Source organism: Plecotus auritus (genome assembly GCF_963455305.1).
Source record: "Plecotus auritus genome assembly, chromosome: 2".
NCBI lineage: Eukaryota > Metazoa > Chordata > Mammalia > Chiroptera > Vespertilionidae > Plecotus > Plecotus auritus.
The window spans coordinates 129,153,795-129,297,973 of NC_137771.1; the positions used below are offsets into that span (position 1 = coordinate 129,153,795).

The 144,179-nt window shown below is 39.7% G+C and overlaps 2 pseudogenes across 2 annotated transcripts; one reads left to right on the plus strand and one right to left on the minus strand.

The window, feature by feature from the left end:
- Nucleotides 1-8,213: 8,213 nt before the first annotated feature.
- LOC308241198 (valine--tRNA ligase-like) lies at nt 8,214-79,912 on the minus strand (annotated as a pseudogene). The gene is made up of 4 exons: nt 79,653-79,912; nt 75,297-75,360; nt 10,114-12,321; nt 8,214-9,550 (listed from the first exon to the last, which is right to left on the minus strand). The product of its transcript is annotated as a valine--tRNA ligase-like (transcript).
- Nucleotides 79,913-101,878: 21,966 nt separating this feature from the next.
- Nucleotides 101,879-103,161, plus strand: LOC308240843 (perilipin-2-like; annotated as a pseudogene). Its single transcript has one exon. The product of its transcript is annotated as a perilipin-2-like (transcript).
- The last annotated feature ends 41,018 nt before the right edge of the window (nt 103,162-144,179 follow it).

Genomic DNA, 144,179 nt, shown 5'->3' on the forward strand with positions numbered 1-144,179 from the left:
TCCCCTGCAGGCCTGGGTCCCCCCCAACTGCCCTTCCCTGCAGACCCGGTCACCCCCAACTTCCCTCCTTTGCCGGCCTGGTCACCCAAAACTGCCCTCCCCTGCAGGCTTGATCACTCACAACTGCACTCCCTTGCAGACCTGGTCCCTCCCAACTGCCCTCCTTTGCTGGCCATCTTGTCGTGGTCATCTTGTGTCCACATGGAGGCAGCCATCTTTGACCACATGGGGGCAGCCATCTTGTGTGTTGGAGTGATGGCCAATTTGCATATTACTCTTTTATTAGATAGGATGAGTGATTTTTAAATCAGTTATACATTGGAATAAGTTAGAAATTCCTAATGTCTATCTATACAAATAGTTATGATACTTGTGTAGGAATATTTAAAATTCATCTCATATTATGGGTTCAGATTTTCTCAACTATTTAAAAATATATTTATAACACAATCAATCAATTTAAAAGAACATAGACGCATAACCTATGGACATAGGCAATAATGCAGTGAAAGCTGGAGGCAGTGGGACCAGATTGGAGGGGGTCAATGGGGAAAAAAAGGAGGACATCTGTAATAATTTAAACAATAAAGATAATTTAAAAAATAAAATATCAGTTATTACTTAGAGATGTATATTTACTAGTCAAAGATAACATTTAAAGTCTGCATTCTCTTTTTTTTTTAAAGAATGAATATATCAGTAAATAGAATATTTTACTAAATGAAGAAAAAAAGGGGGTCATTCCTGTTTAAATGTGTGACAATTAACATGGCCTCTTCTTTTTAAGAGCACATCACAATTTGAAATTAGCTGCTTGTAAATCTTTGACAAATATAATTGTATGGATAATAGATCATACCATGAGAATAAGGCTTTGTCTCTATGGCTACTTTTGATATGAGTAATGTCATTTCCCAAAGCAATATTAATAACTTTGATGCTTGTGAATTACATTGAATATACTAGATTTAATTAGTTCAGGCCGCAGAATAAACCTAAGTCAAACATTTGGTCAATGTAATTTACTAAAGATACTCTATATGAAAAACATTTTTCTATTAGTCAATAATCTTTTCTGAATATATATTGAAGGGTGAGAAAAATCTTAAATTTGTTTGAAAATATAATTTTCCAATCAACTCTATTAAGCACACACAATCTATTCAGGGAAGTGTTCCTTAGGCCCTACAGAGTTAACTATTTTTGATAAAACAGATGTTCTTTTCTATTTTTGAAATTTAAGAAAATGCTAACAAAATACAGCAATATTTAAACTATCTTTAGTAATATGTTTCAAAATCTACACATTTTGTTTCCACTTGAAAAAATATTTGAGTGGACATCTACATAGTTTGAATTCTTGTTCCATTATTTTATGGAATAAAAATTTGAACCTGGCTTTCTAGTTGTGATTTGCAAAGCTCTCTACTTTGTTCTCACAATCTAATTTTATAACCTACTCATTTTATGACCAAATGTATAACAGTCAAGTCCTAAATTAATGCATTTGGATAATAACACTCAACGAAGAATTTAATATGAACTGTAAAATTTAGACATATATTAACATTTTGGTGGTATCTAAATGTCTGCATGTGAATAGTAGTTTATTGAAACACAATAGTAAATTCATGATAACATAAATTATAAGCGTTTTCATTAGAAATCATAAAAGTTAAAGTGTCTTCAGCTTTCTTTAGTTGTGACATGGTTTACAATAAGTACATTATTGTTTCAAAATTAATACAAACAATTTATGAAATATGTTCTTTCTCAAAATACTTACACAAAGAAATGGACAAAATGGAAATAAGCTGAAATCTTTTAAATGTTAAAAACATAATCTTCTAGTGCAGCAACTGCTCTTACAGATTGTGATATGTAAGAATTGTTATTTCCAACATGGTTTGAAATGAATTTCTGCTAAGAACTACAAACATTTTTAAACAAAAGCTTGAATGTTTCTTTATTAACCATTGTCTTTTTTGTTTTGCATGTAAGAAATAAGAGAAAATTACAAGTCCATCATATTTCTAGATCTGAATTTAGATCTGACTAAAATCATTCTATCAATTAGTAAGAATTGTTCACCTAATTCTCAGTAGATAAGCTGGAAGGTGAGTCACATAAAAGATTCAAACATGTGAAAATTTTCTGGTAAGCCTGAAGCTATTTCTCGTATAGATTACTAAAATTATTATTTAAGATAAAGTTTTGGTTTGGACAGTGTGGCTCAGTGGTTGAAAGTCAACTTATGAATCAGGAGGTCATGGTTCGATTCCTGGTCAGGGAACATGCCTAGGTTGTGTGCTTGATTCCCAGTAGGGGGCATGCAAGATGCATCCAGTCAATGACCCTCTCAAAATTGATGTTTCTATCTCTGTCTCCCTCTCCCTTCTCTCTCTGAAATCAATAAAAACATTTAAAAATAAATAAATTTTGGTTCTCCTTGCATGAATTGTTGTAGGTATATTTTTCTACCTACTCTCTCATATTTTCTTCTAATAGGTTTAATTTAAAATACTGAATTATAATAATATTCAGTAATTAAAATATAGATAATATTAAATAAATTATGTAATAATTAATTTTTCATGGGGTTTTAAATATTCAACAAGAATTATACATAATATGTAACATATAATATAGACAAACAAACTTTATGAAATGAAGTTTTATTTGCATTTCCCAAGTTATCAGGCCTAGGTTCCTAGAGACAGTGAGCTCTTGATGAACACTTGCAGGCTCATTGCTGCACACAACGTGGAAATTTGTGAGCATGGCACCACATCATTGGAGTCATGGTCACAGACTCCTGAATGATTCTTCCACCATCTTTCATTTTTTGCTGTATGATGTTGCTTCTATAATCTTCTACAATTTAAATCTGATAATGCCAGCCCTAGCTGGTTTTGCTCAGCGGATAGAGTGTTGGCTTGTGGACTGAAGGGTCCCGGGTTCGATTCTAGTCAAGGGCACATGCCCAGGTTGGGGCCTCCATCCCTAGTAGGGAGCATGCAGGAGGCAGCCAATCAATAATTCTCTCTCATCATTGATATCTCTTTCTCTCTCTCCCTTTCTCTCTGAAATCAATCCTATATAATAAAGATGTAATATGCAAATGGTTGTTACGCCATACAACTTAACGACCGACCACATAAAGATCGGATCACGGATCAGCAGGAGGGGGCAGGGCAGCAAGCTATGAGGGGGTTGAGGAGAAAGGGGCAGGGGGAGCTACAGGAGGGTGGGGCAGTGGGCAGAGAGCTACTGCAGCCAGCTACTGGCAAGCTACTAGTGCACGGATTCGTGTGCAGGGCTACTAGTAAAAATATATTTTAAAAAAGAAAAAATAAATAAATCTGATAATGTCAATCTCTAGCTTGAAGTACCATTGCTTTGGGGTTGGTATCCTAAATTTGAGAAGCATGCAAAGACAAACTAGTTTTCCAGTCTCATATCCTACCTCTTGCACATGTTTGTTCATATCTCTGACATTTTGCCTATTTTTCTCCCTGCCTGCAAAAAGCATCTCCATCCTACTTGGCTCTTGTGAATACCTCAACACTCCACTCATATGTCATCTTGTCTGGGAAGTCATTCAGCCCTCTTCCAGACCGAGCTGCCCTTGCTCTGTGCGCACAGAAGCATCCAGTGGGCTTGCAGGTGGGAAATAGTGTACCAGAAGCAATCTTACTTTGAAAAAAAAATTCATAACATTCAAGCCTATCTTCAGACTTCTGGGCATCTCAGTTCCTCAGAATAACCCTAAAAGAACAATTTTCCCTCTTGGGTAAGATTCTTCTTCCCTGATTTCAGTGGCTGTACTTCAATTAACATTCCTTCTAGAAAACACGAGCCAGTCTCTATAGTCATTCTCAGTTTGGCTGGTAGAAGTGAAGTGGAATCTGAAATTAGCCAAGTCAGTAAGTCCTTCTCCATGAATAGAGAATGGGGATACAGAAAAAATATCATCAGTGAATTGTTTGTTTTGGTGGCTTGTACCTCTAACATTTCAACTGAGAAGATTTTAACTACTATGTTTTGGGGGAGCAAGGAGAGACAAGTATTTTTTATAGTTTGTTATATTAACCTTTTTTTTTCTTTCCCATATCTTGTTCTCTTAATTTTAGTATGATTTGATGTGAATTACAACCTGGTGGAATTTCCTTATTTCAATACATTTTTTTATTTCATTCAACTGTGCTATATTATTTTATCAAATAGATTACATTTCTAAATGTTTTAGGCCTAACACTACAAATATATACATATTATTTTATAGAATTGCTTGAAAATCAGTTCAGGAAAAGAAAGAAGAAACATGCATTGTACTGCCTTTTATAATCACACAATTGTCTTTACTGTTGCTGTATTTGTGTGTGTGTGTGTGTGTGTGTGTGTGTGTGTATGTGTGTGTGTGAGGGTGGAGGGTTCAACCTAAATAATTTTCTTTAGTATTTGTAAGATGGATCTTCTACTAACAAATTCTCTCAGCTTTTATTATTTAACTGGGAATCTCTTTGCTGCCTTTCCTCTGTTGTTTCTTTTAAGAAATAGTAGTTTTTTTTTCGTTTTTTTTCTTTTTTCTTAATTGGGATTCCTTTTCTATGACAAATCATTTTTCTCTTACTGTTTTCAAAAGTTTTTATCTTTAGATTTTAATATTTGTATATAATGTATATGAGTATGTATTTCTTGTGTTTATCATATTTAAGATTGTATTTTTGGTTATATAGATTAATATTTCTCATCAAGTTGGAAGTTTTCAGTCATTTTTAAAAATACTGTTTATTCCTTTCTCTCCTCTTTCTGATATTCTTTTTTTTTTTTTTTAAATATATTTTATTGATATTTTACAGAGAGGAAGGGAGAGGGATAGAGAGCTAGAAACATCGATGAGAGAGAAACATCGATCAGCTGCCTCCTGCACACCTCCCCCTGGAGATGTGCCTGCAACCAAGGTACATGCCCTTGACCGGAATCAAACCCGGGACCCTTCAGTCCGCAGGCCGACGCTCTATCCACTGAGCCAAACCGGTTTCGGCCTTTCTGATATTCTTATTACATGTATGTTGATATGCTTAATGAAGTCTCACATTTCTCTCAGAGTCTGTTCATTTTTCATTATTTTCCACCCCCCGCACTAGCAATCTAACTTCAAGTTCATTCTTTTTTGTTTATTTCAAGTACTCTACTTTTCTACTTTCTGCTCTAGAATAAACATTTAGTTCTTTTTTTATAAATTTTATATCTTCACTGGTATTCCTTTTCCAAATATATTTTTTACTGATTTCAGAGAGGAAGAGAGTGGGAGAGAGAGAAACATCAATGATGAGAGGGAATTATTGACTGGCTCTTCCTGCATGCCCCCTACTAGGGATCAAGGCTTCAACCCAGGCATGTGCCCTTGACTGGAACTGAACCTGGGACTTTTCAGTCCACAGGCTGATGCTCTATCTAAAGCCAAACCAGCTAGGGCTTCACTGGTATTCTTTATTTGATGAGACATTGTAATCATGCTTTCTTTACTTCTTTAAGTATAACATCCTTTAGTTCATTGTAATTTTATAATAGCTGCTTTGAAGATTTTTCTTAAATCCAACACATCTAATCTCTCCCACTAAATTTACGTTACCTGCTTATTTTTCAGTATTGAGTCACACTTTGCTGTGTTTTTCCCCATGTCTCTCTCCTCACCCCCCCCCCTTTTTTTTAAACTGAATACTTTAGGTAATAATATATTGTAGCAATTCTGGGTAATGACTTGTTTCACCATTCTCTGGAGCTGGATTTGTTGTTGCTAGCCTCTTTGTTTAGTACCTTGACTGGACTGTTCAGGTGAAGTGTCTTTGTCCTGCAGTGTACAGCCTCTGCTGTCCCTCCTCAGATGGTGCAGTCGTGGGCATGCACACAGTCACCCTAGGATGACAGTGTTTCTACCAGGGCTTTCTTTGACTGTCTCCCTGGTATCTCCCCTATGTTTTCTGCCTCCTTTAGTATTGAAACAGGAATTGTTAGGGGTGAAAAAGACTGGTTTAGGAAATTTTAGAAATTAAGAGGACCATGGAAGAAGCACAGGGCTGCAGAGCAGCAGAAGGTATATTTCCATAGAATAGGGGAACTGAAAAGCTGCAATAGGTACATTTCCATAGAATGAGGGAGCTGGGAACAGCAAATGGTCTGTGTCTCATGTGAGGGTCTACCTTTGAGCTTGTAAACAGACAAACAATGAGTCCATGCTGCCTGTCACTACTCGAGCCAATGAAGCAGAGACAGGGTTGAGTCATATATGAGCATTTATTCCAGTACTGCCAGCAGTATGGGAGAGCAGCAGGTCAGCGCCAGAAATTTGCTCTGCACCCCACCATAAGCCAGTTGCTTATATAGTGAAAGTACAAAGGAAAAGTAGGCAAAAAGGCAGTTTACAGACATGCAGAAGAACTAGGGGTCTTCAAAGGGCTGATATGCAAGGGCTGGGTTTAGATGGGAAAATAGCCAAAGGGAGTGCCAGATGGGCAGTTAACAGGTAAGCAGGCTGGAGGTCTGCAAAAGCCTGCAGGTGTGTAAAAGGGCTGGGGACCTTCAAAGGGCTGGCGATTCTGGTTTCTGTTACAAATCTTTATAAATCTTTCCATGATAATAGGCAGCTCCAAATGAGGAGGAAGAGCTGCTTCTCCAGGTCAGCTCCAGCCAGGGTAGAATGTGGCTTCTTTACAGAATAAAACAATCATGGTTAACAGAGCATGATTAATATTTCTTACAATACTAGCTGGTTCCCCAAATTCTATTGCTGCCCCCTTTCAAGCTTAGAAGTTACTATAGTAACCAGTCCAAGGAAATAGTGATCAATCAGAGAGGATATCAAGACATAAGGATCTGCAGCCTGTATAAGCCATAGAGAAAAGGAACTCAGTGGGACTCTTTTCCCCTCCCCACGTGGGAGTCTGTACTTGTTCTTCAATAAATTTCTACCTTTGCTATACCATCTTCCGACTATGGATTCATTCTTGGACTCCCACGGACAAAGAGCCCAGGAACCATTCTGCCCAAGGGAACACTGGGTGTTCCAGTCCAAAAATCCCGCTTCCGTATCATATCCAGATGTTAGACTTCACCAATTGCTGGATGACTACTCAGTCACTTTTAACCATTCTCAGGGGGATAAATTACTTCATAATCTGATCCAATAAAATTTGTGCAGGAGCAATTTTTGAGGCCATCTTTGAGGTTTGTTATAATCCCAGAAGGACTTCTCTTAACGTTCTCATTCTCCAGTTCTCTGATAAACCAGCTGGCTGGTGGTTTAGTTGGCATCTCTCCTAGAGCTACCAGTCTGCTCTTAATTGCTTACCCCTCAAATCTCCATTTGTTTTCAGGAATAATTGAACTTTCCCTCACTGTTTTACATAAAGTTAGTTCCCCTGGGAAGGACCTTGGATCTCATTTTTTTTTTCCTTAAGAATTTCTCTCACCTTGAACATAATCTCTGAGCCACTGAACCCAACACTGATATTCTCAGCATGTCTCCCTTCAAATCTCCACTTTACCAGTGACCTACTGTGAGCATGGTTATGGCCCCAATATTCTTGGTCTGCCGTTCCTGTGGTAGAGCTTCTCTTTATGAGTGGAGGCTGCCTAGAGGAAGAGAGGCCCTGGTTTCTTGGCTGCACTCTCCATAAATTTAGCTTCTGTAACACATTATTGGACAAAATGATAATTACTGGAGGCCTTCCATTTCCAGCGACATACCCTCTTTCTTTATTGGGAGCTGGAGCTATGGGGAGAAGGAGACCCATATAGGCAATGCAGACTCAGTATGAAAATCCTATCAAGCTGAGCTAGAGTGGGGAAAGGGAAGGGATGTGTTGTGTCTCAAACATCACAAATTCTTGCTATTCTTACTGAGATTCAGTATATTTTTTTGAATAAATGTTTCTTCATTTGTTGTATGCCTTTATGACAACTTTCAGAGACTTTAAATGGCAGTTATTTTTATAATTTTCACCAGTTATGGTTGTTTCAGAGGGAATGGGTCCAAAGGACTCCTCATGTACACATTCCAGACATTGACATCTGGCCACTGTTTTTTTGTTTTGTTTTGGTAGCAAATATTTATTGCTTGCTGCCCCCAACCCTCGCTCTCTCACTCTGGAGACCACAGGGGTTATGAGGGCTGTAGTGTGTCACATCTTCTGAAATAGGGAGATGGACTAGGCCATCTCCCTGAGCTCTGCTTCTGTCTGCTGGAGCTTGGCCTCATCTGCCTCCTGGACTTTGAGGGGCACCTTGACCGGGTAGCCCACAGTGGCGCTGCACTCCTGCAGATGCTGGGCCTGCCGCTCCACCTCACCATGCCTGGCCTGCAGCTTGCCTGGTTCCCGGGCCAGTAGAGAGCAGCCAGGGCCCCAGTGCAGCCCTGGGGCACAGGAGCCCCCAACGCCATGACAGCTGCCACACCCACGTTGGCCAGCACCTGCACGTAGCCTGACACTGCCAATGCCAGGGCACCTGTGGCCTCATCGGCCACTTCAAGGAAACAGTCGGACCAAGTCCGAATGAAGTTGTAGTCAGCACCCAAGGAGCCCAAGGCTCGGGCAATGCTCAGGGCCAGCTTCAAGGCCACTACTGCCTCAGGGTCCTTCTAGGAGCACTCTGAGGGCTCTGGGAAGTGGGTAATGCGGAGGCTAGGGGTTGCTGTGGCAGCCACCGGGGCAGCCTCTGGAACAGCTCCTCAGTCACGAAGGGCATGAACGGTGAGAGCAGCCTCAGGCCAATGTTCAGGCAGGTGTAGAGGGTCTGGCAGGCACACTTAGCAGTCACCTGGTCCAATCCACTCAGCACAGGCTTCAGGCACTCCAGGCAGACATCCAGAGCTCATAGAGCCAGAACTGTACTGGGAGGTGGTGACAGTCTGGAAGTTGTAGGCCTGGAAACCTTGGTTGCTGAGACTCACGGCCTCAGCCAGCTGCGGATCCATAGGTCCACCAGACTCTCTTGGCCTCCAGGCTCTGAGGTGGCTGAAGGCACAAAACCCTTGCAAAGGCCACTAAGGACAAACTTGGTGACGGTCCAGAGGTTGTTGCAGAAGTGACAGTATCCCAGTGTCCGGTTTACATCCAGGTTGATGTCATGCCCCTGGGATGTGTAGGTGCACAGTCCAAACCAGAGGACGTCAGTGCCACACTCGGGAATCCCCGCTGAGTAGTCTGCCTTCTGCCCTTCTTTAGCCCTCTCCACTTCACTGGGATCCAGGTTGCTGTTCAGTAACTGGTCATGGAGGCCCTGCAGGGAGACTCCCCGGATGACATCCAGGGTTCAATGAAATTGCCCAGAGACTTGTTCATCTTCCGGCCATAGGCATCAGCACAATGGCATGGAGGTAGACCTCTCTAAAGGGCAGCTTGCTGGTGAGCTTCAGTCCCAACATGACCATCCTGGCCACTCAGAAGAAGAGCATGTCATGGCCTGTCTCCAGCAGGGTCCCTGGGTAGAACACACTCAGATCTGCTAACTGATTGGGCCATCCCAGTGAAGCAGAATTTTTGGACTGGGCAGGATGTCCCAGGTTCTTTGTCCACTGGAGTCAAAGAATGAATCCACGGACAGAAAGAGGTATAGCAAAGGTGGAGATTTATTGAAGAACAAGTACAGACTCCCATGTGGGGAGGGGGAAAGGGTCCCACTGAGTTCTTTTTTCCTATGGCTTATAAAGGCTGCAGATATTTGTGCCTAATATCCCCTCTGATTGGTCACTATTTCCTTAGACTTGTTACTATAGTAACTCCTGAGCTCAAAGGTAGAACCTCACATGGGACTTGTGAGGATCTCCCCCACTCCTTCCTTATTGTTTTCCTATTCCCTTTGGGCTTTCTTCTTCTCCTTCTGGATGAAGGGCTTCTTTCCTTTTATTTTGTAAATATAGATTTTTTGCTGTTCCCAGCTCCCTCATTCTATGGAAATGTACCTTTGCAGCTTTTCAGCTCCCCTATCCTATGGAAATATACCTTCTGCTGCTCTGCAGCTCTGTCTTCCATGGTCCTCTTAATTTCTAAAATTTCCTAAAACCTGTCTTTTTCACCCCCCAAAATTCCTGTTTCACCAGGATGAGGCCCGAGAAAACCAGGTGTCCAATACCTCCTCCTCCTGCTGGAGACTGATCTTGTCAGGGGACACTACAAACTCCTTGGCTGCCTTCTCACAGGCCTCAGCCTTGCTGTGCCCATTCACCCAGTACCAGCAGTCGGGATCCTCCCTGGGGAAAATGGCTGGGTCACAGACAGTGACAAAGTAGGCTGAGATGTGATGGCCCCACCACAGCTGCAGGGAGATGCACCAGTCCCAGATGTTGTCCATCCAGGCGGGCCGTCAGCTGCTTGGCCTCGGCAGAATGTGGAGGTGGCCCCGAGCCACGCTGCGCTGGCCGTCTGGGCCATCTCCCCACAGTGCAGGTACCACTGCAGCTGCAGCAGGGGCTCCACCACATCCTTGGACTGGTTGCAAAGTGGAAGCACCATGGGGTTGTCCTTGATGCCACCTAATAGTCCCCACTCTTTCAGTGCCGCCAGCACCGCCTTCCAGGCCCAGGAAAGTGGGGCACATTGACCAGGAGTCCATGATGCTGATGGCCCTCGGAGTCCATGATGCTGATGGCCTCCAGGCCGTGCCTCTGCCCGACCTTGTGGTCTTTCTGGTCATGTGCAGTAGTGATCTAAAATAATCAAAGACTATGGGCAGGCTGCAAGACAGGAACAGGAGGAAGGGAGATCAGGCTCCTCCCCTTCAGGTACTGGTATCTGGGATCTTTGGGGTGCACAGCTACGGCCACATCTCCCACCATTGTCTCCTTCCAAGTTGTCTCCACCACCGTCTCCTCGTGGCTCTCTGAGCCTTGGACCTTGCAAGCAAAAGAGATGAGAAGCCCAAACTCCACCTTTCCTTGTAGCCAGGCACGGAGTGCAGGGTGCGACCCGTCAGCTCCTTCTTGTCCACCTTGATGTCGGAGATGGCAGAGATGAGGGTGCAGAACCAGTTGACAAGGTGGGTGCTGCGGTAGATGACTCCTTCTTCGTGGAGCAGGCCAAAGGCCTCTATCACAGCTGCGGACAGTTGGGGGTCCAGGTAAAACAGGCTCGATCCCAATCCCAGCAGCTGCTGAGCTTCCACAGCTGGTGGTAAATCCGGTCCCTTTCTCCTCCTTCCACTTCCAGACCTCCCGCAGAAAGGCCTCGCGGTCCAGCTGGTGGGGGTCGGCTGCTGCTCATGCCAGAGCTTCTTCTCCCTGAACACCTGGGCGCAATGCCCACGTGGTCACAGCCAGGGTTCCACAGGGTGGTCTCCCCACGCATGCAGTGCCCTCGGGTCAGGGAGCCCTGGTTAGCGTTGGTGAGTGTGTGGCCCAGGTGCAGGGAGCCTATCATATTTGGGGGTGGAATGCACATCATGAGGTGCCCCGTGGATTAGGTGCTGACAGCTGGAACGACCATACTCTGGTTTGAAGAAGCCCTGCTGTTCCCACCAAGGGCACCAGGCTGCCTCCACGTACCCAGGGCTGTAGGAGTCGGGCTTAGGACCACTGATACCTTCCTTTTCCCCAGTGGGGTTGGGAGATCATAGGTAATAACTCCAGGATCCCGCTTCTCCCTTTCCTCTGGTTTTGGTTTCTTCTGCTCCCTGGACAGTGGTTGCTGCTGTTGGATCTTCTGAGTCTGTTGGAATTTCTCTAGATTCTTTCTTTCTTTGCCTCTTTCTTGAGTTGAGCAGGTGTCTTTGAAGGTGCAGTAAACTCAGGGACTGGCTGTTGGAAGAGAGGCCTGGCTCCTGAATACAGAACCACCTCTCCCAGCACCCCCGGAATTCTGGTTGCTGAACACAAGTGATGAACCAACGAGTGTCATTACCCCAGATCCTGCGCTCAGAGGGGTCCAGGACTTATCGGAAGGGCAGCAGCAAGGCTGTGACAACCGCCAGGTCAGCCAGAGTGGGAGCCTCCCCAGCCAGGTAGGTGTGTTGCCACAGCCACTCTTCCAAGGGGCTCGAAGCCCTTCCCAGAGCCCCCAGTGCAGCCTGGGGGTCCTGGACAGAGCTGCGGAGTCCCAAGGTGGGCAGCGTTGCCCCACAGGCAGCTGGTATTAGCTCCGTGTTGGTGTAACTGACCTACTGTTGGAGGAGGATGGGGGCCCGGCTGACCCCAGGGTCCCCCAGGCCTGCGGGCCACAGCAGCTGGGCCATTGTACTGCCCCTCCCCGTCCCCCAGAGCCCACCGGGCCCTTGCTCCAGGGCAGGCAGATGCGGGGAGAGGTTCCTGCTAGCTAGAGGCAGCTGAAGACAGATTAGGCAGGCAGATCAGGCAGCCGGGACTGTGGGCGGTTCCCTGGGTGACCCTGGCTCCCTGGGACTGCCATCCAAGCTGTTGACACCCACGTCCATTGTTTTTAATTGTGGGTGGCTGAGCCAAGTAAAGTGACTTGTTTAGAGATACAAAAGAAGGCAGACACACAGAAAGAGTAAGAAACAGCAGTCAGAGAGAAACATCTCTCTGGGGTCCTTATGACTTTCCAATACCTGGCTTTAGTCTGTGAGATTGAGCTGTATTCTTGCTACCGTGTTCTCTGAGGCAACAACACATCCTTAAGACACATCATCCTTTTTTTCTGGGATTAATGCTATCTGTGGTTAACTAAAGGTGACTCACCAAGTAAATAATGTATGAGTTCAACCACTGAAGTTTTGAAAGCCAAGGAGTAAGGGGTGTGGATTCAAGGATGGCACTCCCAACAAAAATTTATTTATGAAATGCTTTTTATAACAGTCTACACTTCCTAGAGTTCTAACAGAATTATTTAGAGAATAGTTGCTTACTAACTGGATAACCTTAGAAATCTTATTGCCTCAATTTTCCCATCTGTACAATAGTTATGGTAATCGGACCCACCTAACAGAACTGTCATGAGAGTTAAATGAGTTAAGGCATGTTACGGGCTTTTAACAATGCCAAGCATAGTAAGCATTCAACTTGAGTCTAAAATTCCTTAAGTAAAACATGGGAACAGTTTTCTTAGGACTTGGAATAGTTATAATAAAAAAATTAGTATAACTGCAATAATACACTGATAATATCTATTCTTTTAAAGTTTTAATTTGTAGTTATTAAATTATTTAATAAATTCTAGATTCAAGGCATGGGGCTAATCCCCCATACTGTTTGTTACTAAATGTTGAGTCCATTGTAAAATTCTCAGGTCAGTTTTATTTATCTAAAAAGTAGCTCATATTTCACTTCTAATTATAATAAAATTAAATAACCTATTTTGTACCTATTTAACTGCATTGAACATCAATTCAGTATTTAACAGAAGATAACTATTAAATAGATACAGCCACATGGTCAAGCCATAGTCTTTCCTATAAAATGAGACTGTGGCTAGTGGACAAGAGAAAATATTGTTCTAGATGATGTCAGTGCACAGTTATACTCTGTGCACATTATTGTTATTCTAAACACAGACAGTTTTAATACCTGACAAGTTATGCAGTTACATGAATGAAAGGTGTGATGGATTTTATCACTTTCTCACTAAAATTTTTCAGTTATTCAGTCATATAAGGTAAGAATGTGTCATATGAGTAAAACATAAAAGTTGAAAATAATATTTGCTATTTATAATATGCTATTAAATATGTAAAACATTTGTTTCATAGACAAATATGACATTGTTATCCATATACCAAATTTAGAGTGAGTTTTTCCTTAAGATTTCTATTTATTAACAAGGTATGGAAATAGGGGAAGCTGGATATAACAACAGCAAAATGAAAATGGTTGATTTTAGTAAACTTTAATCTTTAATTTATGTTTGCCATTCTGATAATTTCCTCCATAATCTTGAAAGAAATAAAAAAACTATTGACAATTTAAAAATAATGTCCTAAAAATTATATTTCTATTTTCAACATAAAAATTCATGGAAAAATATGTAATACCAATTCAGTGTTAATTTTAAGGGATGTAAAATACATTAAAATATATTTAGAATAGGAGGATCTTTTGTTTACCTTACCTAGATACTGTAAATATGGGCATGTATTAAGAGTAGATTAAAGACAAAGCAAAATAAATACTCTATAATTTCAGAGATAAAAGTTATCCAAATGAATACCAAATCCCTACACTTTCATCCCTATACTGCAAATAAGTCATTTCCCTTATTATTTTTGTGTGTGTATATCATTTATTTTCCCCCTCTGTGAATGAAAGAAACAGACTATAAATCAAACAAATAACTTTTGCATGATAGATTATGAAAAACATTTGATCTTTTGATCTTGAAACCATACAGCAAAATGCTTTTACATCCTGGCAGGAGTCCCGGAATCCAAGTGTCATTCAAAGGAAATATTTTCATGATATGGTGTTTGATCTTTTTATAAATCTCTCTCTTCTTTTTACTATTGAATTTCTTTACAAGTTTTTCTACAAATAGCTGCAGAATGTTACCAAAAGGGGAAAAAAAAAACAACTAATTAAAACATGGTTTCTTCAGGACTCAGCTATAAAATTAACTAAGACATTATAAAAAGAGAGAGAACTGAAATTAAACATGTATGGGAATTGCTCACCTTTACTGCTAGCATGCACAAAGGTTTATGTTCAGTCCCTGAACACAACCTGAGCCACCAAATCTGTGAACTTCATGAATACTTGATAAACCCACAGTAACAATACCAGAATAAAAATGCTGTTAATGTTTGCACAAGCAGAACTGCCCAAGAATTTAACTATTCCAGGGCTAAAACCAGAACGTGAGTCTCCTTTTTCTTTTGATTACTAAAACTTACAGTCACTTTCACACTCAAAAAATGAAAAATTAAACATTTGAAATATTTTTAAAATTTGTATCAGTTCATTTATTGCTATTTTAAATATCATTTGTTCATACTGCAATGTATAAAAATATAAGGATATTAAAAGAATAGCCATGCAGGTAACTATATTTAATGTCTTTTCTGGGTATTGGGCAAATATACTTTTCATATTACAACATTAAAACTTACAATATAGAATACTCAATAAATATAATGTGAGTAAGCCTGCTGGTTTTTTAATGCGTGATATTTGATATGTTACATTTCAAATATGTATATGAGAATTATTTTACACCTATAATACTGAGAAATTTTATGAACTCTGCTCCCATCCTATCTAATAAAAGAGTAATATGCAAATTGACCATCACTCCAACACACAAGATAGCCGCCCCCATGTGGTCAAATATAGCTGCCCCCATCCCATGTGGACACAAGATGGCCGGCAGGGGAGGGCAGTTGAGGGCGATCAGGCCAGCAGGGGAGGGCAGTTGGGAGGGACCAGACCAGCAGGGGAGGGCAGTTAGGGGGCACCAGGCCTGGAGGGGGGGACAGTTGTGGGGGGCACCAGGCCTGCAGGGTAGGACAGTTGGGGGCAACCCGGCCAGCAGGGGAGGGCAGTTAGGGGTGACCAGGCTGGCAGGGGAGGGCAGTTAGGGGCAATTGGGCCAGCAGGGGAGCAGTTAAGTGTCGATCAGGCTAGCAGGGGAGTGGATAGGGGGTGATCAGGCTGGCAGGCAGAAGCAGTTAGGGGCAATCAGGCAGGAAGGCAAGTAAGTGGTTGGGAGCCAGCAGTCCTCGATTGTGAGAGGGATGTCCGACTGCCCGTTTAGGCCCGATCCTGAGGTCAGGCCTAAATGGGCAGTTGGACATCCCTCGAGGGGTCCCAGATTGGAGAGGGTGCAGGCTGGGCTGAGGGACACCCCTTCTCCAGTGTACGAATTTTGTGCACTGGGCCTCAAGTTAAGGTATAAAATATTCAGACAAAAACTTTGAGAAAGCTTCATTGAGAGATATCTCTATTATAAAATCCCTGTGGTCATGACACCATCATGGCGCAACGACTGAAGACTGGTCACCAGGAGAGTGCGTGCACAGCAAGGCATGCACGGGTGGGCGGGGACTTGACTCTGGGTCCCAGGGTGTGGTGGGACTTGACTCTGGGTCCTGCAACATGGCAGGACTTGATTTGGGGTCTTGCAGCATTGCGGGAGTCAGTCTGGGTCTTGCTTCCCGCCCGGTGTGGCCGGAGTCAGTCTGGGTTTCGCATCCTGCCTGGCATGGGAGGAGTCAGTCTGGGTCCTGTGTGGTGGGTCTGGGTCTCATGTGATATCACATGCCGGGCCTCTAGTAAATTCATGTCTTAAATGCTTATAGACATTAGTTAATTTATTCTTAGTGAAAATATGTATTTTTTTAAATGGAGTTTTTTGAATAAGAACTTGTGAGAAATGAAACCTAGTCTCAACTTTCTGTCTACCCAAGTAGCAAACTGATTTGCTGTATGGGTCTTCATTTCTTGATTGATTAAAATGCTGTTAGCCTCCTACTTAAATAAGAAAAATGTTTTTGATATCAGGAATACTACTGTAGTCACTTCTCGCCTTTCAAGTTGAAATTTAGGGACTACTTTCTCTGTAAAATTATCTCTTGGTGAGGTGCCTGGTCATATGGTACAAAGAAATCTTGTATTGCTGAGGGTTATTTGTAAAGTATAGCAATGTTTGAGGCAGATAAACTTTATGATAAGGTATAACAAGGTTAATAATTTAAAATTCTTATGACCTGGCTGAGAAAGCCAAAAGCTATAGAATAAGAAAACTCATCACTTGGTACATAGTACTTTTGGACCTAACGGGGAGAGATGGGAAATGCTGCTGCTAGAGAAATTATACTTTGTGAGGCAGGGTCAATCAATAGCTCTCAGAGAGAATAAATTTTGAGTGCACTTGCCATTCATAGACATATGGGAAATCAGAAGCAAGTAACAGAGCAGGAAAGGAACACACAGACACTAAAATAAAGAGCAGAAGAGAATTGAGGGGATTCTCAGAAATAGTTAATAGATCACACGCATAGTGGACAAGTGGCTTAGCCAGTCAGGAATCTCTTGGAGCTGATTTAATGTCATTGACAACCTGAGAGTATGACCAAATTTTAAACCACTGACCAATTCTTTTTAATTCTTATTTCAGGTTCTTAAAATAATTATAGTCTGCATCAGTGAAAGTCCTGGCAGGAAAAAAGACACATTTAATTGGGATTTTGAAGAGAACTTAATAAAGTATAAATATACATATCTTCTATACTAATAAAAGGGTAATATGCTAATTAGACCAGACATTTTTTAGATGTCCTTCTGGACAAAGCCACGGTGGCAGGGGCCAAGGCAGAGGCAGTTAGGGGTGATCAGGCCAGCAGGGGAGCAGTTGGGGGGCAATCAGGCTGGCAGGGAGCAGTTATGGGCATCAGGCCAGCAGGCAGGTGAACGGTTAGGAGCTAGCAGTCCTGGATCCCACAGAAATCAGGCCTAAACCAGCAGTCAGACATCCCCCAAGAGGTCCTAGATTGGAGAGGGTGCAGGCTGGGTTGAGGGATCCCCCTCCTGTGCACGAATTTTGTGCACTGGGCCTCATATATATATATATATATATATATATATATATATATATATATATATGTGTGTGTGTGTGTGTGTGTGTATACACACATATATATATGTATATATGTATGTGTATATATATATATGTATATATATATATATATATGTGATATGATATGTTTAAGATCTGTATATTTAATATATATGTGTATATATTTAAGATATACATAATATCATCTATATTTATAGTATACTAGAGGCCTGGTGCACGAATTCGTGCATGGGTGGGGTCTCTCAGGGTGGCCTATGGGGATCGGGCCCCAGCTTGCAGACCTGCCTGGCATCCCGCCTTGGCCTGGTGCTGCCCCATCACCTGCTCCACCATCCTGCCTGTGGCCTGTGGAGTGATTGATCTGGGTTGGGACCCCTGCCTGGCTCCCTCAGCTGCCACCACTGGTCACCATCTGTGGGACAATTGGGCCCCTGCTCCCACCAGCCTTGGCCTGGCACCGCCTGCTCACCTGCTCCACCATCCCGCCGTGGTCCTGCTCTCATTGGGGCCCATCGGGGCCGGCAACGCCTCCACTGCCGCCTGCTGCCAGCACTGTGTCGCCGATGCCCACCATGTTCCGTGCCATCCCCTGGTGGTCAGCACATGTCATAGCAATCAGTCGAACTCCTGGTCAAACTCCCAGTCGAATGACTGCCTGAGGGGACAATTTGCATATTAGGCTTTTATTATATAGGATATCTTAAACACACATTTATATATATTTTTAAATATATATCAAACATATGTATAATATGTGAATATATATGTATATACACATATATATCTTAAATGTTTACATATAAAATGTATATATTAGGCATCTAGAGATTAGCAGCAGCAGAAAGTCACCCATAGGCCTGAAGGGACTAGGAGAAAAACTGTATCACCAGAGTTAGTTGAGAGGTAGACCATGGAGTTGGAGCAGCTTCACAGGAACTATAGCCCAGTTTACAACCCTTGCTAGAACAAACAAGGAGGAAATGGGAAGGGTTGAAGAAGGGAGAGAACGAAGGCGAAATATCTTAACCTCTGTCCTCAAACCCTCATATCTTTTGTCTGAGCCTCCCTTTGGCCCAATCCAATCAGCAGCCAGAGAATAAGGGATGCTAAGTGATGCAATTTGTAGGAGATAGTTTCTTAGAAGCAAAGACAGGGCAGAGGTGGTAGAGAATAGGAGTTGGGAGGATTGGGAGCTTGCAGGGGTGGGTGATGAGGGGATGGGGTTAGAGGTGGGGGATAAAGGTATTCAGTCCAACTACAATAATCTTTTGGGATCCATTAGGTTGTTGAGTCACTAAACTTATTGATTAATATATAAGAGAGAGAGCTTTATACTGGCCTCTACTCTATTAATTTAATAAGATTACAAAAAGAATGAAATTAACCATATACTTTGCCCTAGGTATAAAATATAAAATGTAATTTAAAAAATAATATATCAAGAATTAAATATATACTAGTATGTAATATCACAATTCAATTCTTAGATATAATATATACATGCATATACTTATACATATATACATACATATGTACATACATAATATAATATTCCAGTAATAAAATGTCATTATATATACACTGAGTGGCCAGATTATTATGATCTCTGAACACATAATAATCTGGCCACTCAATGTATATCCTATATAATAAAAGGCTAATATGCAAATTGTCCCCTCAACCAGGAGTTCAACCAGCAGGCAGGCTGGCCAACCGCCCATGTCCCCTACCCCTGGCCAGCCTGGCTGGACCTCACCCATGCACGAATTCATGCACTGGGCCTCTAATATAAATATGTACACACACACACACACACACACACACACTGAGTGGCCAGATTATTATGTGTTTAGAGATCATAATAATCTGGCCACTCAGTGTATATTTGCCAATATGTATTGTATTTATATATGTATATGCACATGTATATTGAGTTTTTTAATGTTTTTATTGATTTGAGAGAGAGAGGAAGGGAGATGGAAAGAGAGAATATCAGTGTGAGAGAGAAACATTGATGGACTGCCTCCTGCACTCACCCAAACTGGGCTCAAACCCACAACCTGGGTATTTGTGCTGACTGAGAATCAAGTGAGCAACCTTTCTGGTTCATGGGATAAGTCTCAATCAAGAGTCACACTGGCCAGGGTTATATTGAATTTTTTAAAACTACTTTCTTCGACAAATTATATTCTTAATGGAAATCTCTTTTAAAAAAGTAGAGTTCATTGAAATTGACTTCTAGGGTCAAATGCCTTTGGATGTTGTAAAAGATCAAGCTCCTTATCTAATGTGAGGATTAATACAGTACCAAAACTGCCTCAACGGTAGAGGAAATAGTTTCAAAAGGTCTAAAAGTTAGGGGCAAGGACTAGTAATTTATTCTGGTAAAGACTAATGATGTTTGTAAAGCAAAAGAGATTTATTGATTGATTTATTGGTTTGAAATTATATTTTTACCCAAGAAGAATTCATGAACGTGCCACAAATACAATCAGGAAAAAAGCAGCGTCTGCAGCTGGGATGGAGAGTGAGGCTTGCAGGCAGCTGTGAGTGAAGAGGGTTTAACAAAGAAGAATGATTTCTGTGGTGGAAACATATTACACAGCACATCACTGTTCTGAGCTCTCAGTCAATAATGATGACTAACCCAGATGGGATGAGAGTAGCAAATGATGCTTGTGGAGTGAATACAGTTAGGAAGAAGGAAAAGATACCATGTAATTATAGCTGTTTTATTTTCCCCCAACTGAGGAGTGTAACAGAATAAACAGTGGTGAATGGAGAGGAAGTCACACAAAATAAGCAAAATCAATAATGCATTTCAGTTTCAATAGATATCCAGATAGCACACATTTATGTTATATATGAATAAATCAATATAATTTACAAACATATTATTTATATATATATATATATTACTAATGACTCAAGTAGAGGTGACTGCAAAGAGTTCATAGTAGAAAAAAAGAGGAAATGATTCTGGAAAAGCAATTCAGTAGAAAGATACTGAATAGCTCATAGGATTGAAATCTGAGAACCAGATGTGGAGGCTCCACAACTAAAAATAATGCCCAAATCATTCTGCAGTTCTGGTCAATCAAAGACACAATAGCATTGCCTCAGGAACCAGAGGATGCCTGTTTCCCTCATGGAAACTGCTGAGGCACAGTCAGAGAAGCTGCCTCTCAGAGTGCAGCCTCTCATGAGACTGGCCTCTGGTGTCAGCTGCAGTCACTCCAGCTCCCTGTCACCAGAAAGCATTTTGTAATGTCTTTTCTTTAGGTCGCTTTTGTTTAGAGTCAGTGTGTGCTTGGCACAACTTTAATCACTAGGAAAGTAAGGATACGGTGCAGTTGGCTTCCAAAGGAGATTGGGTATGCCCCCTTAGCTAGGAGATTCCTCAAACATAGTATGGAGATTCAGATATTGGCTGGACAAAAAGAATAGCAAATGGCCTTTGAAGAAAATAAGCAATAGAACTAAAGTACCCCAGAACATGACCACTCTTTATGTGAAAAACCTCATAAATGAAGAAGCCTAACCTATTGAGATCACCATTGTGCTATGGTTCTTACCATCAAGTGTATATAACTGAAAAAATTACTATTGCAATGTGGATTTTCTAAGCAGATGGTTTAGCTAAGTGGCCTGATCAACCACTAACATTTAAAACATGTATTAATTAAAACTTAATAACAATGATTGTATTATTTATCATTATCTGAATATTATTATTGGTTATTTTGGCCAAATCATATTTTATTCAATGTAAATGCCACATAAGCTTTTATTTATTTATTTTTTGCTGTTTCCTTTTTAATTCTCACTCTCTAGCATCTACTTCTTTTTTGACAGTAGGCAAACTCAGATCTGTCCTGTAGTACCCTAATTCTTGCTGCATCCTTGATCTACCTACCATTGTACCACTCTCTAATCAATAACATTTTTAAATGTGTGTAAGATGCCCTGGCCGGTGTGGCTCAGTTGGAGTGTCCTCCTGTCCCATACACTGAAGGGTGGCGGGTTTGACTCCCGGTCAGGACACATGCCAGGTTGTGGGTCTCTCTCTCTCTCTCTCTCTCTCTCTCTCTCTCTCTCTCTCTCTCTCTCACACACACACACACACACACACACACACACAAACACACACACACTAAGATGCTTGTCTCTACTTCTTGTCCTTCAATGAGACACTTCTGAACACCTTAGAACTTGACTATTTCTCTTATAATTGCATTGAATGTACTTTTAAGGTCATACTGCTGAATCCAGTGGGCTTTTCAGCCTTCATCCTTCACAGTCTTCACTATTTTTCTTTATAATCTCCAATTCATCCTACATACTAACTTCCTTTAACTTCTATGTTACCTCATATTTATGTTTGCCTTTCTACCTTTGCAGTCAATAATTTTTGGCTCTTTTCTCTTTGCTCTCCTTTTAAGTGCAAATATCTCCCCAAATTTTAATCTTCATCCTCTTCTACATGTTTTACAACCACCTTAGGTCATTCATTCATTCCATGGAGGAGTATGTAGTCATTAACAGTCTAATCTAAATGTGTGATTCTCCAATATATATCTTTGGTCTCAAACTCACTTCTGATCTTCTGTTACATTTCCATAAGGGTTGTAAATTAAGTATTTATAAGGTCAAATTCATCGTATTTTTTCCAGCTTGCTATTTCTGAGCACTTAATATCATATATACTTTAAGCCTTAAGAGAAGGCAATTGCAGGACATCTGGCCCAAATACCTATTGAAACTTAAATTTTATCCCATCAGTACCACGAATGTGTATTTGTGTGGTTATGTAGGTTAAATTTTCCATAGATACTGAACCTTTAAATGTTTGGAAGAGAACATGGAATGATAACAATTTGAGAAATGAGAAGCAGATTAGGCTTATCTATCAGCAAGAATACAGCATTTCATAATTTTTATTTATTAAACATATATTTTACATTTTATAACTATACTCTCCATTATCCTTTTCTTCATCTTATCCAGGAGCTAAATGATGAAATTGGTACTCTGTATTTAAAGAATTTGCAGTTACAAAGTTGCAAAGTTTCCAAATATGAATGTCACAACTGAGAGTATTTTTGTAGCTGGTCAGCATTTTATGATATTCAATTTATTCTGATTCTAGTGAATCCCTAATGTTCTCCTAGTGACAATGCTTCTTCATCATTTGTTTATTCCTTCAAAATAACACACACACACACACAAACACACACACACATACACCATGCACAAATGCACTGCTACCATGGACATTTTTGCTGAGCATCATACTTTTGTTTGCCTTCTAACTTAAGAACTTAACACAATACTCCATATGCATTCAATCTACTCGAATGATTTGCAATCCTAGACATTTGCCATATTTTCAAGATTTTTATGGGTTGGATCAGCCAAAGCATAACATTTCAGCCAGGACATAAATTTTGTATAGCTAGATCCATCTAAAACAAGTAAAAGATAGGGATCAGGTACAAGTTCAATTAAGATGTTGTTTGTATAAACAAATTTAAAAAATTCAAATATTCTATTTCTCAAAGTTTCTGGGATTAGCCACTGAACTGCCCTCTCAAATCCCAGCTGCTGAGATGAAACATTAAAAATGGTCACTTGTGAGAATGAATAGTGTGCCATTTCATTCCACTTGTATGATAAATTTTAGAGAGGAAAAGATTTTAAGTGTATTTTCTTAATAATGAATATGTGAACAATGCCATTGGTACTAATATTTCAGAGCTGAAATTGTCACTCATTGATTTATAGTCATGTATAACATATCAGATAAAATGTGATGACACATATGCACAGGGAAAGATGTTATGAATTTGATCGATTCTGTTAGGTTTTTATGTTGAGTAGCTAACACTCCTCTGAGAACTAAAAGCACAGGATTCTCCAGTGAGATTTGAATACTAGTTGTAGGTAAAGAAACAGCAGAAACATGATGTAGTGAATATGTTTTTCATTTCTATCTTATTTAATTTCTCTGGGATAAGAAAAGAAAAATATGGTTCTAAATGTTTTTTTTTTTTTTACTTCTGCAAGAGAAACATAGTTTTGTATATTGAAACTTATGAGCAGAGGCTGATGGCTAATTGAGCAGTGGCATGGGAGAAAAATGTGAAGGAGTTATTTCTGTCTCTCTCCCCTCCCTCTTTTATATTAAAAATAAATTTCCTTTGAACATTAATGAAAAAGTCTGAACTAACCATATGTATACATTAATATCTCTTTTAGAATGTTGATAATATAAAGAAGAAAAAGTACAAAATAAATATTCTTGTCCCATGCAGCCAAATTTCCACTCTACTCCCAGCAATATCCACCAAAGTAACTTAGCACTACTTTTTTTTTTATTTTTATATCTTTTGTACTTATTTATTAACTCAAACAATGGGTATTTCACTCTTTATCAAGATATATTATCAAACCTATTGCCTTTCCTTTATAAAATCCTAGAGGCCTAGTGCATGAAATTCGTGCACTGAGGTGGGGGGCGGGTCCCTCAGCCCAGCCTGTGCCCTCTCGCAGTCCAGGACCCCTCACTCCTTACCACCCACCTGCTTGCTGCTCCTTAGTGCTGCTGTGGAGGTGGAAGAGGTTCCCACCACCACTGCTGCTGCACTCGCCAGCCATGAGCCCAGCTTCTAGCTGAGTGGCGCTCCCCCTGTGGGAGCGCACTGACCATCAGGGGGCAGCTCCTGCATTGAGCATCTGCCCTGATGGTCAGTGCACATCATAGCGACTGGTCATTCTGCCGTTCAGTCGATTTGTATATTAGGCTTTTATTATATAGGATTGGGAATTTAGCCTCTTATATTATTCCCATCTACTTATCATGTCCTTCCTTCAAATTTTACTGATTATATTTTCCTTTAATCTATTTTAGTACTGAATTTTATGACTTTAAATACAATTAAATCTCCATTTCCTGACCCAGAAACACTAAATAGAACACAGAATCTTTTAAGTCATTCACTATCGATCCACCATTTTTTGTAAATGTAATAGGCAGGAAAAAAATGTCCTCCCCCCAAAATATATTAACTTTCTAATTCCTGAAACCTGTGGGAATAGAGTATTGATTACCTTATACATCAAAAGATGTGATTAAGAGAAGGATCTTGAAAAAAAGAACTTAAGATTGGTTGTCCAGATGGGTTTAAATATGATAATATGCATTCTTATAAAAGGGAAATTAGGCCCACAGCGGAGAAGACTACTTGAAGACAGAAGCAGAGATTGGAGTGATGCAGCTATAAGCCAAGGAATGCCAACAAGCACCAAAAACTAGACTTAACAAAAAGTGTTCTCACCTAGAACCTTTGAAAGGAGTGTGGCCCTGTCAATATTTGTTCTTCTGGTCTCCATTGTTGTCAGCGAATATATGTCTGTTGTTTTTAAACTATAAAATAGGTTTGTTGTTTTAAACTACATGTCTTTTGTTTTAAACCTGTTGCTTAAGTCACCGGAAACTATAACTCCCCTGTGATTGCTTGTAACAAACTATAAGTAATTTGTTATTTGTTATAAGCAACCAGAGGATATTCTGTGAACAATAACTTTGATCCTGTGTTGTCAAGGCTTATGATATTTTCCTCTTAAGTATAATATAATGTCTGGCTTTATTTTGCTATTTCCCTTATTAATTTTATAAATATGAATTATAGAATGTTTCAAATATGTAATATAAGTATTTTCCACAAGGGAACAAGCATTGTAAACAGGCTCATCGAAAGAAAAATGTCAGGGATAAATGATGATGGAAGAAGATTTGACTTGGGGTTGTGAACACACAATACAATGTACAGATGATTTATTATAGAATTGTACACTTGAAACCTAAATAATTGTATCAATCAGTGTAACACCAATAAATTCAATAAAAAATTTAGGGTCCTCGAAATGTTTAAAAATCCATTTGTTTTCATTTATTTACTCCACTTATTACTCAAAATCACCTCATATTTCAATTTATTTTCATTTGGACCACAAATTTATATATAGCTTTTTTCTGCTTTCTAGGTCGGTTTCTCCTCTCTTCATTTAATAAATGAGCACTGCCTTTACCACACTAATCATGCTATTTTTGGGTAATAAAATCTGATTTATTGTTGAAGACACTCTTGTTCTGGATTAGATTGATTGTTTCTCAGACTGCTACACAGTTGTCATTCTGGCCATTTTATTTTTCATTCTTAGATTACGTACACCATTTCATACCTCATATCTTTCTTTTTATTTTAGTCCATTTTATGTTTTCTGATATTTCTTACCAAATGATATTTTTAGAAATACTTTAAATTTTGTTTATCTATATTCAGCTTCAGTAGAATATTCATTTGGCTTGCTATTAAGTTCTGGATTTAAAATTGTTCTTATTAACTATTTAAAGACTTTTGCTATTAACCCTGATGAAAGTTTTGACATATATGGTGGCCTTGACCCTTTTCCTTATTCATGGCCAAGTAATTAACATCCTTTCTTTTCCTATCTGAGGAAGATTTTAAGGGGTTGTTTGGGGAGGAGAAGCTTATTTTACCCCATTATTTGGTATTTTAAATATTATAGGACTATGTCTAGAAATGTATCTTTATTTATTTATTTCCTCAGCCTTTCTTCATCTTTAAGAAATTCCCTTTCATTATTTTTAACTCCTTATTTTCTCTTTCCTTGAAATTCCTACTAGGTAGATGTTAACATTCTAGATTAATTCTAAAAGTTTCTTAAACTTTTGTCTCATTTTTTATGACTTTCTCAATTTTATATCCCTGCTGTTCCATTGACTGAATTAATTCAAGTGGTGAACCCAATCAAAGGAATGTTGGGCTAAGACATGAATGGCTACTTTCTATGCCTATCAAGTGGATGCTCAACTAGACCTCAGACTAGTCATAGACTTACCCAGTGCTGTACAACACGTGGGATTGGGAGTCTCAATAGTGAGGACACGAGAGCTTAATCAGGAAATCCATGGAAATCCACAAAATTAAGAAAAGCCAATAAGGTTATTTAAAGCTTGAAAAATTTAAAGCAATTCATTTCAAAGTGTGACCTGTAGTCCATTTAGGGCCTTATTCAAAATATTCAGGTCCTTTTTATGGTGCATAAAGAGAAATTATGTGAATCCTATAATTTCATGTTTTTTATAATAGGATATTTGCTGATTCATTGCTAAATATCTTAGAAAATTTTGGTATGTATTATCTAAGATTAGCAGTTTGTTAGAATTCAATAATTTTGTAATTCCTGAGTAACAGTACACCTCCTTTCCTATAAAGTGACTCCTCTTTGCTGAGGAGATTGTATGTGGAATCCCATGCTGATGAATCAGACACTCCATAAGCCCTTCAATACTACTTTTCCTGAGGCCTTGTGAGAAGAAAAGGCATGGCTATACCTGAAATATGTGTTTATTCTGTCAGAATCAATGCTGGCCACTTCAAACAGGGTGCTATCATGATACCTCTAGATGTCTGGATGTCAGTGTCAGCTGAGATAAATCATCCTCAAAATGTTTGGAAAGTCCTTTTCTCAGTTTATAGTTACTTTTAATTACTTTAGTAAATGGTATGCATTCTCTTTAGAGAATAATCAAAATAATTGTTTGCATGAACACTTACCATCTATTTTAGGTCTTTCCTCAGAGATTGGGCCTCTGCTTCACTCATTGGGTTCCACGTCAAAAACCAGCTCAGATCCATATACTGGGGAAGAGGGCTTTTTAATTTTTATGTACTTTATAATTTCTATTAACCCTATGTTTCTCAAATACCTCCTACATTGTGCCAGATAATTCATTCTTTCTTCCCAATTTACCACAGGTAAAATTTAACAGTTTAACTATTGGTCTACCGTTTATGTCAGGAACTGACATATTGCTGGCCAGACTACAAGAGAATCCATGAGTGCCTGATTTCCCAGATCACTCCTTGTACAAAATGCCTCAGGTTACATTCCCTAGGAAGCTATTTGGAGGTGGAGTTTAGGTTGCAGGATGTTTATTGGAGTTTCCTTAGGATTAACACTTGTAAAAGAGAGGAAGCTAACAAAATTGGGCAAAAGTAGAAATTAAATTGCACTGAAGGCCCAATGACAAACTCATATAATCACTGAAACTCTGAAGCAAGAATGACCTTTCACAGTTATTTCCCTTTGGGATCAGATGACCAAGTTTTAAAAATATATTTAAATAATAAAACCTGCAGGCTTTGGTTGTGACTGCCCTTGGAAGGGGCATACTCTTGGATAAGGTAGCTCTTGTCTCTGAGGCAGTCTCTGAGGAGGCTAACAGCACTTCCAACAGCTGAGACAGCAAAGCCATGCATGAAGGGTGACCTACACAACATATCACAGTGTCTACCACTATCTACTGAATATGCCTCACTCATATCTACCCAACACTAATTTAAAACCGAAGCCCATTTAAATATTCCTGGGAATACAGTAGGAATTCTTATAATTGTAGAAGTTTACCTGAGTCAGTTCAGAAAGTTCAGGTGTTGAGCTTCTCATCAAGATGGCGGGGAGGTATATGTGGTACTTGCCCCCTCCAACAACCACATCAAAATTACAACCAAACTACAGAACAACCATCATTAAGAACTGCCTGAAATCTAGCTAAACAGAAGTCCTACAACTGAGGATATGAAGAAGAAGCCACATCAAGACTAACAGGAGGGGTGGAGATGCAGAACAACAGGTCTTAGACCCATATGCGGCAAATAAGAATTGGAAGAGAGATCTCAGCTGCAGAGATCTCCCTGAAAAGCAAGGTGTCCCAACCATACACTAGTGCCCCAGCCCACGGGTCCAGAGCTGGGAAGAGAAGTCCCCATAATTTCTGGATGAAAAAAAACAGCAGGGATTGTGGCTCAGTGAGATGGAGGGCTTCTTGAGTCCCAGGCAGTTCCTCTTAAAGGTACTGCACACAGACTTACTCTGATTCACTCATTCTGAGCTCCTGTGCTTTGAGTAGCAGCCTGAAAGATACTAGGGACATACAAGGAGGAAATTATTTGTCTGGCATCAGGGTGACAGCTGGAGGGGCAGCTTTGTCCCAGACAGAAGTGCTAACAGAGCCCATTGTTCCTTTATGGGCCTTCCCACCACAGAGCTGGAAGGGGGCGCTATATATGAGTCTCCATTACACTGGTTATTACTGTTCACCCTGCTCTGGTGATTCCCTGAGACCTTGCTCTACCTAACTGGAATGCCCACCCAAGCTGTTTCCAGTGGCTTTTCCATAAGAACGGCCTGTCTTGACTCATGCTGCAGACTTTCCTAAAATCTCTCAAACAAGCAGCAACTGGCCTCTACAGGCCTCATACCTCTTCCTAACTGGCCCCAGGCCTGGCACTAGTGGCAGCCAGCCTGTTTGTAGCCTGACCTCTCCTGTCCCTCTAAATCCAGCAAAGTAGCAGCCATCTGCAGATCACTTTGTACCTCATGTCAGGTGGCCTAGGACAGGGCACAAGTGGCAGTTGACCTTGGCCTGCACCACCTTGGAGGCTCAATAGCCAATGTACCTGGTGGATATCTTCAGACCACACAGAAGCACCACCCAACCACTTTCAAAAGCAATGCACTGAAGGAGCACTCAAGTCCTGTTCTGTGGGGTTATCCCATGCATAGCTGATCATCCACAATGGTTGTAGCCAATCCTCACAGCTGATTGGTCTAGGGGTAAATCCTTCCCATTAAGGTGGCAACAGCAATCAAGGCTCAACTACAACAGGAGAGTGTACACAGCCCATAAGAGGGATACATCTGGAGTGCCCAGCTCTGGACATTAGAGAGGCTGAGCCACTGGACCCTATAGGACACTTAGTACATAATAAGACCCCTATACCAAACCCAGGAGATTTAGCAGCTCTACCTAATAAATAGAAATGAACATAAGCCAAAATGAGGAAACAAAGAAATATATTCTAAATGAAAGAACAGAACCGAACTTCAGAAAAATAACAAAACAAAATTGAGACAAGCAATCTACCAGACACAGAGTTTGAAACACTGTTTATATGGATGCTCAGTGAACTTAGGGGAAGAGTAGATGAGCTTATTGAGAACTTCAACAAAGAGATAGGAAACATACAGAAGAACCAGTCAGAAAGGAAGAACACATTGAATGAAATGAAGGATACATTACAGGGAATAAACAGTGAAGTAAGATGCAGCAGAAGATCAAATTAAAGATTTAGAAAATAAGAAAACAGAACAGTAAAAAGGGAAAAAAAATCCAAATAATTGAGGATAGCATAAGAATCCTCTGTACCAACAACACTGGCATTATGGGGATGTTGGAAGGTGAAGAGAGAGGGCAAGGAATTGAAAACCTCTTTGAAAAAATAATGAAGGAAAATTTCCCTAACCTGGTGAAGAAATAGACATGCAAGTCCAAACACAAAGAGTCCCAAACAAGATGAACCCAGAAAAATTCATACCAAGACACATCACGATTAAAATGCCAACAGTGAAAGACAAAAGGAGAATCTTAAAAGCAGCAATAGAAAAGTAGTTAGTTACTTACAAGGGAGCTCCCATAACACTCTCAGCTTATTTATCAACAGAAACTTTGCAGGGCAGAAGGGATTCACAAGAAATATTCAAAGAGATAAAAAGAAAGACCTACAACCAAGCTTTCATTTAGAATTGAAGGACAGATTAAGAGATTATCAGATGAGAAAAAGCTAAAGAAATTCATCACCTCAAACCAGTATTACATGAAATGTTAAAGGGTCTTCATTAAAAAGAAGAAAAAAAATTAAAAAATATGAACAATAAAATGGCAATCCTATATAATAAAGAGGCAATATGCAAATTGACCCTCATACCCTCACAAGATGGCTACCTAAGACCAGGGCAGCAGGGGTGTTAGTGAGGGACGACCAAACTACTGAACAGCAGGCTGCATGGGGTGACCAGGCTGGCAGAGGGGGGAAGTTGGGGGTGACCAGGCCAGCAGAGGGGCAGTTGGGGGCAAGCAGGCTGGCAGTGGGGGGGTGGGGGGCAGTTAGGGGTGACCAAACTGGCAGAGGGGGCCAGTTGGGGGTTACCAGGCCAGTGGGGGGGGGGAGTTAGGAGTGACCAGGCTGGCGGGGGGGTGGTGCAGGTGGGGGTGACCAGGCCTGCAGGGGCAGCAGGTGGGGGCATAAGGCTGGCAGGGGGGCAGTTGGGGGTGACCAGGCTGGCAGACAGGGCAGTAAGGGGTGACCAGGCCTGAGAGGGGGCAGTTAGGAGCCACCAGGCTGGCAGGGAGGAGGCAGTTGGGGGCGACCTGGCCAGCAGCAGGAGGCAGTTAGGGGTAACCAGGCCGGCATGCAGAGTCAGTGAGGGGCAATCAGGCTGGCGGGGGGTGGGGGCAGTTTGGGGCAATCAGGCAGACAGGCAGTTGAGCGATTAGGATCCAGCAGTTCAGGATTGTGAGAAGGATGTCCAACTGCCAGACATCCCCCAAGGGGTCCAGCAGTCAGACATCCCCCAAGGGATCCCAGATTGGAGAGGGTTCAGGCTGGGCTGAGGGGACCCCCTCCACGCATGAATTTTATGCATTGTGCCTCTAGTTTATATATATAAATGCTGAAGGGTATTCTTTAAGAAGAGGAAGAAGAAGAAAAAGGTAAAGATAAAAAATTATGAATAACAAAGTGACAACAAATACATATCTATCAACAAGTGAATCTAAAAATAAAATGAATAAATAATCTGATGAACAGAACAAACTGGTGAATGTAATAGAATCAGGGGCATGGAAAGGGACTGGACGGTCAATTCTCAGGGGTTGGGGGTGAGGGAAGAGATTGGACAAAGAGCTTACACCTATGGACAAGAACAGTAAGGGGTCAAAGGCCTGGGGTGTGGTGGGAACCGGGTGGAGGGGAGCTATGGGGGGAAAAAAGAGGAATATTTGTAATAATCTGAAAAATTAAGATTTTAAAAAAGGTATATTTAATAAAAAAAAAAAACATTTATCAGGTTAATCACATTTTATGTTATACTAGGGGCCCAGTGCACAAATTCATGCACAGGTGGGGTCTGGCTTGCCCAGCTCCAATAAGGGCGGATCAGGGCTGGGCCTGTTGGGAGGAGGAGATGGCGAGAAGTTGGCTGCTGGCCCACCCTGATTAGGGCCCGATGAAGGCTGGGCCAGCTTGAGCAAGGGGCCGAGGGTGATTGGCTGGTGGGCCCCTCCCCCGATTGCGATAGGGGGCCGATTGGGGGCGGGCCAGCCATGGGGAAGGGATATGGGAGTTGGGCCGGCTGGCCCCACCCACAAATGTGGTCAGGGTGGCTGATTAGGGGTCAGTGCCTCAGGGAAGGACCATAGGTTGTTGGCCGGCCAGCCCTGGCCCTGATCCGAAGGGGGGGCCAATTGGGAGCAGACCTGACTGGGGGGTGGGGTTGTGGGCTGATCGCAGTGGTGGGGGCCCATTGGGATGGGTCCAGCCAAGGGGAGGGGCCAGAGGCGATTGGCCGGCAAGCCCAGCCCCTGATTAAGGGGGGCTGATCAGGGGTGGGACCATGTGGGGGGAGGGGCTGAAGGAGGTTGGCCTGCCAGCCCCGCCCCCTATTGGGGTGGGGGGGTGATCATGGGTGGAGCAGGCCTGGGGAATGGCGACGGGGGGTTGGGGGGTTCGCCCCACCCTCTGATCAGGCCAGTTGCCTGGCCACAGTGGGTGTCATAGTGACTGGTCATTCCGGTCGTTACAGCATTCTGGTCTCTGGCTTTTTATATATATAGATAATGTCTAATCACTGGGTTGTATACCTGAAACTAATACAATATTGCATGTCAACTGTAATTTTAAAAAATGATTTAAAAGAAAAAAATAAATAAAGTGATACAAGTGTTAGTTTTTCATTTATCAGTTAGTTATTGTAATTGTTTTACTTGGGCAGCTTGATTATCTCCACAGTTCATTGTAATGCTTTGATTATTTTTTTGTTTTGCCTATAAAGTTGAATGTTTAACAGTGTGTGTAGAAGTCCACTAACATGTGGATTATTTTCTTGTAAATAAGGTAAATGTATTTTTTTCTTCCTTATAATTTTTAAATAACATGTTTTTTCTTTAGCTTACTATATTATAAGAATACTCTATATAATACCAGAGGCCCAGTGTACAAGATTTGTGAACTCAGGGGGGTCCCTCAGCCCGGCCTGTATCCTTTCACAGTCTGGGAGCCCTTGGGGGACATCCAACTGATGGCTTACCAGGGGTAGGCAAACTTTTTGACTCGAGGGCCACAATGGGTTCTTAAACTGGACCAGAGGGCCGGAACAAAAGCATGGATAGAGTGTTTGTGTGAACTAATATAAATTCAAAGTAAAGGAGCGGAGGGGAGAGCAAGAGAACCCTCCGCTCTTCCGGCTCCGCGGGCCGGATAGAACAGCCGAATGGGCCAGATCTGGCCCGCGGGCCGTAGTTTGCCAACAGCTGGCTTAGGCCAACGGGGTGCAGGAGAGGCTCCTGCTGCTGCTGCTGAGGCAGGAGAGGCTCCTGCCACTGCCACTGCACTCGCCAGCCATGATTGTGAGCCAGGCTTGTGGCTGAGCGATGCTCCCCCCATGGGAGTGCACTGACCACCAGGGGGCAGCTCCTGTGTTAAGCATCTGCCCCCTGGTGGTCAGTGTGTGTCATAGCGACCAGTCGTTCTGCTGGTCGGTCTATTTGCATATTACCCTTGTATTATATAGGATATGTAACTTTTAAATGTGTATTAATAGTTATGTTATCAGTCAGGCTTCCAAGCACCCGTAGCATTTGGATAGCTATGCCAAGTTTGCAAATTCAATTCGCACTCAGAGCACATACAAGAAACAACCAATGAATGCATAATAAGTGAAACAGCAAATCTCTCTCTTTCTCTCTCTCTCTCTTTCTCTCTCTCTCAAATAAATACATTGAACAAAATAATAATAAAATAAAACACAAATTTGATGAAAAATTGTCAACAGCTTTTTATTGCTTGTCATACAAAAACAGGCTCCATAATATGACAGACAGAGGTGTCCATGGTCACAATCTAAGCTAATGTTAAACAAAATTTAGAAAATTTTGCAGTTACCTTTTGGTGTTTCTCTCTCCCCATTCTGAACCACTGGAAGTGCCTTTGCTCCAACCACTTTCTTTATTCCCCAAATTACTGATCCTCTACTCCATGTTTTCATTGCTTCCTTGATCTCTTTGGTCAAGCTTAATAGATAAAAATAAATACATAGATAAATGATAGATAGATAGATAGATAGATAGATAGATAGATAGATAAAATAATAATAATAGTAGTATTTTGAATCTCACATATTGGTGCATTTTCAAACATATCCATGATCACTGGCATTACGTAAGTTAAAATGACAAGTTATTCTTGTAAAATTACATAATTTGGAGTATTTCAGTGATTGATATTTGTTTGGTTCATGGCATTTTCTTTGCATACATGAACATTTACCATGTATGCAATCACTACTGCCTTGAAATAAGTGCAGAAATTTTGGGCAAATATTTTTTACATGATGACATATTGAATAGTATTAAAAGATCATAGACCAACATTTTAGTTCAAGATTCAAATACTCACAATGTCAAAAAATTATCTAAAGTAAATATTGAAAATAATTCCATCAAAATGAAGCATATTTTATTTTCCTGTTCATATAATTAATTAATAGCACCTTACTTTTATTTGTTAAGTTATAATTTTAACTTAAAAATCTTATCGAGTCAGTTCAACCAAATATACTCAAATGTATTTGACAATTAGATGATTGATTGCAGTTAATGACTATAGATTGACTTAAAACTATAAAATCAAAATGAAGATTTATAAACAAATGCAAGCTTGTGGTATCATACTCTGAACCAGCATGTCCAAAAGTAAATTTGACATTTAGTTTTAATAGTATTTTTTAAATTTTTTTCTGAAAGATTTATAATAATAAAAGCATAATATTCGAATTAGACTGCATGGCTTAATGACCTTTCCAGATGACATTCCAGATGACCTTCCAGACGAAGCCGCTGGGGACTGTGAGGGCAGAGGCAAGCCAGGGCTGTGAGGGCCAAGCCCCTTGCATGAATTTCATACATCAGGCCTCTAGTTATAAATAAAATGGTGTTCAGCTTGAAATCAGGTAAAACCCAAAATTTCTCAGAAGCATAAAAAGAGGTCAGGGCACATACAATTCCCTCCAATACTGTGCACATCATTTACCTTCATTTTTATTTTATATTTTTAATATATTGAGGGGTAGATATACTTCAAAGCATGTAATTAGATGACAAATATTCTGGTCCTCCTTTACGATTAAGAATGTGTTCTAGGTGGATGGAGGAAGATGGTGGCTGGCAGGATGGAGGTGAGGGAGAAGAAGTGAGTGAGGGTATGAAAGGAGAGTGTGTGGATGTGTGTGGTGTGTGTGTGAGTGAGTGAGGGAAAGTTAAATCCCTGTAGGAGCAGCAGGGGCTGGCAGACCAGGGTCTCTTGGACAGGGAGAGACTACCACCGCTGTGGGCACTCCCTGGACTGCGGGACTCCAGCATGGAGCCCACACTATCTTGAAGGGGAGAACGACCTTTTTTAGGAACTCATCAGCACCACCAACCAGACAGGGCTTGGAACTCCCCCGCGACCCAGCAGCCACTCCAGCCAAAACCTTGCTGCCCCACCCACAGACCCACTGACCCGGGGACCGCCACCTCCAAAGGTGCACCGCTTGGCAGCAGTAAGTGCAACTCCCCCCTCCCCAGCAGCAGAACTCCGGACATCACATTCTCGCATTTCCAGCTTGTGCAGGCATCCAGGCCACACCACTCCATAGGCAGCGCCTAGGAGCCACTGGGAGCCCCTGCGGGTGTGATTTTGTACAGACAAGGGCGTGCGGCCCAGCAGTAGAAATTCAGAACTCCCTCTTCCTGAATGCCCACGGACACCCCCGCTGTGCAACTTCACTGCCAAGGCCCCTCAGAGTGCGTCAGAGCTCTGTGCAGGCAAAGGCACCTCCACAGATGCACATTTCCAACAAGTAGGCCCCCTAAGCCCATCTATCCACAGTGCGCTCAGAGGAGCAGCTGTGAGACTCTGCTGGGTGTGATTCTGCACAGACAAGGGCGCGCTGCCCCGCAGTACAAATTCTGAACTCCCTCTTCCTGAATAACTGCCCATGGACATCCCAAGCAGTGCAACTTCAGTGTCAGGGCCACTCAGAATGCATCAGAGCTGTGCAAGTAAAAGCACCTCCACACTTGAGCATTTCCAAGGAGCAGGCACCCTGAGCCCATCTACCCACAGTGCGCTGGGGGAGCAGCTGTGAGACTCTGCTGGGTGTTATTCTGCACAGACAAGGGCACGCTGCCCCACAGTAGAAATTCTGAATTCCCTCTTCCTGAATAACTGCCCACAGCCACCCCAGCTGCTCAACCTCAGTGCCAGAGCCCCTCAGAGTGCGTCAGAGCTCTGTGCCAGCAAACACACCTCCACAGATGTGCATTTCCAACAGGCAGGCACACTGAACCCATCTATCCACAGGGGCTTGTGGGAACCACAGTGAGCTCTCCCTGGGTATGATCTTGGACGAACAGGGGTGCATCCCCCCCACAGCAGTAGAAATTCTGAATTCACTCATCCTGGATACCTGCCCACAGATGCCTCAATTATGTGGCTACACTGCCAGGGCCCTTCAGAGTGCTTCAGTGTGCCTCGTACTGGCAAAAGTACTGCGGGTGCCCCGTGAGCCACCATTGGGAGCAAGCGCCTATCCACCACAGGTGCAGCAGCAAAAGCTGACTCTGCCCACCCCACAACTATAGAACTCTGGACACCACAGTCAAGCCTTTCCAGAGTGCAGGCCCCCTGAGATCCATCACCCCAACAGACGGTTCCTGGGTGCCACTGTGAGTCCCCGCTGGGCACATGTGATTTCAATCAAGGGTGCAACAGCAAAAATTGGGACACCCCCCTCCACAGCTGCTGACTTCTAGACACCGCAGTTGTGCCTCCCAGCTTGCAGGCCTACATCAAGAGAACCCAAATAGCTTAAGTAGGGAGCTACACTAGATTACCAAGCCCAGGAGAACTGAGAAATTACACCAGTAGCACCATCCCCAAAAGAACCTGGGTAGAAAAGCAATTGGATCTACAATTAAAACATTACAGGAAAACATGGGAAGACAAAAAAGCAATCCCCAAAGGAAAGAAAAAGAGGAATCACTAGAAAGGGAGTTAAATGAAATTGAGGGTAGCAACATACCAGAGAAAGAATTCAGAGTAATGGTTCTAAGGATGCTCAAATGGCTGGATGACAAATACACACAACTCAATGAAAATTATAAGGAGCTGAATGAGAATGTAGCCAATATGAAAAGGAACCAAGAGGAGATAAAGAACGACATAGCTGCAATAAAGAACTCAATGGAAGGCTTAAACAGTAGACTAGAAGAGGCTGAGGACCGCATCAGCGAATTAGAAGACAAGGTAGGAAAAAACACACAAACACAGCAGCAACTAGAAAGAAGACTTAAAAAGCAAGAGGAGAGCTTAAGGGAGCTTTGGGATGACACAAAATGAAACAATATTTGCATAATAGGGATACCAGAAGGAGAGTAAGATAATCAAGGAATAGAAAACCTGTTTGAGGAAATAATGACAGAAAACTTCCCTGATATTGGCAAGAAAAAAACCATGCAAGTCCAAGAAACACATAGAGTCCCAATCAAGATGAACCCTAAAAGACCGACACCAGGACATGTCATAATTAAACTGGCAAACATCAACGACAAAGTAAGAATCTTAAAGGCTGCCAGAGAGAGACAGAAAGTTACCTCCAAGGGTTCTCCTATTAGAATATCAATGGATTTCTCAACAGAAACACTCCAGGCCAGAAGGGAAGAAAATGAAATTTACAAAATGATGCAAACCCAGGGACTGAACCCAAGAATACAATACCCAACAAGGCTATCATTAAAAATTGAAGGTGGAATCAGGAGCTTCACAGACAAGAAAGGGCAAAGAGAGTTTATCACTACCAAGCCAGCAATGCAAGAAATGCTAAAGGGACTGCTATAAAAAGAAGAAAGAGAAAGGCAAGAAGAAATACAAACATTAAGGAAAAATATGACAACAAACATGTACTTGTCAATAATAACATTAAATGTAAATGGATTAAATGCACCAATCAAAAGATATAAGGTAGCTAAATGGATAAGAAAACATGACCCATATATTTGCTGTCTGCAAGAGACCCACCTCAGAAAAAAGGATTCACACAGACAGACAGTGAAGGGATGGAAAAACATTTTTCAGTCAAAGGAAATGAAAAAAAAAGCTGGGGATGCTATACTTATATCTGATAAAATAGACCTCAAAGTAAAGGCCATAACAAGAGATAAGGAAGGCCACTACATAATACTAAAGGGAGCAATTCAGCAAGAAGATATAACTCTGGTAAACATATATGCACACAATACAGGAGCACCCAAATACATAAAACAACTTCTGGAAGATATCAAGGGAGAGATTGATAGCAATACAGTCATAGTAGGGGACTTTAATACCCCACTGACACCACTGGATAAATCAATTAAACAAAGAATCAGCAAAGAAACAGCAATCCTAAATGACACACTAGATCAGATGGGCTTAATTGACATTTTTAGAACATTTCACCCCAAAGCTACAGAATATACATTCTTCTCCAGTGCACACAGAACATTTTCAAGGATAGACCACATATTAGGACACAGGCAAAGTCTTTTCAAATTTAAGAAGATAGAAATCATATCAAGCATCTTCTCAGATCACAATGGCATAAGACTGGAAATCAACTACAATAAAAACAATAAAAAAATTAAACACCTGGAGACTAAATAGCATGCTATAAAACAACAACTGGGTTACCAGAGAGATTCAAGAAGAAATAAAAAACATCATGGCAACAAATGACAATGAAAACACAACAATCCAAAATCTATGGAAAGCAGTCTTGAGAGGGAAGTTCATAGCTCTACAAGCTTAGTGCAAAAAAACAGGAAACAATGGTAATAAATTACCTAACCCTAGAACTCAAAGAGTTAGAAAGAGAGCAACAAGAGAAGCCCAGTGTAAGCAGAAGGAAGTAAATAATAAAGATCAGAGTGGAGATAAACAACATAGAGACCAAAAATACAATACAAAAGATCAACAAAACCAAGAGCTGGTTCTTTGAAAGGATAAATACGATTGATGAACCTCTAGCCAGGCTCACCAAGAAGCAAAGAGAGAGGACCCAAATAAACAAAATCAGAAATGAGAGAGGTAAAATAACAACAGACCCCACAGAAATACAAAGGATTGTTATAAAATATTATGAACAACTCTATTCCAACAAACTGAACAACCTGGAGGAAATGGACATATTCCTAGAAAAATACAACCTTCCAAAATTCAATCAGGAAGAATCTAAACATCTCAACAGGCCAATAACTATGGAAGAAATTGAAGCAGTCATCAAAAAGCTTCCAGCAAACATAAGCCTGGGGCTGGATGGCTTCACAGGGGAGTTTTACCAAACATTCAAGGAAGAACTTAAACCTATCCTCCTCAGACTATTCCAAAAAATTCAAGAGGAAGAAACACTTCCAAGCTCCTTCTATGAAGCCAGCATCACCCTAATACCAAAACAAGATAAAGACAACACAATGAAAGAGAATTACAGGCCAATATCCCTCATGAACATAGATGCCAAAATCCTCAACAATTTCCAGCAAATCAGATTCAGCAGTACATCAGAAAGATCATCCACCATGACCAAGTAGGATTTACCTGGGGATGCAAGGATGGTACAATATCCACAAATCAATAGTCGTGATACATCACATAAACAAATTGAGGGATAAAAACCACATAATCATATCAATTGATGTAGAAAAAGCTTTTGACAAAATCCAACACCCATTTTTGATAAAAACTTTCTGCAAGGTGGGAATAGAAGGATTATACCTCAACATAATAAAAGCCATATATGACAAACCCACAGACAACATCATACTCAATGGGCAAAAACTAAAATCATTTCCCCTAAGAACAGGAACAAGACAGGGATGCCCACTTTCACCACTCCTGTTTCATATAGTACTAGAAGTACTAGCCATTGTGATTAGACAAGAAGAAGAAATAAAAGGCATCCAAATTGAAAAAGAACAAGTAAAACTGTCATTATTTGCAGATGACATGATACTGTACATAGAAAACCCTAAAGACTCCATCAAAAATGTATTAGACTTAATAAATGAATTTGGCAATGTAGCAGGATACAAAATTAACGCCAAGAAATCTATGGCATTTCTATACACCAATAGTGAACTTACAGAAAGAGAGACTAAGAAAACAATCCCATTTACCATCACACCAAAAGAATTAAGATTATGAATAAACTTAACTAAGGAGGTAAAAGACTTCTACTCAGAAAACTACAGGATATTGAAAAAAGAGAAAGAGGAACACATAAATAGATGGAAGAACATACCGTGTTCATGGATTGGTAGAATCAACATCATTAAAATGTCCATACTACCCAAAGCAATCTATATATTCAGTGCACTCCCCATTAAAATACCAATGGCATATTTCACAGACCTAGAACAAATACTCCAAAAATTCATCTGGAATAAAAAAGAGACCTCAAACAGCCACAGCAATCCTGAGAAAGAAGAAGGAAGTAGGTAGGATCTCAATACCAGATTTCAAGCTGTATTACAAAGCCACTGTTCTCAAAATAGGCTGGTACTGGCACAGAGCAGGCATATAGACGAATGGAATAGAATAGAGAACCCAGATATTGACCCAAACCACTATGCTCAATTAATATTTGACAAATGAGGCATGAACATATAGTGGAGTCAAGACAGACTCTTCAATAAATGTGTTGGGAAAATTGGACAGATACATGCAAAAAAAAAATGAAACTAGACCACCAACTTACACCATACACAAAAATAAACTCAAAATGGATAAAGGACTTAAAGATAAGACAGGAAATCATAAAAATACTAGAAGAATCCACAGGCAGAGAAATCTCAGACATATGCCGAAGCAATTTCTTCACCAATACTGCTTCTAGGGCAATGGAAGATAAAGAGAAAATAAACAAATGGGACTACATCAAAATAAAAAGCTTTTGCACAGCAAAAGAAACCATCAACAAAAAACACCAAGAAAGCCCACTGTATGGGAGAGCATATTTGCAAATGTTATCACTGATAAAGGTTTAATCTCCAACATTTACAGGGAACTCATACAACTCAATAAAAGGAAGATAAATGATCTAATAAAAAAATGGGCAACGTTAACTTTCATTTGAAATGCTAACAGCAAGACACCCATGAAAAACACACATGGTGTCAAAAGAGGCCAAAGGAAAATCGTTTGGGCAAAAAATGAAAAAGGATCCCAAGTCAAATTTATAGAAAGGATTCCTTTATTAACTTATGGTTGAGAATATGTTTGTATATTTTCAGAAAACAACTCCAAGACCATGTGGACTCCTGCAACAGAGAGTAATTGACAGGACTGCTCTAGCCATGAAGACAGAAGAGAAACAGTCCAGAGATGGAAGACGCTAACGATGCCTTGCCATACTAGCAGTCAGAAGCTGTGCATCACTGCAGGTTGCCCAGGACCAAACCAGAGAGGGTCGGACCTGCATTACCACCATTTGTCCACCATCCAGAACTGAAATATCATTGCTGACATGTACACATAAGGAACTGTTTGACATTGAAATTGGGACTCAAAAGAACTGTTGGCCCAGAAAGAAACTCACTACAGACTGATTCATTTGCCTCTCAGCATGACCATTATTGCTTGTCTCATTTTTGGTTCGTATAAGTGTATTTCTAGTATCACATGATCTCACTCATCTAGGGGAAATAATGAACAACATAACTGATGAACAAAACCAGACCCGGAGACAGGGAAGCATCGATCAGACTTTCAAACCTCAGAGGGAAGGTAGGGGAGGGTGGGGATAAGGGGGGAGAGATAAACCAAAGGACTTGTATGCATGCATATAAGCCTAACCAGTGGTCATGGACAACAGGGGCGTGGGGGCATGTGTGGGGAGGGGTTTGGGATTGGAATGGGGGGATGATGACAAATATGTGATACCTTAATCAATAAAGAAATTTTAAAAAAAATGGGCAACGGCCCTAAATAGATACTTTTCGAAATAAGACAGAAGGAAGGCCAAGAGACATATGAAAACATGCTCAAAGTCACTAATTATCCGAGAGATACAAATCAAAAAGACAATGCAGTACCATCTCACACCTGTCAGAATGGCAATCATCAACAAATCAACAAAGGATAAGTGCTGGGGTGGATGCAGTGAAAAAGGAACCCTCGTGCACTGCTGGTGGGAATGCAGACAGGTGCAGCCACTGTGGAGAACAGTATGGAGTTTCCTCAAAAAACTAAAAATGGAACTCCATTTGACCCAGTAATCCCACTTCTAGGAATCTATCCCAAGAAACTAGAAACACCAATCAGAAAGGATATATGCACCCCTATGTTCATAGCAGCACAATTTAAATAGCTAAGATTTGGAAACAGCCTAAATGCCCGTCAGCAGATGACTGGATCAGAAAACTATGGTACATCTACACAATGGAGTACTACGCTGCTATAAAAAAGAAGGAATTTTTACCATTTGCAACAGCATGGATGGAACTGGAGAGCATTATGCTAAGTGAAATAAGCCAGGCAATGAAAGAAAAATACCACATGATCTCACTCATTTATTGATAATAAAGAACATTATAACCTGATGAACAAAAAGATAGATACAGAGACAGTAAAGCATCAAACAGACTGTCAAATTACAGCAGGAAGGTTGGGGGGAGGTAGGAGATAAGAGATCAACCGAAGGACTTGTATGCATACATATAAGCATAACCTATGGATGCAAAACACTGGGGGGTGAGGGCATGTATGTGAGTGGGGTGGGGGGGAGCAATGGGAAGATATGTAACACATATAATACCTTAATCAATTAAAAATAATAAAAAAAATGTGTTCTAATCACTTACCTCTCCAAAGAAACAAATGAGAGCTTTAGACAGAACATGAACATCTGTTGAAAGTTAAGAATTAAGGAATGCTACAGCTTGGGTATGGTTGGGTAGTTGGTACATGAGGAAATGGGATTGATTTATTGAAAAGCTAAGCTGGAGGCTGAATAAAAGAATATGTATACTACTAACCCACCAAGGAGGTTATTTTATCTTAAAGTCTAGTGGTACTCAAACCTTGTTCTATGTAACAATAAAGAAGTTACTACAAAATGTAAATTCTCAGATCCTTATTTTAGCATTAGCAATTCTTATTTAGTAAGTCTAGAATAAGATAAGGAATCCATTGTTTGTGTCAAGTTCTCTAGGTGCTTTCTGATAATAATCACTACTCCAGGCAAGAGCAACTAATAGGTGTCTTAAAAATTAGGAATGAACACAGATTAATTTATTTCTATTAAACGCTGAGGGCAATATATGTAATGTCTTAGCATGTGTATGTGTAAAAGTTGATACATTAATATTTACTAAAACATCATATGATTTCAAATAGAGAAATAATTCTGTAATTACTGAGAAAATATACAGAATCTATGATCATGTATACAAATAAATGATATTCTCTAAATGATAGATGACATATTAGTGACACTGATTATTATAAACAATTCATGCTATTGATATTGCATGTCAAGTCTTCCTAAAGAAATATGACTTTTTAATAGGGTGCCATTTTACATAATACCCTCTTTCTAAAGCATTTACATTTATAATTGGTATATAAATGTTCATAAAAAAAGAAATATTCATGAGACAAGGAAAATGTTTTATGAAGAATAAGAAATTTGATGGATGTTTCTGTAAAAATGAACTGTTGTATTAAAAAGTGACAAGCTTTATAGCTGTTCATAATGGTGATTTCTCACTTGCTATAAAGCAGTTAGTAATATATAAAATTTTTATAATAAAATATTCATCACATTTGGTTGCATTATAGAAAACCATAATGCCCATTATATTTTAAGTCTTATATTTCCTTACTTTGTATTTTTATTCTAAAATAAAAGTAATTGTATATATTTAAAATTGTATTACAATTATTAACCTTGAATTTTCCTGTAACAAAAAGTAAATTTCAAAACATAAATTCCTATTAGTTTCACTGAATATTTAATATAAACATTATATTTTCTGAACAAAAATTTCTGAGATTTAAAACATCTTCCCAGAGTATAAAATTTTTCTATATTTTATTTAGATGAGAAGTTTCTAATTTGGTAAAAATTCACATTACATTCCCTATTTTTCTTTATTGCATTTCCAAATTATTTTCAAATATTAATAGACTACAGGACCGGTGCACAAATTCGTGCACCAGAGGGGTCCCTTGGGCTGGCCTGTGAGATTGGGCTAAAACCAGCTCCCTGACATCCCCTGAGGGGTCCTGAATTGTGAGAGGATGCAGGCCAGGTCGAGGGACCCCACTGGTGCATGATTGGGGCTGCAGAGTGACATGGGAGGTTGGCCAGCCGGGGAGGGACCATGGGAGGGCTTCAGGGTGTGTCTAGCTCATTACGCTCAGTCCTGATCATCTAGACCCCAGCAGCAAGCTAACCTACTGGTCAGAGCGTCTACCCCCTGGTGGTCAGTGCACGTTATAGTGACAGGTCAACCAGTCTACTGTCTGCCCCCTGATGGTCAGAGCATGCCAGAGGGAGCAATTGAGCAGCCTTAGCATATCGTTAGCATATTATGCTTTTATTGGTTGAACAGATGACCAGATGTCTGGACACTTAGCATATTAAGCTTTTATTATATAGGATGTTTTCTGTAATATTAGCATATTTTTAGACATTTTTTCTCTTTTTTAAAATATTTTAATTGATTTTTAGAGAGAAAGGAAGAGAGAAATTCTTCCATGTGAGAGGGAGATATCTATCAGCTGAATTAATTGGCTGCCTCCTGCACACCCAGCACTGGGGATTAAGCCAGCAACTCAGGCATGTACCCAGAGTGGGAATCAAACTGCAGCCTTTCAGTGCATGGGAGGATTGCTGAACTAACAGCCATACTGGCCAGGGCTAGACATTTTATTTCAAATTCTAGATTTAAATTTTCCCCTTGTTAATGCATGCTTTGATATTCATACATTGATGAATATATTTTATTGTAAGTAACTCTTGATTATTTCTAGTTGCTTAACACATTCTACCTATTGAAAACTGACTTTTACTCTTACCAAGAAAATGGACCAACAACATAATTTTTAAAATTAAGTTTCACAATTAAAGCTTTTTCATGTGTGTTTTTAAGTTGGTAGGCAAGACACTGTTTTTAAATAAAAATGTTAGATCCAGATGGTTGAGAGACAAATTGTTTGAGTTAGAGTCTAAAATTTGGATGTAATACAAAAAAATTACATTTTTGCCTAATCAAAGAATATAGAGTTTTTACAATCAATGAACCAAAGAGAAGGACATATAAAGAGGTTAAGTATTTTCCCTCCTTAAGTACTGTAAAAGACAACACCAAAAGAAACAGTGTAGTTTCTAATTAGAATATTTCCATAACCAAAACAAAATAAATATCTAAAACATTCTCCTGAAAAAGTTGGGGAATTGAGAGAGAAAGCCCACTAGTAGAGACCCCAGCTCTAATGTGTCCACAGTCTGATGTCACAGAGTAGAATTGCCTGCCTCATGGAAAACCTTCATTTTATGATGGTGCTTGAACAGTGATGAAAGCAACTAAGAGTTATTGAATGAAGTCCAAAGTGTGTGAGGTTGAAAGTGACAGCAAAGGGGACCTTGGGGCTCTTATATGGGAGTATGTGCTCCCTTACCACATGTGTTCCTCTTGGTAATTGAAAGATGCTTTGGTCCAAGGATAAAATGCTGAACCTTTATGAGAGGTGAAATGAAAAAGTATGCCTCAGTGGAGGCCAGTGATGTCTCTTCATATATGACAGCACACATAACATGTTTCTCATTTAAATCGCTATGACTTTTGGAAATGAAATTTTATTAGAAATCTCAAGTATAACTTTTGTATATCTGAGACTACAAAAATTATTTTTAAAACTGCCTTTATATGCACCTTAAAAGTATGTATGGTATATATCACAGAAAAGATACATATCACTGAAAACCTACTTAAATTGTTTTTCCTATAAGCAATTTTATTCATACTTTTTCATGTTTTCATATATCTATACTAATAAAAGGGTAATATGCTAATTAGACTGGGAGACCTTCTGGACATCCTTCTGGACAAAGTCATGGTGGTGGGGCAGAGGCAGAGGCAGTTAGGGGCAGTCAGGCCAGTGGGGGGGGCAGTTGGGGGTGATCAGGCTGGCAAGGGGGGGCAGTTGGGGGTGATCAGGCTGATGGAGGAGGCAGTTGGGGGCAAGCCGGCTGTCGGGGGGGGGCAGTGGGGGTGATCAGGTTGGCAAGGGGGGCAGTTGGGGGTGAGAAGGCCAGTGGGGGAAAGATGGGGGCAAGTAGGCCAGCAGGCAGAGTGGTTAGGGGTGATAGGCAGGCAGGTGAGTGGTTATGAGCCTGCGGTCCTGATTGCGAGAGGGATGTCCGACTGTTGGCTTAAGCCCGATCCTACAGGCATTGGGCCTAAACCAGCAGTCAGGCATCCTCCAAGGGGTCCCAGATTGGAGAGGGTGCAGACTGGGCTGAGGGACAACCCCCGTGCATGAATTTCATGCACCGGGCCACTAGTATAAATATAAAATATTTTCAGACATATAAGATATATGTAAATGTATACAAATCATACATATTAGAATTAATAGTGTTTATTTATACTTGGTTGGATATTTTTAGAAGATTTAGGAAACTTATTTATGAATCTCTGTTCTTGTAAATGAATATTATTCACATCAAACATCTTAAATCTGTAGTTTCAAAATACACACTTAATTATACTTTAACACACAAAAGAGAAATGAACAATTCTGGACATATCCTCTCTGCCATTATATAGAGTAACAGTTAACACATTTTTGTAACCCAAATTCTTCAGCTTTTTAATATGTCAATAATAACATGTCTTTCCCCTGTGTAAACATCGCTGATTGTTCCCAATTGTTTAGAATATAAGTAAAGCCCTTTCCTGAGATATGCATGAAACTTTACTGCCTTGTCCTGGCCTGGCTTTTGACAGGAATGCATGCCTTACTCCTCACTGGCTCCAGGCATCTGAACTTACTCTGTTGAGATGTACCAAGTCTTTTCCAAAGTCAGTAACTTTGCACTTGCTGTTTATTTCCCCATAGATCTTCAAGGGTTTGATTCTTTTTTGTAATTCAGATCTCAAACTGACATATTGGGAAAAGGACCTCAGAGAAAAAGAGCTTTCCTGAATAAACTACATGATGTAGCCTTCTCCCCCAAGACACACAAACATACCTATACCCATAGCACAATGCTTTCTTGTTTTCATAGCACTTTTCACTATCTAATTGGACCTATTATTTGACTGCTTGAGCTGAGATTTAAAATAATAATATCCTATCTAATAAAGAGGGGATATGCAAATTTACCATCACACCATAACAAGATAGCTGCACCCACAGCAGAGGCAGGGATTCTGTAACACAAGATGGCTGTGACCACAGCGGAGGCTGAGTTCCCATAACGAGCCTTAATGAGCAATCATCAGGGATCTGAGGCTGCGTGGCTCTGGGCGGGGGCAAGGGACCTGAGGCTACGCCCCCGACCTGGTGGGGCTTGACAGGGTACCTCAGGCCATGCTCCCCCACCCTGGTGCCAGGCTGGAGGACATCAGCTGTGCCCCCCCGCCCAGCAGGGCTTGACAGGGGACCTTAGGCCACATCCCCCACCTGGCGGAGCTTGACAGGGGACCTCAGGCTACACCCCCCACCCAGCAGGCCTTGACGGGGAACCTCAGGCTGCTCCCCCCACTCCAGTGCCAGGATGGGGGACCTCAGACCATGCCCCCTGCCCCAATGCCGGGCCAGGGGACCTGAGGCCACGCCCCCCGCCCCCCACCCCGTGGGGCTTGATGGGGACCTCAAGACATGCCCCCTGCCCTGGCCCAGACAGGGGGACCTCAGGCCATGCACCCCTGCGTGGCACTGGGCCAAGCAATGTGAGGCCGCACCCACCACCTGGCAGGGCTTTATGGGGGTGGGGCCGGCTGGGTCTGGATCTAGACCAATGGCAGTGGGGCCAGCTGGGTCTAGGTCTTGCACAATTTCGAGGTGCACGTGGGTGGGTGGGGACTTGACTCTGGTTCCCGTGGCGTGCCCCAGACTCTGACGGGAGGAAGATTTTCACTTACTAATTTTCTTTCATCTCTGACACTTCTATTATAGAGAAAGGGCAAATAGCAATATTAAAATATTCCCTCTAATTAATTCCCTTTTAATGTGCACAAATTTTGTGCACTAGGTCACTGATTGATTATAATAATGAGTGAAGTGTTCATTTGTGTATCTATTTTATTCATTTTTGGTTTGGAGATCATTAAAGGAGCTATATAAACATTAGAAATTGTAACCAGTAATCATATGAGATGATTACTGCATAGTTCCAAGTTACTAGAGCATACATTATAAAAAAATGGATATGGCCGAAACCGGTTTGGCTCAGTGGATAGAGCATCGGCCTGCGGACTGAGGGGTCCGGGTTCGATTCCGGTCAAGGGCATGTACCTTGGTTGCGGGCACATACCCAGTGGGGGGTGTGCAGGAGGCAGCTGATCGATGTTTCTCTCTCATCGATGTTTCTAGCTCTCTATCCCTCTCCCTTCCTCTCTGTAAAATATCAATAAAATATATTTTTTTAAAAAAATGGATATGAAAATTAATTTCTTATGGACCATGGAGGAATTAGATTGCCTTACTAAAAAGTTTGATTCTCACAAGAAAACAATGAAAGTTTTCAGATACAATGTAGATATCTAGACACAGTAGATATAATACAGTTAAGATAAACATGTATGAAAGCCTCACATGCTTGCCAATTTATTTTGGGAAAATCCTAAAATGGTTCCTGATACAATTCTAATGCATTTGAGCATGTACCACAAATTGAAAATCTACAGTATATTGTTTGTATAAATTCTCTATAAAACAATATTTAGAAAATTTCCTGTAGCTAAAATGAAATTCTATCTGTAGTTTCTAGCAAATGACTCTACTGTTATGTGACTATTAAGAGCCTCATATTATTTCCATTTCAATTCCGAAGATTCAGACAAAAAACTAAATTGAAAAGTTATGGGTGTATCCACAGAACTTCTCTGAATGAATCAACTCTGTTCATAATGTTGGTCATTTTCTCTTCTCCATAGCTCCTTGTTTAGCTGAAAGAGAGCTTGAGACACACTTTGCAGCCACAAAGTCCTGTCATGCATGAGTTTGCTACATCAATTTAACATCATCTACCATTGTCTACATATATTTTTAGTTAATTACAGTCTGAACATAGTTTACTAGCACTAGGTTCAGCTTGGAAACTTGAAATGTAGCTAAAATAGAAGTTAAATTTCTATGGTCACCCCAATAAATTCAATTTTTTAAAAAAGTTAAATTTAGTCAAACTATGTAGTTCAAATTCATAAAAAGGCCTTCGTGATGTTAAAAAATTCTGTTCCTGCTTTCTCCATGATGATAATAAATGCATCTACTTAATAAAGTTGTTTTTTAAATTAAGTATATTAAATAAGGACAGAAAACAGTGCCTGTCCCATAGTAGTAACTGCTTAAAAATATTATTTTGTTGTTATTATTATTATTATTATTATTATTTCAGATAGTTTATATGCTTAATGTTCTCTTAGTGTATTTGGCAAATATAATTGTATCATGACTACATTTATACTTTAATTTTGGTTGTTATTTCACAATTAATATTAACTATCTATCTATGATATACTAGTATTGGGATTATTTTCTTCTAAATTTAGCTTATAGATTTTTGGTTCTGGCTGGAAAGCCTGTGGCAAAAATTGCTCTACTGCAGTTTGAAGAATTTATGCTACAAAATTAAAAACATTCTTCTCAAAGAATTGTAGAGGGGAAAAAAAAAAGCCCAGCCAAAAATTGTGAATGTCCTTCCAACACTAAGACTATCATTGGCTGGAGAGATTGCTTTTGGCAAATAATTAACTCAAGCGTTGGAAGTGTATTGTTTAATCTATTTTACAAAAGAATACAAGACAAAGCCAAACCAAATTAAACATTGCAACCATTCTTTGGTTATATCAAATTTGGGCTAAGAATCATATGAAAAAAAAAAAGAATAATTGTTGAGCAGTACACATATAGTTTCATTATTTAAAAATATGCAATTATAATTGAATAAGGCTGAAATAAAATTGTAATAAAACACTGGTAATTTTTGGATTTTAAAAATAAAGGTTATCATCTCCCTTGTGTGTTAGACAGACATGTGTTTTTGGCAACTACCTTGAAATTTTGCCCAGGCCCTATTACAGCCATCCTTATCTATGTTTCATACTAAGAAATAGAAAAAAAAAGGCAAATACCAGTCTGCTGAGGCAGGAATAAATGCATTGTGTACCTTTATAGTCCATTCATTTGTTGAAAAGAATTCTGGCAGTTCACCAGTTTGTAGTAAAAAAGATTTATTTTCAGTAGTGAAATTACTTCTTTTAAAATTGTAAGACTCTTTCCACTAGCAGGCTCTCTTTTAAGACAAATAGCAACATTAAACAAAACAAAGCAAAAAAAGTGCTTTGAGAAAAGGAAAGGAATTGATTTTACGAAATGATACATATTTTGTAGCAACTTGTTTTCATAAAGTGACTGTTATTTATGAGTGAGATAATTTAGATTAATTTGAAAAGCTTGGAAATGGAAAACTGGAATACTAAAAACATTTCAGAAAGTTTTATTTAAAAGTGAAAAAGTAATAATAAGCGCAGACAGAATTGCTCAGTTGGTTGAGCTTTGTCCTGTGCACCAAAGGGTTGCTCCTTTGATTTTCGGTCATAGCACATACCTGGGTTTCAGGTTTGGTCCCAGGTTAGGGCAAGGATAGAAGGCAACCAATTGATGTTTCTCTCTCATATTGGTGTTTCTCTCTCTCTCTCCCCCTTGCTTTCTCTCTAAAATCAATAAAAATATTTGTTATTTTAAATATATTTTTATTGACTTCAGAGAGGAAGAGAGAAGGAAAGATAGAAACATCAATGATGAGAGAATCATTGATCCTCTGCTTCCTACATGCCCCATACTGGGCATTGAGCCTGCAAACCGGGCATGTGCCCTGACTGGGAATTGAACCGTGATGTGCTGGTTTATAGGTCAACAATCAACCACTGAGCCATGCTGGCCAGGCCAATAAAAATGTTTTCAGAAAGCTAATAATTTAAATATTGAGAATGTATTTAAAGTACACACAGGCTCTGGCCAGGCAGCTCGGTTGGTTAGAGGGTTGTCCTGATGCACCAAGACTATGGTTCAATCTCTGTTCAGGGCATAACGGGAAGTGATCAATGAATACACAGATGGGAGGAGCAACAGATCAATCTCCCTCCATTTCTCTCTTCTCTTCTCTCTCTTTCTCTCTCTCTCAAATCAATCAATGAATAAGAAATAAAGTATATATAATCTCACAAATACACAGACACACGCATATATACTATGCGTGTAATGTATATATAGTCTTATATATTTTGACTGAATACTTATCATTTCAACATACTATTATTACAGATTCCAGAAAAAATCACTTGTATTTATTTATATATTTTAATCTTCACCTGAGGACAGGTTTTTATTGATTTTTACAGAGTGATGAGGGAGAGAGAGAAACATCGATGTGAGAGAAACCTACATCAATCACCTCTCATAGGTGCCTGACTAGGGATGAAATACAACTTAGGTATGTGCCCTGATCAGGAACAAACTCTACACTAAGTATGTCAAACTCATGGTCCACGGGCTGCATGCAGCCCACAATGAATATCTTTGCACCCAAGCCAATATAACGGTATGTAAGAAACATTTTTAATAAAATTTTTAACTTAATTTTTACAATATCCTGTTATACATAATTATTATTTTTTTTTATTTTTTTATGAGAGGCCCACTGCACAAAATTGCACAGCCCTGCACATGCATGGGTCACACTGGGATCCGAGACCCCGCCACAAACCTGGCCGTGCCTCATAGTGATCAGTCATTTGGTCATTATGGCATAAGGGCCACTGGGTTTTTATAATACAGATTTTTTTTATTGTCTAAGGTTTTACATAAGTCTCCTTTTTCCCCAATTGACACCCCCCCCCCCAACAACCATTCACATCCCGGGGAAGCTCCCACTGCCCCAGTGTCTGTGTCCACTGGTTATGCTAATATGCATGCTTACAAGTGCTTTGGTTGCTCTCTAACACCCCCCTCCCCTGCCAATTGTCTATGGATCTATTCTTGTTCATCAAATTATGTTGATCATTATATCCCACATATGAATGAGATCATGTGATATTTATCTTTCTCCAACTGGCTTATTTTGCTTAGCATAATGCTCTCCATTTTCATCCATGCTGTTGCAAATGGTAAAAGTTCCTTCTTTTTTATAGCGGCATAGTATTCCATTGTGTAGATGTACCAACGTTTTTTAAACCACTCATCTGCTGATGGGCACTTAGGCTGTTTCCAAATCTTAGCTATTGTAAATTGTGCTGCTATGAACATAGGGGTGCATATATCCTTTATGATTGGTGTTTCTGGTTTCTTGGGATATAGTCCTAGAAGTAGGATTACTGGGTCAAATGGGAGTTCCATTTTTAACTTTTTGAGGAAACTCCGTACTATCTTCCACAGTGGCTGCACCAGTCTGCATTCCCACCAGCAGTGCATGCGGGTTCCTTTTTCTCCATATCTCCACCAGCACTTGGCCTTTGTTGATTTGTTGATGATAGCCATTCTGACAGGTGTGAGATGGTATCTCATTGTTGTTTTGATTTGCATCTCTCAGATGATTAGTGACTTTGAGCATGTTTTCATATGTCTCTTGCCCTTCTATATGTTCCCTTTAGAAAAGTGTATATTTAGATCCTTTGCCCATTTTTTGATTGGATCATTTATCTTCCTTTTGTTAAGTTGTATGAGTTTTCTGTAAATTTTGGAGATTATACCCTTATTGGAGATAACATTGGCATATACACTGAGTGGCCAGATTATTATGATCAACCCATCAGTACTTCGTTAGACCACCTTTTGCCTTCAATACTGCAGTGATTCTTCTTGGTATTGACTACACGAGATGTTGAAAGGTGATGCGAGGAATCTGACACCATGCCTGATGAATAGCACTGTCCAGTTCTGTGAGATTTGATGGTTGTGGAACCAGCTGCCTGATGGCTCTTTTAACTTCGTCCCACAAATGCTCAATTGAATTGAGATCCGGTGATTGTGGGGGCCACCTAAGCAAGGTAAAGTCTCCCTCATGTTCTTAAAACCACTCCTGCACAGTACAAGCATCGTGGCATGGAACATTGTCTTGTTGGAAGAAGCCATCTCCATTGGGATATGCCATCAACATGATAGAATGAACTTGATCAGCAATGATACTTAAGGATGTTGTGCTATTCAGACGTTGTTCCACACGAATTAAAGGGCCCAAATCATGCCAGGAAAACATGTCCAAACCATAACACTGCCCCACCAGCTTGAAGTGTTGTACTCATGCATGTGGAGTGTATGCTTTCATGCTGTTTCTGTGAAATTCTCACTCTGCCATCTGCATGATGCAACTGGAAACGTGATTCATCTGACCACATGACTTTTTTCCAATGCTTGACTGTCCAATCTTTGTGTTCCTGTGTGAATTGGAGATGTTTTATCTTGGTAACTGCAGCCAGCAAAGGTGTTGGAACAGGCCTTCGACCTCCATATCCCATATGATGCAGTTTATGGTTAATTTGCCTACAGATGTCAGTTGGTCATAATAATCTGGCCACTCAGTGTATGTTCTCCCATACAGTGGGCTTTCTTGTTGTTTTGTTGATGGTTTCTTTTGCTGTGCAGAAGCTTTTTATTTTGATGTAGTCCCATTTGTTTATTTTCTCCTTAGTCTTCATTGCCCTAGGAGTTGTGTCTGTAAAGATATTGCTATGTCATATGTCTGCTATTTAGCTGCCTATGGATTCTTGAAGGATTTTTATGGTTTCCATCTTATATTTAAGTCCTTGATCCATTTTGAGTTTATTTTTGTGTATGGTGTAAGTTGCTGATCTAGTTTCTTTCTTTCTTTTTTTTTTTTTTTTTTTGCATGTATATGACCAAATTTCCCAGCACCATTTATTGAAGAGACTGTCTTGACTCCATTGTATGCTCTTGCCTCCTTTGTCAAATATTAAGTGAGCATAATGGGTTGGGTTGATTTCTGGGTTCTCTGTTCTGTTCCATTGGTCTATATGTCTGTTCTTGTGCCAGTAACAGGCAGTTTTAAGAACCGTGGCTTGGAAATAGGACTTGATATCTGGTATTGATATCCCTCCAACGTTGTCCTTCTTTCTCAGGATTGCTAGGGCTATTTGGAGTCTTTTTTTATTCCTGATGAATTTTTGGAGACTTTGATCTAGATGTTTCAAATATGCAGTTGATATTTTAATGGGGATTGCATTGAATCTATTGATTGCTTTGGGTAGTATGGATATTTTAATGATGTTGATTGTACCAATCCATGAACAAAGTATGTTCTTCCATTTGTTTATGTCTTCCTCTATCTGTTTTTTCAATGTCCTATAGTTTTCTGAGTACAGGTCTTTTACCTCCTTAGTTAAGTTTATTCCTAGGTATTTTAATTTTTTGGGTGCAATGGTAAATGGGATTTTTTTTTTTCATTTCTCTTTCTGTGAGTTCATTATTGGTGTATAAAAAGGCCATAAATTTCTTGGTGTTAATTTTGTATCCTGCTACATTGCTGAGTTTATTTATTAAGTCTAATAATTTTTTGATGGAGTCTTTGGGGTTTTCTATGTATAGTAACATGTCATCTGCTAATAAGGACAGTTTTACTTCTTCTTTTCCAATTTGGATGCCTTTTATTTCTTCTTCTTGTCTAATCACAATGGCTAGTACTTCTAGTACTATATGAAACAGGAGTGGTAAAAGTGGACATCCCTGTTTTGTTCCTGTTTTTAGCGGAAATGAGTTTAGTTTTTGCCCATTGAGTACGATGTTGGCTGTAGGTTTGTCATATAAGGCTTTTATTGTGTTGAGGTATGATCCCTCTATTCCCACTTTGCTGAGGGTTTTTACCAAGAAAGGATGTTGGATTTTGTCAAATGTCTTTTCTGCATTGATTGATATGATTATGTGATTTTTGTCTCTCAGTTTGTTTATGTGATGTATCACGACTATTGATTTGTGGATATTGTACCATCCTTACATCCTCAGAATAAATCCCACTTGCTCATGGTGTATGATCTTTCTAAATTAATGCTGAATCAGATTTGCTAGAATTTGATGAGGATTTTAGCATCTATGTTCATGAGGGATATTGGCCTGCAGTTCTCTTTTTTTGTGGTGTCTTTATCTGGTTTTGGGATTAGAGTAATGCTGGCTTCATAGAAAGAGCTTGTAAGTATTCCTTCCTCTTGAATTTTTTGGAATAGTCTGAGGAGGATAGGTTTAAGTTCTTCTTTGAATGCTTGGTAGAACTCCCTTGTAAAGCCATCCAGACCAGGGCTTTGGTTTGCTGGATTTTTTATCGCTGCTTCAAATTCTTCGTTAGTTGTCAGCCTATTCACGTATCTTGATTCTTCCTGATTGAGTTTTGGGAGCTTGTATTTTTTCTAAGAATATGTCCATTTTATCTAGGTTGTCCATTTTTTTGGAATACAGTTGTTCACAGTATTTTTTCATAATCATTTGTATTTCTGTGCTATTGATTGTTACTTCACCTCTTTCATTTCTGATTTTGTTTATTTGGGTCCTCTCTCTTTGCTTCTTGGTGAGCCTGGCTAGAGGTTCTTCAATCTTGTTTACCCTTTCAGAGAACCAGCTCTTAGTTTTGTTGATCTTTTGTTTTTTGTTTGTGGTGTGTGTGTTTTTTTTTTGTTGTTTGTTTGTTTTTTTGTGTGTGTGTATGTTTTGTCACTATGTCGTTTATTTCTGCTCTGATCTTTGTTATTTCCTTCCTTCTGCTTACACTGGGCTTTTCTTGTTGTTCTCTTTCTAACTCTTTGAGTTGTAGGGTTAGGTAATTTATTACCATTTGTTCTTGTTTTTTGCTGTAGGCTTGTAGAGCTATGAACTTCCCTCTCAAGACTGCTTTCATTGTGTCTCATAGATTTTGGATTGCTGTGTTTTCATTGTCGTTGGTTGCCATAATGCTTTTTATTTCTTCCTTGATCTCTCTGGTAACCCAGTCATTGTTTAATAGCATGCTATTTAGTCTCCAGGTGTTTGATTTTCTTATTGTTTTTATTGTAGTTGATTTCTAATGTTATGCCATTGTGATCTGAGAAGATGATTGATACAATTTCTATCTTTTTGAATTTGAAGACTTTGTCTGTGTCCTAATATGTGGTCTATCTTTGAAAATGTCCCATGTGCACTTGAGAAGAATGTATATTCTGTAGCTTTGGGGTGAGATGTTTGGAAGGTGTCAATGAATTCCATCTGAGCTAGTGAGTCATTTAAGATTGATGTTCCTTTGCTGATTTTTTTGTTTAGAGGATTTGTCCAGTGGTGTTAGTTGGGTATTAAAGTCACCTACTCTGACTGTATTGCTGTCAATATCTCCCTTGATATCTTCCAGAAGTTTTTTTTTTATGTATTTGGGTGCTCCTGTATTGGGTGCACATATGTTTACTAGAGTTATATCCTCTTATTGAATTTCTCCCTTTAGTATAATGAAGTGGCCTTCCTTATCTCTTGATATGGCCCTCACTTTGAGGTCTAATTTATCAGATATAAGTATTACTACCCCAATTTTTTTTTCATATCCATTTGCCTGAAAAACCTTTTTTTATCCCTTCACCATCAGTCTGTGTGAGTCCTTTTTTTCTGAGTTGGGTGTCCTGTAGATAGTAGATATATGGGTCATGTTTTGTTATCCACTCAGCTACCCTATGTCTTTTGATTTGGGCATTTAATCCATTTACATTAAATGTTATTATTGATAGGTACTTGTTTGTTGCCATTTTTATTCTTTACCCCTATGTTCCTTCTTTCCTTCCTCTTTCTTCTTTTTACATCAGACCCTTTAGCATTTATTGCATTGCTGGGTTGGTAGTAGTAAACTCCCTTAGTCCTTTTTTGTCTGTGTAGCTCCTGATTTCACTCTCAACTTTGATTGATAGGCTTGCTGGGTAAAGTATTCTTGGATTCAGACCCTTGCTTTGCATGACTTTGTATATTTCATTCCATTCCCTTCTGGCCTGATGTGTTTCTGTTGAGAAATCAGTTGATATTCTGGTGGGAGATCCCTTGTAGGTAACTTTCTGTCTCTCTCTGGCAGCCTTTAAGATTCTTTGGTGTTTGCCAATTTAATTATAATGTGTCTGCTGTTGGTTTTGGGGGTTCATCTTGTTTGGGACTCTGTGAGTTTCTTGGACTTGTGTAAGTTTTGTCTTCCCAATATCAGGGAAGTTTTCTGACATTATTTCTTCAAACAGGTTTTCTATAACTTGCTCAGTTTCCTCTCTTTCTAGTACCCCTATTATGCAAATATTGTTTCATTTCGTCTTGTCCCAAAGTTCCCTTAGGCTCTCCTGTTTTTTTAAGTTTTTTTTTCCTAGTTGCTGCTCAGCTTCGGTATTTTTCCTACCTTGTCTTCTAAATCACTGATGCAGTTCTCTGCTTCTTCTAGTCTAGTTTTGATGCTTTCTATTGTGTTCTTTATTGCAGAGATGTTATTTTTCATTTCCTTTTGGTTCTTCTTCATTTCCTCTTGTTTCTTACACATATTGTTGAATTTGTCTTCCATCCTTTTCAGCATCCTTATGACCATTGCTCTGAATTCTTTCTCTGACATATTGCTTGCATCCATTTTGTTTACTCTATTTTCTGGTGATTCCTCCTTTTCTTTCGTATGCGGGCTGTTTCTTTGTCTCCCCATGATTGCTACTCTCGGGAGTCTTGTTATGTAGCTCTCTCTCTCCTGCATTGACTTAAAGGCCCAAAATACATCACAATAAGACACAATGCACAGGGCACCAAACACAAATGTATTCACGATCCTAATAACCCCAAATAAAGGTGCCCATCAGAGAAAAAAGAATTCGGGGAGAGAAAAGAGTGCAAAAATGATATTGAGAAAAGGGAAAAATGTAAGAGACAAAAGAAAGAGAAGAAAAAAGAAGGTGGGGAAATATATGTATATGTGGAGAAAAGTAAAAAAAACAACAACTAATCTGAACAACAACTAATGCAAACAACAAACAAAACAACAAACTCCTAGGTGAATCTGAGGAGGTAGAACTTATTTTCAGAAGGTAAGGTCATGGAATTGAATGACTGGGGAAATAGCAACAATTCAGTATAGAGGAGGTAGAAAGAGAATGAGTATATAATTAGAAAAGTTAAAGACAAAATACAAAAAAAGAAATATATATATATATATATAAATATATATATATATGTATATAAATATATATATATATATATATATATATATATATTATATATACACACACACACACACACACACACACACACACACACACACACACTAGAGGCCTGGCACATGAAATTCGTGCCTGGAAATTCCCCTCAGCTTGGCCTGCACTCTCTCCAATCTGGGACCCCTAAGGACCTCTGGCTTCTAACTGCTCACCTGCCTGCCAGCCTGATCCCCCTAACTGCTCTCCCTTGTCAGCCTGATCCCTCTAACTGCTCTCCCCTGCTGGCCTGATCACCTCTAACCTCCTCTGCCTTTGCCCCGCCAACATGGCTTTATCCAGAAAGTCGTCCAGTAGATGTTCAGTCTAATTAGTATATTACCCTTTTATTAGTATAGATGCCACCTTGTCCTAAAAATGCAGGTTGTTCCCAGGTTTTCCTATCATGGAAGGGGAGCCCACAGTAGCATCCTGGGTTCTGACCAGGGCTTATGTGCTTGCTCTTTATCTCAGCAGATGCGATTCCTAGAAGACTCTTGGATGTACCTTGAACATTTTTATTGAATTTGCCAAATCATCTTCCAAAAATGTTGAACCACTTTAAACTCCCACCAGCAACCATGCGTGTACCCTCCATCCTACTTTGATGCCAATATCATTGATTTCTCCCTAGAAGCTTCCCTCCTGTCAGCTAGGACTGCTTGGTACTTGAGCCAACCTCATTGTTCAGCTGGGGCCTTGATTTCCTGAGATAGAATTATAAAGGAGGAAAAATAGTTTTCCTCTACCTTTCTGAGTTCTTAGTGAAGGCCCTTGTAATGAAAGATAGATCACCAAGAGAAAAACAAAAGTTAATTAACATGTGTACCTCTTATATATGTGGGAGATCCCAGGGAAAAATAAGTAACTCCTCAAGGTGGCTTAGAATGCAGATTTAAATACTTTCTTCCTAGGGAAAGGGGACGGGAGATATAGGCCTCTTAGAGGAGAGTAAATAATTTTTAGGAAAGATGAATGGGGGTGGAGGAGAAATAGTTTGTAAAAAAGTTTGGGTGTGATGTGAACTTTTACTCTCCTGTCCTGTGACAGGAGTCAGTCTGCTATGCCTAATGACACTTCTCCCATCAGGGGACCTATAACATATAAACGCCTTTTGGGGAGTCTGATTTTAAGCAGATCAGGAGACTTCAGTGAAAGCCTTTGCATGCATTTGCTGTTTTTCAAGCATCTGCAGGTCAAGATCATCAATATAACAACACAGCATATGCTGGGGTGGCATGTTCTCTGACCTTCAGAATAAACCCAACAAAAGCTTGTTTCCTCTCTTAGATGATTTGCCACAGTAACATTATTCCCTGGAGATGGTATTCTGACCACATCTTCCTGGGAGTGGTCATAACATACCCTGTGCTTGTAGAAAGGTGTGGGCCACATCACTAAATAAACCAGGGTCAGTTTTCTCATCTTGTGGAAAGGGAGATAAAGTTATGATAGTTTATCTCCCCTTCCACAGGTTTCTTACGGGTTTGTGTCTCTGCTGCCCTGCCCCCTCTGCAGCCCCAGCACCTTGGCGGCGAGGCTTGGGGCTGCTGGGTGCCAGCACTGCGTGTTTGTGTCTCTGATCCGGCCCCCAGCAGCCCCTGCACCATGGTGGCAGGCCTTGGGGCTGCTGGCTGCGAGGCCCCCCTGCAGGTTTGTGTCTCTGATCCAGCCCCCAGCAGCCCCAGCATCTCCTGGCCACTATGGGAGTCACCATCTTTGTTGGGTTAATTTGCATACTCACTCCTGATTGGCTGGTAGCGTAGCAGAGTGATAGTCAATTTGCATGTTTCTCCTTTATTAGTGTAGATTTATATTTATATTTATATTTATATTTACATACTTAATTATATAAAAGAAAACATATATATAAAGTTTCACTTTCTTTAATCTATCTATCTATCCATCTATGTATTTGTCTATTATTGGAAAAGGAGAATAGAGAGTAGATAAGCCTGAGTTGGGTGATTGGAATTAATTAGGCTTTTAGTAAAAGAAGAGAACAAACAAGGATAGGAGAAACAGAAGCAAAAAAATGAAAAAAAAAAAAACTAACAAATAATCAAACAAACAACAAGACAGAAAGAAAGAAAAGGAAGGAAGTAAAAAAATGTTGGATAGTGAAAAACAAGAAGTGTGCATCAACTTGGAGCAGGGGAGAGGAAATTAGATATATGAGTAAGATCAATTTTTAACAGGGAGTAAAAAGAAAGGATAGAGAAAAACTAAAGCAGGAATAGGGTAAGAGCAACAGGATGAAAAAGGGGAAAAGTGAGGCAGAGAGTGTTGGCATAAAGCAAAAATTGAGATAGAGTAAAATAATGCTAAAATAAAAATAAGAATAGAATATAGAACACTAATTGCAGAATAAAATAAACTAGAATAAAATAAATAAAAAAATAAAACTTTAAAAAAGGTAAAATGATAGTAGTAATCATAATAATTAAAAATAAAAATATAATAATAAAGTAAATCAAGTGAGAAAAAAATTTAGTTTCTTAAGTAAAAGATAAAGATTTAAAAAGTGAAGTAGTGAAGGTCATTCACTTCTTCTATTGTTCTGTTTGGCAAGTCTGTTTCCTGTCAGGTAGTCAGCACAGTGTTGACGTTCCCTGTGATCCACTACTCCTCTGTGTCATAAGTCACAGCCTTGTTTTCAAGTAGGCGGGATCTCTGCTCACTTTGTTTCTCCCTGCCTTCAGTTGTATTTACACAAGAGTCAATTTCTGACACAAGCCTTGGGTGGCAGTATTTCTGTATTAATATCTGTGATTAAATGGCCTCTCTACACAGTGATTAGACTCTTCTTTCCCTGCCACACTTAATACTAGGTTGCAGGGACAGAATGACCCAGAGCTGGTTTCCTGCTCATCTTTCCTTATTCTGATCCCCAGTTTCAACAAAAACAACTTTCCCCTGCAGTCTCAGTGAGTGTTTTTAATTGGAATATCCTATGTGCTGGACTTAGCAAGCAAAAGCAAGGAGGTAAAAAAAAAAAGAAAAAGAAAAAGAAAAAGAAAAAGGGAACTGTGCTGACTCAAGTCTTTTTCCCCTGGCACTGCGCAGCCAGTATAGAACTTCAGGCTCCCTTTCTGGGAACAGATTCTCATGGCTGTGAGCTTATATCAAGAGTCCTCCTTTGCCAGCAGCCCTGTGGATGCCCTTCCACTTTTGAGGGCTACACGGACCCCAAGGGCTGAGGGTTTGGTGGAGCACAGTCTCCCTCTGAGACTCTAGATTCCACTGTGCCCGTTTCTCCCTCCAGCCTGTATTCCAGATTTCACCTCTCCCTAGGCAATCAGTCTCTGACATTTCCATCCACTGATTACTTCACCAGCTGTGTTTAATTCACCAATTCTGGGTGGATATTTTTGATTCAGCTCTTCCTTCTTTCTGCTCTGTGATAAGGTGCAGGGCCTGTCCACGTATTCAGTGCCACTTTGTCTCCCCCTGGACAAATTTTTAGGCACCCATGGTCGGGGAGGCTGGAGTCTTGGTTTTTGTGGGTTTGCAGCTGAGTCAGCAGGTTCCAGGCCATTGTGGTTGAAGGGTCCCAGGAGGTATCCGAGGTCTCCCCGGTTGAAGGTAAGGCTGGGCTTCAGATCACAGGTGCTCTCCCCTTCAAGATGGTGCTGTCTCTGAGACAGAGCCAGCTACTCTGGGAAAGATTTCAGCAGTAATAGGGCAGCCTGGTCTGCCAATCCCCAACAATCCTATGAAATATAGCTGTCCCTCACTCACAAATATAGACACTCCCCACATATCCACACACTTTTCTTTCATTCTTTCATTCACACACTATTTTGCATCCTGCTATCCCGTCATCAGCCATCTTGGATCTCTCTATGCATAATTATTAATAACAAACTACAATTTTCGCTAATGACTGATTACTATAATTGTGTTGCATTCATTTCCCTTATACACCTTAGGTGCAGGCCCACCATTTCTCTCCACTAATACTAGCAGCGAATATTTTAGCAGCCGATTGCCATGTCATTAGTCTTGCACTGACTTGTTTGGTGTGTGCAACAGGAAATATTTCACTTTTGGAGAACAAGAAAAATAGTTTTATTTGCATAATTCTAATTGATTTGTGCAGTTATTAAGTGTCTAATAAGTTAATGTGCAAGAAAAAATATTAATTTTTATTAAAATATTTTATTATTTTATGTTAACAATGACTCATTTATTTTAGCCCTCTGTATCCAGCATGTCTCTATCAAAATAAACCTACGTTTCTAGGAAGAAGGAAGCTTTTGTTTTTTTGTGGCCCACATAAGCTTAAATCTTGTTTACTTGATCCGTGTTAGCCTTTGAGTTTGACATGCTTACTCTATACCAGCGGTGGACAAACTTTTTGACTTGAGGGCCACAATGGGTTCTTAAACTGGACTGGAGGGCCGGAACAAAAGCATGGATGGAGTGTTTGTGTGAACTAATATAAATTCAAAGTAAAGGAGAGGAGGGGAGAGCAAGAGAACCCTCCACTTTTTCGGCTCCGCGGGCCGGTAGAGCAGCTGAACGGGCTGGATCTAGCCCGCGGGCCGTAGTTTGCCCACGGCTGCTCTATACCTTCTGGTGTATGGGAGGATGTTCCAACCAACTGAGCAAACCCGACCAGGGCTGGAAAAAGTCACTGTTAATGCTATTATTGATTACAGATTGATAAAGACTATGAAAAAGCATAAAAATTTTTCAAGAGACAGGAAACAGGAGAAAGTTTTCACTAATAATAACAGCCCTTAGTAAAAATACTTATTCATATAAAACTACTGAAGAATATTTTTCTTATATTTTCATTATCTGTGAAGAATTACCAGTGTGACAAAGAGTTCTAATCATATCTCAAGAAAATTTTAGAAGCACAGCTAGGATGTGGTAGAATCCTTATCATAATGGGAGAATGAACATATTAAAAAGTCAGATAGTTAACCAAACACACACACACACACACACACACACACACACACTTCTGTAAGTATAATCTAGTTAGATTTCCCTTTGTAAAAGCTAATATCATGTCCTGAGTAGTTGTTTTTTTTTGTCCCTGAATTATAATTGGCAAAAAATTCTAACTTAAAATAATTATTAAAACTCCTAAAAATGTAGCTTTTACTTTCTCAAAAAACAAGACCAATGACTGGCTTAATTATTATTTTTTAAATATATTTTTATTGATTTTAGAGAGGAAGGAAGAGAGAGAGAAAAAAAATCAATGATGATATAGAATAATTGATTGTCTGCCTCTTGCATGCCCCCACTGAGGATTGAACCTGCAACCTGGGCATGTGCCCTTGACTCAAATCAAACCTGGAACCTTTCCTTCCACAGACTGAAGCTCTATCCACTGAGCCAAACCAGCTAGTGCTTAATTATTTATTTATTGAAAAGTATTATTAGATTAAGAAAGCATTTGGTAGAAAATTTATATAGTTTGAAATTTCTAGCAAAAGCATTCTTGTATATTGCAGCTAAATAAAATGTATTCACAAAAGTCACTTAATGTAATGTAAAGCCTCTCTTAGAAGACAGAAAATCTGTATCAACTTTCTGAATAATTTATTCAATAAGTGAAAAAGAAAATTAGATTTCTCTTCAAATATATTGTAAAGTGATATAAATGTCAAAGGTACGATTATTGGATGGATAAAAGAGAGTTGTCAGATGAAATTTTCTATGAATCAATTTATTTCCAATATTCTATTATCACTCAAATATTAATTATCCAGAGTCAAACCATTGTTTTTTTTCAATATATATTTATTATGTTGCTTATATCAGTATGCTGGGTCCAGGAGAAAAAGTTGACTAAGCTTTTGCTTATGCCTTTAAAATACTCATAGTTTAAAATAGGATTTTAATGCTTTTCTGCAAGTTCTGTACATTTCTGTTCTCTGCCTTTAGCTACCAATTCTCCTGATCATCAGTCCTTCTCCCAGAAGATCATAGAGGGAAAGATATGTGTTGGTGTGACAGGTTATGTAATACCAAATTTATATCATATGCTATGTGTAAATGGAAATAATATCTTCTGTGTATCTATTCATTTCTATTAAATGCTGAAAAAGAGAGGGTGGGTTAATAAAAAAGAAAGCACTTAACCACAAGAAGTAAAAACAACTGGTTTTAGTTTAAAACAAAAGAAAAGACAAACTAACAAAAAGCCAAAACAACAATAAAATATGCTAGGACAGAAAGGAAGAGACTAACCTTAATATCTATCTATCTATCTATCTATCTATCTATCTATCTATCTATCTATTATCTATCTATCTATCTATCTATCTATCTATCTACCTATCTATCTATCTATCATCTATTGCTTGATCAATAGAGAGATAGATATTATAGTTGTGAGTATGCACAAGAGTTTATTCTTGTATTATTTATTAATTATTGTATTATTGTATTATTGTATTATTTTCCATATGAATAACTGCAAACCTACTTTTGCCTACCCTGTATGTATGTATATGGGTGTGTGTGTGTGTGTGTGTGTGTTTGTGTGTGTGTGTATCCTGAGGCAACTTGATTTTGTAAGATGTTGCCTAAGGGTCAGATTATTTGGACTAATTTGAAGAGCGTGGGTTTGAAAAATGAGAATATTAAAAAAATATTTGATGATGGAAGATTATTTTACTCTGGATGGTGGACACACAATGCAATATACCAATCATGTTTTATAGAAATGTACACTTGAAACCTATATAATTTTATTAACCAATGTCACCCTAATAAGTTTAATGGAAAAAAAATCAGAAATGTTGTACTTGTGTGCTTACATGTGAAATGAAGATGAAGCTACCACACTGTTTACTAGTAGAGATTCAAAGCAAAGTGAGGACAAAAAGAGTTTTTGATTTAAAGATTTTGACCATACATATATATTACTTTTTCTTTTAAATGATATTTATTATTAAATTTTTATCATTTTCTATTCTTAATTTACTTTCTACATTGACAACTAGATTACTATGCATTATACAGTATATTCCATTAAGAATCAAAGTCTACTTATTATAAACTGATGATTGTAAATTACTAAAAATACTATTTCAATGGTACTAACTTAGATCTATGTTCTCAAATTCACTTTCATTATAGCCTTAGTCGGACTGGCTCAGTGGATAGAGGGATGGCCTGCAGACCAAAGGATCCCGGGTTCGATTCAATCAAGGGCATGTACCTCAGTTTCAGGCTTCTCCCCGGCCTTAGCCCTGTTTGGGGCTTGTGCAGGAGGCAACCAATCAATGTGCTTCTCTCACATTGATATTTATCTCTGTCTTTCCCTATCTCTTCCACTTTATTTAAAAAAATCAATGGAAAAATATCCTTGGGTGAGGATTAAAAAATAATAAAATGATAAGGTATGTATTTCATATTTTTATATCACATTAAAAATGTTATACACTAAAATTTGGACAATGAAATTTATTAGCAGAAGGTAGTGGTAATAATTCTCCCTTACACATGTTTTAGAAGAGAGAACTAGTTTCATTAGTAAATTAAGAGGTACATAAAATGACAATGTGAACAAGAACTCTTAACAATCCTCAGTCAGTGAAAACCATTTAACTACTTTTCGTAATGCTATTTAAAAAGTACTCCACATTATAGATAAAATACATCACTTTTCTAGATTGCAATGTGGCAGATCTCTTGGCATCTCTCAAAGACCCATTTTTTTCTTCACTCAGATTGTACTGTGTACCCCAGTTTCTTTAGCATTCAAATGTGGCTTTGTGCCTACCTCTCATCAATAGAATGAGAGCCACTGTGATATGGATCACTTCCAAGGTGATGCTTTTTGAGAACTGTGTTTGTTACGCTTTGATCTTTACCCTCTTCTTCTGGAGAGAGTTAGCCAGATGATGATGAGTCCTCAGTGGCAGCAGATTCAAAGATAAAGTTGCTTGAATCCATGGAAACTTAAGTGATGGGAAACTGCCCACAAACCAGTAACAAGGATGTATTGGTAACAAAAGCTAAAATAATTCTCACATGGTAAAGCTACAAGCTCAGACTTTTAACTGTTAGTTGTTTTTTTTAAAGACTTTTTTTTTTTTAAATCAAGAAATCAATAGAACCAAACCAAATACACCAAATAAAGGTATTGGTAGGGAAGACTGTGTAGTACAGGGTTTTAAAGTGTAATCTAAAGGCAAACTACCTGAGATACAATTTTGGTTATTTTTCCATTTTGACACTTTGACCTTAGACTGGTCATTTAACCTTATCAACAAAATAAACATAATACTAATATTTAAAATAGCTAATTCCAGTTACACACTTAGAATAGTGTTTTCCAATTTGTTATTACACTATAAATATGCTTTGAGGAGTTAAATGCTACCTGATTGATTTGCAGAACTTTTGATCATTTTTCTTAATTTCCATTAACTAAAACAATGTTTGCTTCAATTCATCTAAACATAACATTTAACTCAAATAAAGACAAGCTTTTACTTAAAGATCTATTTTTAGCATCTACATAGATTGAGTCAACACATTAGGAAACCTATATTCTTAGAAGAGAAAATGCTTAAACTTCAGTAAGGGAGCTTAAAGTTTGATAGTTTGGTGACCTGAAGGAAGTCTCTCGCTGCATTCCATTAAGACTTGCTAAAGTATCATAATTAAAATGCAAAAGGTTAAAGACAAAGAATCTTAAAAGCAGTCAAGAAAAAAGCAGTTAGTTACCTATAAGACAGCTCCCATAAAACTGTCACCTGACTTCTCAACAGAAACTTTGAGAAAGGGATTGTCAAGAAATATTCAGTGATGAAAAGCACGGACCTACAACCAGAATTACTCTACCCAGAAAAGTTATCATTTATAATCTAAGCACAGTTAAAGAACTTCTCAGACAAGAAAAAGATAAATGAGTTCATCATCACCAAAACAGTATTCAAACAAATGTTAAAAGATCTTCTTTATGAAGAAGAAAAATTAAAAATATCAATAATAAATGGCCATAAAAAAGAAGGAAATTTTCCCATTTGCAACAGCATGAATGGACTGAGAGGTTATTACACTAAGTGGAATATCCAGTCAGAGAAAGACAAATACCATATTATTCCACTTGTATGTGTAATCTAAAGAACAATATAGCGTGGCCAGTGTTGCTCAGTGGTTGAGCATCAACCTATGAATGAGGAGATCACAGTTAAATTCCAGGTCAGGACACATGCCTGGGTTATGGGCTCGATCCCCAGGGTGGGGCATGCAGGAGGCAGCCAATCAGTGATTCTCTCTCATCATTGATATTTCTATCTCTCTCTCCCTCTTCCTCTCTGAAATCAGTAAAAATGTATTAAAAAATAAAGAACAATATAAATGAGCAAATAAAACAGAAATGGTCTCATAGTTACAGAAAACAGACTGATGGTTGTTAGAGGGGAAGGGTGTTGGAGGACTGAATGAAAAAGCTGAAGGGAATGAGAAGTACAGAATGGTAGTTACAAAATAGTCATGGGAAGGTAAAGTACAGCATAGAAAATATAGTCAATAATATTGTAACAACTATATGTATATTGTGCTAGGTGGGTCCTGAAAATATCAAGGGGAACACTTTGTAAAGTATAGGATTGTCTAACCACTCTGTTGTACACCTGAAACTAATCTATATATATAAAAGCCTAAGTGACGGGCTCACCGTCTAGTAGCTATGACGTGCACTCACCACCACAGGGCAGATGGTCAATGCAGGAGCTCAAACCACAGGCATAGAAACATGGAACAGACTGATGAATCTCAGAGGGAAGGGGAGAGGAGGGAGGGTAGGGAGAGATTAACCAAAGATCTTATATACATACTAGAGGCCCGGTGCATGGATTTGTGCACTGGTAGGGTCCCTTGGCTTGGCCTGCGGGGATCAGGCCGAAACAGCTCTACAACATCCTCCGAGGGGTCCTGGTTTGTGGGAGGGTGCAGGCCAGGCCAAGGGACCCAAAATAATACAAAATCTAAAAAGTAATCAAGAAACAATTAAAAACTTAATACACACACATATATGCACACACATGCACACAAACAAGGACTTGCTAAAGAAACTCATCAACTGTCAGTCACTAACCTGATTCTTAAGCATCCTGTGTAACATCCCTCCTCTTTACCTCCCCACACCCTCTTATTTTTTGAACTTCAATTCACTTTTGTTTATATTAATACTAGAGGCCCAGTGCACAAAATTAGTGCACGGGGGGGGGGGTGTGTCCCTCAGCTCAGCCTTCACCCTCTCTAATCTGGGACCCCTTGAGGGATGTCTGACTGCCCGTTTAGGCCCGATCCTGGTGGGATCGGGCCTAAACGGGCAGTCAGACATCCCTCTCACAATTCAGGACTGCTGGCTCCCAACCGCCCGCCTGCCTGCCTGCCTGATTACCCTTAACTGCTTCTGCCTGCCAGCCTGATCACCTTCTAACCACTCCCCTGCCAACCTGATTGATGCCTAACTGTTCCCCTGTCGGCCCGATTGCCCCTAACCTAACTGCCCTTTCCTGCTGGCCTGGTCACCCCTAACTCCTCTTCCCTGATGGTCTGGTCACCCCTAACTATCCTCCCCTGCAGGCCAACCTGATTGCCCCTAACTGCCCTCCCCTGCAAGCCTGGTCACCTCAAACTGCTCTCCCCTGCTGGCCTGGTTGCCCCCAACTGCCCTCCCCTACAGGTCTGTTCCCCCTCAAACTGCACTCCCCTGCAGGCCTTGTCCCTTTCAACACGCCATGCCCACCAGCCAATCAGGAGAAAGTATGCAAATTAATCCAAACTATATGGCTGCGGCCATGGAGTGAGCAGGAGGCTTGGGTTTCCCCAGCAATGGAGGAAGCCAAGCTTTCTGCACACTCTGGCTGGCCTAGGCCTCCACTCAAGGCTACAAAGTTTCAATTATAGAAGATAAATAAATCCCAACAAAAATGGCTGTGGCCACGGAGCAAGCAGGAGGCTTGGCTCCGCTGAAGGCTACAAAGTTTCAATTGTAGAAGATAAATAAATCCCAGATACCAGGGCCTCCACTTGGGTCACCGGGGGGCATGGCCAGCCTGAAAACCACCACAGGCCCCTCGCCCAGGCTGCCCCATGCCCCAAGGGAACCCCCACCCTGATCCAGGTCACCCTTCAGGGCAAACCACTTGGCCCCCACCCATGCACCAGGCCTCTATCCTATCTAATCCTATCTAATAAAAGAGTAATATGCAAATTGACCATCACTCCAACATACAAGATGGCTGCTCCCATGTGGTCAAAGATGACTGCCCCCATGTGGACACAAGATGGCCACCACAAGATGGCCAGCAGGGGAGGGCAGTTGGGAGAGACCAGGCCTGCAAGGGAGGGCAGTTGGGGCCGACCAGGCCTGCAGGGAAGGGCAGTTGGGGGGAATCCAGTTCTGCAGGGGAGGGCAGTTAGGGGTGACCAGGTCTTCAGGGGAGGGCAGTTAGGGGAAAACAGGCTGGCAGGGGAGCAGTTAGGCATCAATCAGGCTGGCAGGGGAGTGGTTAGGGGGTGATCAGGCTGTCAGGCAGAAGCTGTTAGGGGCAATCAGGAAGGCAGGCAGGCGAGCAGTTGGGAGCCAGCAGTCCTGGATTGCGAGAGGGCAGTCGGACATCCCTCGAGGGGTCCCAGATTGGAAAGGGTGCAGGCTGAGCTGAGGGACACCACCCCCATGCACGAATTTTGTGCACCGGGCCTCTAGTACATATATAAACACCTAAGGAATGCATCGTGCTCAGTTTAGCATTTTGGTTTGTTTTTGATGAACTGCTTCAGTTGGCACATTGGCACTAGGGCTGTTTTCTTTTTCCCATTAGGACAGAGCCTCTTCCTTTTATATCAGAAAATCCCACTGTGACTAGGTCATTATTTAACCATGACAAAAGTTTGAAAATTATTAGCATGTGGGACTTGGGCCACCACATTTTGCTTTAGAGTGGTTTGCTTTAGAGTGGTTTGTTGATGCTAATGTATGACACCCTGTGGTGCTTTATCTCCTTTACTCTTTGCCTTTCTCTTTTGTAACATTTCACATGTGGAGCTAGAGTGATTAATATTTTATGCAGTTGTTCTTATGGGCAGCACGATTCTGCAGGTTCTATTCAACTCTCCAGTATCTCTGCTGCCACTGAAAGGTAACTAATAGCTGGTGCTGGGCCCCTCATGGCTCTGGGAGGTCTCCTGCAAAAAAGAAACAGACAATTTCTTGTCACATCATAAATTTATAAGGAGCTAATTAAAGGCTTTCCCTTGCATCTTAAACACATTCAGAGTCCCATATCACAAGGAATGATTCCTGTTTAATTACCACTGGCTTGTAAAAATTTGCTGCTCAAAGTGTATTTTAATGCCAGGCAGATTATTAGCACAAATGGAAAACTGTGCCTGGAAAATTTCCAAAGAATATAAACTTGCACCAAACTATATGCCTATATTTTTCTCTTAATTATTTGTGTAGAGAGAGACATATAATTTAATTTTAAAACTTTTGAAACTGTCATAAAAATTTATGGCTTGATCACATTGAACTATAAAACTGAACATTCATCATGCTCTTTGCATTTTCCTCACCAGTAAGCTCTATTAATTTCTTTTTTTTTGCTGTTTTAGACAACTTTTAAACATAAATACATGTTCTAAATTATGCTGCTGGAAGATTTTTGGTGGATTTCTAGAGATTTAAAACACATGCTATAGAAGCATAGTTTTTAATTCTGATTTGGGGCATTGTCAATTGTTATGGATTTTATTGGAAATGGAGCATGATAAAAATCAGATTCTAATATGATTCAGGAAAAAAAAATGTTTAAAGCATCTGTTTAGATTAATCTGGAACCAATTTACCCTGAAGAGCTCTTTGATTATTCCTGTTAGATAACTTACTTGAGCTAATGTGTAATGGATAATCCATTTAAGTGCTCTTATCAGAAGCCCTGAAGCTGTTTATAGTGATCACAATAGATTACAGCTCTTCCACTGAAAGTAAGTAATCAAAATTATTAATAACTATGAGACATGTAAAGTCATTAGTTGAAATAAACAAGTTTTTTTCAGCACCTGACCATTGATTATTAAGATATAACTGTTTATTTGAGCAGCTACTATTGGCAGATTATAATTTACACAATAGCATAAGGTTAAAATACATCTTTATGTGCATCTTAACTTTATTACTCTAATACATACATTTTTACTAAGAGAAAAATACAGAACCTATAAAATTCCATTTTTTATAAAAGGATGCTAAAAGATAGATATGATTTTTAGAGGTAGTAAAAGATTTTTTGTTTTGTTTTTCTTTTTGTGTAACCTGTTAATCATAATGTAAAATATTTTCCATTTTAGCTAATACAAATGATAGAAAAGTAAATTTTTCAATAATTCAGGCCTTCTTTAAGCTTTACTGAGCAAAATATCTGCTATATTTGGAAATGGAAAACCTAAAACAACTCCCATTTTAAAGTACATTCACTTATATTTAGGAATATTTTTTCTGTCAACCTTTGTGGCTCAGGTGTAGGTACACGAGTTAGGCCTTCACGCATCCACACTAGACTGGTTTTCAGAACAATGTAAGAAGCAGATGATGTATGCAATTTTTCTTCTAAACATTTAGAGACAACAGTGTTAGTGGTCCAGGTGTCCACAGAGGCACATGGTGCTCATGCTAAGTAACATGATTAGTGGTGGCTCAGTTATGTTCCTTCTGGGTGAGGTTTGGACATTGATCCTGGCTATGTAAGTGCTATGCTTGACTCTGTATCCCCCAGAGCTGTAATGAGCCACCAAACATTTTAAAATATTTTTGTCTTAAACTGGCAAGATTAGGTTTTCTTGGTGACCAAAAAGTTTGTATGTAAATTAACACTGCATCGAAAGGCAAGTAGTTAACCACATGGTGTAACCTGTTATAACTTATGTAGAATATCACCATCTTTGAAAATATTATACCCACATACACTTCATTAATATTGACTTAAGAATATCCAAACCTGCAGAGAACGTTTATGAGAATGTATGTTTGCTACACTGAAGACAATTGCCTGGAAACAAGCTCTCAAGTGCTTTTGAGAGTGACAGTTTTACAGTTTATTTTATACATTTGGAATTAAAGAAGGAACAAAAGAAAGATTACACAAAGGTGGGACAAACAGGACTGGGACTGGGTTACAAGATGGTTAATAATATAATGTGCTCTCTTGAGGGTGGTTATTCTTATTTCAAAGGTGTGTTAACTTACGTATTCAAAAACAAGGGAGATGGCTTGCTTAAGAGAAAAATAAACCTAAGAGTAAAGAAGCTATATGACTGGGGCATGATCACCTACCATGACCTGCCCCTTTAGGAATTTATGATCAGCTAAATCTGTGAGGTGACTTTTCAGAACCCCTTTCCATCCATATTAGAAACCGAAGTTCTTTCATCATATCTGCATTCTCAGTTTCATAATTCTCCTTTCAGAGCATCTTTGGCAAGGCTTTCACAAATGGTACTGCTACATCTTAGCATGGATTTTTTATGACTGGTTGTGATTTGGATTGATAGACCAGTCTAGAGAGGCCCTGAGGGCAGAGGGAATGTAATGGAAAGTAAAATTACTAAATTAGGGCCATGAAGACCCATTTCACTTCCTTCACAATTTTGCTAAAGACTTTTTGTAATCACATCATTTACCATATACTTTTCTAAGGATACACATATATTTTACTAATTGTGTTTTTGTCTAAGTTATGTAGCCATTAGAACCCACTCATTTAAAACAATAGATACAAGAGTAATAATTTTTATTAACATGTCTTAATCATGTAAACTTTATAACAATCTAGTGAGAGATGGGTATTACAATTTGAAAGGAGGGGAACTCAGTATTTAGTAACTTGTCAAGGTGTAAGAATTGATAAACACTGGAGCCTAATTCAAACCCAGGCTGTTTGCCTCAAAACAATATGTTTCCACTACTAGTATGTCATCTTCTGCAGTGGCATATATCATGATTTTACTATTCAATATTACCTGAGGCTATTTAGACTAACAAACTATTTAAGTTACAATGAAGTCAGTAGAAGATACATTGAATAACTTGAATTCTGTATTGTGAAGACATTTTATAGTCTCTAAATGCAAAGATGACCAAACTATTAGCCTAGGATGGTTCTGTTTAATTAGCATTGCTTCTGTGTAATGTCAATTGTTCTCCCTTTTACTCTCAAAAGCATCTTGATTTGTACAAAAATGTATATGTTCCTTAGGGCTAAATTGTGTCCCCAGAATGAGCATAACTAAAATTCATAGGTTGAATTTCCAACTGCCAGCACCTTAGAATATACCTGTATTTGGAGTTGTAGTCTTTAAAGAGGTAAGTTAAAACAAAGCTTTTGGAATGGGCCATAATCCAAGATGGCTGATGTCCTCAAAAGAGGAAATTTAGACACATAAAGATAACAAGGATGTGTGTGCACAGAAGAAAAGCCATGTGAGTACACAGCAAGAAGACAACCATCTACAAGTCAAAGAGAGAAGCCTCAGAAGAAAGCAACCCTGCTGAGACCTTGGTCTTGGATTTCTAGCCTACAGATCTTTGAGAATCTAAATATTTTTGTGTCCTTCACCCAATCTCTACCATTTTACTATGGCAGCCCTACCAAACTAATGCACATATGTACTCTTATGTGATCAATATAGAGATAGAGAAATAGAAATGGAGATACACAGGGATGGAAATAATGGTGTGGGTTTTTTTTGGTTTATGTTTTATTGTTGACAGTATTATAGATGTCTCCTATTTTTTCCCACTTCCCCCCCTTCAACCAGCCCCCTTCCCATCCCAGGCCTTCACCACACTATTGTCTGTGCCATGGGCTATGCATATATGCGTATAAGTTCTTTATTTATTCAAAAGAAACATGCTGATGTGTAAGTTTCAGCCCTTGAAACTAGTGTTTGTATATGACAATTATTATGAACTAATGTTTGTGTGCCCACAAATTTATATGTTGAAGACTTAACTCCCAAATGTGACTATATTTGGAGTGGGAATTGGGGGAGATTATTAGATTTTGAGGGTGGGGCTCTCATAACTAAAATTACTGCTCTTACAAGAAGAAACTCCAGAGAGATGACCTTTATCTCAGCCATGGTTGGATACAGCAAGAAGGCAGCCATACACAAACCAGGAAGAAGTCTCTGTTCTTGGATTTCCCAGACTCTCTAAAGGTGAGAAATAAATGATTGTTATTTAAGCCACCCGATTTATGGTATTTTTGTTATAACAAAGCAACTGACTAAGATGACTATAATAGTTATAAATCACTTATACATTTTTATTCTGTTTTGTAAACTTCATGCAGAAAATAAGGTCAGCACAGTAAACACTGGATTTAAAAATAACCATCTAATACATTAAGTTAAGGGGGACTATTGCATATTGTCCATTAAAACAATTTGTTCTTTAGAAATATAGAGTGTACAGGCTTACTCACATTTATGAAAAGTACTAATTTTTAATCTGCCACTTATATTTTGTTTGTAAGTTCTAGAAAATGCAACCCAAACTAGTTCAAGCAAAAACCAACTAACAAATGCATTGGTCATATAGTTGAACAATCAAGGACTAACTTCCCCTCGGGATTATTTAATTCAGAGACATATACTTTCAAATGGATTTGGTTCCTTTTGTACTTCAACTCTATTTTTCATAATATTGGCTCCATTAATAGACTATAATTGTTTACATGAAGGCTACTGACTTAGTCTGCTCAGACTGCAATAACTGAGTGGCTTAACAAAATACCATAGACTGCGTAGTTTAAAAACAGGCATTTATTTTCTCACAGTTGCAGAGACTGGAAGATCAAGATCAAGGTGCCTTGGTCAGTTTTTGGGTGAGAGGGTGAGAGGGTGAGAGGGTGAGAGGGTGAGAGGGTGAGAGGGTGAGAGGGTGAGAGGGTGAGAGCTCTTTTCCTGGCTTGCAGACTGCTGCCTTCTGTCTATGTCCTTACATTGTTTGCAGAAAGAGAACCTTGGTGTCTCTTTCTCTTCTTATAAGAGCACCAGCCCTATCAGATTAGGGTGTCAATTTTATGATCTCAATTAACCCTTACCACCTCTTCACAAACCCTATCTCCAAATTCAATCACATTGGGGGCCACAGCTTTAACATATAAACTGGGGGGAACACAAACATTCAGTTTATAACTTTATGGCCCTGGTCTTCATAAATTCATGTCTGTCTCACAAGCAAATATAACATTCCATTTTTACAATCCAAAGTCTTAATAATCCCCTGGGCCAGTGCTGGGAGTGTCAGCATTTATAATTCCTGAATTATCTTTTCTTGAAGGATAACACAGGTTAGCTGTTTTTTCCATTCCATCTTGTTTTCTCTTTTCCCTCTAGTTCCATTAGGCAGTGTTTCTGCTGGTATGATCCCATTTTTATTCCTGGCTGCACAGTGGCTGATTAAAGTCATCCTTCAGACCCATACTAATTTTCTTCTCAAAAGCTTGTTCAGCCAACTTTTAGTGTTCTCTTCAGAATGGCTTCCTAGCATTTTTGCAATATGAATTGAGAATTTTCCAAATATTCAAGTTCTCATTCCATTTTGCTTAAAAATTCCTTATTTAATTCATGTTTCTCCTTCCACATTTTACTATATGCAGTTAGGAGGATCCAGACTACACTTTCAATACTTTTCTTAGAAATCTTCTTAGCTAAATATCCAATTTCATGGTCCACAAGTTTTACCTTATGCAAAAGACTAGAACATAATTAAGTCAAGTTCTTTGCTACTTTATAACTAGGATTGCCAGTTTCCACAAAACTGTTTCTCATTTCCATCTGAGACCTCCTCAGAAAATCCTTTAATGTCCACATTTCTACCAATCGTCCCCTTCATGGAAATCTTGGGCTTTTTTAAGCATATACCTCAAGGCTTGTCCAGCCTCTACCCATTACCCATTTTCAAATCCACTTTCAAATGTTTAAGGTATTTGTTACAGCATTTCTCAGTACCAAAATCTGTCTTGGTCAGGGTACTCCAGAAAAACAAAACCAATAGTAGAGCCCAACAGAAGTTACAGTGGTGAAGGCAATTTTTATTCAGGACAATTTCAATACGGGAAAAGAAACCCCAGTACAAAACATCTTCATTCCAAATTCAACAGTGATAATAAGGATGTAAAACAGCATGGGATTGGTAAATGGAGATTGACTAAGAGGACAGACATTAAGTCTGGGAAACTTCTGCCTGAACATATCTATAATAATAAAAGTGTAATATGCTAATTAGACCAGAGGTCCTTCTGGACGATCTTCCAGACGAAGCCGGGGCTGTGAGGGAAGCCAGTGCCAGCAGCTGGGGGTAGGAAGGCCTACTCTTGCACGAATTTCATGCATCAGGCCTCTAGTATGCATATAAACACACATACATGTACAGGAGAGGGCAAAACTTGGCTTACAGTTGACGTATGAAAAAATAGTACAATAATTAACAAATAATAATTCAAGAATATACGGTGTTTTTCATACAAGAGTAAACCTACGTGTGTGTGTGTGTGTGTGTGTGTGTGTGTGTGTGTGTGTTTATATAGAGAGAAAGAAAGACGTACATGTAGATCTACACTAATAAAAGTGAAATAAGCAAATTGACCATACCTCCATGACGCCCACCAGCCAATCAGGAGGGAGCATGCAAACTAACCCAACAAAGATGGTGGGTTAATTTGCATATGCAGGTGCAGAGTGAAGACTGAAGGCTCCGGCCCGAGCAAAGACTGAAGACTGAAGACTGAAGACAACTGAAGACTGAAGACTGAAGAAGCTTGGCTTCTCTGCTGCAGCAGGAGCGGATAAGCCAAGCCTCGCTGTGGCTGGAGTGGAGAAGCCTAGCCTCAAGGCTTGGCTTCTCCACTGAGGCTGGAGTGAAGGCCTGGGTCCTGGGTGCCTGAGGAAAACTGGTGCCGGTAGCCAGGGGAAGAAAGGCCTATTGCACGAATCATAGTGCAATGGGCCTCTAGTATAACTATAATTATAGCTATAGATACAGATGTAAGGAGTTGGCTTGCATGATGATAGAGTCACACGGGTCCCAAGATCTATCTGCAGATAGTAAGCTGGAGACCCAGGAGAGCTTCTGGCACAGTTCCACCCCAAATGTAGGCCGGCTGTGGGCCCGGGAAAGGCTGCTGTTTTCAATTTGGGTCTGAAGGCAGAAAAGAAACAATCTCCCAGCTCAAGGCAAATAGATAAGAGTTCCCTTTTACCCTGGAGACAGTCATCCTTTTATGTTATTCAGGCCCTCAACTGACTGGATGCAGCTCACTCACTTAGGGAGGGCAATCTGCTGTACTCAGTCTATGAAGTCAATGTTAATGTCACCCAGAAACATCCTCATGTACACCCAGAATGATGTTTTAGCAAATGTCTAGGCACACCATGGCTTAGTCAAGTTGATATATAAAATTAACCATCACAACTGCCAAGAGGGTATTTACTGATCACTTAAAACATGTCCTGTGATTCACTCCCTTTAGATCATCTTACATTATGTCACCATCCCTCCACTAAGCACTACAAGGAGATGGATTACATGAACCTATTGGCAAATATGGGTTATGTTTCTTTCATTCAGTCAATTACACTTGTTCATATGACTCATTTTGATTCTTGACAAGGTCCTCTGCTTCATGACTAGGAATTCAGAGCAGTTGGTAGGAAAGCCACACCAAATTGATGATATTTCCCTAAGAAAATTCAGACACTTTTTCCAGAAGAAGAAATGGCAGGCAAAGAACACAAGTTGTTTTTCCAAATTGAAAGCTGATTATTAGAAGTTTGTAATTGGTTACCATGTATTTATAAATAAATAAGATGTATCAATTCATAAGAAACCTGAATGCTGTGCTATAGTATACATTATAAAGAAAATTAAATCAGCACTAAACAACATCTACCTTAAACCATCTATGGGCAAAAAGTCTCTCTAGTTACAATAACTCAGGACTCCAAGAATATGCTTCTCTCCCTTTTCATAGTGTTCCTTCTTTGGCATCATAAGATAGTTTTCTGTTATAAAAAGATCAATTCTAATAACTACTTCAATGTCTGGATTTGCATATAAGAAAATATCACTGTAGGTTAAGAGTTCTATATCTTTTCTCTGCCTCAACACTCTTGCTAGGTATGGCCTACTCTCCTCATTAAAAATGGCTTAGTTAGATCTTAATTCTTATGTGTGTGTGAAGGAATACAGTACAGAAGCATTTCCAATCAATGGCCAGCAGGACCTGCCTCCTCCCAATCCCCAGCAAACCCCTTTCCCCTCACCCATGGAAGCCTCAACCAATTATTGACAGGAGTTGGTATCAATTTTCTCCCTTGTGGGGAGTGGAATGTAACTCTGAGGCTCCAGTTCTCCACTGGTTTTCAGAATTTGCCATTGGGTTTGAGTTCCAGTTACCTATTAGGATATCTTGCTTAATAGCACATACTTAAGCGGCTGCCTTTTTAATAGTGTCCTCCCAAAGTCATGATCACCTGGAAAGTCAGAATGAGACCTTATTTGATTAGGATTTCCTCCTGCAATTGACTATCGGTGCAATAGGAGGTTACTTATTTTTTTTTATTTTTTAAATATATTTTTTATTGATATTTTACAGAGAGGAAGGGAGAGGGATAGAGAGCTAGAAACATCGATGAGAGAGAAACATCGATCAGCTGCCTCCTGCACACCTCCCATTGGGGATGTGCCCGCAACCAAGGTACGTGCCCTTGACCGGAATCGAACCCAGGACCCTTCAGTCCGCAGGCCGACGCTCTATCCACTGAGCCAAACCAGTTTCGGCGAGACCTTATTTGGAAATTGGTCTTTGAAGAGATATTTAGTTAAGTATCTTGAGATGAGATTATAATGGATTAATATAGACCCTAAATGTGCTGAGAGTATTCTTATCAGAGGCCCTAAAAGGCAGAGACACAGGGAAGAAAGTCATGTGAAGAGGAGGTGTGGATTGAAGGTATGCTGCCACAAAGCAAGGAATGCCAGGAGCCAACAGAACCTGGAAAAGGCAAGGAAGGATTCATCATGGAACCTGGAGCAGGTGTGGCCCCCTCAACATCTTAATTTTGGAATCTGAACCCCTGAACTGTGAGAGAATACATTTCTATTGTTTTAAGCCACCAAGTTTATGACTATTTGTTATAATACTCCCTAAGAAAACTAGTGCATTTCCCATCCCTGCCTCGCCTCACTTCTATACTACCTATGGACGTTTCCTGGAATCATGTTAAAAATAAACGACTTGCATGCAAATCATTGAGTTAGGGTCTGGTAACCCAAATTAAGACATTGACCAAACTATTGTGAAAAGTATTGATTTTCTGAATTTCAATCTGTTCTCCTCCAATTTACTAGGACTGATACAGAATAACAGATAGACCTTTTGCATATCTGCACTCACTTTCTGGCATCGATGTGCTGGCTGGCTGATTTACAGAGTTGTAGCCCACAGGGACATATTCGAGAGCTTGTAAATAGCTCTTCCACACTTTTCCTCTTATTTCTGAAAGCCAGCAGAATGACAGTGATGGCAGTTATGCCTCCGTTTTTGGCTGGAGCATATTCTGCCTGAGCCAGGCTTGCTGCTCTCAGAGTTTGTTTTAGAATAATAATCAATGTTGACTTGACATAGATCCAGGAGAGAGATCCATAGACTGCCATCCATGCACAGACACAAAGGAGTCATTTCCTTTTAGTCTGTACTGTAAAAGGCACTCTTCTAAATGAGAGATAATCTTATTTTTTAATGTTTCTCTATCTGTAATTTATTATAAAATAAATTGAAGTTTTCAAATACAAATTTTTAACAACTTGTTTTCTTCCTTTCAAGTTTTTTATGTGCATTAAAGTAAATGCTCATTCACATTTTTTAGTTTTATTTCATATTTTAGCTCTAACTGTAACAATTTATATATAACACTGTGCCAATTTTAATGTTTTGCTAGTATGTTTTAGTAATAGGGATTAATTAAAAAGTATACTAAAATTTTAAGTTGCACCAAAAACATAACATTTAATTCAGGGCTTTTAAAAAACGTAAGTTAAAATATAGGTGAGCAAGTTTAAATTGTGGTCATTTTTCAGATTTTCTTATCTCATAAAACTTGCATCACAGAATCTCAAGTGTTTTCATTTAGTACTGTATGTTGCTGGGAAACATCAAATATTTCAGTTGCTACCAAAAGGTCTGTATGTAGTATTCATTCAGCTACTAAAGAGAGAAGTCAGTAAAAAGGGTTAACTGGCTAACAGATACCTTTCCATGTAGCTCAAATTTTGGATAAAATACACTGGATAAAATACAAGGAGAATTGATTTCTAAGCCTAGTAATCACAGTACTTCATGACTCAGGTCCAGTTTTCTAGAAAAACTCTCATATTCTCTTTGTTCCCTTAAAAATCGTCAGCTGTGTAACCACCCAGTGAAGTTTCCAATGGCCTATGGAATAATGCCTCTTTCATGTTCTCATCTCTTGACTATGGAGCATTCTATTCTTTAATTTAAGACGAGTTGCTTTGTCAGTTTTAGAAAAAGCTATGGTTCTATGGAAAATTTTATACATAGATATAAATATAGATATAGAGATATAGATATATATATATGTGTATATATATATATACATATATATATATATATATATATATATAGAGAGAGAGAGAGAGAGAGAGAGAGAGAGAGAGTATAATATCTTACCTAATAATAGAGAAACATGTAAATTGACCATACCTCTGCTATGCCCACAGCCAATCAGAGTGAGTATGCAAATTAACCCAATAAAGATGGAAGTTAATTTGCATACATACTTGGGTCCCGGAAACTTCCTCCGCACCCAGGTCACTCCCAGCTGCCATCTTGCGGAGGCTTTAAGCTTGGGGATGGGGGTACCCACTTCCCAAGCCTACAGCCTGGGGTGGAGGTTGTAGGCTTGGGAAGGGGCTGAGCCTGGGATCGGAGGGGCGGGGGGTGCCCACTTCTCAAGCCTACAGCCTGGGCCAGAGGCTGTAGGCTTGGGAAGTGGCCGAGCCTGGGATTGGAGGTGCGGGGGGTGCCCACTTCCCAAGCCTATAGTCTGGGGCGGAGGCTGCAGACTTGGGAAAAGGCCGAGCCTGGAATTGGAGAGAAGGGGGAAAAATCAATGGAAACTTATCCTCAGGTGAGGATAAAAAGAAAAATAAAGAAATGTCATATCTTATGAAAGGCACATCTTGAAAATGCCTAAAGAAAGTTGTCATTTTTTCATGGTGAAGGGACTGGAGTCCATGTTGATGAAAATATCTTGGTGGCTGCTGAGACTGGCAGTGGCTGCAGTAGCGGGGTGATGGGGCTGGCGCCTTCCCCTGATCAGCCTGGTCGCCTCCCGCAAAGGGAGGACAGACTGCTCCAATGGGAAGTGGGCCTAAGCCATCAGTAGGACATCCCCTGAGGGATTCCAGTATGTAAGAGGTGGCAGACTGAGCTGAGGGACCCCTCCCCCATGCATGAATTTCATGCACCGGGCCCCTAGTCTACATATATAAACAGGCAATATGTTAATTAGCCAGGTGTCAGGAGGAGGCTACATCATGACCGCTCAGGAGGAGCTGCTCATGCAGATGGGCGGGAGGGGACTGCATGCCACCCTCAGCCGCAGCAGCCACAACACACAGGAGTGCCTGCCCCCATTCCAGTGGACACAAAGCAGTGGCCGGGGGTGTTCTCCAAGTGACTGCCACACGGCTTGGGGCACGCCTCCACCGCAGTGGACACAACGTGGTGGGCTACATGGGTCAGACGCGGGTCCTGGCCCCCCGCGGGGTGCCTCCTCACATGGTGGGAGGTGGGGCGCCTCCTCGCGTGATTTCAATTGTGTGCTGGGCCTCTAAGTGATTCTATAAAAAGATATATATGTAAACTATAGTTCTATAAACAAATACATATACATGTATGATATTTTAAACAATTGTAAGATAAAATACTTTTCTATTTATGTTTACTATAGAGCTCTTAAATATTTATGTGAGAATGGCAAGAAAGGAATAAAAATACATATTTTTTTACTGTGAGGTAACTTTAAATATACTAAATTTATGATAATTTTATGGCACTTATAAAACAACTAGAGGCCCAGTGCATGAAAATTCATGCACTGGAGGGAGGGTCCCTCAGCCTGGCCTGCCCCCTCTCATAGTCCAGGAGCCCTCAGGGGAGGGAGGTGACATGGCGATCAGGGGAAGGTGATGCCTCATCACACCTCTGCTGCTGCCACTGCCAGCAGTGCAAGCCTTGGGCGGCCCTGGGCAACTGGGCATCCACCATCCGAGGCTTGCTTGTGCCTTGGGCCAGCCCTGGGCGGCTGGGGGGCTGAAGGAACTGGGGGACTCCGGAGGCAGGTGCACAGAATGACCCGGCCCACCTGGGGGTGGGCCCCCACATGCCTGCCACCCTGACGGGACTGAGCGGACTGGGCGCCACCATCTTGTGGCTATGGGCGCCACCATTTTTTAGGGTAGGGCAGTCAATTAGCATAGTCCCTTCTTATTGGCTGTGGGTACCGCCATCTTTGTGATGGCATGAGGGTCAATTAGCATATTCCCTCTTTATTAGATAGGATCAAGTCCCTGTGTTCCTACTTAATGTAATTTATTACATTTTAAATGAATATATGGAATATTTTCTAATTAACTATATTTCTTTTTATCTTCTCTTTACCAAGTATTACTTTTTCAATAATAAAAGGTAGCTATATACAAACAGAAATGTTTATGATATAGATAGGTTAATTAGCTGAAAATCTAAACTAGGGATTGAGTCATAAGTAAAATGTTAGAATATCTCTCTCCTTTTAGCCCTTCAAAATATTGACAGCTCCAGCTGGTTTAGCTCATTGGATAGAGTGTCAAACCTGACTTGAAGGGTCCCATGTTCAAGTTAGTTAAGGGCATGTACCTTGGTTGCAGGCTCGGTCCCCCACTTGCCAGAGGCAACCAAATGATGTGTTTCTTTTACATATATGTTTCTCTCTGTGTGTCTCTCCCCCTCCCTTCCACGTTTTCTAAAAATCAATGGGAAAATAACCTCGGGTGAGGATTAACAATAATAAAAAAAATTACAAATTTTAGGTATTAATACTTAAATACCATTTTTGGTCATTAGAATTAAATTATTCCTTGACTTGTTTGTTAGATTAACACTCTATAAAAATCTCTAGGTATAATTTCAAACTGGGTTTTTAATGGGAGTTAAACTGAGGAGGAATATAAGTTATCAAATTTGTTTTTGTTTTTGGATGATCAGAAAGGTATCTTCATTCATCCCATTCAGAGCAGTTGAACATTTTGCCCATCATAATAACCTCAAGCTGATTGTGGTGATAATGAACTACCAGGATGGACTGCTATAAGAATTATATAAATAAATACAGGGACATTAATGTTGAAGTTTTATAAAGGACTAGAGGCCCGGTGCACGAAATTCGTGCATGGGGGAGAGAGGTGTCCCTCAGCCCAGCCTGCACCCTCTCCAATCTGGGATCGGGCCTAAACGGGCAGTTGGACATCCCTCTCACAATCCAGGACTGCTGGGTCCCAACTGCTCGCCTGCCTGCCTTCCTGATTGCCCCTAACTGCTTCTGCCTGCCAGCCTGATCATCCCCTAACCACTCCCCTGCCAGCCTGATTGCCCCTAACTGCTCCCCTCCCAGCCTGTTTTCCCCTAACTGCCCTCCCCTGCAGGCTTGATCACCCACAACTGCCCTCCCCTGCTGGCCATCTTGTGGCAGCCATCTTGTGTCCACATGGAGGCATCCATCGTTGACTACATGGGGGCAGCCATCTTGTGTGTTGGAGTGATGGTCAATTTGCATATTACTCTTTTATTATATAGGATGATATTGTGCTGCATAGTTTCTCTTGCATGCTTCTTTCTTATTGTTCTGCACTGAATATTCTGGTTTTGAGTTCTGCTCATGATGATAAATGTAGATTTAGTCCATTCTTTTTTACTGTTTATTATTTTTCCACAATTCCACATTTTATTTGATTTTTTTAATTTAAAGTACATTTAAGCTTTTTTCAAGTTTGTGCTCTTTTAATCAATGCTGCAGTGAATATCCTTGTGTATATCTCTTTGTAGCTTTGCAAACTTTTTTCTAAGCCATATACACTGAGTGGCCAGATTATTATGATCTCTTTAATCTCATAATAATCTGGCCACTCAGTGTATATCCTATTTAATAAAAGGCTAATATGCAAATTGTCCCCTCTACCAGGAGTTTGACCAGCAGGCAGGCCAGCCAACCACCCATGTCCCCTCCCCATGGCCAGGCTGGCTGGACCCTACCCATGCACAAATTCATGCACTGGGCCTGAATATACATATATACACACTGAGTGGCCATATTATTATGTGTTCAGAGATCATAATAATCTGGCCACTCAGTGTATATCAAAAGTGGAATTATTGGATCATTGAAAACATTTCCTAAATGTTGTCCAGCAAATGGCTGTGCAAATTTATGTTCCTACCACCAGTGCATGAGGACTCCAGTTTCTTCATACTCTCACTACAAACTTGGATTTTTGCCTTTCTGGTGGACTAAAAATTAGTTCTCATTATTTTAGTAATATGTACACTCCTATTTACTAATGAGCTTGGGCATTTCTTATATGTGTATAAGCAATTTTAATTATTTCTATTGTGAATTGCCTCTCAAATTACGATATTTGCATAGATTTAAAATATTAGATCTAATCTTATATTATTATGCAATGTTTTAACTATCTTTGACAAATCTTTTGGTTATTTATCTGTTTATTAATTTGTGCTTTATAGAAAATAAATCATTAATATTTGTATGATTAAAACCACATATTTCCTTTGTTCTTGCATATTTCTCTTTTAAATAAAAACAACTTTACCCACTTAATCCTATAAAAGTATTTGTTTTACTTTAAAAATAATTATTTTTATTTTTCAATTATGGTTGACATACAACAACCCAGTGATTAGACATGTAACTTATTAAGTGTTCACCCCAATAAATCTAGTACCCATTTTATAGTACATATAGTTATTACAATATTATTGACTATATTCCCTCTGCTGTAATTTACATTCTTATGACTATTTTGTAATTACCAATTTGTACTTCTTATTCCCTTTACTTGTTTCACTCATCCCCCCCATCACTCCTTCCATCTAGAAATCATCAAAATGTTCTCTGTATGTATGAGTCTGTTGATATTCTGCTTATTGGTTAATTTTGTTTGTTAGATTCTATATATAAGTGAAATCATATGGCATTTATCTTTATTTGCCTGATTTATTTTACTTGGCACAATACTCTCTCAACCCATCCATGTTGTTGCAGTTGGCAATATTTCATTCATTTTTATGGCTGAGTAATATTCCATTGTATATATGCACCACTTCTTTATTCATTCATCTACAGATGAAACACCTAGGTTGCTTACATATTTTGGTTAATGACACAATGAATATTTGGATGTATATGTCTTTTTGATGTAGTGTTTTGGGTTTCTTTGGATAAATACCCAAAAGTGGAATTGCTGGGTTATTTGTCTCTTGTTACATAGTCTTTGTTATAAAGTCTAGTTTGCTACCTCAGATTTTTGTTTATTTGTTTGTTTATATTTTCTTGAAATATTTTTACAATCAGTCTGTCTGTGTCTCTTTTTTAATTTTTTTTTATTAAGGTATTATATGTGTACATATCTTACCATTGCCCTCCCACCCCACTCCCATACATGCCCTCACCCCCCAATGTTTTGCATCCATTGGTTACTCTTATATGCATGCATACAAGTCCTTCAGTTGGTCTCTTATTTCCCCCACCTCTCCCTAACCTTCCCGCTGTAATTTGACAGTCTGTTTGATGCTTTACTGCCTCTGTATCTATCTTTTTGTTCATCAGTTTATACTGTTTTTCATTATCCCCAAATGAGTGAGATCATGTGGTATTTTTCTTTCATTGACTGGCTTATTTCACTCAGCATAATGTTCTCTAATTCCATCCAGGTGCCTACAAATGGTAGTAATTCCTTCTTTTTTATGGCAACATAGTATTCCATTGTGTAGATGTACCATAGTTTTCTGATCCAGTCATCTGCTGACGGGCACCTAGGCTGTTTCCAAATCTTAGCTATTGCAAATTGTGCTGCTGTGAACATAGGGGTGCATATATCCTTTCTGATTGGTGTTTCTAGTTTCTTAGGATATATTCCTAGGAGTGGGATTATTGGGTCAAATGGGAGTTCCATTTTCAGTTTTTTGAGGAAACTCCATACTGTTCTCCACAGTGGCTGCACCAGTCTGCATTCCCACCAGCAGTGCATGAGGGTTCCTTTTTCTCCGCATCCTCACCAACACTTGTCGTTTGTTGATTTGTTGATGATAGCCATTCTGACAGGTGTGAGATGGTATTGCGTTGTCGTTTTGATTTGCATCTCTCGGATAATTAGTGACTTTGAGCATGTTTTCATGTGTCTCTTGGCCTTCCTTCTGTCTTCTTTCAAAAAGATTCTATTTAGGTCCATTGCCCATTTTTTTTTATTGGATCATTTATCTTCCTTTTATTAAGTTGTATAAGCTGCCTGTAGATGTTGGAGATTAAACCTTTATCAGTGATAACATTTGCAAATACATTCTCCCATACAGTGGGATTTCTTGTTGTTTTGTTGATGGACTCTTTTGCTGTGAAAAAGCTTTTTATTTTGATGTAGTCCCATTTGTTTATTTTCTCTTTGGCTTCCGCTGCCCTAGGGGCAGTATCAGTGAAGAAGTAGTTTCGGCATATGTCTGAGATTTTGCTGCCTGTGGATTCCTCTAGTATTTTTATGGTTTCCCGTCTTATATTTAAGTCCTGTATCCATTTTAAGTTTATTTTTGTGTATTGTGTAAGTTGGTGATCTAGTTTCATTTTTTTTTTTTTGCATGTATCTGTCCAATTTTCCCAACACCATTTATTGAAGAGACTGTCTTGATTCCATTGTATGCTCATGCCTCCTTTGTCAAATATTAATTGCGCATAGTGGTTTGGGTCGATATCTGGATTCTCTATTCTATTCCATTGATCTATATGTCTGTTCTTGTGCCAGTACCAGGCTGTTTTGAGGACAGTGGCTTTGTAATACGGCTTGAAATCTGGTATTGAGATCCCTCCTACTTTATTCTTCTTTCTCAGGATTGCTGTGGCTATTCGGGGTCTTTTTTTATTCCAGATGAATTTTTGGAGAGTTCTTTCTAGGTCTGTGAAATACGCCATTGGTATTTTAATGGGGAGTGCATTGAATCTATAGATTGCTTTGGGTAGTATGGACATTTTAATGATGTTGATTCTACCAATCCATGAACATGGTATGTTCTTTCATCTGTTTACATCTTCCTCTATCCCTTTTTTCAGTGTCCTGTAGTTTTCCGCATATAGGTCTTTTACCTCCTTGGTTAGGTTTATTCTTAAGTATCTTAATTTTTTTGGTGCTATGGTAAATGGGATTGCTTTTTTAGTCTCTCTTTCTGTAAGTTCACTATTGGTGTATAGAAATGCCATAGATTTCTTGGCTTTAATTTTGTATCCTGCTACATTGCTGAATTCATTTATTAAGTCTGTTAGTTTTTTGATGGAGTCTTTTGGGTTTTTTATGTACAATATCATGTCATCTGCAAATAAGGACAGCTTTACTTCTTCTTTTCCTATTTGGATGCCTTTTATTTCTTCTTCTTGTCTAATTGCAATGGCTAATACTTCCAGTACTATGTTGAACAGGAGTGGTGACAGTGGGCATCCCTGTCTTATTCCTGTTCTTAGGTGAAATGGTTTTAGTTTGTGCCCATTGAGTATGATGTTAGCTGTGGGTTTATCATATATAGCTTTTATTATGTTGAGGTATGATCCTTCTATTCCCACCTTGCTGAGAGTTTTTATCAAGAAAGGGTGTTTGATTTTGTTTAATGCTTTTTCTGCATCAATTGATATGACTATGAGATTTTTATCTCTCAATTTGTTTATGTGATGTATCACATTTATTGAGTTGGGGATATTGTACCATCCTTGCATTCCTGGGATAAACCCTACTTGGTCATGGTGTATGATCTTTCTGATGTACTGCTGGATCTGATTTGCTAGAATTTTGTTGAGGATTTTGGCATCTACGTTCATGAGGGATATTGGACTGTAATTCTCCTTCATTGTGTTGTCTTTACCTGGTTTTGGTATTAGGGTGATGGTGGCTTCATAGAATGAGCTTGGAAGTGTTCCTTTCTCTTGAATTTTTTGGAATAGTCTGAGGAGGATAGGTTTTAGTTCTTTCTTGAATGTTTGGTAAAACTCTCCTGTGAAGCCGTCTGGCCCTGGGCTTTTGTTTGCCAGAAGCTTTTTGATGACTGCTTCAACTTCTTCCATAGTTACTGGCTTATTGAGCTATTTAGATTCTTCCTGATTGAGTTTTGGAAGGTTATATTTTTCTAGGAATATGTCCATTTCCTCCAGGTTGTCCAGTTTGTTGGAATAGAGTTGTTTGTAGTATTTTTTAACAATCCTTTGTATTTCGGCAGGATCTGTTGTTATTTCACCTCTTTCATTTCTGATTTTGTTTATTTGGGTCCTCTCTCTTTGCTTCTTGGTGAGCCTGCCTAGAGGTTCATCAATTGTGTTTATCCTTTCAAAGAACCAGCTCTTGGTTTTGTTGATCTTTTGTATTGTTTCTTTGGTCTCTATGTCGTTTATCTCCACTCTGATCTTTATTATTTCCTTCCTTCTGCTTACACTGGGCTTTTCTTGTTGCTCTTTTTCTAACTCTTTGAGTTGTTGGGTTAGGTGATTTATTACCATCGTTTCTTGTTTTTTGCAGTAGGCTTGTAGAGCTATGAACTTCCCTCTCAAGACTGCTTTCGCTGTGTCCCATAGATTTTGGATTGTAGTGTTTTCATTGTCATTTGTTGCCATGATGTTTTTTATTTCTTCCTTGATCTCTCTGGTAACCCAATCATTGTTTAATAGCATGCTGTTTAGTCTCCATGTGTTTGATTTCTTTGGGTTGTTTTTATTGTAGTTGATTTCCAGTTTTATGCCACTGTGGTCTGAGAAGATGCTTGATATGATTTCTATCTTCTTGAATTTGAAGAGACTTTGCCTGTGTCCCAATATATGGTCTATCTTTGAAAATGACCCATGTGCACTTGAGAAGAATGTATATTCTGTGGCTTTGGGGTGAAATGTTCTGAAGATGTCAATTAATTCCATCTGGTCTAGTGAGTCATTTATGATTGATGTTTCTTTGCTGATGTTTTGTTTAGATGATTTGTCCAATGGTGATAGTGGGGTATTAAAGTCTCCTACTATGATTGTATTGCTGTCAATCTCTCCCTTGATATCCTCCAGGAGTTTTTTTATGTATTTGGGTGTTCCTGTATTGGGTGCATATATGTTTACCAGAGTTATTTCTTCTTGTTGGATTGCTCCCTTTAGTATTATGAAGTGGCCTTCCTTATCTCTTGTTATGTCCTTCACTTTGAGATCTAATTTGTCAGATATAAGTATTGCTACCCCAGCTTTTTTTTCATTCCATTTGCCTGGAAAATTTTTTTCCATCCCTTCACCCTCAGTCTCTGTGTGTCTTTTTTTTTTTTGAGGTGGGTTTCTTGTAGACAGCATTTATATGGGTCTTGTTTTCTTATCCAATCCGTTACCCTATGTCTTTTGATTGGGGCATTTAATCCATTTACATTTAAAGTTATTATTAATAGGTACTTATTTGTCGCCATTTTTATTCTTTACCCCTGTGTTCCTTCTTCACTTCCTATTTCTTTTTTTCTTTTTTTTTTTTTTTTTTTACAGCAGACCCTTTAGCATTTCTTGCATTGCTGGTTTGGTGGTAATAAATTCCCTTAGTCCTTTTTGTCTGTGTCTTTTGATCTTATGTGATTCTTTTACAGACAGCATATGTAAGGGTTTGTTTTGTTATTCATTCAGCCTCCATATATCTTCTGATAGGAGCATTTAATCCATTTGCATTTAAAGTAATTGGTGATAGATATGTATTTATTGCCATTTTGTTGTTCATATTTTTAATTATTTTTTCTTCTTCTTAAAGAAGACTCTTACATTTCATGTACCAGTAATACTGGTTTAGCTGTGATGAACACCTTTAGGTTTTTCTTGTCTATAAAGCTCTTTATTTGTCCTTTGATTCTAAATAACTTTGCTGGGTAGAGTAATATTGGTTCTAGGTCTTTGCTTTTCATCACTTTGAATATTTCTTGCCAATCCCTTCTGGCCTGCCAAGTTTCTGTTGAGAAATAAGCTGACAGTCTTATGAGAGCTCCCTTGTAAGTAACTAATTGCTTTTAAAATTCTCTCTTTGTATTGCCCTAGCTGGTTTGGCTCAGTGGGTAGAGTGTTGGCCTGTTGACTGAAGAGTCCCGGTTTCAATTCTGGTCAAGGGCATATGCCCAGGTTGCAGGTTTGATCCCCAGTGTGGGGCATGCAGAAGGCAACCAATCATGATTCTTTCTCATCATTGATGTTTCTATCTCTCTCTTCCTCTCCCTCTCTGAAATCAATAATACATATATATATACACAAGTGAACCAGTGCATGAAATTCATGCACATTAAAAGGGAATTAATGAGAGGAAATATTTTAATATAGCTATTTGCCTTTTCTCTATAATAGAAGTGTCAGAGACGAAAGAAAATTAGTAAAATGTATATGAAAATCTTCCTCCTGTCAGAGTCTGGGGCACAACACAGGAACCAGAGTTAAGTCCCCGCCCATCCACGTGCACCTCAAAATTGCACAAGGCCCAGCCCCGGCCGGCCTCACCCCCAATGGGCTAGATCCAGACCCGGCCGGCCCCACCCAGTCAAGCCCCACTGGGTGGAGGTGTGTCCTCAGGTCACCTGGCCTGGTGCTGAGTTGGGAGAACATGGCCTGAAGTCCCCTGTCAAGCCCTGCCAGGTGGGGGACTCAGCCTTAGGTCCCCCGGCCTGGTGCCAGGGCAGGGTTCACAGCCTGAGGTCCCCCAGCCCAGGCCAGGGCAGGGGGAGCAGGCTGAGGTCTTCTGTCAAGCCCCACCATGTGGGGGGCGCAGCCTCAGGTCCCCTGCCCCGGCCCAGTGCTACCCAGCCTCAGGTCCCTGCTGATTGCTCATTAAGACTCGTTACGGGAACTTGGCCTCCAATGTGGGCGCAGCCATCTTGTTTTATGGGATCCCCACCTCTGCTGTGGGTGCAGCCATCTGCTTCCACTGTGGGCACAGCCATTTTTATTATGGCATGATGGTCAATTTACATATTCCCTCTTTATTAGATAGGATATTTTAATTCTCTCTTTGTCTTTAACCTTTTGCATTTTAATTATGATGTGTCTTGGTGTGGGCCTCTTCGGCTTCATCTAGTTTGGGACTTTCTGTAGTTCTGGATTTGATTGTCTATTTCCTTCACATGAAGTTAGGGAACTTTTCCATCATTATTATTTCACACTAGTGGCCCAGTGCACGAAATTCATGCATGGGGGGGTGTCCCTCAGCAAGGCCTGCACCCTCTCCAATCTGGGACCCCTCGGGGGATGTCTGACTGCCAGTTTAGGCCCAATCCCAACTGGCAATTGGACAGCCCTCTCACAATTGGGGACCGCTGGCTTCTAACCGCTCACCTGCCTGCCTGCCTGATCACCCCTAACCACTCTGTCTGTCAGCCTGCTCGCTCCCAACTGCCTCCCCCTTGCCAGTCTGATCGCCCCCATCTGCCCCTCCACTGGCCTGATCACCCCCAACTGTCCTCTCCTCCTGGTCTGATCCCCCCTAATTGCCTCGGCCCCACCACCTGGCTTTGTCTGGAAGGATGTCTGGAAGGTCTCCTGGTCTAATTAGCATATTATCCTTTTATTAGTATAGATAGTTTTTCAATTCCTTGCTTTCTCTCTTCTTCCAGCATTTCCATGATGTGAATGGTGATATGCTTGAAGTTGTCCCAAAGGATCTTATTCTATCCTCAATTGTTTTTAAATTCTTTTTTCTTTTTTCTCTTCTATTTCCTTATCTTCTAATTCTCTAACTTGATTTTCTGCTTCATCTATTCCACTGTTGATTCCTAGTGTTTTCTTCATCTCAGTTAATGTGTTCTTTCTTTCTGACATTTTAAAAAATCTTTTCTATCTCCATTGTTATGTTTACTATCTCTTTGATGATATTCTCACTAAGTTAATCCACTTTTCCCCTAAGTTCACTAAGCATCCTTATAACCAGTGTTTTGAACTCTGGATCTGGTATATTGCTTGTCTCCATTTCTTTTAGTTCTTTTTTCTGGAATTTCGTTCTGTTCTTTCATTTAGGAGATACTTCTTTGTCTGCTCATTTTGGTTGCCTCCTTGTGTTTTTTTCTGTATATTAGGTAGAGCTGCTACATCTCCCGGGCTTACTATATGGGCCTCATAAAATAGGTGTCCTGTAGCATCTAGTGACACAGCCTCCGTGTTCACCTGAGCTGGGCATTTCAGGTACAACCCTAGTGTGTCTATGTACACCCTCTTATAGTTGAGCCTTGATTGCTGTTGCCACCTTATGGTAGAAATTATTCACAGAAAATTGGCTGTGAAGATTGGTTGCAATCATTGTGGAAGATCAACTGTGCTGGGACCAACCCCATGAAGCAGGACTTACTTCAGTGGGACTTATGTGTCCTCTGAGTGCCCCCATTCAATGTTTCACTTGTGGAGGTGGTTGGGTGTTTCATCAAAGTGGTCTGAAGCTGTCCACTAGGTGGGCTGTTATTGGGGCCTGCCAGGAGTTCCAGGCCAAGGTTAACCATCACCTTTCCCCTGTCTCAGACCACCTGGCATGAGCTACAGAGCAATTTGCAAATGGCTTCTACTTGTGCTGGGCTTGGACATGCCCAGGAGAGGCCAAGCTGAGAACCAAGGCTGGGTCCAGCTGCTAGTGCCAGTCCCAGGGCCATTTAGCTAGAGGTATGGGGCATGTTGAGGCCAGATGCTGCTTGTTTAAGAGATTTTAGAATGCCTGCAGCATGAGCCAGGGCAGGCCATTTGTATGAAACAGCTTGGGTGGGCCAGCCAGTTGGGTGGGATGCAGTCTCAGGAATCACCAGGGCAAGGGGGAAGTGTAGATAGGTTGATGGAAACTCAGATATGGTGCCTGCTTTCTAGCTCTGTGGGGAAAGGAGACTTCAGAAAAGGAAAAGTGACCTCTGCTTTCACCCTCCAGCTTTCACCCTGATGTCAGATAATTCATTTTCTTTCTGTATGCCCCTGGTGCCTTTTGAGCTGCTGCCCCAGCACAGGAGTTCAGAGCCAGTAAGTCAGTGTACAGAACCTTTAAGAGAAAATGGTCTGGTATCTAGCAGCCCTCTCTTTCACACAGCTATAATCTCTGCTGGTTTTTACAGCCAGAAGTTAGGGGATTTCTCTTCCTGGAACTGGACACCTGGGATGGGGGTCCTGGTGTGGAACTGAGACCCCTTGCTTTTTAGGAGTGACCTCTACAGCCGAGATATCCCTCTGGATTCTTATCTGTCACACGTGGCTGTGGGACCACCCTGTTCTGTGTCTCCACTGCTCCTGCCACTTTTGATGTGGCTCCTTCTTTATTTTCTTAGTTGTAGGACTTCTGTTCAGTTAGATTTTAGGCCGTTCTGAATGATGGTTGTTCTATAATTTTGATGTGGTTGTGGGTGAATATAAGAACCACATTTACCTATGCCACAATTTTGACTGGAACCCTAGGTATTTTTATTTTTATAATTCTCTTTTTATAATTTTCTTTTTATAATTCCATAAGTTTGTTTTCTCACTTATAGTTTATTCTTTTGAAATAATTTTATGATTTAATGTATAATTCTCTAAATAGTGAGGTAATTTTCCCAATCCCAATAAACAATTCTTACTGAATTGATTGGTCCTTGCTGGGATTATTATTGATTTTCTATTCAATTTATAATCTAAATCAATAATAATTGATGCCATTTTAATGATATTTATAAAGATTATGTTTATTTTTTAGTATACTATTTAGTCATACTTTTGCAGCTGTGGTAAATGTTGTATATTTTCTATTAAATACCAAAAAGGAGCATTGGTGCTAATTTATTCTGTTTGTTAGATATCTACCTTTCTGAACTTGGTATTTCTAATAATTTGCATATGGTATTAGGTTTTCTAGGTAAAATGATGAGAGTGTCTACATTTTTGTCTCATTGCATTGTCGAGATCCTCAATACTTTCTGGCAAACATGGTGGGTAATCAGCTGATTTACTCCAGTTAGACTTAACTATATCAGATCTGAATTTTTGATATTAATTCTGGACTACATTTTAAATATTTTAAAGATTATCACTGAGTGTTGTCAATCTTTATTTTTCCCAATTATAAGTAGAATGCTTTAAAGCTATTTTCATTATGTATTATAAGATTTACATAAATAACCTTAATTAGATGCAGAAATAAGCCTTTATTCCTTTTCTTTTTCTAAGACCTTTCATAATAAGTAGTTATTAAATGCTACCAAATGCTTTGTAACAATATGGTTTTCTGTTTTATTTTGTTTGTGGGGCATCTTACAGAGATTAGCTTTTCTGATCCATTTATTCCTGGGATAAATCTTTTTTAGTTATTATTTCAATAAAGCATTGGAAACATATAGTTAATAGTTTAATTAAAAATATGGGTCAGTCCTGGCCAGTGTTTGCTCAGTGTTTAGAACATCAGCCCATACACCAAAGTATCATAGTTTGATTCCTGGTCAAGGGTACTTATGTGGGTTGCAGGTTTGATCCCCGGCCCCAGTTGGGGTGTGTGTTTCTCTTAATTGATGCTTCTCTCTCTCCCTTTTTCTCCCTCACTCCCTCCAACTCTCTCTAAAAAATCAATAGAAAATATATCCCAGGGTGAGGATTAACAACAACAAAATGACTCAACTTTATAGGCAAGTTGACCTGTACTTTTTATTTCTATACTGTCCTTATGAGTTTTGAATCATGATTATATTAGTCTCATAAAATCAGTTCTTACTATCACTTATAATGGAAACAATTATTATGTATATTGGGCACTTACCACATAGTAGGCATTTTTTATGCACTTCACCAATATAAATTCTGAAATTACATTATAACTCAATACATCTTAAAATATGACAATCAAATTTCTATTTCTTTTCCATCTCCTTTTACCAATAACCAAGTGATTTGTCACAATTACTTTTACTGCCTTTTAATACAAAAGATATGCTATCAATTAACATTTACGGAGCACTTGAAGTCTTCCAAATTTTATACATTTATTAATTCATTTATTCCCCACAACAGCATTATGAAGTAGGAATCATTATTCTAAATTTATGTGAAAAAAAAATGGATGGGTCTGGGCAGGGTTATGTAAGTGGAACCAGGGTTCTACTTACTGGCAAGGTGAGAAGAGGTTGGCAAGAATTAGAAGAAAAAATAAAGTGATAGATTGTTTCCTTAACTTGTGATGGCAATTGGGGAAAAAAAAAAAGAACAGTAAGATGATTTCTATATTACTCACATAATTTTTAGTATTAAGTTAAACTGATTAAAATTTATGATCTGTATAGTTTTAATTAAAATACTATTAAACCTCCTGATATCATAAACACAATTTAAATGCTAAGGAATAGTTCTCTCTCATATGTACAATTCCTAAGAGTGTGAAATGTTTTCTTTGTATTAAACCACTATCAATTTATCTAATCCTTTAAAAAATATATTTTACATGTACATTTGTAAAATAGTTAGAAAAATACAATTGTGTAGCCTAAAAATAATTTACATATAACCTTTATTTCATGAACATTTAATAGATGTTTAATGAATAAATGAAAATTTTAACATTTATATTCTATAAATATTTTTAAAAATAATGTATATAAACATTTTTAGAAAATAAATGCGCAAGTCAATAGTTGTATGTGGTAAGCTGAATAACAGCCCCCCAAAGATGTTCATGTCCTAATCCCGAGCACACACAGGTGTTAGTTTAAAGATGCTTGTTGGAAATGTGCTCTCCCTCCAAGGAGCACATCTGTGCCTCTCCTTGTCTCCTCTTCTTCCTCCACAGGCATGCATCTCCTAACCTCTAAGGGACTCCAGGAGTCTTGCAATCAGGGGAGCAATGGGCAACAGTGGCAGCTTGTCCAGGCTAACCCCCTGAATCTGTCTCCAAGGCCCCCCTTTTCTCTGACTTCCCAATGAGCCAAAGCAGCCCCACCTAGGCTCTCCTGTTGTTGCTCCTATCCTAAGCCCTTCCTTGTTTCCCAGCTTTAATAAATGTCCTCTTAAAATAAAAAACAAACAAAAGAGAAAATAAAAATGCTTGTTGGACAAAACATGTTGGAATATCAACATCTCCTTGGTTTATTTGGGTTTGGGGGTTAAATATTTGACATCCGGGAATATTGCTAATTCCTATCAATAAAACTACTTGAAAAGAGTCCTGGAGTCTTTATGGAGACAGCGGATTATAGAAAAAGCCTCTGAGTACTAACCAGCAATAACTGCTGGAATTTGGTTCAGAGAATTTCCATTTGAGGGCAATTACGAGCTTGCTAGCAAATATTGAGTCAAACTACCCCAATGAACGAATGACATAAAATAATCTTGAAACTTGAAACACCCATAATGTCTTGGATGTAATGTAAAAGAAACACCCCAATGGGAAGGACAGTGCCCAGACATGTTCCATAATAATATGGAAATTGTTTGTTGAGAAACATGCTACACATGGGGGAAGCAAAGTTGTACTTACTCAATGTATTCACAAACAGGTAGACTCTTTTCCCTAGAACCAACTTTGGAACAACCTGAAGATATGCCTAATCCTACTCCCATGTGAGTGGTAAGCTATAAATAACTCTTGATTAACCAACCAACCAAGAGCTGCTTGGTTTATGGAAGGCAGTTCCAAGGTGAATGGATAGCATCCTAGTTGGAAGGCTACCACTCTGAAAAAGGTTAAAACAGGCCAGCTTGGTAGGCTAAAATTGCATGCTGCTTGCCTCTAAGCTTGAGTTTTTACTGACTCATGGGCAATGGCCAATGACCTAGCCATACAGACAGGCAAGAACCCAATAGAAAATTGGCTTATTAAAGGAATGACCATATAGGGCATTGTCCTAAGGAAATCACTATGGGAATCTGAGGGATATATTAAAGTAAGATTTGTTGATGCCCAGAAAAAGAACACTATTCCAGGACTGAAACGTGATTGGAACCAGAAAATAGAAATCCTTATTTCTAGGGTCCATGAAAAAAGTGCACCTTGGGAATCCAGAGCAATGCAGAGATGGGATGAATCTAAACATACGACTCTTGAATCCTGTTTGTTCACTGTCAGCTGGTACTCCTGAACGAGGGCTCATTTCATGATCTGATTTTTAATAACTGCTTGTGTTTTGTTTGATTTTGCTTTTGTTTCTGTTTCTCTGTGGTAGTCTCATATTGGGTTGAATGAATGCTTCTAGAAAAAGAGTATTTCATTTGCATTTTTAAGGGATGAGAATTGAACCAGTTGAAATTACTTTTTAACTTATCACTCACATTGTCAATTCTTTTTCAGACAGGTGAAATAAATTTGGACTATGCATATGCACAATGCAGATTTTTGCCATACAATATCATGAAAATTCCCTTGGTCTATCTTGGGGTTGAATTATGTTCTCCTCTCTCCTTCATGTATAATATATTTACCCTGGTACCTGTGAATATAAATTTTATTTAGAAATAGAGTGTTGATGATGTAAAAAGTTAAGATGAAGTTATATTGGATTATAGAAGGCCCTCATTTCAATGGTTGATATCTTCATAAACAGAAATATTTGGACATATATAGATATTTATAGGAAAGAAAGCCATGTAATGAAGGATACAGAAATTGGAACAATATAGTCACAAACAAAAAATTCCAAAGGAAGATTTTTTTCAAACTCATCTCTCTCTCTCATTTTCATTTATTTATTTTTTTTAATTTTAGGCCACACAAGGGGTCTACATTGGCTCAACCTGATATTGTAAGAAGAGAAAATCTCTTATCTCTAACCCCACCTCTACAAATAATGTATGCACACTCTATAAGAAAGCATTGTTTGCCAAAGTGCCATGATGCTATTTTTCCCTTATGTTACACATTTTGTCATCTCTATTGGGATTCTTTTTTAAAAAATTCTTACTAGTATTCTAGCTCATCTACTTTCCAGCTAAAACCACTCTGAACATCTGAGGATAAAACAAGCATTTTATTTGCTTGTATTTTTGCATATATCGTTATATAATAGTGCAAGGACGCTGGGTATAATATTTTTACATCCCAGGTGTTGGAATAAAACATACATTCTTTGTAAAATGGGGGGCAGGTAATAGTTTGATGCATCATCATTTTTATTAATATTCATTAGAAATTACTAAAGAGAAGTTCATGACCTTCATTATATGTATATATACACACACTAATAAAAGAGAAAGATGCAAATTGACCATACCTCATCAATGCTCACCAGACAATCAGGAGTGAGTATGCAAATTAACCCAACAAAGATGTGGGTTAATTTGCATACACAGGTGCCAAGCGGCCGGGGGATGGGCACCAAGCCCACAGACTCCTGGGACCATTGCTGGCCTGGGGAGGCAAGGGCAGCGGAACAAGTCGCACCTGCAGGGTCCCTGGACCATCGCAGGCATGGGGTTGCTGAGACCCAGGCCGGCCCTCTGGCCACAGATCCACAGCTTTGCGGAGACCGACTCTACCAGGCCGCCCGGTGGCCATGTGGCTGGGCCACAGGGTGCCAGTTCAAGATGTGACACAGAGAGGAGGTGGGGGAGGAAATCCAGAGAATGGGATGTGGGGGTTCAAGACTCATTTCCTTTGGGCTTTTTCCTTCTTGGTCTTGGTCCTTTACTTTAGGGCCTGGAGCACAAGCACTGCAGGAGAGAGGGATGGATGAAGGCCAAATGTGGAAGAAAGGAGGTAACCCAGATGAGGGTGGAGACCTAGCAGAGGCACGAGGCCCAACTGCGGGCCGCCTGAGGGGTGGCTCCAGGGTGAGTTCCTAGGCTTTGGCAAAGCGGTGGCCAGGAGGCGGGCATTCCAAGGGGCGCAGAGCAGCACACACCGTCCCTCTATGAGGCCACCCCACACAGGCGCTGCCTTCGCCAGCAGGCTCTGGGCGACATCTGCAAATGCTACTGCAACCTCTAACATTCTGGGCAAAGAACTGACCCTGTGCCCCTCTGGGTGCCAGGCTTGTTAGGAGTGTGCTGTCACCAATGCCATAGATCAAAGGCAAAAACCTGGCGAGGCAAGGTGCACCGGAGGGGGCTCGGGCCCGGGCAGGGGGCCAGAGGGCAGGGACCTGCCTTGCCTGCAGAGAGAGAAGTTCTGCAGTGGCCCGAAGGGGCATGGAAGGACGTCCCGGGGGAGGGGCAAGGCCCTGCGGCCCTGAGGCAGGGGTTGAGGAGCGGTGCCATCTCAGTGGTGGGGTGCCCCACTGCAGGGTACCTGACTGACTGACATGATTCAGAGAAGCTCCAAGTGCTAACCGGCCTTGCCCAGGCAGCCTTCACACTTCAGAGGTGGCGACTCCTGCTCCCACTTTGGCCCAAAAGAAAGCCCGCGCCGCCCTGCCACGGCAGCCCACGCCTGCGCAGTGAGTGTGAAGCCTACCACCTGCTCCAGAGAAGGGGGGGCAGTAAAGAATGGGGGCGGGGGGGCGGGGAGAGGAAAGAATGTGGAGCGTCCACAATGAAGAGGGGCTTGAGAAAGAGGCTCAGAAGCCTGACGGGAAGGTTTGTTCTGTTTGCCCGGCGGCTGCCCCTTAGGAAGGGCAGAGAGCATGGCTCTGAGGGCTCCCTGTGCGCTGAGTCAGGATCCACAGCCAACTGGAATTGGCCTCGGTTTCCTGGTCTGTAAAATGGATTAAGCGTGTCCCAGTGCTTCACTGAGCTTTGATGGCCAATTGAGATACTTTATAAGGAAAATGAGGGAAGAAGTGAGAAAGAAAAGGAAAGGCGAACAACACAAAAGAAAGACTGGAAGGAACCTGTAAACCCATTGTCACTTAAATAGGGAATATAGTCAATAGTGTTGTAATGATGGTATGATGCCAGGTAGGTACTGGAAATATCGGGGAACACTTTGTAAAGTATATGATTGTCTAACCACTATTCTGTAACTAATATAAAACCTGAAACCAATACAAAATAATATTGAATGTAAAGAAATGAAAATTGGAGTGAAATTTTTATAAATTTCAACATTTAAATAAAGGCTGTAAAGGAAGGAAGGGGGAGATTAAAAATAGTGTTTTTCATTTTACCACTTTATTGTCTTTTCAGTACATGAAAAAGACAGTTGTCTTCATATGGTGCTTTTATACTTTTCTAAGTCATTATCTCATTTTAATTTCAGGGCAACTTAAAGACAAGATAATTATTCCCTCCACTATTCAAAGAAAGGAAATCTTGGTGTATGGCCCCAATGATTCAATTGTCAAGCCCATATTGTAAAGCAGGGTTAGTGAAATTTTCTGTGAAGGGTCATATCTATACTAATAAAAGCCTTGGGGGTGATCAGGCCAGCAGGGGAGGGTAGTTGGGGGCAATCAGGCCGGCAGAGGAGCAGTTAGGTGTTAATCAGGCCGGCAAGGGAGCAGTTAGTGGGCAATCAGGCAGGTAGGCAAGCAGTTAGGAGCCAGCAGTCCTGGTTTGTGAGAGGGTTGTCTGACTAAACCGGCAGTCGGACATCCACCAAAGGGTCCAAGATTGGAGAGGGTGTAGACCAGGTTGAGGGACACCCCCTGTGCATGAATTTCGTGCACTGGGCCACTAGTGTGTGTGTGTGTGTGTGTGTGTGTGTGTATGTGTGTGTGTATATGTATGTGTGTATGTGTATATATATATATATATATATATATATATATATAATTTTAATAGCAGAACTAAGTGTTTGCTCATGAGAATAGTTAGCAGTATTTTCAGAAAGAGAAGTATTTTGCTACCCAGCTTTTAAATAGTATATATTCAGTTATGCCAGCTTATTTTATTGTTTGAAATTGAGTTTATATTTGGATATTATAAACTCGTACTTACTACATTCTCCATAACAACCTAGAAAAATGAACTAAATGGCTTCCATGGAAATTTTTTTGTGTTTTTTTTTTTTTTCTTGGAATCCTCAGTGTTATGAAGTCTTAATGGCGCAACGCTATAGGTGTCGCTGGAACCTGGTGTTTGTGACCTGTCGGATCTTCGCCTCTTGTCTGCTATCTCTCCATCTCCAGGGAGAAAATGGAAATAAGCCAGTCAGAGGAAGATAAATATCATATGATCTCACTAATTTGTGGAATATAATGAACAACATAAACTAATGAGCAAAAACAGATTCAGAGACAGAGAAGCATATATCAGATCATCAAACCTCAGAGGGAAGGTAGGGGAGGGTGCGGGTAAGGGGGAGAGATCAACCAAAGAACTTGTATGCATGCATATAAGCACAACCAATGGACACAGACACCAGGAGCTGCAAGCATGAGTGGGAGTGTGGGGGGCAATGGGGGGGTAAGGACACATATGTAATACCTTAATCAATAAAGAAAAAACAAATTAAATGGTATCTGTTGCAGTTGATCCACAACAGAGTGTGGTGACAAGGGTGGCCAACCTAAGTTGGTGAGCTCCACATATGACCTTGTCTCCTCAGCTTACGTCAGTACAAAAAATCAGTATCCTTACTTGAAATCTGTGTGTGAGATGGCAGAGAAGGGCGTGAAGACCATCATATTGGTGGCTGTGATTGAGTGCTCAGCCCATCATCCAGAAGCTAGAGCCACAAATTGCTGTTGCCAATAACTATGCCTGTATTGGGCTAGACAGGATTGAGGAGAAACTGCCTATTCTGAATCAGCCAACAAAGCAGGTTGTTGCCAGTGCCAGAGGTATAGTGACTGGGGCAAAAATGCTGTGACAATGACCAACTGTGACTAGGGCCAAGGATTCCATCACCAGCATGGTCACTGGGGTGGTAGACAAGGCCAAAGAAGCCGTGATTGGCAGTGGGGAGAAGACCAAGTCTGTGGTCAATGACAGCATTAACACAGTCATGGGCAGTCGGATGATGCAGCTGGTGAGCAGCAGAGTGGAAAATGTGCTCAGCACATCAGAGTTTCTGGTAGACCAGTATCTCCTTCTCAATGAGGAAGAACAAGAAAAAGAAGCAAAAAAGGTGGAAGGATTTGAAACTGTTCAGAAGACAAGTTATTATATTAGGCTGGGATCTCTGTCTACCAAGCTCCGCTCACGTGCCTACCAGCAGGCTCTCAGCAAGGTGAAAGAAGCTAAGCAAAAAAGCCAGGAGACCATTGCTCAGCTCCATTCCACTGTTAACCTGATTGAATTTGCTAGGGAAAATGTACAGAGTGCCAACCAGATAATTCAGGATGCTCAGGATAAGTTCTACCTCTCCTGGGTGGAGTGGAAGAGAAACATCAGCTATGATGACACTGATAAATCCCACTGTGCTGAGCACATTGAGTCCACTACTCTTGCTATTGCAGGAAGCTTGGCCCAGCTTTGCAGACCACGTGCTCCACCATCCTGTCCAACATCCAAGGGTCACCACAGAACATTCCAGATCAGGCCAGTCATTTGGGGGTGATGGCTGGTGACATCAACTCAGTGTTCCGCCATGCTTCCTCACTTCTAGCAAGGGGCAGCCACAGAAAATGAGTCTTTAGATAATGTTATGGATTAGCTTGTTAACAACACACCCCTCAACTGGCTGTTAGGTCCCTTTTATCCTCAGATGATCAGTCTCAGAATACTCAGCACCGTGATGCAGAGAAGGACACAACCAGCCAGGAGGCCCAGCGACCTGAGCACAAAACACATTAATCCTGTCCCTGTCACCAGTGCAAGGTGCCGCCAGACATCTTTTGTTATGTTGCAATTAACCTGCTAGACAACTCTGAATTGAGGAAACAGCTAGCTAGAAAAAAGGACCTCTTCATTATAGTCATTTCCAACTGGATTAAGATCTTTAAAGTTTCTGGCCTTAGCAGAAGAGGCATTTTGTTTACCTGGCTGGTAAGAAAAGAAAGATACACTGGTCAGAGCCTAGTCAAAGGTCACAAAAGTTACACTGCACTTATGGTCTCATTCTGTTGCTGTTTGTCTGTACTGAATAAAAACATCTTCACGTGGGCTATGGTGTAAACTGGTATCTACTCCAGTTTGGTCTGAGTAGGCCTCATCATTGTTTTGTCTCACAGTGCATGCTTGTACAACTTTATTTATTTTTTTCATAAAGGAATGCCTCCTGTGAATTTACTACAAAATTAAAAAAAAAGGAGTTAATGGCAAATAAAGAAATCACATAATATGCTGTATAAATAAATGAGCAGGTGGATATATATATACTTTCTTTTATATAGATATATACTTTCATATACTTTTATTTTCAAAGGCAGCCAATATAATGTACTTGGCACATTTTATGTTAATGAGGTATTTTTGAAATTTGAAAAATGTATTGATTTCAGGATTCTGTGACATTTTTCATTTTATGTGGCATTACAAGGCTCTTTTCCAATAATGTCTAATACTGAACAGCTATCTGAATTAATAATTATTTTGTAGAAGCACATGGTTGCATTCTTCTCTTTGATATATATATCTGCCATCCTCTCAAATTTGGCTGCATTCAGGGGAAATCAAGCTGAATTCATTCAGGAATAACAAAACACTCTTTCCAACCATGTGATAAGGTTAAATGTAAGAGCTGCCTTTGGCAAAGGAGAGATATTTCCTGATGAGTTAAATTATACAGTTCATTAAAATAGGAAATATATATCATGCCAACTTGATTTAACACATGGATTATGCATTTAGCCTTAGGACTGAATTATATATTCAATTGTTGCTTTTGGGTTGTTTTCACAAAGAAAATATGAATGTCTAAACCTCAGAATAACACCACCTGTTGATTCATTTATTCATGAGATGAACATTTATTGAGCATGTACTATTAGAAATAATGCATGGATAAGATCATACTCTACTAGAGAAGAATGACTTTTAAGGTAATAAAAATTTGTGATAATTTCTATATAATGAATCTACAATATATATAAAATCCTATAAGTGTGCAGAAGATAGGAAAAATATTATTTTTTAGTATCTGGCCATAAATAACTAGTTGTTTTCCTGAGGTGACCCTTCAAGTCCAAGTTTTTCTTTGTAGTGAGTAGAAAAATGGGCAAAGACCATCATATATGTCTTGCCCTTTTCTTTTCTTTTTTGTTAATCCTCAACCAAGGATATTTTTCGCATTGATTTGTAGGGAGAATGGAAGGGAGGGGGAAAGAAAGAAAGAGAGAAACATTGATGTGAGAGAGAGGCATTGTTAGGTTGCTTCCTGTACATGGGGATCGAGCTGGCAACCAATGTATGTGCCCTTGACTGGAATTGAACTTGCAAACCATCAGTCTGCAGGCTAGTGCTCTAACCATTGAACAAAATGGCTAGGGCTCATCTTGCCCTTTCTTAATTATCTTTCTTGCTAAATGTATGTTCAATATCAATATCCTTTTCAACATAAAAATCCAAGCACACACTGGCCCTCAAGACAATTTACTTTTGCCATCTTTGCTGATGTATATTAAATTCTAATATATATATATATCTATATACTAGAGGCCCAATGCATGAAGATTCATGCAAGAATGGTTCTTCCTTCCCCTGGCTGCCAGCACCACCTTCGCTCTGCCTGGAGCCACCTTTCTGCCTTCCCACACTGCCCAGAGGCCTGGAGCGGCTGGGGTGGTGTGGTATGCCTGCGTCGTTGCCATGGAAATGACTCAAGCGTCCCGCCCCCAGCTGCTTGGCGCCTGTGTATGCACATCAACCCACCATCTTTGTTGGGTTAATTTGCATACTCACTCCTGATTGGCTGGTGGATGTCACGAAGGTAAGGTCAATTATCATGTTACTCTTTTATTAGTATAGATGTGTGTGTGTGTGTGAAACAGAATTTAAATACACACACACACATATATAAATTGTATGTGTATGATTAATATATATGTGTATGTGTGAAACATATATATGTTTAAATACACACACACACATATATATTAATCACACACATACAATTTATATATTTGTGTGTATGTGTGGTGTGTATGTATGTATGTTTATGCTAATTTAGAATTCAAGTCTTTGTTTATAAGTATACTACAGGCCTGGTGCACGAAATTGGTGCACTCAGGGGGGTCCCACAGCCTGGCCTGTGCCCTCTTGCAGTCCGGGAGCCCTCAGGGGATGTCCGACTGACATGGGGAGCAGGCCTAAACCATCAGTTGGACATCCGTAGCGCTGCTGCAGAGGTGGGAGAGGCTCCTGCCACTGCAGCTGCGCTCACCAGCCATGAGCCCAGCTTCTGGCTGAGCGGTGCTCCCCCTGTGGGAGCACACTAACCACCAGGGGAAAGTCCCTGCATTGAGCATCTGCCTCCTGGTGGTCATTGAGCATCTTAGCATTCAGTCATTTGGCCATTGGACCGAAACTGGCTCTCCAACATCCCCTGAGGGGTCTCAGATTGAGAGAGGGTGCAGGCCAGGCTGAGGGACCCTACCAGTGCACCACCAGGGCTGGGGAGGGATGTTGGAGGTTGGCTAGCTGAAGAGGGATCAAGGGAGGGCTCCAGGCATGTCCAGCCCATTTTGCTCAGTCCCAATCAGCCAGAACCCAGCAGCAAGCTAACTTACTGGTTGAAGTGTCTGCCCCCTTGTGGTCAGTGCACATCATAGTGACTGGTCGACTGGTTTACTCTCTGCCCCCTGGTGGTCTGTGCATGTCATAGCAAGCAGTTGAGTGGCCTTAGCATATCATAAACATATTACACTTTGATTGGTTGAACAGACAACCGGACAACTGGACACTTAGCATATTAGGCTTTTATTATATAGGATATCTTAAGATAACAAGAGCACCTGTTCGTTTAAATAACTTCTTTGGGACCTGTTACTTGTTTTTGATATTATATTTTATTTTATGTATTTAGAGCACTTTTTTTCTCATAGTGAATTATGAGAAATTTTACTGGCATACCTGTTACATCATTTTTTACTAGCCATTAGTGGTTTAACTCACCATGTAAACTATGAAATTGTTGTTCATAGAATAAATATTAACATCATTTATTTTCTGTGACATTTTTATGTGAGAAATAGTGCTGCTAACATAATTACAAGATAGTGTGGAGCTGTTAATTCCACAAAGCTCATTGTGATTTCATTGGAATTCTGTGGATTATGATGATTATCAATTAATTTATGCAAAGCAATGTGTTTTTCATTTTGTTTTACCAGGAATTTTTTTAAAATGTCCACATTATAGTTTTGTGTTTTTACAGAGATCCAGTCATCCTATATTTTTCTATACATAGTGGCAGTGAAAGTGGTTTCTAGATATGATGCCTTCACATTTTTATTAAGAATCACAGAACTAGAAAGAAGTTGCTGGCAAAAATTACCTAATGCAAAATATGATAATATTCCTATTATTTTCATTATTTGTGTTACCTGTGAATGAGTATACATACTTTGGCTACCATTATTAATTACAACTGGCTATATCTGAAAATAAAGGAACATCAATTGAGCTATCAGCTCAAGTGTGTATACATTAAAATGCATGTACATTTTTGGGGACACCCTGTATATATATATATGTGTGTGTGTGTGTGTGTGTGTGTGTGTGTGTGTGTGTGTAGTGTGTGTTGTATATATATCTATATATATATATACTAGAGGCCTGCTGCATGAAATTCATGCACGGGTAGAGGCCCTAGGCCTGTCTGGGGATCAGGACCAATTGGGGCCTTCCTTCCCCTGGCTGCCAGCTGCCGGCCAGAGCCTCTGCCTTTGTTCCATGCCGCCCCGTGGTGGTCAGCACACGTCATAATGAGCGGTCGAACTCCCACTTGGTCAAACTCCTGAGGGGACAATTTGTATATTAGCCTTTTATTATATAGGACCATTATTTGTTTGTAATTTTTGACATCTCAGCTGATATATAGGAACAAGTATTTTAGTATGTTTTCTTCACTAATACAATATCTGTTTTCATTTTTCTAAACAAAAGTTATCATAAACCATTACTTTAAACTAACAATAAAATAAAATAATGTTGATTTTAATTCCATGCATTTTTTAGAATGTTTCACAAACACACAATGTTCAAATTGTTATGAAATTTCAATCCTAAAATATTTTATTTTGGTTACAGGTTGTATGTACCTTTAAAATTATTAGTCATTTTTATGAATGCAAATATATTACATTTAACATTCTTTTACTATTTTTTCATAGAGACCAATTACATACTTTTGATAAGTGTGTGAATATTATATATTACCAAATGACAGCTGTATAAATAGTCTTTTGTTTTTCTTGCCCCATTTTCCCTTTTCCAGCATTTCTTTCGAATGCTTGCATATCGATTTATTTTATTATCAAGGACTATTAAGTAGCCTCCTATAATTTGACTCCCATTGGAAGTTAAAATAAATAGGGTCATTTGCAAGTAAGTTTCATATATTCTTTGATTCTTCCTGCCATACACCTATTGGCAGAGACTCTCCTTGACAAAATTTTATTTAGCTTCTCCTGAGCCTGTTTTTGTGTTTTTCTTTTCTTTTTAACTTGGCTTTGGCTTTGGGTCCTGTCTTCAAACTGCTTAATATAGTTGTAGCAAGAATCCTAAGTCAGTTTAATAAAAATTCCCCCACTTTTGATATTGGATCACTCTGGTCTGCCTTCAGCAAGAATCTTGTTACGTTAATTTATTAAGAATCCTTCCACAATATTCTCTCCTCATAGTTGTTTTTCATCCACTAAACTTCTCACCCTGTTCATTGTCTATAAATTCCCACTTGTCCTTGTGTCAGCTTAATCTCTCTTCCAATATAATAGTCCTAATAAAGTCCTCCCTACCATTTTCATAGGTGTCAGAATAATTTTTCCTTCGACATTACTTATCCTAATAGATATGGATTAGTGTTTATATTTATTTCCTTATTAGAAAAAAAAAAAAAAACAACCTCTTACCCTTGTGACCTTAAAATAATGACCACCATGAAAGTTAAATCATAGAGTCTAAAAATATACTGAACCATAAACTAAATCAAAATGAAAATGAAAAACTAAAACATTATATACTGAGTGGCCAGATTGTTATGATCTCTGAACACATAATAACCTGGCCACTTAGTGTTTATATATATTAGAGGCCTGGTGCATGAATTCGTGCATGGGTGGGGTCTGGCCAGCCTGGCCAGAGGGAGGGGACATGGGCAGTTGGCTGGCCTGCCTGCTGGTCGAACTTCTGGTAGAGGGGACAATTTGCATATTAGCCTTTTATTATATAGGATATACACTGAGTGGCCAGATTATTATGCGTTCAGAGATCATAATAATCTGGCCATTCAGATATATATACATAACAGTTAGTTAGGACTCAAATATTTGACAAAACTTTTAATAATTAAATATAGAAAGGGACTTGAAAACTGATATAATAGACACATAAATTTGTCATTAATATGAATATGAATTACCCAGAATAAAAGATGTGGTATTTAAATCCATGAAAAGATATTCATACTAAAAGACTTACAGTTGTCTCCCAATAACCATTCACCCATTTTCCTTAGTAAAAAATAACCTTATTTCATTGTTTCCACTTTTGCAGCTTTCACAAGAGGTCTCAAAATATGTGTTCAAGACTTGGAAAGACATCTGGAAAGTCTTCTTTAAAGAGAAGAGTCATATCTTTCATCATCTGACTATCTGTTTTTCCATACCTCTTTTGAACACAGTTATGATAATTGAGGCTCAAGTTGCTGTTTGGAACATAAGCATGAAGTTAGAGACATGAGTCTGACCCACAATCCACTTTTTAATGATGCTCTATTAACCCTGGGTATCCTATTTCTCAACTTTTGTTTTATTTTTAACTAGAGCGCTGATGCACAAAATTTGTGCAAGGGGTTCAGCCCTCACAGCCCCTTGCAGCCTCGGCCAGATCTTGCAACCCTGGCTTCATCCATAAGGTCATCTAGACGGTCATTCTGCCGTTCAGTCTAATTAGCATATTAGCTCTTTATTATATGGAATAAGATTGAAAATTATGTGGTTATTTTAAATCACATTATGTGATTTAAGCTTCCATTACTTTGTATTTTCTCCTTTTACTAGTATACACACAAACTTTATTCTACTATATGGTACACATTTATTCACAAATAAATAAAAAACAAATTAAAATATTACTTTCAGTTAATAACTTAGCAAAGATAAAAACAATTGTAACTATTTCTTTCAGGGTGTGAAAAAATAGGCACTCATATGTTGTCAATGGTGTAGTGAATGTAAATTGATAAAAATTGTTTGAAAATCATTGTGTGATAGTTACCAAAATTTTAAGTTTATGTATCCATTGTCCCAGCAGTTAGACATCTATGAATTTAAATGTTTTATTTATTTATTTATTTATTTATTTATTTATTTATTTATTTATTTATTTATTTATTTTTATGTAGACTTTCTGAATGTCTTCCCAACTCCTTGGTTTATGTATAATTTTCCAGACCTTTAGTCAAAAGGCACACATAGCTGTAAGAAATCCTATCTAATAAAAGAGTAATATGCAAATTGACCATCACTCCAACACACAATATGGCCGCCCCCATGTGATCAAAGATGGCCACCACAAGATGGCTGACAGGGGAGGGCAGTTAGGGGGAACAAGACCAGCAGGGGAGGGCAGTTGGGAGAGACTGGGCCTGCAGGGGAGGACAGTTGGGAGGGCCCAGGCCTGCAGGGGAGGGCAGTTAGGGGCAATCGGGCTGGCAGGGGAGCAGTAAGGCATAGATCAGGCTGGCATAGGAGTGGTTAGGGGGTGATCAGGCTGGCAGGCAGAAGCGGTTAGGGGCAATCAGGCAGGCAGGCAGACAAACTGTTGGGAGCCAGCAGTCCTAGATTGTGAGAAGAATGTCCCAGATTGGAGAGGGTGCAGGCTGGGCTGATGGACATCCCCCCCCCCCTTTGTGCACAAATTTCATGCACCAGGCCTCTAGTATAGCTATAAAAATATTGACTTTCAATTGCAGCATTATTTATTTTAGAAGAGAATTTGACTTCAACAATAAAGGCTGTGGGAAAAAAATAAAAAGAAACAGAAGCCTGCATAATACTAGGCAACATAGCATTAATAAGGGCTGATATGTGGATACTGCTGCTGTGGAAGGATATCTCGGAAAGATTCAGTTGAAGCAGGTGTGTAAGCTTCTTCCTACCCCAGAATGCCTTACACAGTTTTGACTTCACCTGCCTCCTCCTCTGTATATACTGAGAGGATTTTCCAACTGGGAGGTACCTTTGAGGCTGTGTGGACCTTCTGTTTTTAATCAGTGAGTTCTTTTAGTAAGATACACATATGTATCCTGAAAATAGGTCACTTACCATTAGACTAATGTGTACTGCACACAATGCTTGATTGGCATTCCTGAACCCAATGTCTTCCAGTGTGAAAAGGAGACTTAGAGGACACTAAGCCTGATGGGTTGAGGGATTCCCAGATACTGATGCTGTATTAGTAGCCATCACATTGGATAAGATATATAAATAATGTGAGTGTGTTTAACAATCCAGCATTTAGTTGTAATTCAGTATCCAAGGTATGTTCATGCACATAAAGAAAATTAGAGAATATACTGCCTGTATAAAAGAAAATATATCTAACTCCTCCTGTATAAAGTAGAAATATTAGATTTCTGGATGGATACATAAGAAATCTATATATATTAAAGCCCAGTGACCATTACAGCAGAATAACCCGAATGACCAGAATGACCGGTCAACCATTTGCTATGATGCACACTGACCATCAGGGGGAAGATGCTCAATGCAGGAGCACTACTCAGCCAGAAGCTGAGCTCATGGCTGGTGATCCACAGCAACACTACCAAGCGGCAGCAGCAGGCATATTGGCTGGGATGAGCATGAGCTGTGCGGCGCCCAGCCCTGGTTCAGGCTCCTCTCTGGCTGCCTGCCACTTGGGGCACTGCTATACCGTCAGGCGATGTCCGACTGCAGGTTTAGGCCTGATCCTTGGAATGAGACCTAAACCTGCAGTCAGACATCCCATGAGGGGTCCCGGATTGCGAGGCAGCACAGGCAGGGCTGATGCTCATCGCAGGAGGAGTGGGAGGGGGGCGCATTGAGGCCTGGAGGCACACACTATGCCCAGGGTTCCCAGGAACCACAAGCCCAGAGCTTGCTTTCCAATAAAAAAATTAAATAAATTTTAAAAAAAAGCAGCCAGATGCCACCACCCTGGGAAGAGTGGCTCCAGGAGGGAAAAGCCTCCCCAGGCCCTGCCTGGCCCAGCAGGTGCACCACAAAGGACCATGCACCAACCACGGTGGTGCCTTGCACCCCACTGCCCTTTGGTCTCACAGCTTTCAGTGACTCACCAGTGACGTGCAGGAAGTGCAGCCCCTCCGACTCCAAAGCTAACCACTCCAACAGCTGCTTCTTGTCCCACTCCATGGCAGACTCAGTGCTGCCAGGCCACTCTACGTCAGCTCCAGCTTCTGGCTTCCTGCCAGCCCCTTCCTATACTATGTGTGCTTGGGGGCGTGGCTTCGGCCTCCCTGGCCAAAAGCGCCACAGCACAGCCAGAGAGTGGCAGGACACAGCCACAAGGGCTGGCTAGGCATTGATTTGGCCACTGACTGATGACCATGTCCAGTTACACTGTTTATATTTGTAGGGAAGCAGGGCAGCCTGCTCCTGCCACCCGCATCACCTTTTAGGCTAAGAGAGGCCCGCTGATCTCTGTGTTTCTCCTCCCGCTCGGAATCAAAACCTCTTGGGGATGAATGATCCCAGCGATGGTCCCAACACATGCTCGGTGTCATTGTCACAGACATTCTCAGTCATTACAGCCTGTTCCTCACCCCGCAGTGCCCTGCTCCACCCACTGCCACTCCTCACTTGTCACCCCCTGAGGACCACCTTATGTTATCCTATTTGAAATGTGAGCAAGGTCTCAAATGCCCCCCTGTCCTTTTTTTTTTTTTTTTTTTCAATAGCTCCCTTGCCCTACCTTTCTTCCTCTAAAAACCTTGCATTTTAAAAATATATATTTGATTGATTTCAGAGAGGGAATTAGAGATAGAAACATCAATGATGATAAAGAATTATTGATCGGCAGCCTCCTGCATGTTCCAAATTGGGGATCGAAACCTCCTGACTCCTGCGCCCCCCACACTCTCCTTCAGGCCCAGACTGGCAGTGAGGGAAGGAGTGGGGAGAAAGGTGGGGTGGTGGGGAACCTGATCAGCCCTGATTGCTGTCCAAGCCTAGGGAGCCTACCCATGCACTAATTTCGTGCACCAGGCCTCTAGTTGTTAGTAGAAATAAAGCTAAAGACTGGTTATGCACTAAATTATTTTCCCATATGCAATATTAATTTTGATTTGCACTCAGAAGTGAAGCAAGGAAGTAAACATCTTTTTTTTTTTTTCTAACTCCATATAAATAAGTGCTGTCCCTACCACTATTATTTGCATCAAGATGGGTTAAAGCTTTGTCATTGAATTAAATATTACAAGGTTGGTGAGGAAATTCAAATTCAATTTATAAGTCCAAGTTGACTCAATAAAACTTAAATATTATTGTATCAAGACTAAGAATTAGATTAGGATAAACCTATTAAAGTAGAAACTCATAGGAAAGTTTCCTTAAAAAAAAAAATCAGGATTTGATCATCATTACTATGAGAAACTAAGATTAAGTCGAAATAAGGTATGACAAAACATTTGAACAAATATAGTTATTGTTTATATTTTTAGTGTATTTAAGCCATCTGACTTATAAATATTCTGTTCCTTCTTTCTTTGTTTTAGAAGTTGTCCAATATTTGGTACCTGAGATCTTTGTAGTCTCAAAGGTTTTTTGTTTTTTTTCTACAATTAAAAGTCTGCCATTTCTCTTGTTTCATGAGTTTGACATCTGTGACCTATGCTCTCAATTTACTATCCATAAAAGCTTATTTAAACATTTTGACCTTATATATTTTAAATTTTCATGGTGTTATTTGAAGTTATATTATTTGGAAGGGATTGGAGGAAGGGGGGTTCAGATTATACCTTTCTGTATGCTTTTACTACTTCCAAAATATTTATTTTATTTTTTCCATCACCATTTCTCCTCTCCATGGCCTTTCCCACCTCCACTCATCCTCCTCCCTCAACATGATCACCATACTATTGTCCATTACTATTTCATAAAAGAAGTTAGAAATACATCTCATGGCATTATATTATCATACACATAAATGTAAATAAAACCTAGTTCAAGTGGAGAGCATGTTTCCCTTCTTTTTTTCTTTTTCATTTCTGCCTTTTAAGAATGTAAGGTAACTAATATTTGGGGAAAAGATTGTAATCAATTTCTGAAAATCACTCAGAGGTGAATGGATTAATTTACATGATAAATCTCATTTTGTGTAGAGGTATTGAAATTAAGTATCAAAAAGTAGAATTGTATAATTCAGAAAAGACCTGGAATAAAATAATGCATTTGGTAAAATATTCATATTCTAATCCTTGCTTTACCTATGTATTTCCAGTGTGATCTTGGGAGGAAAACACCCAATGCTTTAAATTCTCATTTTTCAACCATACATAAGAACAATGCTGTTGACAAACTAAAAAAGTTTGGAAGAAGTACAATTCTTTATACATTAAGTTTATAAATCTGATGATGAGGGTGAAAAATAATGGAAGATTAAAAGAATGCTTAAGAAGAATTAATTAAAAGCCTAACAATTGTGATAATAATTTTATTAAAAATCACCTAATTTATAGTAGATAATTCTTTTCTTAAAATAAAATTTAATTACATCATAAGAGAAAAAGTTATTTGTATACTTTTTCTATTACATAAATGATGCATCATCTAGAACTGAATTCATTCTAGTCTGTGGAAAAATGTAATGGTTTCACAAAAATATATCTTATATTTTCTTCTCAGATTTGAATTGAGTTTTTAAGCATAACATGGTTTAAAATACCCAGTGGCGAGAATTATGATGTTCTATGCTAAATAATATTCCATCTAATCACATCTGCCTTATCAGCCAATACTTACTGAGTGTGTACTCAGTAATAAACAACAGAATGTTGTTACTACATGCAAAGCCCTATAATTACTTTTTTAGATTCTGAAATTTAGTTCTTATGTCAGCCATATGATATAGGTACCATATTTTCCCTCATGAATTTTCCAAAAATAGCAGTCTAGTCAGATTTCACAGTAGGTAGGCTTAGCCTTTTATAAGTATAGTTTAATGTCTCCACATAAAGCTAGCTACTCAACATTAAGAAAATAGATATCTACAAGGCATCATTAATTGTACTTAGAATACAATGGAGAAGTTTGGAAATATGTTCACTAAACTAAATAAGACACCACAGTACTGAAATCATATGAGAAATATATAAGGTATAGTTAATATTTTGAATATTTTGACAATGCCTGTATACATCTTTACATAAAACTTTAGAAGAACCTATTCTTTTGAAGAATTGTTCTTTGGCTAATTCAAAATAGTAGTGAGAATATGTTATTTTATTTCACGATTCCAAAATAGTGCTGGTGTAAGTGGAAGCTACACTGACATTCTTCTAAACTGGAATTACTATTAAAGTGCAGAAGAACCATCTGGAATAATCAATTGAAGACTGCCTTGAGGACAGAAGTGGAGACCACATAGAGACTAGTAGAAAGTGTGGAGGTGAGAAAGGGCTAGCTTGGCTACAACAGACAGCAGGTCAAGTTCTGGAGGGATATCTAAGCTGTGGAGGGATTCCACTGAGAACTCTGGGGACTAAACCCCAAGGTAGACCACCTAGCCCAGGGCACCAGAACTGAGAAAAGTACCAACATAACATCTGGCTGTAAAAAAACAGCAGAGTTACTGTCTGGAAGGGGGTGATGGCTAGAAATGCAGGCACCCTTTGAAAGGGATAATGCACAAAATTTTGTGTGCAGCCACTCACCTTGGGACCTAGCAAAGAGATGGCAGAGTGGACTAGAGCTGTGTGAACAAAATCTAGGGTTGGGGGCTCTGGAGTTAGAGCTCAGAAGACAGACGCCCAGGTTTCCTGAGCTGAATTATTCCCTCATACTGCAGAGGATATTTTTATCTAGCAGACTTTTATACAGGCAGCTTTTGGCTGGAAGGGAACAATTTTCCCAAATGGTGGGAAAACCTCTCACTCCACCCGATGGTCCATAGCCTGAGGCAAATAAAAACTGAATATCTATCAGACTGCAGGTAGAGGCAGGTCTCTGAAAGCTTTGACTCTTTGCCTGATATTCTTATGGGCCTGAAGCCAGGAAAAGCAGACCTGGGTGCACATCTTGGTCCTTTCCAAAGGCACCTGGACCCAGCAGAGGGAGCCACAAGCTGTGGATTGCCGATAGCTCCAAACAGGGTACTCAAGGCCAATCACAGTGTCTGTGCAGCATCCTGCACTAGAGATTGGGAATCATAACAGATCTACCTAATACATAGACACAAACCCAAAGAGGGAGACAAAAAGGGGAGACAAAAAAAAACATGCCACAAATGAAATAACAAGAGAATTCTCCAGAAGAAGATTGAAATGGAGATAAGAAATTTATTAGACAAAGAGTTCAAAATAATGATGACAAAGATGCTCAACAGCATGAGAAATGATATTGTACCTATGAAGAAAGACCAATCAGAAATGAAGAATGACATAACACTAATATAGAACACATTAGAAGGAATATACAGCAAATTAAGGAAAGCTGAGGATCACATCAGAAAATTAAAAGACAAGTTAGAAAAAATTACTCATTAAGCACCAAAAAGAAAAAAAACAAGAACAAAAAACCAGGAGGACAGTTTAAGGGAGCTGTGGGACAACATGAAACATAACAATATTCTTGTCATAGGAGTACCAGAAGGGGAAGAAAGTGATCAAATAATAGAGAACTGTAGAGAGCGGCTCTAGGATCAAGCCTAGGGCTGACCTGTGGCAGGGCCACAAACAAGTCCCAGCCTGGAGGGCAGAGCTCTCTTAGCAAAATTAAGCCTGACCTTGTAGACCTCCCTTATTCCTTCCTAAGTAGCTAATGGGTTGTGGGAGGTGCAGCAAGTGTTGCCAAACAAGAACATTTGTATACATGTTAATCTACCCTTGTTTTAATCAGACTATAAAATAAAGCGTTGGTTTGTAGGCTGGGTCTTTTGTGTCCTCATTCAGGCATGGGAGATCCACGGAGCCCCATCTGTATTCTCTTGTCTGTCTTTTCTTCAATCCTTCACCGCCCCTCTTCAGCTTCACCCTTGGCCATGATGTTTGAAGAAATAAAGGCAGAAAACTTCCCTAAGCTGGTGTAGGAAAAAGTCACACAACTTCAGGAGGCACAGAGAGTCCCAAGCAAAAAGAACCTAAACAGGCCCACCCAGACACATCATATTTAAAATGTCAAAAAATTAAAGACAAAGAGAGAATCTTTAAGGCAGCAAGAGAAAATTAATTTACCTACAAAAGAACTCCCATAAGGCTGTCAGCTGATTTCTCATGAGAAACTCTATAGGCCAGAATTGAATAGCATGAAGTATTCAAGATATTGAAAAGCATGGATCATAAACCAAAATTACTATATCTAGCAAGGTTTTCATTCAAAATAGGTGGAGAAATAAAGATCTTCAGAGACAAAAAAAAAAAAAAAAGGCTAAAGGAGTTTATCACCACCAAACCAGCACTGCAAGTAATGCTAAAGGGACTGCTATAAAGAGAAGAAGTATATAGAGAAACATTGGCATAAATAATTAAAATGGCAATAAATAAGTGCCTACCAATAATAACCACAAATGCAAATGTATTAAATACTCAAATCAAAAGACATAGGGTAGCTGAATGGATACAAAAACATGACCCAAATATATGCTGTCTACAAGAGACCCACCACAGGATAAAAGACTCATACAGGAAGAGAATAAAGGTATGGAAAAAATTTTTCCATGCAAATGGAAACAAACAACAACAAAAAGTTGGAGTAGCAATACTCATATCTGACAAAATAGACTTCAAAATGAAGGCCATCACAAGAGACAGTAAAGGTCACTACATATTACTACAAACAATACAGTTGTAAAGAACCTAAATAGATTTTCAAAGTGGGTATACAGATGGCCAACAGACATGAAAAAAATGCTAAAAGTGACTGATCATCAGATAGATGCAAATTAAGATGATAATGAGATATCATCTCACACCTGCCAGAATGGTTACCATCAACAAATCAACAAATGACAAATGTTGGCAAGGATGTGGAGAAAAGGGAACCCTTGTACAATGCTGGTGGGAATACAGGCTGGTGCAGCCATTATGGAAAACAGTATTGAGTTTCCTCAAAAAATTAAATATAGAACTGCCATTTGACCCAGTGATTCCCACCACTAGGAATATATCCTAAGAAACGTGAAACACCAATCAGAAAGAATTTATGAACCCCTATGTTTATAGCAGCACAATTTACAATAGCTAAGATGTAAAAACAGACCAAGTGCCCATCAGTAGATGAGTGGATAAAAAAGATGTGGTGTATTTACACCATGGAATACTATGCAGGTGGGAAAAGGAGGACCTTTTACTCTTTGAGACAGCATGGAGAGAAATAGTGAGCATTATGTTAAGCAAAATATCAGTCAGAGAAAATCAAGTATCACATGATCTCACTTGTATGTGGAATCTAATGAATAACATAAACTGATGAACAAAATAGGTCCAAAGACATAGAAGCATGGAATAGACTGTGGTATCTCAGAGGGAAGGTGGGGGAAACGTGTATGCATATATGCATAACCCATGGATGCAGACATCAGGCTGGTGGAGGCCTAGGTGGGGGGCAGTGATGGGCTAGAAGGGGTCAATTGGGGGGAAAAAAAAGGGACATATGTAATACTTTCAACAATGAACATTTTAAAAGTATATTTTTATTATTTGTCATTAAATTCTTAACAAATGCCAAATATCAATTTTTAGCACAAATTATATTATGCATTTACTGATAAAATTTTGTGAATAAAATTGTAAAAAATTATCAAAATTATATTAAGCAAGCATGAAGATATTTAATATTAAATATCAATAACTACATAAATAGCACAATTATATTACTACTAATACTATTTTCTTATTTATATTTGTTTTCACTTTAATTATAAAGATTATTTTAAAAATGAATATTAAATTTATCATTTTTTATTAATTCACTTAATTTTGCTTTAGTATTTTATGAGATTGATTCTCAACTATAATGTTCTTTATTATAGTTAATCTAAACAGTTTTGTTTATAATAGTCATTATATTATTTTTGAATTCTGGCATCATACATTGTCATGCCTATGGATGTTGTAGGTTTTTATTTCCATGCAAATTAACATAATGCATAGGCACAGCTAAATTATTAGTAAATCTATCTCAATCCTATCTAATAAAAGAGTAATATGCCAATTAACCATCACTCTGCTACACCCACAAGCCACGCCCACAAGCCAATCAGGAGTGAGTATGCAAATTAACCAAACCAAGATGGCTGCAGCCACGGAGAGAGCAGGAGGGAGGCTTGGGTTTCCCTGGCTATGGAGGAAGCCAAGCTTTCTGCACACTCTGGCCAGCCCAGGCCTCTGCTTAAGGCTACAAAGTTTCAATTATAGAAGATAAATTAATCCTAATAGAAATGGCTGCCGCCACTGAGCAAGCAGAATGCTTGGCTCCGATCCAGGCTACAAAGTTTCAATTGTAGAAGATAAATAAATCCCAGATCCCAGGGCCTCCGTTTGGGTTGCCGTGGGACATGGCCAGCCTGCAAACCACCACAGGCCCCTCAACCAGGCCGCCCCACGCCCCAAGGGAAACCCCACCCTGATTCGGGACACCCTTCAGAGCAAACCAGCTGGCCCCCACCCGTGCACCAGGCCTCTATCCTATCTAATAAAAGAGTAATATGCAGATTGACCATCACTCCAACACACAAGATGGCTGCCCCCATGTGGTCAAAGATCCTGCCCCCCTGTGGACACAAGATGGCCACCACAAGATAGCCAGCAGGGGGGGCAGTTGGGAGGGACCAGGCCTGCAAGGGAGGGCAGTTGGGTGCGATCAGGCCTGCAGGGGAGGGCAGTTAGGGGTGACCAGGCCGGCAGAGGAGGGAAGTTGGGGGCAAACAGGCTGGCAGGGGAGCAGTTAGACATCAATCAGGCTGGCAGGGGAGTGGTTAGGGGGTGACAAGGCTGGCAGGCAGAAGTGGTTAGGGGCAATCAGGAAGGCAGGCAGGTGAGCAGTTGGGAGCTAGCAGTCCTGGATTGTGAAAGGGATGTCCGACTGCCCATATAGGCCCAATCCCACCAGGATCAGGTCTAAACGGGCAGTCGGACATCCCTCAAGGGGTCCCAGATTGCAGAGGGTGCAGGCTGGGCTGAGGCACACCCCTCCCGTGCATGAATTTCATGCACCGGGCCTCTAGTATATTATAAGTTTTAACTGAATAGATAATCCACTTTAATCATAAATAAATTAGGATTTGATTAATGACCCTGAAGTTTTCAAATGAAAAATATAATAGAATTAATAAATATGTTTCTCAGCTGTGTGGAGAAAATGGGCTTTATTCACAATGTAGCTGCTGGGATACAGCAATTTAAAACTCCAGAAAAATATAGTGTTTTTGAGACTCAACTATAAATTATCAAAGCAAAACCCATAATATTTTAATTAGCTTTTATTGTGTTCAATATAGTAATAAAAGTCAGAAGGAACTTTAATATAAGCTCTTTGTCATTCCCCCCAGCATCCTAATACAACCAATTACTTGAATTATTTATAAAATTTATTGTGCAGGGCATGGCACTTATGTGTAGACATTATTTTATGTAAATTTACTATATTATAACAAACAGAGGGATATAAAAATGCTTTCCATTATTTTTCATAAAAAGAGAAAAAAATGTTTGGAGTTATAATTTCCTTTCTCCAGTTGTCTTCTGAAGATTTCATATCTGTAATTGGGTAAGCCAACCTTTTATATTGTAATAATTTTATTATTTTTCTTAATAATTTTCAGTTTTCAATTTTATCTTCTGATTGTCTGCCGGTGTTCTTTTCCCAGCCTTACAAAGGGTTCAGCATTCTGGAAAAAGGGGCTGTGCGTAGATTCAAGAAGGAGTTCAAGGACAAAAGATAATTTTGAAAGGCTTTGGGGATCAGAGGAGCTTCAGCTAAAAGGAGCTAAAGACTCTCTCGTTGACCAAGGACCCATGCTTTTATTAGACACAATTTGTCCCAAGGCAAGGTGGAAATATACACTTCAAAGGGTAAGGTATCAAAGGGTAGAATACAGAAGCATTATCAGTTTGGGGAATACCCTACAGCTGTTCAGGTGTTTGGCCAACAGGAGCCAATAAAATGCTCTGAGCTGTCTGGCAGTTAACAATCCTATTGAGGTTTGGGGGAAGTGCCATTTACCCGTTTCCAACAGGTAAACTACATATGTGTGGCTCACCCTTGTTGAGCCGCCCAAGCTTCACCAACCTTTTGGTAAAACTCTTGTAATTATTACATGCTGAAATTGGTTCTTGGCATCTCACCCTTTTTGATTTTTTAAATTTAACAAGAATGTATGTTTTAATATTTTTAAATTCAATGGAAAGGACAGAGTTCTATCAAGTCCCTTTAAATTGCTGTCAGGCATTAAAGGAATTAGCCTGCAGTCAGTTTCTTTCTGGGCCAATTTCAATGTCCAATAGTTTTGAGTCCCAATTTCAATGTCCAACAGTTCCTTATGTGTACATGTCAGTGATGATATTTCAGTTCTGGATGGTAGACAAACGGTGGCAATGCAGGTCTGACCCTCTCTGGTTTGGTCCTGGGCAACCTGCTGCAATGCACAGCTGCTGACTGCTAGCATGGCAAGGTGTCTTCAACATCTTCTTTTCTGGACTGTTTCTCCTCTGTTCTTGGGGGCCACTGATATTTCAGTGGCTGGAGCAGTCCTATCAATTCCTCTCTGGGATCCGTTGTTGCAGGAATCCACATGGTCTTGGAGTTTTCTGAAAATATACAAACATATTCTTGACCAAAGGGTAATAAAGAAATCTTTTCTATAAATTAGATTTAGGATCGTTTTTCATTTTTGCACAAACAATTTTCCTTTGGCTTATTATGACACCATGTATGTTTTTTCATACCCATGCTATCAGCATTACAAATGAAAATTAATTTTTCAAAGTAAAAAATTTCTTGATGTAATTTTACTTACAGGATCTTATTTCTTACAGGATATTATATTTTTCCACTATCCCCCCTTTTTTGATTTCAATATTAGAAGGCTTTTGGAAATTTTATAATGCAGTTTTAATTTAATTTTTGCATAGAAATATGACTGCTTTGGATTCATTGTATGTTAAGCCATTTTACTATGAGATGAACCATCAATACAAATTTTAGATAATACTTCAGGAACAAGTTTTATCCAGTACAATTAAGTTGTCATGAATATTCACTTATTTCAATTAGCCAATGTAAATTAATCTGAAACACGGTTTATTTTTTAACTTCACTTGTCCTAGATTATGGACAATAAATGACATTAATTGCAATTAGTCTTTGAGTAACTTAACATAAACTTTGTCAGGAAGGCAAAAACACAAACTATTTACTTCAGTTTATGAGGCCAAATATATTGACTGTCAATTACAGTTCTTCAGATGTTTGAAGAAAACCTTTCTTTATTTCCTTCCAAAATAATTTTCAGGCTACAGAGGGTTTCATTTAAAAATTTTTGTCTTGGGTGTGGAAAAATGGCGGTGGAATAGACAGACATGTCCCGAGCCTTATCCCAGAGCAGATAGAAAGAACAGCTGAGGGTCGCACGGGGAGTGTCTATTGGAGAGTTAAGGGACAGCTATACTCCAGGAGAAGGTGGGGGACTGCTGGACAGGGGTTCCCTGACCATACAGCCCTCACTGCTGCTGGGTTCCCTCCCGGAGCCACTGGATTGGACGTGGAGATGGTGCAGTCTTGAAGGGGAAAGTGGATGTTATCTGAAGCCTGAAAATCTACAACTGCGGCACCCACCAAACAGCTGCGAACCCCAGAGCACTGGTCCCCAACTGACGCAAACACGTGGATTCAGAGGAGCTCTACACTCCATCATGCAAAGGTTAGATTTCGCCTGGGATAAGGTGAGGTCTCTGGTCCCGGCAGGACAGAGAAACATGCACACTGCAAGAGCTGGAGGACCAGGGAAAGTCTGCGCCTAGAAAAATCTGTGGCTGTTGGGGCTGTTGTGATCTGTGAATGTGGAAGGGGGTACTCAGAGCTGCTAACAGAGGGGAATCTCTAAACAGCAACCCATTTTGATCTGACGTAGAAGGACAGCCTAAAAATTTTGGGAGTGTGCCGGCTGCTTGAACACAAGCAGGAAAAGGAGATTGCACAGGCTTGTGCAGAGACCCGGAGTTCTCACACTTGTGCTTTCTCCTCTTTGAATGCTTGCTTCTGAGTACTGAGCCCAATACATAGGATCACCCAGTTGGGGACACCCTAGGAGACTGCAGGGGAAAGTTGTTTTCTGGAACCTGGGGATCAGAGAGGGGAATAAACATCAGAGAACCAACTCTGGGGCAGCCCACTACCACAAACAGGAACTGAGTGCCACAGGGAAAGTAGGATCTAAGCACAGGCTAGAGAGGACCTATAGACCAGGAGGTCAACCCAGAAACACTGACATCCAGGGGCTGATCACGAATTGACTCGTGTATAATCACAAATAAAGTAATACAAGAAAGTAAGACACACCACCTGCTTAAAAATCAGGACTGGCTTACAACACTGAGGAGCAGTGGAATGCAGGGAACTGCAATACTGTCCTGACTAGGAAACAGGCGTGCCAAACAGAAAAATAGAGGTAGTGAATGACCTTCACAACTGCACATTTTATTTTTATTTTTTTATTTTTTATCTTTATTTTATTTATTTTTATTTTTTTCATCTTTTACTTAATAAACTTTTTTTTCTTTTTTTCTCACTTGATTTTACCTTTTTAATTATTACATTTTTATTTTCAGTCAGTATTACTACTACTATTTTACCTTTTTTTAAAAAAAAAAAGTCATTTTATTTTCTCTTTATTTGTCTTTGAGATTAGTGTTCTACATTGTATTTTCATCTTTCCTTTAGCATCATTCCACTCTATCTCAACTCTACCTTTATGCCATCACTCTCTTCCTAACTTTTGCCCTTTTGTTATCCTGTTTCTCTTACCCTTTTCCTGCTTTAGATTTTCCCTATTCTTTCTTTTTAACCCCTGTTAAAATTTCACACTACTTATATATCTAATTTCCAATCCCCTGCTCTGAGCTCATACACACCTCTCTCCTCTTTGCCTTCAGTATCCAAAAAAATGGTTTTTCTCTCTGTCCTTTTGTTGTTGTTTGCTTAAATGTTGATTATATCGATTTTTTATGCTTCTTTGTGAGATTGTTTTACTTATTCTTTTTTTGTTTTGTTTTTTTGTTTGCTTTGTTTTTGTTTGTTTGTTTGCATCTGTTTTTCTTCACCTCGCTTGATATTAATTGTTGTTTGTAGTTTGTATTCATCTCCAGGTTCTTGTTGCTGGCATTTGCTAGGATTAGTGGCTATTCTATTGGAGTTTTCCCCCCAATATATATTGTTTGTTCCCCTTTTCTTTCTTATTCTCTTTCTTTTTCTCTCTTACTTTTTTTTTCTTTTCCCAATTTCATTTTGGCACTCCTTTTTTTTTTTTTTCCTTTCTCTCCTATTTCCTAATTTGCCTTTCTCTGGTGGTCACCTTCATTAAGGGTTATTAATATCATGAATACATTTCTGTTCAGAGCCCTGTGTGAGGTACCTGGTTGTGTTGTATTTTGTGCCTTTAAATCAACGCAGCAGAGAGAGAGCTATATAAGCAGACACCTGGAGAAGGGAGACCATGGGGAGACAAAGAAACAGCCCGCATATGAAAAGAAGCAGGCATAATCAGAAAGGGAAGTAAACAAAATGGAGGCAAGCAACGTGCCAGAGAAAGAATTCAGAGAAATGGTCAAAAGGTGGCTGAAAGGAATGGAAGACAAATTTGACAATATCAGTAAGAACCAAGAGGAAATGAAGGAGAACCAAGAAACAATGAAAAATGACTTCGCTGCTGTAAAGAACTCAATAGACAGCATCAAGAGTAGACTAGATGAAGCAGAGGACCGCATCAGTGAGCTAGAAGACAAGATGGGAAAAAATACCCAAGTAGAGCAGCTTCTAGAAAAATAAATTAAAAAGCAGGAGGAGAGCCTTAGGGAACTTTGGGACAACAGGAGAAAACAACATCCACATCATAGGGGTTCCAGAAGGAGAGGACTCTGAGCAAGGAATAAAAAACCTGTTTGAAGAAATAATGACAGAAAACTTCCCTGATACAGGGAAGAAAAAACCCACACAAATCCAAGAAGCTCACAGAGTCCTAAGCAAAATGAATTCCAAAACACCGACGCCAAGGCACATTATAATTAAACTGGCAAACACCAACCACAAAGTAAGAATCTTAAAAGCAGCCAGAGAGAGAAAGAAAGTTACCTATAAAGAAACCCCCATCAGAATAGCAACTTATTTCTCAACAGAAACTCATCTGGCCAGAAGGGAATGGAATGAAATATATAAAGTCATGCAAAGGAAGGGTCTGAATCCAAAAATACTGTACCCAGCAAGGCTATCAATCAAAATTGAAGGTGAAATCCGGAGGTCACAGACAAAAAAAGACTAAGGGAATTTATTAGCACCAAACCAGCAATGCAAGAAATGATAAAGGGTCTGCTGTAAAAAACAGAAATAGGAAGCAAAAAAGGAACACAGGGGTAAAGAATAAAAATGGCGACAAATAAGTACCTATCAATAATAACTTTAAATGTAAATGGATTAAATGCCCCAATCAAAAGACATAGGGTGATGGATTGGATAAGAAAACACGAACCATATATCTGCTGTCTACAAGAAACACACCTCAGGAAAAAAAAAATGCACACAGACTGAGAGTGAAGGGATGGAAAAATGTTTTTCAGGTGAATGGAAATTAAAAAGAAAAACTGGGGTAACAATACTTATATCTGACAAATTAGATCTCAAAGTGAAGGACATAATAAAAGATAAGGAAGGCCACTTCATAATACTAAAGGGAGCTATCCAACAAGAAGAAATAACTCTGGTAAACATATACACACCCAATACAGGAGCACCCAAATACATAAAAAAACCTCCTGGAAGATATCAAGGGAGAGATTGACAGCAATACAATCAGAGTAGGAGACTTTAATTTCCCACTATCATCATTGGACAAATCCTCTAAATAAAAAATCAGCAAAGAAACATCAATCATAAATGATTCACTAGAAAAGATGGAAATAATTGACATCTTCAGAACATTTCACCCCAAAGCTATAGAATATACATTCTTCTCAAGTGCACATGGGTCATTTTCAAAGATTGACCAAATGTTGGGTCATAGGCAAAGTCCCTTCAAATTCAAGAAAATAGAAATCATATCAAGCATCTTCTCAGATCACAGTGGCATAAAACTGGAAATCAACTACAATAAAAACAACCCAAAGAAATCAAACACATGGAGACTAAACAGCATGCTATTAAACAATGACTGGGTTACCAGAGAGATCAAGGAAGAAATAAAAAACATCATGGCAACAAATGACAATGAAAACACAACAATCCAAAATTTATGGGCACAGTAAAAGCAGTCTTGAGAGGGAAGTTCATAGCTCTACAAGCCTACTGCAAAAAACAAGAAACAATGGTAATAAATTACCTAACTCTACAACTCAAAGAGCTAGAAAGAGAGCAACAAGAAAAGCCCAGTGTAAACAGAAGGAAGGAAATAATAAAGATCAGAGCAGAGATAAATGACATTGAGACCAAAAAAAAAACAAAACAAAAAAAAAAACAATACAAAAGATCAACAAAACCAAGAGCTGTTCTTTGAAAGGATAAACACAATTGATGAACCTCTAGCCAGGCTTACCAAGAATCAAAGAGAGAGGACCCAAATAAACAAAATCAGAAATGAAAGAGGTGAAATAACAACAGATCCCACCGAAATACAAAGGATTGTTAAAAAATACTATGAAAAACTCTATTCCAACAAACTGGACAACCTGGAGGAAATGGACATATTCCTAGAAAAATATAACCTTCCAAAACTCAATCTGGAAGAATCTAAACATCTAAATAGGCCAATAACTATAAAAGAATTGAAGCAGTCATCAAAAAGCTTCTGGCAAACAAAAGCCCAGGGCCAGATGGCTTCACAGGGGACTTTTACAAAACATTCAAGGAAGAACTAAAACCTATCCTCCTCAGACTATTCCAAAAAATTTGAGAGGAAGGAACACTTCCAAGCTCCTTCTATGAAGCCAGCATCACCCTAATACCAAAACCAGATAAAGACAACACAATGAAAGAGAATTATAGGCCAACATCCCTAATGAACATAGATGCCAAAATCCTCAACAAAATTCTAGCAAATCGGATCCAGCAGTACATCAGAAAGATCATACACCATGACCAAGTAGGATTTATCCCAGGAATGCAAGGATGGTACAATATCCACAAATCAATAAACGTAATACATCACATAAACAAATTGAGAGATAAAAATCACATAGTTATATCAATTGATGCAGAAAAAGCATTTGACAAAATCCAACACCCTTTCTTGATAAAAACTCTCAACAAGGTGGGAATAGAAGGATCATACCTCAACATAATAAAAGCTATATATGATAAACCCACAGCTAACATCATACTCAATGGTCAAAAACTAAAACCATTTCCCCTAAGAACAGGAACAAGATAGGGATGCCCACTGTTACCACTCCTGTTCAACATAGTACTGGAAGTATTAGCCATTGCAATTAGACAAGAAGAAGAAATAAAAGGCATCCAAATAGGAAATGAAGAAGTAAAGCTGTCCTTATTTGCGGATGACATGATATTGTCCATAAAAGACCCGATAGACTCCATCAAAAAACTAATAGACTTAATAAATGAATTCAACAATGTAGCAGGATACAAAATTAATGACAAGAAATCTATGGCATTTCTATACACCAATAGTGAACTTACAGAAAGAGTGGCTAAAAAAGCAATCCCATTTACCATCACACCAAAAAATTAAGATACCTAGGAATAAACTTAACTAAGGCGGTAAAAGTCCTATACACGGAAAACTATAGGACATTGACAAAAGAGTTAGAGGAAGACCTAAACAGATGGAAGAACATACGATGTTCATGGATTGGGAGAATCAACATCATTAAAATGTCCATACTTCCCAAAGCAATCTATAGATTCAAAGCAATCCCCATTAAAATACCTACAGTATATTTCACAGACTGAGAATTATCAGTCCCCTCCCTTTCTATGCCCCTAATCCTATTATATTCACCAGTTTAATTTGTTCCTCAGATTTCTAATTCACTTGATTTTTAGGTTCACTTGTTGATAAATATGTATTTGTTGTTCATAATTTTTATCTTTACTTTTTTCTTCTTCCTCTTCTTAAAGAATACCTTTCAGCATTTCATATAATACTGGTTTGGTGGTGATGAACTCCTTCAGCTTTTTCTTATCTGTGAAGCTCTTTATCTGACCTTCAATTCTGAATAATAGCTTTGCTGGGTAGAGTAATCTTGGTTGTAGGTTCTTGCTATTCATCACATTGAAAATTTCTTGCCACTCCCGTCTGGCCTGCATAGTTTCTGTTGAGAAATCAGTTGACAGTCGTATGGGTGCTCCCTTGTAGGTAATTAACTGTTTTTCTCTTGCTGCTTTTAATATTCTCTCTTTGTCTTTTGCTCTTGGCATTTTAATTATGATGTGTCTTGGTGTGGTCCTCTTTGGGTTCCTTTTGTTTGGGGTTCTGTGTGCTTCCTGGACTTGTAAGTCTTTTTCTTTCACCAGGTGGGGGAAGTTTTCGGTCATTATTTCTTCAAATAGGTTTTCAGTATCTTGCTCTCTCTCTTCTTCTGGCACCCCCATAATTCTGATGTTGGTACGCTTGAAGTTGTCCCAGAGTCTTCTTACACTATCTTCAACGTTTTGGATTTTTTTTTTTTGCTTTTTGCTTTTTCGGTTGAGTGTTTTTTGCTTCTTTGTATTTCAATTCTTTGACTTGATTCTTGTGTTCCTCTAGTCTGTTTTTGGGTCTCTGTATAATATTTTTTATTTCAGTCAGTGTATGTTTAATTTCTAGTTGGTCCTTTTTCATATCTTCGAGGGTCTTGTTATATTTATTGGCCTTTTCTAGGATATTCTTGAAAAGCCTTATAACTGTGGTTTTGAATTCTATTTCCAGTCGTTTGTTTTCCTCCATTTCTTTCGTTTGTGATTTGTTTCTTTGACGCCGCATTTTCACTGCTTCCCTGAGTTGGTGGGATAGATTTGTATGCTAGGTTTCCTATATGGCCCAGTGGGTCGGCCTCCCCAGTTAACCTGAGGTGGACACTCTTGGTGCACCGCTTTGTGGACTGTGTGTACAGCCTTGTTGTAATTAAGTCTTGATTGTTGTTGGTATCACTGGGAGGAATTGACCTCCAGGCCAGTTGGCTGTAAGGATCAGCTGTGTCCACGCTGGGAGAAGTTCGGTGCTGGAGACAGCCTTATAGGATTAGACTTGCCAAACTGCAATAGCCTCTGTGCTCAGCTTGGATGGGGTGGAATCTCAGGGCGGAGCAGACAGTCTTGGCTTCCCGTCAGCCTTGCCCTTGCGCGCATGCACGCGCCTTCAGATCTCTGCCTTCCCTGGCTCCTGAGTCTCCACCCGAGAATCCAGATTCCCCCCACAAGAGTGTGGGTCCCCAGGGGCTCTCCTGGAACTGGGGTTCAGTGCAGTCAGAACTGGGGCTCAGTGCTGTCGGTGGCTTCCTTCCCCCTTCCGCCAGAGAAAGTCAGCCAGGCTCTCAGCTGCCCTTCCTCTCTGCATGCACAAAGACCCTTTGCCGTACCTCCAATTCTCTGTGAGCTTTTCTCTTTCCTTCTAGTTGTAGAATTTTCACTCAGCCAGCTTTCCTGTGGTTTTGGATGGTGTCCGTTCTTTTAGTTGTAGTTTTGAAATTGTTGTGCGAGGCAGCAGTTTAGGTGCTTACCTATGCCACCATCTTGGTTTTTCAAAAGTCTTGGTCTTTCTACACCATCTGTAAAGAGTATTAAGCTTAGTTCAAGACTTTATTAAAATCCAAAATCAGATGGTGCATGCATTTGGTCTTAAACTAGCTTCTCTCCTTACTCATGCACAGAAATCCCAGACACATTTCTAAATTTTTTAAAACTTTTTCATGGAGAGAAAAGAGACTTTAAATTAGCATACTGGGAGAGTGGCTGTCCGTATTGGATCTCCACATTTCTTCCTTCCCCCACATCCTGTTTGCTTTGGGAGAAAGAGTCAGTAACAGATCTGGCTGTGTATCTTTTCATGCTTAATAGATAAAGACAGATCTAAATTTTTTCTTTCTTTTTTGTTTTCCAAAGTAATTACTAGCACTTAAAGTGACCTTTGCCAAATTTTGCATTTCCCTGTGAGTTCTTCTATAATTTTTAAATAAAACTTTAAGTAATCTCATTGCGGGAGAGCCGAGAGCTCTGCCCTCTCCTGCCACCTTTGAATTTCTCCGCACCAGAGGCGGTTTCGGCAGCGGGGTTTCATTTCTTATTACAGATTTTAGATGCCAAATACAAAATAAGATTTTAATTTGAACAAGAAACCACATTAAGGATGACCACGACACTCTTTTTTCAGTGGAATTTAAAAAGTACCTTTTGATTTTTCCAATTTCTTTATCATTTTGCCTTTTGACCAAATATTTCCCCATAATAATCTGACTTAAACACAAAGCATCACGCATGCACTTGCGGATCCGTGGGGTTCTGAAGCTGACATGGGCTCTTCGCACAGTGAACTTTACCACCATCGCGATGTTTTCCGCTCAGGCGAATCCTTCTTTCTCCAGAACCTTTCCATTAATGTTTGTTTTTCCAGGTTTAAGCCCCAGGTCAGGTCGCCATAATGCTGGGGTTCTTTTCCCAGCCTTACAAAGCGTTCTGCATTCTGGAGAAAGGGGCTTCACATAGATGATTAAAGAGTCTGGAGACGAAGATAATCTTGAAAGGCATTGGGGGTCAGAGGAGCTTCAGCTAAAAGGAGCTAAAGACTCTCTCCTTGGCCAAGGACCCATGCTTTTATTAGACACAATTTGTCCCAAGGCAAGGTGGAAATATACACTTCAAAGGGTAAGGTATCAATGGGTAGAATACAGAAGCATTATCAGTTTGAGGAATAGCCTACAGCTATTCAGGTGTTTGGCCAACAGGAGCCAATAAAATGCCCTGAGCTGTCTGGCAGTTAACAATCCTATTGAGGTTTGGGGGAAGTGCCATTTAGCCATTTCCAACAGGTAAACCACATATGTGTGGCTCACCCTTGTTGAGCCACCCAAGCTTCACCAACCTTTTGGTAAAACTCTTGTAATTATTACATGCTGGAATTGGTTCTCAGCAATTTTCTTTATTTGTGGTCATTCTATATACTTCAGTCACCCCATTTCTTGTATTGGTGTCAGTTCTTTAGTCTCATTTTATTTTATTTATTTTAATTTTTAAAAGTATATATTTTCATTGATTTCAGAGAGGAAGGGAGAGATAGAAACATTAATGATGAGAGAGAATCGTTGATCAGCTGCTTCCTGCATGCCCCACACTAGGGTCTGAGCCCACAACATGGACATGTGCTGTGACCAGGAATCGAACCATGACCTTTTAGTTCAGGGGTGGGCAAACTTTTTGACTCGAGGGCCACAATGGGTTCTCAAACTGGACCGGAGGGCCAGAACAAAAGCATGGATGGAGTGTTTGTGTGAACTAATATAAATTCAAAGTAAAGGAGTGGAGGGGAGAGCAAGAGAACCCTCCACTCTTTCGGCTCCGCGGGCTGGATAGAACAGCCAAACAGGCCAGATCCGGCCTGTGGGCCATAGTTTGCCCATGGCTGTTCTAGTTCATAGGTTGATGCTCAACCACTTAGCCATTCAGGCTGGGCTCTTTAGTCTCATTTTAGTTTCACATACTTATTTCAAACTAGATGCCTGGTGCACAAATTTGTGCACTGGTGGGGTCCGGCTGGCCCACCCCAATTGGGGCCAATCAGCTGGGCCAGTCAGGGGGAAGAGGACGCCAGAGGTTGACTGGCCAGGTCCACTCCCAATTGGGGTGGTTGGGGCCAATTGGGGGCAGGGCTGGCCCAGGGGAGGGGCCATGAGTGGTTGGCCTGCTGGCCCACCCCTGATCAGGATGGGGTGGGGCTGATGTGGGGTCAGGGCTGGCTGGGGGGAAGGGCCATGGGCAGTTGTTGGGCCAGCCCCACCCCCTGGTCGAACTCGGAACTCCTGGTCAAGGGAACAATTTGCATATTAGCCTTTTATTATATAGGATGTTTTCATTCTCGGTTGCTGACATTTTTGCCAGCATTGTTCCCTTCCTATATTCTTAAGTCTCTCAGTAACATATGTTTACTTATGTTCTGCTAAACAATAATAAGAATGAACCCAGAAGACATCATGAAAACTAAAATTTTTTTTGTTGTTGTTAATCATCACCCTAGGATATTTTTCCATTGATTTTTAGAGAGAGTGAAAGGGAGAGGGAGAGACAGGGAGAAACATCAATGTGAGATAGACACATCAATTCGTTCCCTCCCACAGGCACCCCAACCAGGACCAGTCAAGGTACATGCTCTTGACCAGAATCAAACCCAGGACCCTTCATTCAGTCTGAGGTTTGGCACTCTATCCCCTGAGCCAGACAGGCTAGGGTGAAAAGTAATTTTAAAATTAATTTTTTCAAGGTTAATTTCTCATGCATATTTATATATAGCATTATTCAAGGCTTCACTTGCTTATAGGACTCTGTTAAAATCTTCCAAATTTCATGGCAAGAGTGGCTTGATACCATTTTATCCTGATAAAGGACATTCCTTAGTAAATTCCAGGCATCCAAACATAAAATTTTCTTGGAGGCTCTCCACCAATATGCATTAATGAGAGTAGTTCATTTAATCCAAGCTATTCTTACAAAAAGATTTTGGTTTTTCATTTGTTTTTTATTATATGTTTTTATTTATTGTTTTTTAGAGCGAGAGGAATAGAGATATAGAAACATAATAAGAAAAAACATTATCGATTGGCTGTCTCCTAAACACCTCCAACAGGGCATAAAGCCCAAAACCTGGGCATGTGCCCTGATCACAAATGGAACTGGTGGCCTCTTGTTTCCTGGGTTGATGCTCAACCGCTGAGCTATACCAGCTGGGCCAGTTTGACATTTGTTGAACTGAAAGGCATAGGACTAATGAAATAATTTATGTAAAATGTAAAATAGATTGGCATAGTTCATGCTCAATAAATGTTTCTACCTCCAAATCAATTGTCTTAATTAATAAAGAAAAACAGCCAGTCACTCAGCCTTACCAAGTATTAATAGCTATTTACTTTAGAGGAAACTACCCGGGACAAAATTAATTCTCAAAGATCATTTATATGAATGTGTTTCATTCTTTTTTTTTTTTTTTTTTTTTCTGAGAGTCAAATATTTCATATGCTCTTGAATAAGTAGAACACAAAAAGTTGTAGAAATGTAAATTCCACTAATTGTGGCAGCCATGGAGGTGTGCCACTCAGACATTCTGTCAAGAGAGAACTTGGCAAAGGGAAGGGAGGTGGTGCTCAGTTGGTTGGAGTGCCATCTGGCCATCTGTACACCAAAAGGTGGCGGGTTTGATTCCCATCAGGGCACATACCCAGGTTGCATGTTCGGTCCCAGGTCAGGGTGCTTTTGAAGGTGGGGATTTCTCTCTCTTCCTCTTTCTAAAGTCAATAAAAAATATATACTCGGGTGAGAATTAAAAATAAGAGAGAACTTGCTGTGAGAAGTAGAATTGTGTCTTTTGGTTTCACTGACATATTCATTCCAATGTCACACTTTTGCCTGGCTGCTCTTAGTTAACTAGTGAGCAGAGCTGGGGCAGGATTCTAGACAATTTCTGTCTCTTGAGAACAGGTAATCATAGCTCTTCCTTGGCCAAGACTTTCTCAGAGCTGCACTGGAGGTTCCTCCTACCCATCGTTCCCCCTTCCCTCACTCCTTTCAGAGTTAGCTATGCAAAGGGGTCTGAAGGCTCTTCCTAACTACCCCCACTTCTTTTTTTAGCATTAACAGTCATTTCCCTCAACTCATTTTTTTGTTCTTCTAATTTCATATTGGCATCTGCTTCCCAGATGACTCAAACTGACAGGCACATTACTGATTTGAGGTTTTTATTTGACCCTTATTCCTTATTAAAAAATGTTCCCTCCCTAATAATGCCAAAGCTGGTTCACCAGAAATAAAATTATCTACATAAAGCCCAGCCAGCGTGGCTCAATGATTGAGCATCGACCTATGAGCCAGGAGGTCACAGTTTGATTCCCAGGCAGGGCACATGCCCAGGTTGTGGGCTTGATTCCCAGTGTGGGGCATGCAGAAGGGAGGCAGCTGATCAATGATTCTCTGTCATCATTGATGTTTCTCTCCCTCTCCCTTCCTCTCTGAAATCAATAAAAATATATTTTTTAAAAATGTATATACATAAAGAATATTGTATTATTACATTGTACTAGAGGCCTGGTGCACGAAATTCGTGTGGGGGGGGGGTGTCCATCAGCCCAGCCTGCACCCTCTCTAATCTGGGACCCCTTGAGGGATGTCCGACTGCCCGGTTAAGCCCGATCCTGGTGAGATCGGGCTTAAACGGGCAGTCGAACATCCCTCTCACAATCCAGGACTGCTGGCTCCCAATTGCTCGCCTGCCTGCCTTTCTGATTGCCCCTAACTGCTTCTGCCTGCCAGCCTGATCACCCCCTAACCACTCCCCTTTCAGCCTGATTGATGCCTAACTGCTCCCCTGCCACCCTGTTTGCCCCTAACTGCCCTCCCCTGCAGGCCTGGTCCCTCCCAACTGCCCTCCCCTGCTGGCCATCTTGTGGTGGCCATCTTGTGTCCACATGGGGGCAGGATCTTTGACCACATGGGGGCAGCCATCTTGTGTGTTGGAGTGATGGTCAATCTGCATATTACTCTTTTATTAGATAGGATGGAGGCCTGGTGCACGGGTGGGGGCCAGCTGGTTTGCCCTGAAGAGTGTCCCAGATCAGGGTGGGGGTTCCCTTGGGGCGTGGGGCGCCCTGTGCAAGGGGCCTGTGGTGGTTTGCAGGCAAGCCACGCCCCCTGGCGACCCAAACAGAGGCCCTGGGATCTGGGGTTTATTTATCTTCTACAATTGAAACTTTGTAGCCTGGAGCGGAGCCAAGCCTTCTGCTTGCTCTGTGGTGGCAGCCGTTTTTGGGGGGATTTATGTATCTTCTATAATTGAAACTTTGTAGTCTTAAGAGAGGCCTGGGCTGGCCAGGGCAGGCAGAAAGCTTGGCTTCCTCCATCACTGGGGGCAACCCTAGCCTCCTGCTCTTTCCAGCTCCATGGCTGCTGCCATTTCTGTTTGGGTTTATGTATCTTCTATCATTGAAACTTTGTAGCCTTGAGTGGAGGCCTAGGCCGGCAAGGGCAGGCGGAAAGCTTGGCTTCCTCCATTGCCAGGGAAACCCAAGCCTCCCTCCTGCTCTCTGTGGCTGTAGCCATCTTGGTTGGGTTTATTTGCATATTCGCTCCTGATAGGCTGGTGGGCGTGGCTTGTGGGCATGGCTTGTGGGTATAGCAGAGTGATGGTTAATTTGCATATCACTCTTTTATTAGATAGGATTATTTAAATTCCCATGTCATTAAGTAAGGATGTAATAAATTCCATATTTACCATGGAATGAGACCTCCACTGTTGTATTTTTCCAAATGAAAATTATATATCCACATTCTCTAATATAATGATGACTAATTTGAAAAATTTGGTTAGAATCATCAAAGAGATGACTGCAGAAGTAAATTTTATAAAATCATAGATTTTTAAATCTAACCCTTTTTATCTGGAATTCTTTTTGATAATACAGTATATATCACAATATAATTTTATGTAACATAGAAAGATTAATGTCTTGGAAGAACTCTATGGCACCTTCAAAATTATTCAGTGTAGGTCTCTCATTTTATATAAGAACAAATTAAGATTCTGAAAAATTAAAGTAACCATTATTGTCAGAGATAGAATTAAAATCCCCATCTCTTGAAAGCATCTTTTCATCAAAAGTGCAGTACTTTTAATATTGCTTTGATCAGAACACCAGTTGAAAGGGTTATACGTGAAGTTACCTCTTCAATCATTTCTCAATTAGACCTACAAATACTATACTTTCTCAGATCAAAAAAAGGCTCAAAAGTTACATACAAGTAAACCCATATGTATTAGAATTTCAGATAAAGGAAACTGGGATTAAAGATTTGCTGGTTATTGCAAAACTCGGAGTTTCCATGCCTAATGCTATGAAAGATTATTAATGGATGCAAAATGCCCTGCTTCATATTAAAAAGGACTTCTTCACATGTTCTAAGAGTATGCCAGTGCTAAGTATTAGATCTGATTTAAGTACCAAAGTACAATTTCCTTTTATCCCTATTTAAAATCACAGCATCATTACTCTAATTCAGTTGTTAAAATATCATTTAAATGTTATTTTCTTGAAGGCATAATACAGTGTTTTGTTTTGTTTTAAACAAATTGCTGGTAAAATCATGAGATTAACCACATTTTATTTGATTAATATCCACTCATACCACAATACCTTGTTTTCTCTGAGTTTATGCTAATGCACACTAATCTTTTAATCCTATAGGAAGCTACAAGTGTGAATTGGGTGGGGGAAGAAAATCCTGTGTACTAAATATATGCTAATGCCAGAAGATAGAAAATAAGCACACTGTTCTGTATGTAAATTTTATGAGAGCATGAAGAAAAACTTGTTGCTAAAATCTGCTTCAAAAGAGGATTTTGATTAATGATCAGAAAACATGGATTGTGGTCTCTAGGGATGTACAGAAGCATCTACAATGGTAATCTCAAATGCAAAGCCTATTAAGTAGATGCTGTCATGGGGAATAAAAATGGGGGAGGGGTGACAAGAGAAAAGAAAGGCCATATCCTCTTAGAATAATAAATAGAATGCAAAGTGCCCTTATAGAAATAAGAACATAGGAAAATACATATTCATTACTAGGAAATTCATAGAATATTTGAATCATGGCAAAAAATAAAAAAATAAAAAGAGAGAATAAAGGTTAAAAGCTGTAAGAAGCAAGCATAGTAGACAATTTTATGCACTTGAACAGAATTTAATATAGCCCCATAAAAATATTAACTAGAAATATTGATCAACATATTTATTCTTAGAACTCATTCTAATCTATGAATCGCCAGATGAATTCAAAACATTCATTATGAGTTCTCCAAAATTTAAATTACTTTATATTTTTTTTGTTCTAAAACAACCTCATTTTAAAATTTTCAAATATCCTATATAATAAGAGAGGAATATGCTAATTATCCATTACACTGTGAGGTGTAACGACTGGCCGCATAACGACCAGATCACAGATCTGCAGGAGGGTGGGGCAGCGAACTACAAGCTGGTGGTGGAGAGCTGCAGGAGTGGGCAGGGCAGCAAGCTATGAGGAGAGGTCAGGGGGAGCTATAGGAGGGCTGCAGCGACCTACTGGTGCACGGATTCGTGCGCAGGGTTACTAGTTGAATAGTTGAAACATATAAAACAATAAAGTAAAAGTAATTTTAAGACCCACTATTTATCTATAAATATTGTTAACATGTTAGAGAAAACCTTTCAGACATCACTGTATGTTACACAGACATAGAAGCAGATGATTTTACAACAATGGAACAGGATGTGCGCTACTTTGTAAATCTTTATGGCTAAAATATACTCCATGGGATCCTTCTTGTCTGTACATATTTGTCTCTTTTATACAAAGTGTTACACTTTAGTAAGCACTTACCATGTTCCAGGCATATAGCAATGTAAACGACACATAACAGATGCTAATGATGCCGTTGTAATAACCTGGTTATTATTTAGCAGGAAAGGAGGAAAGGGAAGGTAGATAATATACACATGCCATTGTACAGCTTTGCCAATAGCACTATATTTAACACTCTCCAAGTCTGTTCCTGCTGATCCCTGGGGAAGAGACTAGACAAAGGCAGTTTAGTCATTTCCAGTAAGATCAGAGTGATGTGGGAGGTTCTGCCCATCAATCATACTTGGAAGTGAGTCAGTGGCCAGAATAGGCATGGCCAGTGCAAGCCCAGAAACCTGAACATTTAAACTTCCAAAGGAAGGAGCCAGGATCTTTTGGTTTTTATGCTCTCTCTGGCACACAGGGTTCTTGGCCCTTCTGGGGCAGCGAGATGCACTCCCCCATGCCCACATGGTTCACAGCCCTGTGGGACTCCCCCAACAAACTAGTGGACTTCAACTGGCTTGGATGCTGAACTACACCCTGCTGCAACATGGAACAGAAGCTCTGGACACTGGCCTTGCTTTCAGCTCTGCTGGAACCCCAGTTGAGTAGCTTTCATAACTGGCTCAAGTGGTAGGGACTTTGGAACCTGAAGAATGTAACTTCATGCAAATAAAGCCTTTTTCCACATCTTGTTCCCCAGTGGGGGCTGCTGAAAATTCTTATTTCAGCAGTACCCCGGGTACCCCAAGAACCTCCACCAGTTCTTACGAGTGACAGGGAAGTTTGATTTTCCAGTAACAGTAACACTAATAATAGTTGGTTGTTATTATTATTATACCACTTAATTGTTAACAATATTCTGGAATCATTATCTCCATTTTGGAAACAGAAACTTATCTTAGTTTATAAAATTTTTTCAAGGTTACACAGTTGTAATTTTTCTTTGTCTAATGTCATCAAATGTTCTTAACATCAAATTAATGAATGCAGAGTATTTATCCAAAACTTATTTAGTGAATTCTCTACTTAAGTTTTTATCTATACTAATGAAAGGGTAATATGCTAATTAGACCAGGAGACCTTCTGGGAGACCTTCCGGACGTCTTCCTGGACAAAATCATGGTGGCAGGGCCTAGGCAGAGGAAGTTAGGGGTGATCAGGCCAGAAGGGGAGGGCAGTTGGGGGCGAGTAGGCCAGCAGGGGATGCCAGTTGGGGGCAAGCAGGCCAGCAGTGGGGGGCAGTTGAAATTCGTGCATGGAGTGGGTATCCCTTAGCCAGGCCTGCACCCTCTCCAATCTGGGACCCCTTGGGGGATGTCCGACTGCCGGGGGATGTCTTAAACCAGCAGTTGAACATCCCTCTCATAATCCAGGACTGCTGGCTCCTAACCACTCACCTGCCTGCCAGCCTGATCACCCCCTAACCGCACCCCTGCTGGCCTAATTGATACTTAACTGCTCCCCTGTTGTCCTGGTCACCCCCAACTGCCCTCCCCTGCCAACCTGGTTGCCCCCAACTGTGCTCCCATGCTGGCCTGGTCGCCCCTAACTGCCCTCCCCTGCTGGCCTGTTCACCCCCAACTGCCCTCCCCTGCTGGCCTGATCGCCCACAACTGCCCTCCCCTGCCGGCCATCTTGTGGCAGCCATCTTGTGATGACGTGTGTGTCGTGTGAGGGCGCGAAGGCCACCTGGGCTCTTATTATTATAGATGAGGTTTCTATTTACTATTTTCAACATATTTCTATTGGGTTATTGGCCTTTTTATTGATTTATAAGAACATATAGACATTCTAGTGTAACAGATGAGTAAGTTATTTTTCTTGATGCATGACATTATTTGCAACATTTTAAACTTTAGTATGGGGATATTGAAAGGTGTTTTTAGGGGTGAAATAGGAAGGTTTAGGAAATTTTAGAAAATTAAGGGGTCCATGGAAAAAGCACAGGGCTACAGAGCTGCAAAAGGTTACATTTCCATAAGAGAAGGGAGCTGGAAACAGCAGAAGGTCTATATTTACAAAATAAAGAAGGAGGAAGAAAGCCCAAAGGGAATAGAGAAACAATAAGGGAGGAGGGGAGGAGAGCCTCACATGTCCCAAGTAAGGTTTCACCTTTGAGCTCAGGAGTTGATATAGTGACCAAATCAAAGGGGAATAATGACCAATCAGAGAGGATATTGAGGCACAAATATCTGCGCCTTTATAAACCTTAGGAAAAAGGGACTCAGTGGGACTCTTCCCCCTCCCCATATGGGAGTCTGTGCTTGTTCTTCAATAAATTTCCACCTTTGCTATACCGTCTTCTGTCTGTGGTTTCATTCTTCAACTCCACCAGACAAAGAGCCCGGGAAATCATCCTGCCCAGGGGAACACCGCGCATTCCAGTCCAACTTTCCCATTTCAATATATATCTATTTATTTTGTTCAAATGTTATCAAGTGCATAAAACATGATCCATTATTTCTTCAGAAGGACAGTCTTTAATTTGGAAACATATATGTATTATCTACTAATCTTTTAGGAGCTTAATTCTTAATTTCAATTTCACTGTGAATAGAGTAATTCTCCATATGATTTTAAAATTTTGAAATTAGTTGTGGCCTGCTTAAAGAATCAGCAAATTATTAATTTTGACAACTGTTCTGGGTACACTTAAAAATAATATTTGTTCTGATATGGTTGAGCACCAGGGCTGCAACACTAAGTTCTAGGAGACCAGGGTGAAAAAAAGGAAAGAAAATTGTGAATAACCAAAGGCTAACCAAAATGGCATGGCAATAACTAAGAAAATGTGGAGTCTCTACAGATATGTAAATAAATTGTATGAAGATGAGGGTGGACTTATCTGTGTCACATGCTGGTGACAGGAGAGGGAAATGACTTGGATTTGTCATAGAGTCATTGGTATGCGTACGCTTTTAGAAGGTGGTAAAGAAATCATCTGAGTCGCTCTAATACAGAATGGAAAAGAAACTTTGGAAAAGAGATGTCTATGTTTAATTCCTTTATGACTATAAAAAGGAAGATTCATATTTCTATTATTTTATTGCCTCTCCCCATAGTCGGAATTCTAAAGGAATTTAGAAAATTCTTCCTTTAGACATATAACTTCTATAAAGTCTTAGTTCTATTACCATAATTAACTAGTTACTCATATTAATAATGGGAAAAAGAGAAAAGGGAAGGCCAGACATTATAAGCATGGTCATCTGGGCAGCTTCATCAGGAAGCCACAGCTTCACACCCCAAGAAATCCAAGCATTGTCCCTCCAAGGGAATTAATACTCCTCCTTCCCTCCTCCTGGATTATTGGGGAGAGGAGTGGCATGGGGGAGATAGGCACATGTTCAGTGAGGTCAGGGTGATATAGGGAAGGTGTCTGCCTGTCAGTCTAAATTGGGAAAATTGGCTGGGGGAGGGGGCGGTCAGCCACTGCAAGTCTGCCCCAGTTATAATCCCCAGACAAAAAAATGTATGTCTCCCTTGCTTGTCTCTTGCATGCTTTTGCTCTGTGACCTGCACTTGCCATGCACCTCTACAGTTATGTGGCCTTATGCACCCGCATGGCTCAGGGCCTTTCAGATCCCACATACAATGGAGTACAGCTGGGAACACAAGCTAAGCTAGCCAGATGCTAGACTGGACTGGACTTTAATATGAAGTGGAAACTCTGGATAGTGGTGTTAATTCTAGCCCTGCAGAAAACAAGATTGGACTTTTTCCATAGCTTGCCTCAGGCAATTCTTTCCCCAGAAGCACTCCAAGAATTCACTTTCACCATTAACAGAGAGCATTCTGCTGACAACAGTTCTAAATTAGACTGAATTAAGAGTACCAGAGATGAATTTATTATGATTGTTCTTTTATTTCCTAGTGATCATTATTACTACTACGTAATCTAAATGAACTTTCTATAATACCTTCCCCTCAACCTTCAAACAAATACATCAGAGAGCAATTCTTAAAAAAAATTTCCTTAATAATTAGTTACTGATTATTTGGACATCATTTGTTTCTGAGGAAATTATATTCTTAAATTACTTCCACAGAATAATATCCAAGGTCAGAAATGACCTATTAGCAGAAAACAATGCAACAATAATAAGAAAAACAAAAAAACAAAGCCCTTAGCCATGTGATCATTTACAGAGCCCTTAACCATGTTGCATGTAAGAGCATTCTATCAGTATTGTGCTCACAGCACATTTTTTCCAGCCATGTAAGTTCTTGTGTCTATATCATTTATTTGGGGTACTTTAACTTATGAAATAACTGTAAATAAATAAGTAGTAAGATTTTTCCCATAGAAGTGAGACCACAGGTGACAATTTATTCCAGGAAACTACACAGAACATATGCAAGGTCACTCATTAAAAACACCGTTCTTTCACGAATGTTGTGTACTTATACCTTGTTCTAACATACTGTTTTTATTTGAAATTCAAAATATTTTATTTTAATTTAAACAGTTATCATCTTGTATTTTGAAGTAGAGGACACAGCCAGTTTTATAATCACAAAGGCCGTTTGTAAGGACCATACTGTTTTGGAAGTATTGTAAAGAATCCTTCCACACACACAAATCTTCCCAACTCTGTGCTATATGCTATTAGCAAAATTATTTTTAAAAGTTCATCCCCTGTGATTGAGGATTTTTTTCTGTTAACCTGTATCATTTAAAATTTTATTTTGCATGGACAGTGCAGTGTGTCATTAATTTCTTAGCACCAGAGTCACGTGTAAGTTTTGCCATCTGTAAAATGGAATAACAATTAAATTTGTTCCCATATGATTGTTGTTAAAGATTAAATGAGTTAATTTACTTCTAGAAAGGTGCCTGGTATAAAATGTGTTCAGTATATGTTAGTTATTATCTTACCATATATTATATTTGTTGAAACCTCAATATTTCACAATACATACACGGACGGGGAAATATATATGACTGTCTCATTTATAATATACTAGAGGCCCGTTGCAGGAAGAGATTTGTGCAATAGGCCTTCCTTCCCTTGGCTTCCAGCACTGGTTTTCCTCTGGCACCTGTGACCCAGGCCTTCACTCTGGCCAGAGTCTGCCATCTTCGTCTTTGCTGCAGATTCCAGCTGGAGTCTGCCATCTTTGTCTTCGCTGCAGACTCAGACTGGAGTCTGCCATCTTCTTCTTGTCTTCACTGTGGCGCTCTGCTCCTGTAGATCCCTTTGCCCCCTGCCCTCCCTCTCATAGCAGGTATCCTGCCCCGCCTAGCCACTCCACGCCTGGAGCAGCTGGGTGGCCGCCATCTTTGGCCTTCTAGTTTGCATACTCACTCTGATTGGCTGTGGAGGTAGTGGAGATACAGTCAATTTATATGTTTGTCTATTATTAGGTAAGATTCCAATGATTCATTATACATTCCATTTATTTTCACATGCAACAAAACAAGTCTGGATATGAATACTTGGCTGTGTTCTATTTTGCTTTAGAGAACAGGCATATGAAAGCTTTAATTTCTTTTATTATTTATTTTTATTTTGAGAATACTTTTATTAAAGCTTGGGATAGAGAAACAAGGAAAGGCTTAGGACGGAAGAAGCAATAAGAGAGAGCCTAGTGGGGGCTGCTTTGGCCCACTGGGAAGTCCAGAGAAGAGGGGGCCTCGGACACAGGTTCAGGGGGTTAGCCAAGGACCAGCTGCCACTGCCCATTGCCCAGCTGGTGGCAAGTTTCATGGGGATCCTCAGAGATTAGGAAATGGATACCTGAGAGGGAAGAAAGGTGTGGGTTTGTTCCTGGGAAAGAGAATGCCAAAAAGCTTTGATTTCAGTATCAATAATTTAAAATACCCAAACTACTGAGAAATAACTTAAAACTTCTAAGTTTTTAATTCTGCATATCAAATATATGTTTATAGATTGGGAATTCCTTTAAAATACTATATGTATATTTATATTTACTTGTTAAATTTATATTTACTTGTTATTGATTTCAAGAGTTTGACTTTATAAGAGCTTAATAAAAATTACTTATTGTGAATATTTTGCATACATTACTCTGAGTATATGCAGTAAATGTTCAACTATGTAATTAAATATGCTAACATAGTAATTACATGTTCTAATTATGATATACAATTAGTATAAATGCACATAATTTTGTAGTTACATGAAACATCCATGTGATAATAAAAATATCTTACATTATTATTGAGGGTGAAAATGGAGAATTTAATAGTGAAGTGAATCAAATTTAGAGGAAATATACATTGCTCTCACAGTATGCCCTGTAATTCTCTTCTCTATAAATTAGCAGCTGTTTGTTTAACTAACTTAATTCTTACTGTTGTTTTTAAGAGTTACAAATGAAAGGAAGACGAATATTAGGTCAAAATATTGGCTTAAGTAATTTAAGTGACTGTCTGAATCACCCAGAATAATTAGTTCTCTAATGGAAAGGTAAATTTCCTAATGTCAACAGTGCCTAATAGGAGCTGTGATGTAATTGATTTTAGAAACACTTAGATGAACCATTTTAAAATTAAAATAATTATCTTTGATAGATGTTTCCACATATCTAAATGATTTCTCCACAGCTAAGAGTAAGTCAATACATTTATTTATTTAGAAGTCTCTTATAATAGAATATGACCCTGCTTACTGTCATTTTTTTGTGGGTAATGTGTTGTGATTTGTTTTTGAATACCCACTATAGGAAATTGGTAAAAGCAGCTTTAAATTT